At 40.6% G+C, this 144,179-nt stretch overlaps 1 protein-coding gene across 1 annotated transcript; it reads right to left on the bottom strand.

Moving 5' to 3' along the window:
• Nucleotides 1–34,496: 34,496 nt before the first annotated feature.
• LOC308661137 (uncharacterized protein) lies at nt 34,497–103,682 on the bottom strand. Its single transcript, XM_081315926.1, has 2 exons — nt 102,015–103,682; nt 34,497–35,000 (listed from the first exon to the last, which is right to left on the bottom strand). Exon 1 carries the CDS (start codon nt 103,441–103,443, stop codon nt 102,391–102,393), a length of 1,053 nt encoding a protein of 350 aa, XP_081172052.1. The 5' UTR covers nt 103,444–103,682; the 3' UTR covers nt 34,497–35,000; nt 102,015–102,390.
• Nucleotides 103,683–144,179: the final 40,497 nt, after the last annotated feature.

Here is a 144,179-nt window from a genome sequence, read left to right on the forward strand (position 1 = left end):
GCTTGTCCTGTTAAAAAGGTTGACATTTTCTATTTAATCTCTGAAAAGTTCCAAAATCTTTTGTAAAATACAATGCAATGCTATTTATTTATTTTATTTTATTTTATTTGCATTTGGAATTGCAGTAAATCACAAATCCTCTACGTCATTGGTTACCAACCTTTCTGGCTATGGAGACTGGCAGCGGGGGTGGCATTGGGGAGGGGATAATTTCACTGAATCCATTTTACCAATGGTGTCAGAACCCATTCCTTTCCTTGGGGGGGGTGCAGAATCTATTTCAATTCTTTCTTTCTGAGGGTTCTGCCATTCTCCTGAGGGGGAGGGGGGAAGGCTCTGTGGTATGCTTTCTGCTTTGCTACAGTGTATCTTTTCCGCTGTTTCTACATACTTGCTCTTTGAACTGTCTCTCCCTTGATGTCAGCCTGGGGTGAGAAAGGAATGTGCCTCCGGCCATCTGGCTTATCTCTCGCTGCGGAAGAGAAAGTGCAAAGACCCAACAACATCTTCACAAGCATGGGAACGGACCCCGTTACCAGCTCCATTCCCACAGTGGACTAAACACCTGGGCATTGGCCCATTCAAACTGACTGGATGAATTGTTTGCTTGGGACTTTTTTAACCTATTGATCTGAGTGGGAAACCCTCAGATCCTGCCTTCTATGCCTGCTATCAGCTTCTCCTAATAAAAGTTCCTTTTCAAATGAAACTGTTCCAAGAGTCCTGCTTTCTTGGGATGAGGTTTTGAAGTGGGCCCTGACAAATGGGCATTTTAACTAGTAACTATAAATAAACACTGAAAACTGGCAAAAAGTGCTGAACATCACAGGCATGTGACTGTGGGACATTGCAAATAGCTGTAAGTGTATATGGACTATAGAATTATAGAAATTAATTGTTATTTATTGTTTTTTAAACACTAACCCAGACAACACAAATATTAAGGTGTATGTTAAAATTAATAAAATGTATTTTTTAAAGCGTGAGCCATTGGATCATGACCATGGGGAAGGGGTGGGGCTATCAGAATTGAGGAAACAGATCGTAAGTACCTTTTGTGGGGTCCATCATAACTTCATACTGTGCTAAACAGCCAGTTGCTAAGTGAGGACCCTTACTCACCTGGCTCATACAGGGTGCGCCACTTGGGAGCTTGCACAGCACACACAAGCAACATGGATGCTCCAGCCAGCAAATTGTGCAGCCAATCAGTTGAACAGGAAGGTTGACCCATCCTTTTATCCCACTTCCTGCCTGCACAAAAAGACTTGGTTTGGCTCGTTGTATTTTTTAATAGGCAGTCCTTGTCTTACAACCATTTGTTTAGTGACTATTCAAAGTTACAGTGGTACAGAAAAAGCAATTTATGACAATTTTTCACACCTGCAACCCTTGCAGAATCCCCATGGTCATATGATCAGAATTCAGACGCTTGGCAACTGACATGTATTTATGACGGTTGCAGTGTCCTGTGATTATGTAATCACCCTTTGCAACCTTCTGACAAGCAGTCACTGGGGAAGCCAGATTCACTTAACTACCATGTTACTAACTTAACAACAGCAGTGATTCACTTAACTATTGTGGCAAGAAAGGTTGCAAAATGGGGCAAAACTCAGTTAACCACTGTCTTAGTGAGCAAACAGAAATTTTGTGCTCAATTGTCATTATAAGTCGAGGGCTACCTGTGCTGCAGTATGCATACCCTGGTCACAGCTACTTTTTTTAAAAAAAAATGCCTCCGAAGAGTTAAGACTTCTTCTTTCAAATTATTTTGGCTCCAGGTATGATAAATTAAGCCAGATTTTTTTTCTTGCAAGACATGCATTATAAAACACATTACTTAGTTTTCTGGGACATGATATGAGACTGATTAATATATCTGAAAAAAAGTCTTATTGGTGCTGAATAATATAACAGAGAGGGCATTTTTTTAAAAAAAGACAAACATTTGACCTCCTATATTCCGTACAGTGTTTGGATTTAGCATTGGTGTTAAAGCAGATATACTGGCTTGTTCAACAAATCAGATTAAAACAAATCTGACTAATACCTAGAATAGACCTACCAAGTCAGTTTCATCTCTTTTGTGGGGAGGTTGCCTCTGAGTCAGTACAGACTTCCAGTGACTCCTAGATAAGTCCTTGCCATTTTCCTAGCAAGGCTTTTCAGAAGTGATTTGCCATTGCTTCCTTCCTTAAGACTGAGAGAGAATGACTGGCCCAAGGTCACCCAGTGCCTTTGTGCCAAAGACGGGACTAGAACTCAGTGTCTCTTGATTTATAGCCTGATGCCTTAACCATTAGATCAAACCATCTCTCTTACAATATTATTGATAGTAATTATAACTAGCTTGCTAAATTTTCAAGGTGGAATCTTTCAAACTGTTTTGGTGGATTGACTTCTTTCCTGGGATTGAATCCAGGGCAATCTGCATATAAACAGATGCTTTGTCTCTAAACTTCAGCCCCATTTAAGTTTAAGTTTAAGTTTTATTAAATTTTTATACCGCCCTTCTCCCGAAGGACTCAGGGCGGTGAACAGGGCATATCATAAAACTACAAAAATACAAAAGTTAAAAAAAGAATTAAATTATTGCCCACAGTAAAAACAATAGAAAATATATATAAATATTAAAACCCTAAGTAACTCCCCATCAGGCCAGGCCAGCTTGTTCAAATAAATGGGTCTTTAACCCGCGCCGGAAGGAGCGGAGATCCGGTGCCATCCGGAGCTCAACTGGCAGCTGATTCCACAAAGCCGGAGCGCCCACAGAGAAGGCCCTCCCTCTGGGGGCCACCAGCCGACATTCTCTGACTGGAGGCACCCTGAGGAGGCCCTCTCTGTGGGAACGCACAGGGCGGAGGGGAGTCGACGCCGGCAGCAGGTCCCCGAGGTATTCCGGACCCATGCCATGTAAGGACTTAAAAACCATCACTAAGACCTTGAACCTTTAAAGTGTCACTCCTTTTTTTCCTCAGGTTATAAAATATACATATTAGGTAAGTCAGAAAGTAACCATAGTGCAGAAGACAATATATAACAGCTCAGGACTGAATTATTGGGTTCTTGATGATAACTGTAGATAATACTAGATAACATCTTGATGATAATACTCGATAACATCACTAATGAAATGTCTGCAGGAAGTGAAGCAGCCTCAGAGAACACCAACACATGATAAAGTAAACACCTTCCCATCAATTTAGACTTAGGGTGAATTGTATTGACGTGTCCTTGTAGTATTTTTAACAATATGTTATATGCTATTTATATATTCATCAAATTTAGGTACCACCCATCTCACTCTCAGAGTGTCTCTGAGTGTTTTTGTTTTTTTTGCCTTCTTCTGAGATGTTAATGATTTTCCAGGCTAGCCTATAATCTTGAACTTCCATTCAACCTCCCGCAGATTCAACCATGCTTAGCTTTCTAGATCCAGGCGGTCACTGAGCTAACCTGATCCTAAACCCTCCCTATTTTTTTTTTCATTTGCAGAAAATACAAGACACAAAGCCAATATTTTTGAGACTCTTTCTGGGTCAGGCAAAATAATTTCCCCCAGTCTTAAATAAGATTTTCAAATATGGTAAATTCAAGATGATAGCTTAGAAAGTTGATAAAGAATCATTTGCCTTTTAATAATTTTGGTCCAACAGCTTCAATCAAGGGACATGGATATCAAAGATGCAGTTTTGGGAGGTGATTAAAAAAACAGAGCCAATATTAAAGCAGTAATAAAACAAAAGATGCCCCGGGGAGTTAAAGGTTTTTAAACAAGCCTGTCAAAAAAGTGTAATAATGTTGTCAGATCAATTTGCTACCCAGTGCAGGTTTAATGTGATAAAGCTTCAGAGTGGAAGTTCTTAGCAGATTATGTTTTCAAAACTGCCAGTCAGGAGCTACACTTATAAGTAAGAAATTACAAGATACCAACCACAGAACTAAAGATGCGGCAATACTCCACCGTGTTTGATTTTCAGGAGACCCCATATCTTATTTTCCTTGGAGAACACAAGTACTCGGAACCACCCAAAATCAATCAGGTTTAATTTCTATTGGGGGGTGGGGAAGGACTTTGTGGAAATTGTGGCTCATAATGAAAAATTACATAAGGCTGGATTGGAGCTTAGTATACCAAAACAAAATTTATAGGGTCCTTGGTGCTCTCTGAGCTTGATTGTTTTCTTGCAGACATTTCATTACCCAAACTAGGTAATATCATCAGTGCTAGAGTAGACTCGCACTGATGATGTTACCTAGTTTGGGTAAGGAAACATCTGAAAGAAAGCAATGAAGTTCAGAGAGCACCAAGGACCCTTCATTTTAACCCTGAGCTACAAATATTCTCCTTTATTGGAACAAAATTTGTGCGCATAAAGCATATCCGTGGTTTTTCATTCATTCTATTTTTCGGACATCCATGAAAATACCTTCTAGCTTCCTTCTGTTCTGCTAGTCTAGATAGTTTGCGGTTCATAACTTTGGTCAGTTAGGGAGGGATGATTTATTAAAGGATACACTCGCAAACTTTCAGTGGACATTTATTTTTATTTATTTTTTTATTTATTTAGATTTATATACCGCCCTTTCCCGAAGGACTCAGGGCGGTTTACAGGATATTTAAAAGAAAATAAATACAAAAGTTAAAACAAATTAAAAAAGATTAAATGAAACCCTGAGAAAAAATAAAAACCCAGTTAAAATTAAAAATTAAAAAATTCTCAGCCTGGGCCAGAGAGCTCGAAGAGCCAGGTCTTCAGGTCCCGGCAGAATGAACGGAGGTCGGGGGCAGTCCTAAGCTCCGCGAGCAGCTGGTTCCAAAGGGCAGGCGCGCCCACTGAGAAGGCCCTACCCCTGGGTGTTACCCGCCGGCAATCTTTAACCGGCGGCACCCTGAGAAGACCCTCCCTGTGGGAGCGCACTGGACGAAGGGAGCTTGATGCTGGCAGCAGGTGTTCCCTCAAATATCCCGGACCCTCGCCATTTAGGATTCAAGAGTTCAGGATCTTCTGCAGTAGAAAAATGCTCAGGGGAAGATACAGCTCACAGAAAATCTCTGTTTACCAATAGAAGAGAATATATGTAGTTCAGAATTGAACTGTGGGGTCCTTAGTGCTCTCTGAGCTTAGGTCATTTTCTTGCAGACATTTTATTATCCAATTAGCACCGATGATGTTATCTAGTTGGATAATGAAATATCTGCAAGAAAACAACCAACTTCAGAGATCACCAAGGACCCCACAGTCTCTATTTAGTTATAAAAGCTTTATTAAATGCAATTCCATGAACACAGACTTGCATCACTACAATAGTGGCCAAGTGGTGCTTCAGGAATGGGGAACACAGGATCATCAACAAAGTTTGATGGCAGTTTATCCAAACAGAAGTACAGCTTTGCCTTTTATCCTTTCAAGACCATGTGATGTAATAGTACCTCTTTACATTGCACCAATGAGACCATACTTGGAATACTGCATCAAAATAATAATAATAATAATAATAATAATAATAATAATAATAATAATAATAATAATAATAATGATGATGATGATGATGATGATGATGATGATGATGATGGTGATGATGATGGTGGAAGGGACCTTGGATGACCATGGTATCTTGCTGCGGCGTCTCAGGGGACTGGGAGTGGGAGGCACAGTTTTACAGTGGTTCTCCTCCTATCTCCAGGGACGTTCGCAGTCGGTGTTGGCAGGGGGGCAGAGGTCGACCGCGAGGTCTCTCATTTGTGGAGTTCCTCAGGGGTCGGTCCTCTCGCCTCTCCTGTTCAACATCTACATGAAACCGCTGGGTGAGATCATTCGTGGTTTTGGAGTTGGGTATCATCAGTACGCTGATGATACCCAACTTTTCTTTTCGACCCCAAACCACCCCAGTGATGCCCTCAACGTGATGTCCCGTTGCCTGGAGGCGGTTCGGGTCTGGATGGGGAGGAACAGACTTCAACTCAACCCCGACAAGACTGAGTGGCTTTGCATACCTTCATCCCGGGTCTATTCGGACATTCCACCTCTGGCTATGGGGGGTGAACTATTACCCCCCGTAGATAGGGCTCGCAACTTGGGAGTCCTCCTAGATTCACGGCTCACTCTGGAAGACCATATAGGAGCTGTGACTAGGGGGGCCTTCGCCCAGGTTCGCCTGGTGCGCCAGTTGCGGCCCTATCTTAGCCGGGATGATTTGTGCACGGTCACTCATGCGCTCGTGTCCTCTCGTCTGGACTACTGCAATGCTCTCTACATGGGGCTGCCCTTGAGGACCACCCGGAGGCTCCAACTGGTACAGAATGCAGCCGCGAGAGTTGTGTTGGGAGTCTCCCGATACTCCCACGTTACACCTCTGCTCCGTGAGCTGCATTGGTTGCCAGTTGTCTTCCGGGTGAGATTCAAGGTACTGGTAACGGTGTTTAAAGCCCTCCATGGCATGGGGCCGGAGTACCTTAGGGAACATCTGCTGCCGGCATCAAGCTCCCTGCGCCCTGTGCGTTCCCACAGAGAGGGCCTCCTCAGGGTGCCACCGATCAGAGAATGTCGATTGGTGGCCCCCAGGGGGAGATCCTTCTCTGTGGGCGCTCCGGAGCTGTGGAATCAGCTACCGGTAGAGCTCCGGATGGCGCCCGATCTTCGCTCCTTTCGTCGCGATCTCAAGACGTTTTTGTTTGTACAAGCTGGCCTAGCCTGATGGGGATCGGTGGGGTTGTTTTATCTTTGGTCTCTTAATTTTATCTTGGGGTTTTTAAAATTGTACTTCTATTGTTTTAACTAGGGCAACTGTTTAATCTTTTTTTAATGTTTGTATTTGGTATTTTATTCTGCCCTGTGAACCGCCCTGAGTCCTCAGGGAGAAGGGCGGTATATAAATGTTATTAAATTAAAATTAAATTAAATATAGTCCAATCCCCTGCTCATGCAGGAAACTTTACACCATTTCAGACAAATGGCTGTCCAGTCTCTTCTTAAAAACTACACCTACAATTTATGGAGGCTAGTTGTTCCACTGATTAATTGTTCTCACTGTCAGGAAATTTCTCCTTAGTTCTATGTTGTTTCTCTCCTTGGTTAGTTTCCATCTGTTGCTTCTTGTGCTATCTTCAGATGCTTTGCAGAATAGCTTGACTCCCTCTTCCTTGTGGCAACCCCTGAGATATTGGAACACTGCTATCATGTCACCCCTCGCCCTTCTCTTCATTAAACTAGACATACCCAATTCCAGCAACTGTTCCTTATATGTTTTAGCCTCCAGTCCCCTGATCATCTTTGTTGCTCTTCTCTGTATTCTTTCTAGAGTCTCAACATCTTTTTTACATCGTGGTGACCAAAACTGGGTGTGGTATTCCAAGTGTGGCCTTACCAAGGCATTGTAAAGTGGTAGTAACACTTCCCGTGATCTTGATTCTATCCCTCTGTTAATGCAGCCTAATGTTGAGTGCCTAGAAAGAGCACAGAGGAAAGCTTTTGTGAGCTGCAACTCAGCTCATCAGACACATTGCAAAATTACTAATAGATCTCTCCTCATCGACTAACTGGAATGAAATGAACCTATTATCTTCTCGGTTGGCTTATGAGCTTCTCAAATAAACCTCAAGATGGCCACTGTGTAGTTGATACCTAAGAAAAGAAAAGAAAAAAAAAAACCACCAGATATTTTAAAGCCTGTGCTGAAACAACAATGATCTTGACACCTAGAATTCCAAAGGAAATACTGCAATTTGAGAAAATGCTGATTCTTATAATCTAAGAACCAGTCTACCTGTTTGATTTAAACTAGATTTTAGGGGGTTTTTCCCCCCAATTTGCTATTTCCTATTTTCTTAACAAGAAAAGACAGTTTTATGAAGAAGTCTTATTTTCCCTGTTTACTCAATATATCCACTCTACAGAAGCATTTTGTCTGCTCATCATCTTAAGTGATGCTGAAGAATTTCCTTTACCCTCTAAGTCAATGCATGGGAAGACCAGTAGATGAATTGGTATTGAACAGAGGTTTCCAGGTTCTACAAAAAATAGAGTCCTTAAAAAAAAGGAGAAGCAATAAATGGAAAACAGAGCAGCTTCTATTGATTGTGTGATGTTTCCTTCCCTCCTTAACTCAATTCTCCTGGACAGCTCTGTTCTTCCACCTGAAGCATTTGACAATGAAAGCTGAAAGAGTTTTGCACCATCTACCATGTACCAATAGTGTCAGAATCCATTTATATCACATTTCATAAATGTATAGGTAGAACATTGTGCTTATTCTGGGGAATTCTGCCATCTCTCCGAGGGGGGGGAGAGGATGGTTACTTAGATTGAAATAGGCAATCTTCAAACAACAGGGAAACGTTTGATCTGGGGGAGGGAGGGGGAGAGACGGATCTGGATCGCATCTTCATTTACAACTGAAAAGGAAGAAGCAATAACAATAAAAACAAGGAGAGTTCCCTTTCCCACGGAAGGGCCTGACACCTAAGTAAATGATGGGAGCCTGACCAAATGGATGAGGGGAGGGGGCTGAAATGGGAATGCTTTATATAGGATTGAAATGTAACTTTGTTAGATTCCGTCTTGTATTGCCACAATCGATTCCATCCTAGTAAACATTTTCCTTTTGGACTAAACTTGCATCCAAGAATTCTTATTTCCTAAGATGTGGATTGAGGTGGGTCCTGACAAATAGTTTGTTTGGAAATGGAACACTTTGATTCTTCAATAGACATTCCCATGTGCTATTCCACCCTCGAGATCTGGTGTGCTCATTCAGCAGAGCTTTGTAAAGACCCAGCTAATGCCATGTATATGCTGATAAAAATGGGATCGTTGAGGTTTAATATTTTGTTATCTTTTCCAGATTTAAGAATATGTAGTTTGTTTCCTTCCTTTCTTCTTTCTCTCCCTTCCTTCTTCCCCTTCCTTCTTTCCTTCCTTCCCTCCTTCTTTCCTTTCTTCCCTCCTTCTTCCTTCCTTCCTTCCTTTTTTCTTTCTTTCTTTCTTTTCTTTTCTTTCTCAGCAGCTTTTTCCAATTTTTTACTTTGCCATTAACCAAAGAAAAAACAATGAAGAAGAAGAACTGAGAATTCATTCTTAGTAAAATCCATTTTAGGGAGCTCTAAAGACACCTGAAAACAATTTTATTTCGTCCATTTCCAAGGCAGGAAATAATTCTCCTGCAGCTAACCTAACAAAATGGGTATTGGACACATTATTTTGCTCCTAACAAATTTTTACTTTGTTCGATCCTTTTTAAGGCTTTGCCATTAGCTTTGTGGCTATGTGAGCTCAAGAACAATTCCTTTGATGGGCTTATGTCCCAGTTTGATATAAAAACTACAAGTTCAGCTTTTGGGCAATGTGCCATAGCACAGAATATTTCTGCACGACAGTAACATCTTCTTAAAGAGGTAGTGCCTGGCATAGTGGTGCTTGCCAGAAAAGCACATGGTTCAAAACAAAACAAAACTAATAACTTCGAAAGTGTTCTCTTTCTTTTTCTAAAATCAGATAAAGACAGCTGTATGGCATGGTCCCAAACTTGGGTTCAACTTTGTGTACAGTATTAGATTGTCTCCCTGCATTTTGCAAACTGAATAGGAATTTAAAGAGCTTAACTTTATTGACCTCAGTCCAAATATATCCACTATATGTGCAAATGTATAATTTTAAATAAGTGTGTGTCTGTTTGTGTGTGTGTGTGTGTGTTTATACAGATAGTCCTCACTTAACATCCAATCATTTAACAGTGGACCTCTCCAGAGCTACTTTCAACCCCTTTTTGAAGTTCTGATAAACCATTTTGGGCACTTAGCAATCACACCGTATTTACAACCATTTGCAGCATGCTACAATAATGTGACCATAATTTCTTTCTCTTTTTTTTTTGGCTGATTTCCAGCAAAAAACATCCATTGGTGAAAACAGGTTTGTTTAATTACAGCAGAATTCACTTAACAACCACCACAAACACAATCAGGCAAAGTCATATGGTGATCCATTTAATTGTCACAACTTATGGCCAAAATTCTGGACTCAATTTACGGTTGTCAAGGACATGTATGTATATATACATGTGGTCATATGAGTAGGTGGATTCTGAAGGGTCTTACAAATTAACATTCTATTGAACCCTACACTCATTAGCATTCAGGATGTTACCTAGTTTGGTAATGAAATGTCTGCAAGGAAACAGCCAACCTTAGAAAGCAGCAAGCATTATCTTCCTATCTACCTATGACTAAAATAGTAAATCAAGTCATCCCAGACTTTCATTCATACCATGTGTCAATGTGGGGGTGTTTCACTGATCTTGCAGACTCTATTAGAGACTTACTCCCTACCCCATTGGTTTTACTGAATTGGGAAAAGAAGATCTGAAGCAGAGGAAATACTCTAAATTCCAGACATAATTAGAAGCCTGCATGATCACAAGAGTGGTATGCATGGAAAAAGTAGAAAATCCGTATTTATTCCCTGTAACCAAAAGATGAAAGGGAAACCAATTGTGTAATGTAACATAGCAAAATACTGCAAGAACACTACCTAGTTGTGTTAGCTAAGCCTAAATTAGAAAAGTATCGTTCTGTTCTCTCATGAGACAATTTAGTCATGGTACAGCAGTTGGCAATAGTTAGCCAAGCTATTCTGTTTAGTAATAGCAAAAAGATTTTAAAACTTGAGTAAGTCTTTACTTTTATTTAGTGCCGTACCTAACATGCCTGAAACCTGGAGCAGAGCACTGTTAACACATACAGCTCTTGTCTGTCCCTGAGGACCAGTTTAGTGGAGGGGTTAAGGCATCAGGCTAGAAGCTAAAAGTGCAGTGGCTCATGAGGTTAGAATGCTGAGTTGATGATCTGCAAGCTCATGTTCAAGATTTGATTGCTCCCGCAGGGTGGGGTGAGCTCCCGTCACATGCTCCAGCTCCTGCCAACCCAACAGTTTGAAAGCGGGCAACCACGAGTAGATAAATGGGGACCACTTCAGTGGGCAAACTCATAGAGACCCAAAAGGAACCCCAACTGGGTATTCCCTAGGCAATGGTGATGTCACTGGCATACCCTTTCATCCTGGAAGCATTTTGGTGCTTCTGACAGAAAATTAGTAGTAGTAATAGTATCTGACTAGAAACCAGTAGACATGCCTTAGACACAAAGCCGCTTGGGTGATTATGGGCCACTCACACTTTCCTCTCCCTAGAAAGAAGGAACTGGTAAACCGCTTCCAAAATAGGTTGCCAAGGAAATTGCAGAGGGCAACCATCAGAAATCAAAACTGACTTGACAACATTTTTTCCCCTTTTGTTGCTGACTGCCAAACTTCTCATTGGTGGGCTGGCAATAGTGACACAACTCCACAACCACTGCTAGCTTTTTCCTCATTTTTGGCAGCACCCCTCTTGTTGCCAACATCCAGGACAGATCAACTCCCTCCTGGTAACCCACTGTTTTTATCATTTGCATATAAATATTTATATGCAAATGATGAACCCCTTCTTGGTACCCCACTGGTACATTTATAATGCGTATATAAATATTTAATATTTATCAGATATATAATATCAGATAAATACATACTTACTTTTCTGTTTATGCTGCAGTGAGAAGGCTATTTCCATATGAAATATTACTGGGTACAGACATTGCACATTGCTTACATATGAGCTCATTTACAAAGATAATCATGATAATTCACATATGCAAAGACTATAATCTGGCCTGAAGTGTGTTATCCTGAAAGTAATTTTGAATTAATCAGTTATAGTATTAACTGAAGCTAAGTGTAATTAACTTGGAGAGTCAGTTTGGTATAGTTGTTAAGGTCTTATACTAGAAACCAGGAGACTGGAAATTCTAGTCCCACCTTGGCCACAGCCAGCTGGGTGACCTTGGTCTAGTTGCTTTCTCTCAGCCTGTAAAACCTTGCCCATAAACTGCATGGACTTGCCCAAGAGACAGCACTGGTTTAAAGGAAACCACAGACACACCAAAGTTGTCTATGAAATTTTATGCACTTCTAGTAGGGAGGTGTAGGAGAAGAGCAGGCAGAGCTAGTGGAGTTAAAGGTGTTATCAACTTAGAGTCATTGCATTCCCACAAGCTCTCCAAGTCCTACAAATGCTCTTGCGCCTAGGCTTGAATAAATCTTCTCTGCTGCAACCTAACTGGTGGTCCTGATTCTTTGCTCCTGACAGGAGGCAATATCATCCACTATTTCTAAAACCTGAAATAAAGCTACCCGACTGTTTTGCTTCTTAGGCCTTGTCCAGTATGTCCAATAGCCAGTAAAATGAAATAAAGTGAAGCAGTTTGGTGAAGGAAATGGCAAGATCATTGTATCTTGAGAAAGTGAACTGTACATCTGCAGCACAAATTACTCCAATAGCCACATTTTTAATGACTTCTAGAATATGATTAGGATGGGAGCTACACTGATTTATGAGGGGGATGATGGCTTATTGCCCCAGGATCAAGAATAGAATAGAATAGAATAGAATAGAATAGAATAGAATAGAATAGAATAGAATAGAATAGAATAGAATAGAATAGAATAGAATAGAATAGAATAGAATAGAATAGAATAGAATAGAATAGAATAGAATAGAATAGAATAGAATAGAATAGGAATAGTTGGAAGGGACCTTGGAGGTCATCTAGTCCAACCCCCTGCTTAAGCAGGAGACCCTATACCATTTCTGACAGATGGCTGTCCAGTCTCTGCTTGAAAGCTTCCAGTGATGAAGCACCCACAACATCGGAAGGCAAACTGTTCCATTGGTTGATTGCTCTCATTGTCAGAAGATTTCTCCTTATTTTAGAATCTCTCCTCGATCTGTTACCATCCATTGTTCCTTGTCTGGCCTTTGGATGCCATATCAAAGACATTATGGGTCACCAGTTGCTGGAGGACAATAACAGGAAGAAATTCTTGCCCCTCCCCATATCCCATTTCCTAGCATCCTGAATATTCTCAAGATGTTCTGTCTATCTCCATCCTTTGGCACTTTTATTATTTTTATGCTTTAATTGTGAATTGATTTCTCTTTTATTGGGGAAGCCACTAGTGATAGGCTTCCTAGTTACTTCAGTTGTCACTTTCTTCAGAGTCCGACTATTTATCACATTGTACTGAATGCCTCAGTGCAAGGACCTGTTTTCTAGAGGACCTTCTCATGACATTGCTGGATGGTGTGTGCCATCTCATAGAACTGTTGCCATTGTATTGGCATTCCTGCTATTAGTACTACTGTTTCTTAAACGAGCATATTTTCCAAGTTACCTTATCTGTTTCACCAGAGCAGGGAGGCACAGTTTGCTACAGATCCCCTCTCTTAAGGAGATCCATTTAGGGGGACCAAGAAGAGGAGCCTTTTCTATGGTGGCTCCCTTCCTGCAGAACATTCATCCCCATGGAGATAAGATTGGCCCTCACCTTCTCATTCTTCCAAAAGGTGGTGAAGTCCTAAGTTGTGCCGGTGGGCCTGGAGACCCTGGATGATGTGAAGCACTTCAAGTGATTGGTTTAATTGTTGATGAGAGAGGGTAGGGGTTTATTGAGTTTTATATGTGAGGTTTTATTTCTTTAAGCCCTATAAATTTTCTAAATAAATAAATAAATAAAATTTCTAAATAAATAAACAGTATGGTGGTGCTAATTATTCTGATCTCTGTTTTCTGTCTGAATCGCTTTGTTTCCTCCTTCAGGTTTAACTCTAAGTTCTAATTCCTCTATGAGCTGTGCAAATAAACAAATGCATCCATGACACACATACAATTGCAAGCAGACAATTATATTTTTTCCTCCCTTTATTCCAATCCTACTTCTTCTTGATTCCTGAGATACACAGTTTGAGATGTATGAACATCACTGAGTTATTCAGTTTAGTCATTTATATGTGTCTGTTTTTTATGTGTCACAGAATTTCTCTTCCACAAGTAGCTCGAAGAAAGGAAAAATGATGCTGTCATTGAACACTATTGCTGCTCACACAACCTTGAGCTATTAGACCATTTTGTTCCAAGAGAATTTCAGCTGTGGCAATTCCAAAACTAAATCTTTTTTTTTTTAAAATCTCCTGGATAAAGTTAGTGGCTATTAATGGGAGGATAGAAGTTTGCACTGGATCATTTTATACAGATAAACAAGCAACAATGGCTTAAGAGTGGTGATTCCAGAATTCTAAGGCACTGCTTGTCTCAAATGTTTACATAACTACAGAAAACCTGGAAAACAGAGAAGGAAAATTGAAAGCATAAAATGGTGGATTCTGTTCCTTTTCTATTAGTTCATCTGCCTCTCCCTTTCAGCAGAGAATTGCACTTACAGATATAAAGCTTATAGATAAGTTTTATGACTGAAGTTTGTAGCTTAGCGGCAGCATATATACTTTGAATTCTAAATGTCACTTTGACATCTCTAGATAAGGACAGGAAAGCTTAAATCTGAATCTCTGGAGAGTTTTTACCAGTCAACAGAATTAAATTTGATAAAGCAGTGGTGCAGCTTCCAATGGCATTCCGACACCAGATTTCAGACTTATGCTTTGAAACTGTTTCTATTTCTCCATCATTTTTACACACATGCTCTTTTACAAAATAAGGAAACTGTGTGAATTCAAACAATTCATTTTTTTAATGAACTGTAGAAGTTGAGTTATGTTCTCCATTATTTCTCCTCACAAAAATGGCTGCTGGTTGCTGGTAATATGTAGAGCACACCTTTGTATTATTTTTGGCCATTTATGTCAGTGCCCCAGTTTTTGTGAATATTATAATTGAAAACATTCCTAATGTCACAATGAAATAAGAATACATTCTTCTCTCATAGCAACTATAATTGTAACACAGAACTACTCTTACTTATTCAAATTAACCCATGTGGACACACTGTAGATTCTGCATTCAAATTGAACATCAAAGATAGACAAGAGGTTAATTTCATTTTGTTTGTAAGTGAGATTAAAAAGAGTTGATTGGAATCATGCAGCATCAAAGTAGACTAAGGAAACAAATCAATAAATGCAGATGTTAAATTTAAACAATCTGAACGTCAAAGAACACAAAATGAGTGCACTGTCCATTCAGACAAGTGATATTTGGGGACTGAGCTCTTGAAAAGCTGGATTTGAAAGTATACTCAGCCAGTATTTCTGGTGTTGAATTAGAGTTGCCATTCTTTTGTTAGGATAGTCTCCTCATCTTTAACATCTGGCACCGAGGTGGAGGATATGTTCCTCTCTATGTTTTGTGAATTGTGAGTTGCATAGTCATTGTATAAGATAGGCACCTATATAAATCCAATAAATAAATAATAAACAATCAATGAATTACTGGAGGTAGATACAAGATGATACTATTGATTTTGACTAGTTCTGCTTTAACCAATTGCTGTATCTATTGAATTGACACTGACCTGACGTGACCTATTTATATTATATTGAATAAATAGATGACCATTTAATTTGTTTTTAGTAAGAACCTTTCAAGATTTGTAAGAGTCTTTATAGATAGGAGGAGGAGAATTTAATAGAACCGAAGAAGAATATGAAATAAATAGATGGCCATTGCTACCAATCAACTGCTGTATCAATTAGTAGTTCCAATATTTAAGTTGTAAAGTTTATATTTCAAATAAAAAAATGAATTTCCTTTCATTTGAATGAAAGTTGGACCCTTATTAAGATTTCAATCAAAGGGAAAGAAAGGAAAAGCAAATTTGTTTAACAGTATGTAACCACAATTCAGAACGTGTTCTATTGTCAGAAATATTCCCTTGTAATCTTGTTTTTATTTATATTTAATTGTTTTAGTGGTCTTTGTAGAATGTTTTAATTGTTAATTTTATTGTACACTGCCCAGAGTCATCCTAGATGAGATGGGCAGCCACATAAATTTGATACAAAATAAATTAAAATAATAAAAAGTTAAAACAAACAATTACCCTAAAGTTAAAATTAATAAACAATTAGAAGCCTACTGAAAGAGCACCATCCTTGCATTCTTTAGACTCACAGTGACACAAAGAAATCCTTTCCCACCTACCAGATAAATGTGCTTCTTAAATGAAGCAGTTTTAAAAGACCTCATTTGCTGGCTAGGCAGATTTATAATGAAAGAGATGGTACCTTGGATAGTTAAAAGGTCAATATCAGCATTTTAAATTGTGCCAGTAAATCTATATAATACTAAAGCTCTTCTGCCTGTTTGATGATTTTGTAATCTTCAATTGGACAAAACTGTGCATCATAGGTTAACAATTGGGTTAGTTTGCAGAATGTATCCAAATGTTCTGTCCCAGCCTACGTGAGTCCTTGTTATGCTCACAAGTAGAAACCCCTCTTCCAAGAAACAGGCAGGAACTGCAAGAAAAAACCAACCCCTTTTATTCTCACAGACCTGAGTCAATGTCCAAAGCAAACAAACACAGTCCACAGAAACTCAATCCTCAAAACGAATGGTTGCCTTCAGCAACCAGCACCTCCCACACCTTCCCTTTTATAATTCAGCCAAGGCGTGGCTTCCTAATGTCTTCTCCTTTGCCTTTGGAGCTGCCCCATTGCATTCTTCTGTCCTACTCGCTTGTCTTTCCTGTGCATTTGTGCACCCAGGATTTGTCCCAACTGTTCTTCATCACTGTCCAACTCAGGCTCCCAGCACAGCTGTGTCTCAGCCTGAGCACAAGTAGAGGGGCCAGGCTCCTCATCCGACTGTAGGTCTTGAAACTTCTTAGAGCTTTCCTCTGACTCTAATGTCACTCCAGGCCCCTCCTCCTCATCTGATTCCTCAGACTCAGCTGCCAGATACACTGGCTGGCAAGGAATCACAACACCAAAATCTAGGACCCATGACTCGCATGAGATTGAAATTTGGCAAAGTTGTGACCATTTCAGTGCTGTTATGCGGTGCCACAGTCAGCCGTGATCACCTAATTGTCATTTTTGACAAGTTGTGCTAGTTTCCTACAAGGGAAGCTGTTAGGAAGTCAGATGTCACTCCCACTTCACTGGTTATTCTGTTTCTCTGTTAAGGAAAGGAAATATCTGATGCCCTGCCCCAATTGGTCTAGTATAGTGGTACCTTGGCACTCATCATTAATTGGCCCTGGGAGGTGAATACCAAACTATTTTTTCACCTAAGGAATAATGTAGTGAGTTACAAGACAGCCAACACTGACAAGTTCTACAGTAGCTTGTGCATCGAGTACCAAGCAAACAATGAGTATCAGGACAAGATTTTCATGTCAAAATGTGAGTACCAAATTCAATGAGTTTCAAAGCAGCTGAGTATCAAAGTACCAAAGTACCACTGCAATTGATAATCTGAGCAAATCTTCCAGTTCAGTGAACATACAAAGCTTGAATTTAGCACAGAACCAATTGAAACTTTCAGACACTTTTTTAATAATAGTTTATGTAGTCTGTTATACAATAGTCAAGATGGAATGTTGTAAAAAAAAGGGTTAGAGCAAAAGTCAATGGCTTCTGAGCTTTCCCCTATTGGAGTAGATTGTCCCTGATGTGATCCTGCAGAACTCTTATGTTCTAAGTATATACATCAAAGAATCAAAGATTATTATAATAGCTAAGGTGAAAACTCAGGCCAAGCCAATTACACCAAAAACTGAATTATTTTTCATCAAATAATTATCTCAGTGACCAGCTGAATGCCAGTAGAAAGGCCAGAAAAAATAATGTAGGTCAAAATCTAAATTATATTCCTAATTGTAGCTGAAAACAAACTGTTTGGACTAAAAGAAGCAAAGATACTTCCTTATGTCAGTTTTCTAATGCTAACAATCAGAAGGTATTATGTAGCAATTCAGTTCTTTCTTCTTTAATAAATTAGAAAAAATGGCACTGGGAAGACACTATTTTCCCTGCTCAACTTGCTTCTGTGGATCTAAACCCATCTGTATTTCTGTTTAAATTACCCACTCCCTTTTTAAAGGAAATGTGTGGCTGAGGATCCTTTTGCAAGCTGCTGTTTGGAAGAGTCTTTGCAGATAAAGTTGCTCACATTCACTCCAAGTTTGATTCCATTTTGAATAATACAATAGAAAATCCAGGATTCTTTGCAGACTTTAGAAATTGAAAATATGGTCAGGAACTCTGAGGCATAAGTTTTGTCCCAGTAAGGTTGATCCATGGCTCATCTGCCTCATTCATGCAGCTAGAAAAGGCATGGGTGACTGGATTCAAGAGGTGATGACATTTTTTGTTGTTGTTGAAGGACAGAGTGGTATGAACCATCTTATAGAAAGCCACAGTGCATATTTATCTGAAAAAGTCATTTTTTAATCTGGCTACTTTTATGCAGCTAATGGCTGAATCCAACCTTCTGTTTTGAGGGATTATTTTAAAGAAGATAGTGGAGATTCAGTTTCAATAGGTCCAAGAGAGGAAATAAATTTTCCTGGACTCCTTGTGGTCAGGATTCAGAATTCAGATTCAAGGTCAGGGCTAATCTTATCTCTAGGTGAGTGATAAGAGAATAACAGAGTTGAAAGAGATCTTGGAAGTCTTCTAGTCCAACTCCTGCTGAAGCAGGAGACCTTATACCATTTCAGACAAATGGTTGTCCAATCTCTTTTTAAAACTTCCAGGGATGGAGTCCCCACAACTTATGACGGGAAGTCATTCCACTGATCAATTACTCTGTCAAGAAATTTCTCTTTATTCCTTATTTGGTTTTCTCCTTGATTAGTTTCCATCCATTGCTTCTTGTTTTCCTTCAGGTGCTTTGGAGAATAGATTGACGCCCCTCTTCTTTGTGGCAGGCTCTTAGATATTGGAAGACTGCTATCATGTCACCCTTAGTTCTTCTTCTCATTAAACTAGATATACCAAATTCCTTCAACCGTTCTTCGTATACTGTATTTTAGCCTTCAGTCCCCTAATCCTATTTGTTGCTCTTCCCTAAACTCTTTCTAGAGTCTCAAAATCTTTCTTTATTGTGGCAACCAAAACTGGATGCAATATTCCAAGTATGGTCTTACCAAGGCATTATAAAGTGGTACTAACATTTCACGTGAGCTTGATTCTATCTCTCTGTTAAGTTAACTAACAATTGCATAATAATACTTAATCTTAAATCACCTAAGTGAATTTGATTCAGTGTTTCTTATTTTGGGGAAATAAGCCTTAAGTAACTGTAGCTTTCTTCCCTTCTTTGTGGATAGTTATATTACTTTTCCCATATAATAAGAATTGGAAAACCATTGTCCCAAAATTGCCTAGTGTCCAATGACTGCAGTTAGTCTTATGGATGTAAGTTATGATGGTCATTAAAGCATGTCACCATGTGACCCTGCCTGATCCTATGATCTTTTTTGTGGTGGTCATTAAGCAAATGCAGCTGTGCTAAAGCAAATGCAGTGGTAATTAAGCAAACCTATTGTTCATCATGGGATGTTTTTTGTCTGAATCCAGAACTAAATTCCAGGTACTGGCAAAAACGTTATCAGTCATGGTTACATGACAGCAAGACACTGCAAATTGTGGGTGGGTTGCCAAGTGCACAAACTGCAGTCACATGACCACAGAGAAGGTGACGGCCATCAGAACTTTGATTTTGGATCATAAGTACGTCCATCATGTTGTCACCAAGCAACCAGTTGAAATTCAAGAAATACCTGTACTTGCTGCCATATTTCAGCCAAGCAATAAGAACCTATCTCACTAGAGGAAATCATGGTGGCAGGAACACTATCCTTGAATCCTTAGAGATCTCATTTCCAGAAGGGTAGAAAACATCCAACATTCCTTTGCCAGATGACCAGAGAAGATGTTCATCTTATTTAAACACCTGTGACAGGTTGCAAAAGTCTTCTTCAGCCTAGCAAACATTAATTTGTTTCAGATAAACATTAGAAACCCTTGTTTTTCATAAGGCACTAGGCATAAGACAGTGAGTCAACATGTGTGTCTAGAGTTATTAATTTCAAAATTATTAATATTAATACATTATGTCTGTGGGATTTTATTTATTTATCTTACACAATTGACAAAGCATGATTGCATCTATATTCTTTCCTCAGTTCTTTATGGGGACCACAATTTGCTTCTTGCAACCAGCCTGAGGCATCATAATTTTTCTACCCGCATTACATTTTCTCCTGGAGTGTTGGAAGTTGAATTAACACCTATGGTCAAAGAAATCACCAGTCTTGTCTAAACTGACTGAAATAATTATCCTTGTGCCTCAGAAGAGGACAGAAATGACAGCCCGTTTAGAGGAAGTGTATTATCTGCAGCAAAGAGAGGGCAGATTAAAAATTTCAGTCAAACCCACTTAAAATTTACAGATGTGATTCCTTTCCTCTTATTGGAGATGCAGCTCAGAAGAACATTTTTACCAACTTAAGGGGGAAAAAATAGAAAGCAATTTTGGCACTGTTGCAGAGTTAAGGGCTGAATCAAAGCAAAGGGGGGACATAAAGAACATCACACAGCAACCAGAAAAAACTGCGATGAACAAATGATTTATTTAGTAAGGAGCAAGCTGAAAGGAGAACAATATGGAAAGGCTGTGATAAAGAATTGTAAGAGAAGAAGCAAAGCTATATTAAATAAGAGAAATGCAAAGTATTTGAGAAAGACATTTCATAAAACATGAAAATCATTTTCACAAGGAAACAGGCTGGGGATATAACATTTTATCATTTTGCTGAAGCTCAGGAAATGCTGCACCATCAAAAACTGTGGCTATTAAACCTAAAATGCTGGTTAAATCTCTCATGGGTGTTTTAAAGGTGGTGGTGGTAGTAGAAGCAGGGCTTTTTTTCTCATAGAACGCCCAGAACGGAGTTCCGGCACCTTTTTTGGATGGAACCTTGTAGGGTAGGCAAGGCGGGTTGTATGACATGTGTGAGTTCCGGCACCTTTTTTTTTAATAAAAAAAGCACTGAGTAGAAGTGATAATGATAATAATCAAACACTCTGGAGTGAGATGGATACCTATATCAATTTGATAAGAATGAATGAATGAATGAATGAATGAATGAATGAATGAATGAATGAATGTTTTTACAGTTGATCCTGACAGGGCAGACTGAAAACCCTCACTTCTGAAGAGAATTAATGACTTGTTCCTGGCAGAGAAAGGAGAAATAACACAATGTAGAAGCAGAGAGGCTCATGATATAACTTCCACGCACAGTGCTGTACCAATTTTCTGAGAACCTTATTTTTATATATCAAAGGAGCAATATCAAGGCTGTTTTGCTAAACTGGAAGCAAATGCCTATTTCTGTTCTGTAGATCAGTCACTGTTTAACCTGTCCATCACTGCAAGCGGCAAATTTCATAAATGTCAAATATGAGTTACAACCCTAGGCAAAATTATTAGGAAGTAAGTTTCCTGAATGTAACAGGATATACTCTTTGAGTAATCAAGCTTAGAACTGCATGAGAAGTCCCTGAACAAACCAGTTCTGAAGAAAAGAAGGTTGGTGTGAAAGCAGAATCAACATCAGCAGCTGGAGCCCTGTCAAAAACCATCACCTTCATGGGGTTGAGAGCATGAGGATCACAAAACCTCCTCACCTGACCTCTAACAATCTGGTTGTCAATCCTCCTGACCCTCAGTGTGAGGGTGGCTGAGTGCTCTGTCCCAGTTAGGTAATCCTACAAGCTCCTTGGTTTATAGAAACCCTAGAAGAGACACCAGGAGGAAGATGAAGAGTGAATTTGACTAAGCATGGGCATGAACTGTTTGATCCTATCCTATGATAATAAAAGTGCAGTGCATGCTTGTTTTATCATTCCTATTATTGTCCGGTGACTTTTTTGCCCATGGTCCCTTAGGGAAGACTGATAAGAGAGAAATACTGCCCATTGTGGCCAGTTAACACAACATTTTAATAATAATCATAATAATAATAATAATAATTTTATTTATATACCGCCCTTCTCCCGAAGGACTCAGGGCGGTGAACAGGGCAGATATATAAAAAATACAAAAAATACAAAAGTTAAAAGAAAATTAAACATATGCCCAACTAAAAACAGTAAATACATATATTAAAAATGACAATAAAAACCCAACCCATCCCCCATCAGGCCAGGCTGGCTTGTTCAAATAAGAGTGTCTTCAGATCGTGATGGAAGGAGCGAAGGTCGGGCGCCATCCAGAGCTCAACCGGCAACCGATTCCATAGCTCCGGGGCGCCCACAGAGAAGGACCTCCCCCTGGGGGCCACCAATCGACATTATCTGATCGGTGGCACCCTGAGGAGGCCCTCTCTGTGGGAGCGCACAGGGCGGAGGGAAGTTGATGCCGGCAGCAGGTGCTCCCTAAGATACTCTGGACCCATGCCATGTAGGGCCTTAAACACCATTACCAGTACCTTGAATCTCACCCGGAAGACAACTGGTAACCAATGCAGCTCACGGAGCAGAGGTGTAACATAGGAGTATCAGGAGACTCCCAACACAACTCTCGCGGCTGCATTCTGTACCAGTTGGAGCCTCCGAGTGGTCCTCAAGGGCAGCCCCATGTAGAGAGCGTTGAAGTAGTCCAGACAAGAGGTCATGAGTGCGTGAGTGACCGTACATAGGGAATCCCGGTCTAGATAGGGCCGCAACTGGCGCACCAGGCGAACCTGGGCGAAGGCCCCCCTAGTCACAGCTACTATATGGTCTTCCAGAGTGAGCCGTGAATCTAGGAGGACCCCCAAGTTGCGAGCCCTATCTACAGGGGGTAATAGTTCACCCCCCATGGAAAGAGATGGAATGTTCTGAATATCCCGGGATGCCGGTATGCACAGCCACTCAGTCTTGTCGGGGTTGAGTTGAAGTCTGTTCCTCCCCATCCAGACCCGAACCGCCTCCAGGCAACGGGACATCACATCAAGGGCATCACTGGGGTGGTTTGGGGTCGAAATAAAAAGCTGGGTATCATCGATGATGATTTTGCTGGTAAAGTCATAGATTCATATGTAATCTTTACTCTTCCTAGGTAAAATCTGATGCGTACTTGAAGTGTTAAGAGAATAACAGAGTTGGAAGGGACCTTGGAGTTCTTCTAGTCCAACCCCCTGCTCAGGCAGAAAACCCTTTACTATTTCAGTCAAACAGTGGTCCAATCTCTTCTTTAAAACCTCCAGTGTTGGAGCACTGACAGCTTCTGAAGGCAGGTTGTTCCACTGATTAATTGTTCTAAGTGTAGGAAATTTCTCCTTAGTTCTAGGTTGCTTCTCTCCCAGAGCTACAAGACCAGTTATTCTGACATCTATAGTTACAAAAACCTTTGAAATATTAGTGATGGCCCACCTGAAAACCATCATGGATCTACTGTTAGACCCCTTCTGAGTGAATAGATTTCCAGATGATGTTGTTAATATGGCTCTGCACTACATCCTACAACATCATGAATCTCTAAGGACCTACGCAAGGGTCCTTTTTGTACACTTCAGTTTGGCATTCAATGCCATCATTCCAGATATTCTTCTTACTAAACTAATTCAGCTAGCTGTGCCTGACCACACTTGTAAGTGAATCATAAGCTTTCTAACAGATAGGAAGCAACAGGTGAAGCTAGGCAAAATCACATCAGATACCAGTACAATTAGCACAGGGGGCCCCTAGGCTGTGTACTTTCTCAACTTCTCTGCTCTCTGTATTCCAATGACTGCATCTTAAAGGATCCCTCTGTTAAAGTACTGAAGTTTGCAGATGATGCAATAGTGATTGGTCTCATTTGAGACAACGACGAATCTGCATACAGATCAGAGGTTGAACAACTAGCCTTCTGGTGTGGCCAGAATAATCTTGAACTGAACACACTCAAAACTATTCTACCACCTCATACAAAACTAGACAACACAGTATCAACAGTAGAGAACTTAAAGTTTCTAGATTCTATAATATCTCAAGACTTAAAATGGACACACCTAACATCAAAAATGTCATCAAAAAAGCACAACAAAGAATGTTCTTCCTGTGCCAGCTCAAAAGGCTCAGACTACCCAAGGAGCTGATGATACAATTCTACAAAGGAATTATTGAATCTGTCATTTGCACCTCTATAATTCTCTGGTTTGGCACTGCAACCAAACAAGACAGACACAGACCTCAATGGATCATTAGAACTGCAAACACACACACACACACACACACACACACACACAATTGCTATCAACCTGCCTTCCATTGAGGACCTGTATACTGCACAAGCAAGAAAGAGGGCTGTGAAAATATCTACAGACCCCTCACATCCTGGACATAAACTATTTCAACTTCTTCCCTCAAGATGACACTGTAGGGCATTGCACACCAGAATGACTAGACACAAAGACAATTCCACCCACCATGCCATCACTCTACTAAACAACTAATTCCTACAACACTGTCAAGCTACCTAGTAAGGCTGTATTATTATTATTATTCTCATCTTTCCTATTACCAATCTTCTTATGACTATAACTTTGTTGCTTGTATCTAATGATTTATATTGTTTTATTTAGTATCCTAGTATGATTTATGTTGTTTGCATGTTTAGTATCCTATGACTATCACTAAGTGTTGTATCTTATGATTTATGATGAATGTATTTTTATGTTGATTATGATCATGATTTATCACCTGTTGCTTGTATGTACACTGAGAACTTACGCACTGGAGACAAATTCCTTGTGTGTCCAATCACACTTGGCCAATTAAGAAGTCTATTCTATTTCTATTTCTGAGGGATCTTGGAGTCCTAGTGGACAATCACTTAAATATGAGCCAGCAGTGTGCTGCAGCTGCCAAAAAAGCCAACACAGTGCTAGGCTGCATTAACTGAGGGATAGAATCAAGATCATGTGAAATCTTAATACCACTTTATAATGCCTTGGTAAGGCCACACTTGGAATACTGCATCCAGTTTTAGTCACCATGATGTAGTTGAAGTCCACAAGTCATAAAAGAGACAAGTTTGAAGACCCAATCAATCCATTTATTGATTTGAGTGTGAAGAGCTTTATCCTTTGGCAGGATTTGAAATAAGCAATCCCGCCAAAGAGGCCAATGATAAAAACACTTTTCAAGTCACGAGAGGCAAGCATGGTCATTCATCTATGATATCCTGAGGAGTGAGACTGTTACTGTTATGCATTTCTGTGGTCAGAATATAACCATATTTAATGCAGTATATTCCTTTAAGTGCCTGATTAAAATCTTTTGTAAGTGATTTTAAGTTAATTGGGGGGACCTGGCTATTGTGTTTTCTTCTTTTTCCTTGCTTCAGTTGGTGTGAATTTTAATTATCTTTAAGCAGGATTCCCTTTGGATTTGTTAATGTACTTGGCACCTCATTCTGGTTTAAAGGGCAATATAAAAATATTGCTAATAGTGTGAATCTGCTCTGAAAAAGGCTGTTAAGAAAATAACTTTTAAAGACTGAAAATTAAAATTTGGTCTCAGATTTCAAAATTAAAGAAGACGAAGGAAGAGGAGGAAAATTATTATTATCTCTTCATAACAATGTGAAGTCACAGCTGCTGGTTATTTAGCTGGTGTTGACCTCCACACCCATCAAGTTCTTCTCAAGAACCTAGGATGTCATAATATATCAGCATAGTATGTATGCAGATCCAAGCAAATGTGGCCATTTGCAACTGTCAGACAGAAATTGTTAGAACTGTTACAGATGGTATGGAGCATTTGCTGCTGGTCAGAATAGACGCTCCCAGTCCAGAAGAAGTGTGATGACTCCCCAGATGCTTCCCCAGATACTTCTCCAGATGTCAGCTCAGAGGATGATGAACCAGTACTAGGCATATCAGGAGGGGAGTTGGTCAAGCACCCATCTGAGAGGGATTTGTGTTGTAGCACAGCTACAACAGGACAGGCCCAAGGCTTCAGGTGGGGAAAGCACACAGCTGCATCCAATCAGCATTGAGGAAGAGGAACTGCCTTCTGCACCTGATCCAAGAACCCATAGGGCAGAGAAAAGGCAGGAGCAGCAACGATCAGCCAGATCGGCACCTTTGCCCTTCTTGATGGACTGCACCGGCAGCTGGCTATTTAGCATAGCAGACAGATGGAGGCGATGCTGGGAACAACGGGTTTGTTTTCTTGTCTTGAAGTTTGGATCGTGTCTCTTCAGCTGTTTCCTTTGCCTTGCTTTGGCTTACCTCTGCCTGTGCGATTGCCTTTGTCTTCGAACTTGCCTTGCCTTGGGAACATGCTTTGGCCTAGTGGACTGGACTTGCCTTTGCTTTGAGGACTATAGCTGGCTTCATTTGAGTACCCTGTGGAACTCATTGGGGTTGAGCTGGTGCCAGAACAAGAATTTCTGGGGAATACCAATACTCAGAAGCCTTAATAAAGACTCCTTACACCCATGGTGTGTGTGTGTGCATGAGTGGGACAGCACAAGAACATCCAATATGTTATATGGCAGTTTCCTATCAACTTAATAGGGTGGGTTTTTTTAACTCGGCCTCCAATCTGCATCTTCCCTTAATAAAAAGGCATCCAGCTCCCTGCTCTGTAGTAGTAGACCTACCAAAAGCCTTGGTGCAGCAGTGGGCTAATGCCTCCTTAAGTAACACCAGCTGCCTGCAATTAGTGCAGGTTCACATCCCACAAGGCTCAAGGTTGACTCAGCCTTCCATCCTTCCGAGGTAGGTAAAATGAGGACCCAGATTGTTGGGGGCAATTAAGCTGACTTTGTAATAATGCCACTTGGGGTGTGTGTGAAAGCCCTAATAAGCAGGCATATGCATAGAATGAAGGCTACTGCTAAGCTTGTAAGCCGCCCTGAGTCTTCGGAGAAGGGCGGGATATAAATGGAATTAAAAAAAATGCCCACTATAAAGCTCCAGATATCTAGGACTCCTCTGCTGAAAAACTGCTGGGGGAAAATATCAGCATCCCAAGATTTCCTTTCCAAGATGCTTGTTGAGAAATCAGATATCATTAATTTGGAACAGAAACTCAGCTGGATCAGACATTTTAACATGGTATTTATTTTCTTTAAAAATGAGCTTTTAAATTGTGCTAGCTGCTGGGCTTGTTTGTTGTTGCCTTCAGAAGCCTTCATTTTGCATAAACTCTATAAACACCTGTCAGATGAGCATCGGGAAAAGGTTTGGAAGAGCCATTAGTCCCGAGTGTTGGACAGGCTAGCAAACTTATTTTACTAGCTGAAGTCTATTAATGTCTTATTAGGGTTTCTTATATGTGTCTACTAATAAGAATAACCTTGGGGAGCAAGAGCAATTTATCCCCACCTCTAGCTTACACAACTTGTCATTGTCAGTATTGTTTGCTAACCCCCTTGGATTCCTTTTTCAGCTCAGTAGAGGTGTCCTCATCTCAAATACATTATTTCAACTTGACAGAATCTAAACAGAGCAATTACACAGCCCGATGTAGACGGAAAAGGTTGATAACTAAAGCTAAATCCTGCATTGTCATTCTAATGCACTCGGCTAAAGCCTGGACTTGGGAGAAATGGGAGGAAGACAAGGCAGCAGGGTCAGTGAATGAACAGATCTGTTAAGCTTATGAAAGCAAAGTTAGCCAAGAAAGTAAGAAAAAGAAAAAGGGAGGATGTTGCTGGAAATGATGCAGGCATTACAGAGAAGCGCTAAAAAATGCACTGCTTTCATGTGACTGCAATGATGTGGACAGCTCATGGATCATAGATCATACTGGCTTCAAACACCCTTTCTGGGTAGCCCCCACTCAAATCGTCATACCAAAGTTAGAAAGCACAAGTGCATTTTCTAGCTTATTAAAGCCAGTTTGGTCTAGTGGTTAAGGCACCAGGCTACAAACTAGGACACTGTGAGTTCAAATTTCACCTTAGCCATGAAAAGCCAGCTAGGTGACCTTGGGCCAGTCACTCTCGCTCAGTCCAAGCCACCTCACAGGATGGCTGTTGTGGGAAAAATAAGAAAAGAAAGCTATGTTCACCGCTTTGAGTTGTTTGTAAAAAAATAATAATAAAGGGACACATATAAATAAAATAAATAAATTTAGTAAACAAAACAAAAAGGGTGTAAACCATAAGGTGAAGTTTCTTTCTTGTCAAACATGGTGTCTGCTGATAAACTATCCATCTCTCTCTCTTTCTCTTTCTCTCTTTCTCTGTCTCTCTCTCTCTCTGTCTCTCTCAAAATCTCTCTCTTCTATCTATCTATCTATCTATCTATCTATCTATCTATCTATCTATCTATCTATCCATCTACCTGTACCTATCCATCATCTTTTTTATCCCATTGTTGTGATTCAGGGTCAGCCTGTGGGTTCGGCAGTTGGGTCGGACGACTCAGAGGAGGAGGGGGGTGTTGAAGACCTTGCTGAGGGGGCTGAAGATCTTGCTGATGATAGCCCTCAGCCAGGCCCCTCCCACTTGGTCACCACGGAGACCCAGCTGTGTGAGCCTGACAGTGTGGATGAAGATGACCCACAGCTGGCCCTGTTCAAGGACGCCCGACGCAGGAGGCAGTCAATTAGGAGTAAACAGAGGAAGGCAATGGGGCTTCTCGGAAGGAGGCAGAGAGAAGCCACGCCCTGAACTCTATATAAGGGGAATGTCTGGGAGGGCTGGTTTGCTGAAGGCAACCGCTCGGATGGTTCATGTTTCTTAAAGCTCCTGTTTCTTGGTTCGTGTCTTGTTTGTTTTTGTAGCTATAAATTTGGCAGGCGTAGTTCCAGCCTCTTGCCGTTTGTGGAGGGGTTGTCCCTGCCTTTTCTGCAGGGCTGGTAGCAGGCTGGTACAGAACACCCATGCACTTAAAAAAAACTCTGTATGGCTCACACAAATATATATATACTAAAACAATAAATGAAAAATAGAACATATACTATATATAATCCTATATCTTAAAATTTAACAAATATGCTAGAGTTCAAATATAAACCCATACTGGATATTGCTCAAATTTTAAAGGCATGTTGACCAAGCCAGCTCTTTATAGCTTTCCTAAAAATTAACAGCTTTGATTAAACCATGGAAAAAATGCTGGAATTCAACAGGAGAGGGTATAGGAAGGAACATTGTCCTCAAGTTACAAATGTCAATCAACTAATTGAAATGGCTTCATTATAATATATAATAAATTATTTATTTATGTTGTGTCAAATATCTGGATACCTTTTACCAAGTTCACAGCATTATCTTCCCTTTGTTCTTAAAAGCCTAACATTCTATCATCATTTTTCCTTAATTTTGAAAGCTTGATTCTTTGGAACAAACCAGCTAGGCTCTAAACTGCCCACCGGTATTTTCAAACAGTAATGCTGAAACACCAAAAACCATTAATTTATTCTTTATTGTTGTTTTCCCTCTTTTAAAAAACCTGCTTTCAACTCTAAGTAAGGAGTTGCAGACTTACAGCCAATTCCTGCAATCGAGAACCTTATAATCAAGGTGGAGTAAAAATTGATAATACATGTGGTTAAGAACTACAGTATAAGGAATATAAATGTCCATGGGGGAAAAATATGGTGTATGTAATGTATTAGCCTTATATGCTGTAAATGCTTCCTTATGTTGCACTCTTCGCTAATGGCTGAATTCACGTGTATGTTTTGTAATGGTTGCTGGGCTGGCCTAGACTGGCTGTCTCCAGATGGTTAAGTAAGTTTTGGGTGGGAAACTGCTGCTTTAAATCTATTGGTCACCGCCTATCAGCCAACCATATAAATAGCTGCACAGCAGCTCCTAGTTTGCTTCTGTTATGTTCTAACCTTCAATAAAGCCTGTTGCTGTTTGAATCTTCTGTCTTGCTCAATGCCTGCAAGAACCGAATACACAACATTGGCAATGAGGATGGGATGTGCTGCTTCTTCATAAGAGCCTGAAATAACTAGGGGATAAGGCCAGCACAGAGCCTGGCAAGAACTACATTCCCCCCCTTGGTCTGCCTAGCAAGCCACGTTGGAGACCACCTTGCCCTGAGGATACATCCCAGGGCCTACACAGAAGCCAGCAGCACAAGGCAATGAGCGACACAAGCTGCAAATAATACACCCCATGGCGAAGGTCGGAAAGCTTGAAGAGTTCGACGTGATGCACCCAGAGAGATGGTCATGCTACGTTTCCCACGTAGAGAACTACCTGTGTGCCAATCAAGTCAGTGCAGATGGGCTGAAGGCCACGACCCTCCTCTGCATGTGTGGCCCAGCCACCTTCGATATTGCTGAGAACTTGGTCACCCCGGCATTACTGGAAACGGTCACCTATGCTGATTTAAAGAAAAAACTATGCAACCACTTCGAGCTGAAGCTATCCATGATAGCATGGAGGCATGACTTCGAACAATGCAAACAACCTGGTGAGTTGGCAATAGAATTCATCACAATGCTTCGTCAAGCATCGTGACTCTGCAATTTCTCTGACTTAGAAGAGAGACTAAGAGACCGCTTAGTCTGTGGACTCAGGAACAGAGAGCTCCAACAAAAACTCTTTACTAAGGAGACTCTCTCTCTTCAAGGAGACATGGCAGACAAAGCTACCGGAGGGACCGTGAAGGCATTGCGCCCTCCAAAAGTGCACCAAACACAGAAACCATCCACCATGAGGATGCAGAATGGTTGGAAGAAACCGAATCCAACCACAAAGATGACCAGATTCAGAGACACCAAGAAAGGGGACCAAGGCCATCTGACAAGGCAGTTCTGTTCCCCAGGTGCTTGGGCTGCAGAGACCGCCATCAACGTGTGGATTTTCATTTCAGAACAGCCACGTGCTGGGCATGTGGGAAACCAGGCCACATTGATGCTGTCTATTGAGGTCACCAGAGGGACCACCAGCTGGACAAGCCATTTAGGAGAGGTACCAGGGCTCTGGGGCAACACCGAGTAGGGTTCTGCTCCAGCTGCTGGAGCGTTTTTCGCACTGATGCCCACCGACCTCTTAAACAGAAGTTGTGACTGCAGGTTGAACTTCAAGGAGTTCCATGTAAAATGGAACTGGACACAGGTTCAGCTGTGTCCATCATCTCCATTGGAACCTTTCAGCATATTTGCAGCTGTAGCAACAGATGGGTCAAGCTTTGACCATCTGACATTTTACTCTCCGACTTCCAGAACTCCAGAGTGGCGGTCAAGGGTGAAGCCACTTGCGGTGAAATTCAAGTGGTTTTCAGGCCCACTAGATGTTATTGTGGTAGATGGCCTCATAGGGCTCGATTGGTTTGATGCGTTAGGCATACAAGTAACCGGCATTCACCAGACACAAACGACAGAATTGTCTGCTGTCTGCAAGGAATTCGCAGATCTTTTATGGCCCAAGTTTGGGAGAGTACAAAGGCCCTCCGACAGCATTCAAACTTGATCCCCTTGTAGCACCAATCCAGGTTAAGCCACGCCGTGTGCCATTTGCATTTAAAGCATAAAATTGATGCAGAGCTGGACAAACTTGTCAGTCAGGGGTTTTTTCATCCCGTAGACAGTGGGGAGTGGGAGACCCCCATTGTAATGCCACTCAAGGCCAACAGAGAGGTACCAATATGTGCTGATTACAAGTGTGCCATTAACCGGGCACTACAGTAGCACGCGTACCCTGTCCCAGTCGTCAGCCATATTCTGGCGTCATTGCAAGGAGGCCATGTGTTTGCTAAATTAGATTTAGTGCAGGACTATCAACAGCTGCTGGTGGATGAGGCCACAGCAGCCGCCCAAATGATTGTTACACATAGGGGGGCCTTCAAGGTCAAGCGCCTTCAATTCAAGGTGAGTGTAGCCCAGGGATTTTTCAAGGAATCATGGAGCATGTGCTCAAGGGGATTCTGGGGGTCTGCCCATACTTCAATGATGTACTCATCACTTGGGAGTCCACAGAAGTTCTGGCAGAGCGGCTCAGGGCTGTCCTTCAGCGGTTCCGCACTGTGGGACTTAGATTAAAGAAAGACAAAAACAAAATTGGGGTTCAGTCTACAGAATTCCTTGGGTTTCAAATCAGTGCTGAGGGCATCCATCCTGCAGAGTCAAAGCTGAAAGAGATTCAGCTGGCACCAAGCCCTAGGCCCAAGGGGGAGCTTCAAGCCATCTTGGGCCTTCTAAACTTTTATCATGCATTCCTCCCAAACAAGGCCGCAGTGACAGAGCCATTGCACTGGCTCTTAGACAAAAACACTCAATGCCAGTGAACAAAGATCCACGAAAGGAGTTTCCAGGCAGTCAAAGCACTGTTATCTTCGAACTCGGTGCTCACAGACTTTAACAAACAGCTGACAGTTTGCATCGCATATGAAGCGTCCCCATACATGGTTGGGGCTGTGCTGAGCCACTTGTCGGCTGATGGGAAACAGTCTCCCATCACATACGTATTATTTGAGGACCTTGTCCTCAGTGGAGCACAATTATGCGCAAATTGACAAAGAGGCCTTGGCCATCATGGCCAGGGTTAAAAAGTTCCATGACTATTTGTATGGGAGGCAGTTCACAGTCTTTACTGACCACAGGCCCTTGCTACACTTGTTCACAATGAACAAGCAGACACCTCAAATTCTGTTGCCACGAATGTTGAGGTGGTCTAAATTTTTTTTGGCCTACAACTATAGGCTGATTCACAAACCTGGCAAAGAAATGGGCCACACAGATGGCCTTAGCAGATTGCCCTTGCCGCACTTGGAGCCAGATTCAGCTCCAGCTGCACGCATTTTAGCCATACAGGATTTGCCTGAGTTTCCTCTGCATGCAGGAGACGTTGCTGCAGAAACAGCAGCCAACAAAACCCTAAGTTGCATGTTGGCATGGATTCACACAGGATGGCTGGAAAATAGCAGGGGGACCCGAGTTCCACAATTTCTTCATACGGAAAAATGAGCTTTCAGCTCATAAGCGGTAAATATTTTGGTTATTTTGGTATTTATGGCCCTGTTCACCACCCTGAGTCCTTCGGGAGAAGGGCGGTATACAAATTAAATTAAAAAAATCCTTTCGGGCAGTAGGGTCATAGTCCCCCAGCTCACTCAGGCTCAGGGTTCTCCAGTCTCTGCACAAAGGCCATCCGGGCATCATCCGGATGAAGGCACTGGCAAGGAGCTACCTCTGGTGGCCAGGGCTAGATAAAGCTATTGAGGCCCAAGTACACGGGTGTTACACATGTCAACAATCCAGACCGGAGATACCGCAGGCCCCTGTCCACTAATGGGAGGAAACACACACATCATGGTCAAGAATCCACATAGATTTTGCTGGGCCCTTTCAGGGACAGTTGCTTTTAATAGTGGTTGATAACCACTCTAAATGGTTGGAGGTGGTTCCAATTCCCAATATGACTACTGCAAGGACCATCCAGGTGTTGCAGTCACTTTTTGCAACACATGGGCTTCCAGACATCATAGTCTCCGACAATGGAGCCCAGTTCACCGCAGCAGAATTCCAAGCCTTTCTCAGGGCCAACCTCATAAGGCACGCCACGTCAGCTCCCTTTCACCCATCATCGAATGGGCAGGCAGAATGCATGGTTTGTACAACCAAAGAATCTCTCAAATGCATTACCACAGGGGATTGGCACCACAGGCTGGCCAATTTTCTATTATGCCAGTACAACAACACCTTACACAGCCACAGGCAACAGCCCCACAGAGCTTTGCTCGGGCAAGAGGCTAATCACTAAACTGGATAGGCTGCACCCTGACAGAGTAGCCTCAGACATGGCATGTCTGAAGGCACCAAGGAACGTACAAGTGGGGGACTAGGTTTGGACCCAGAATTACAGGCAAGGGGCTTTGTGAGTGGCAGCGAAGGTTGTTAAGGTGTTAGGAGCACTCTCCTATGAGGTGGTCGTGGAAGATGGGTGAATCATTCACCGACATATTGATCAGTTGCGCCAATGGCTAGCAGAGCAGTCGCTGGCTCAGGACTTCCAAGAGGGACAGACATTGAGTCCACAAGCCAGTATTCCTGCAAAGCAGTTTGCATGCACTGAAAGATCTCTTGCATAAGAAAACAGGAATGGGGCCATAAAAGCACTTCCCCCAGAGACACAGGCTGTACCACAGGAGCCAGACAGTCATCCAACAACCAGTAGCAGTCCTGCCAATTTCGCGGCACAATTGGACATTGGTTGGGGATGACCAGGACAGGCCAGCCAAAGGGACTTGAGTCGTTTTGACTCCACCAAACCACAGAGCCCGGGTCTACCTAGCACGGCAGGCAAGCAGGCAGACGGGGAGTCCCCGGAAACCCCTTGATGCTCCAAACGAGTGCGAATACCCCCCCAAGTACCTAAAAGATTTTGTAACCAAATGAATGTGTGTGCTATCCAGGGGGAAGGGGTGTAATGTATTAGCCTTATATGCTGTAAGTGCTTGCTTATGTTGCACTCTTCACTAATGGCTGAATTCACATGTATGTTTTGTAATGGTTGATCTGTCCCCACACTCCTGGCCTTCCTGAAGAGCCTGTAGAAGAAGAAGAGACTGTGTCATCAGTTTGAAGTCATTGTGTTTTCACAAAAGGCGTAAGTCCAGCATCCTGTGAATTCCGTTGGCCCTTATGAAGGACCAATTTAGCTTTGACCGTTAGTTGACTAGATTCTTTTTTTTTTTTTTTTATTGAAAAGTTTTAAAATACAATTTTCCTTTAAAAAAACCCCCTTCCCCCTCCCTCCTCCCCCCCTACCTCCCCTCCTCCCCCCTCCCTCCTCCCCCCCCTACCTCCCCCCCTCCCCCCCCTACTTCCCAGAGCTGAATACAAGGTATATATATATAAAAAAAAGCAAACCTAAGCAACCATATACTAACAACTATAAATTCTAAAATCCATCACTCTCTAGCTTATATAGGATAAAACAAACCTTAACAATATTAAATATATATATAAAAAAAAAAAAACTAGAATATGAAAAGGACACTCTCTAGCTTATATAGAATGGAACAAACCTTAATAGTATTAAACATATATTAAAGACAAAAAAAAAAAAAAAAGGAAAAAGAAGAAAAAAAAAAAAACCCTTCTCAACCCTATACTTATCCTAAATAAACTCCATCCATTTTATCCATTCCATGATATAACATTCTTACAAATAATTTTCCAAATTAACCAAGGATCCCAAATCAAAAAAACTTTAAAGTCAACTCTTCTGTAATCGACCGTTCCTCTTCCAGTACCACATCTATAATTATTCCAAACACAACAAAAAAGAAAAAAGAAGAAAAAAAAAAAAAAGATTGCAAACAAAACTTGAACTTTAATCCAAAAAAGCTCAGCCTTTCCACAAAACCACCAAATATAAAAATATATTGCGCCTACACCCAAATCTTTTCCCCCCTCCCCTGCTTGACTACTTGACTATATCGTAAAAGTTCCAAAGACTTCTGCGATTCCTGCTACTTTCTCTTCTTAGATCGTTTTGCAGCAGCACGCGTCACCCTCTGTTTTATAGATTCATCCGACGAGGTTATATCTTGATCTCCTCCAACACCGTTGTCTTCTATCTGACCATCTTCGGCCTCTTGATACGCTCCTTCTCCAGATCCCTTTCCAGCTTCCAAAAGTGTTAATGGCGTTGCATTTAAAACATTATTGTAGAAATCACGCGCTTGCATCACAGTAATCAAACGGTACTTTTTACCTTCGTGCGTCACCATCAACCCCACTGGGATCTCCCATCTGAACCTTATATCTCGCTGCTTGAGCTCTTGCACAAGAAATGTAAAATCCTTCCTTCTCCTTAGAATCTTTGGAGGAATTTCTTTTAAGACCAAAACTTCTTGATTAGCAATCATAACTTTAGTATCATAAGCAGCTTGTATAACTTCATCTCTAGTTTCCCTTTTTGCAAAATATACCACCACATCTCTAGGCAACTTCCTCTGTCTGGCAATCCATGAATTCACACGAAACACTTTGTCCATGCCTCCTTTTATTTCAGATGCTGGCTGTTTCAACACTATTTCAAAAGCCTCAGAAACCAGCTGCTTTAGATCTTCCTTAGTATTCTCCTTTAAGCCTCTAATTCTAATGGCAAACTGCATCTGGAAATATTGAGCAAGACACAGTTCCTTTTCCATTTTATTTTCATTCTCCAATACTTTTGCTTCTAATATAGCATTCTTTTGAGTCAAGTCTTCTAGCTTTCCCTCCAATTCTTCCACACACCGAGCCACTTTACACACTGAAGTCAAGATGTCTACCCTCATTGCTTTAAGCTTCTGTTCCATCCTCTCCTCCATTCTCTCCTCCAATTTCTCCAATTTCTCCTCCATCTGTGCAAATCTAATATTAATTGATTCCAAAATTACCTGGGTATGTTTTTCAAGAGCATCTTGTAAGTCCTTTGATGTCAATACATCAGGAGGATGCAGCGCCTGCAATAATGATTGTTGCACGGGAGAAGTTCCAGCACTCCGAAGAGTTTTAGGGGGTGGTTTAGCCGCCATCTTTTACCAAATATGACGCACTTTCACTTCAGATTTGTAATCCAAAAAAGTCCATCAAGCTGGAGAGTAAAACATAGTAATCCTCTTTACCATTTCCTCTTGTATCGCTCTGCCTGCTCCTTTAAATCATAGTCATTCCTTCAGGCAGGGGTGGTCGCAGACGGCTGGCTCTGCTCCAAGAAGTCAGGAGCAGAGGCGACGGCCAGCTGGGAGCAGCCCAGGCTACGGGGGAGTTCAATCCTTCAGCCGCCCAAGCCATAAGCTCAGGCGGCCCTGGAGAACTCTACCCCTACCTGGGAGCTCGCCCCCTCCTCTTCTCCCGAGGAGGGGGCTTCGGATTCGCCCGAACAGCTGATCGGCGCTGTTTCGGGCGAAAAAAACAACAGCTGAGCCGCGGGCAGCCCGGGAAGGCTCCCTTCGTCGCCGCGGAGCCACCGGAAGTCTCCAGTTGACTAGATTCTTGTATTAGAGGTAGCAATAATAAACTTTTGTCTGCTTTGAACTCTCAACAAATGTTATTTGCACTTGACAGAACCTGAAAACCTGACTCTGCAGCTTGGCCTGTTGCCCAGACAGGGACCTGCCACCTTAAGGATGGGTAGAAAAGGTCACCACCCCCAGATTGTCCATCATCTTGGGGTTTTTTTTTAGCTTTTCTATTCAATTCTTTTAATTTTAAACCTAGTACTTTTTTATTTTTTATTATATTGAAAGTCACCTGGAGATGCTGTATCAGTAAGACAGGTGGCATCAAAAATAGATATCTAAACAGACAAACAATGATGCATTTTTTGAGAAAGCTGAAGGGGCAAGATGATAATATTCTTGGCACTTAAGGCTATGCTGTATGATGCAGGTTATATTGTTTGCGGCAAACCACTCTTTTATCACTGCGAAGAAAACTGCATCAATGCATCTTCAGGAGTTGATCTCAACTTTTTATTTCGTAAATGTCATAATTAATAGTATGTACTCCTTCATATAAACAGGGAAGCGATTATAGGCTGCAACAAAGGAAGTAAGTCACACTACTTAGGAGGGCCATCTATAACTGTTATAGAAATCTAATGCAACATAGGAAGAGACTGCAGATATCCAAATGTAATGTAAGGATTAGCAGAGTAGCATTTTTTTAGATGGATTCTACATTTCCATAATAGCTGATATTGAAACGTATGAGTAGAACACCGCTTTGTGTTCTCTTTGAATTACAAGTAACTTTGAGAGTACAAAGGATCTCGAAATGTTGTACATTTTTAATTAGAAGTGGGAAACCTCTTTGCATTCTGAAACTTACTTTAAAAAAGTAAGGAGCAGGAGGGATGGTGCCAAAAGAGATTAGAGTAGTGACTTTCAGAATACTTAACACACCTTTTGATTTTTTTTTTCCTTTTGGATTATTTTGTCTTCTTTTTCCCCATGGCAGAAATCAGCAGGAACTGATGCTAGTAGCATTTGGCCAACAGCTGCCAAATTTCTGCATGGTACCCCTGGGTGTGTGGGGGATTGAAAAATGGGAATATAAAACCTCAGATGTTCACTCCTGTTCCTTTCCCATCATCATTTTCATGTATTGTCTCAAGAAATGTGATCCCAGGCCACTCAGATATGTAGGAAGAGAAAGAACAGAAGGTTGTGGATCAAAGTACAAATTGTTATTCTCATTGTTCAGGAGAACAATTACTAAAATCCATTTGCCGGTAAATGTGCCTTGTCTTGTAAATGACTGGGTCATTAGCCTTAACAATGTGAGCAGGTTGTCACTATCCAATTCAATTAAACAACTGACCAGAGTATGTCTTAAGAAAATATTCTATCCCCCCCCAAAAAAAGGACTCTATAATAATACCATCACATTTGTGAATATTGCATTCAGCCATATTTCAATTCTACATATAGAAATAAGGGAATAAAGGTAATCTATACTATATTCAAAGTAGAGAGATGCAGACATATCCCCAAAAGAGGGAGATAAGCAGAAATTGGTGAGATGTGAGAAAAATGAAATGGAATATATCCACCACATCAGTAATACATGTGCTAATTCCCTGGCTCTTTGAGGGAAAAGAAGATGATAACACATAAATTATTATGCTGGCTGGGAGCCGTGCATTTCAGAGTAATTTGTTTGAAAGGATAAAACATGATTTAATTTTCTCTATACATTGACACTGTGGTATCTAAGATCTTAGCCAGATTACCGTATGCCAGAAACAGAGAAGGAAATATCAAGATATCCATGCCAGACATGGCTATAGAGAGCAAATGAAAATATTGTAATGGTATGAAGTAAAGCAGGTGAGAATGAACAGAAGAGTGGAAGGAGGCCCAATGAATACCCTAAATGAAATGTAAAATTCCTTCATCACAATTTCATTTTGAGTTTGAATAAACGTCCCCAATGCAGCATTGTCCATCATGTTGACTGAGAGGAATAGCCCAAAGTTTCTAGAGCGCATCAAGTTGGGCAAATCAGAATTTGACTTATTTATTCTAACCCAAACCATTGTGGCTTGGCAGCCTAGCTGGGGGAAACAGGGGAACAGGGCCACATGAGTTGCGACTTGCACAAGTTGAGCTGCACACCTGTGTGCACGCACACCAGCCCTCCACTCACACAAGTTGAGTTGTGCGTGCATGCACACCATCCCACTGCTCAAGTGGTCTGGTTCTGAATAGGCCACAGCCTGGTAATGGGCCAAGTGTTGGGGACCCCTGTTCTAGATCTGCAATTTTTACTCATTCTTGAAACAGAAGATCCCAATATCAAATGCCCATAGTTCATTCTTTCTCCCTGTCTTCCCACTCTTATTTTTTATTTCTTCAGTGATGGTGTCATTCTTCTTGATCCTTTCAGATAGATGCCAGTAACATGGCCTTATTCATACCATATTTTTTGGTCCCTCACAAGAATCGGTTGTGGATCTGTCAAGTCCAAGCCCAGAAATGACACAGCAAAATCCAATCAAGTTCAATCCTTTATGTGCTTACTCCTAAAGGGCAGAATCTTGCTAGAGTAAAGCTACCACTTTCTAAGCTACTAAATATATCCTGGGAAATATAAGGACCGGTTGCTGGAATTGGGTATGTCTACTTTAATGAAGAGAAGGATGAGGGGTGACATGATAGCAGTATTCCGATATCTCAGGGGTTGCCACAAAGAAGAAAGAGTCAAGCTATTCTCCAAAGCACCTGAAGGCAGGACAAGAAGCAACAGATGGAAACTAACCAAAGAGAGAAGCAACCTAGAACTAAGGAGAAACCTCCTGACAATGAGAACAATTAATCAATGGAACAGCCTGCCTCCAGAAGCCATGAATGTTCCAACACTGGAGATTTTTAAGAAGAGACTGGACAGCCATTTGTCTGAAGAGTTATAGGTGGCTACCCTGAACCTCTTTCTTCTTCTCCAATCTAGATCAGGATTCCAGGGTCTCTTTATCTGGATCTCTCTGTATGTTGCCCAAGCTCTCCCCCACTGCTTCAATGGGTGCACATTCCATCACAATCTATTTTCATAAATGCCTACCTGCATTGTTCTGTCTCCAGTCCAGCAGTGTTGGGTCAAAGGTTCTTTTGGATTTTGGAAGCACTGATCACATAGTATGAGTAGCCAAAATGTGATTCAAAGGCAGTATATGAAAGTTCATAATAACATAGCATGAGAAAACAATCAAAGAATATTCAAGAGTACTAAAGAATTCAATAAGACAAAGAAAGACCTTATGCCATTTCTTCCACTCAAGGACCTCCAGAGAGATGATGGACCATTTTCAAGTCATCAAACACATAACACTTTCCCAGTCAGGTCTGCCTCAGAGTTCCACCCCATGAGTTTTTAAAAAATTAATTTAGATAGCCTCTGAAACACGATTAAATGCACCTGAATTCTGTAAGGAGTAGGGAGGTCAAATCTATCTTATCTTGGAATGCTGTTGCCCTTCTGCCATGCATGAGACCTTCAAGGCTAAGGAATCTTTGTATGGTATAGGAAAGAAAGAGGCCATCTCAAAGTCAAGGAATATCTGTATCTCATGGTTACTTGAAGATGAAAAAGATCATCCTACCTACGCTATGCAAGCATCTCACCAAGGACAAGGCAGACCAAAGTATAACCCAAATACTAAAATAACTAAAATAAATGCTTGCTTCATTCTGCAGTACTGAACTGTTTCATAAAATATAAAGTTTTATGTTCCAGGCAACTAAGATAACTACTTTACCTACCACCAGTAGGTAGTTTTACATTTTTAAAGGTAAAAAAGATAAAGGTTTCCCTGTCCTGTCATGTCCAACTCTAGTATGTGGTGCTCGTCTCTGTTTCTTGGCTGAGGGAGCCAGTGTTGTCCGAAGACATTTTATATGGTCCTGTGGCCAGCATGGCTATATGGAGAAGATGCACAGAATGCTGTTAGCTTCCGACCAAAGTGGTACCTATTTATCTACTCACATTTGTCTGCTTTCAAACTGCTAGGTGAGCAAGAGCTGGGGCAAGAATGGGAGCTCACCCTGTTATGTGGCACTCAGGTCTTGAACCTGGAGACAAGCTCAGCATCTTTAACTGCTGAGTCACTGCACTCATGACCAGGTAAGTACCAGCTAACTAATCATCATTTCCCCTTGCCAGTCTTCCAGTAAAATTACCAGCTCTATGCTGTCTGAAAGAAGCAATTAGCTGTGTAAATCCATTTCAAAAAATAATAAAATTCATACTTGTGCAATGCAGGTCGACCTTGTTGTTTACAGAGGTGTCATTTTCTATTGTATACATTGTATAGCCACTATGGTGCAAGGTGTCATGGTTGCGATGAATGAGACAAATCAAACAAATTGCAAGCATTGACACAAGGATAATGAGTTCCCGAGTCTGTGGGAATGGCTGTTTTGGATCCAAAACCATGGGAAATGATTGAAAAGTCACTCCAAACCTCTTCATAAACATAAGGAAAAAACATACAGATAAGTGGGTCTTGGCCTCTTCAGATCTTCTACTGTCCTAATCTATTTTATACAGGATAAAGAATAAATAAACAAAATGTTGCAAATCACTGGAAAAATGAGGGGATTGAATAGTCTGTGCCTACACCACAGGGAAGAGAGATCAGAATTGCATGCTCAAAAAACTTGATTTACAACATTATATCTTTGGCTATCTGGTCCATATTGATCAAGTGTGAATGCATGAAATCGTAGATAATAAGGACCAATCAAGATTGACAAGACTGTGCAAACTTTCAGATTCACTGGAACTCTTCACCAGACAAAATGTTACAAAAAGAAGGTGATATAGAAGAAAACAGTCCAAAAATTAGGCCAGATATTTCAGTCTATTTGTAGTCCATCTCAAAAAGGTAACTGCAAACTTAAAACCACTCATTTCCAACATGCACATCTTTGTGATTCTCTTATGCTTTTTACTTATAAAAATCCTCATGGAAGATATTTTTTCCCCATCTTGAAGGTCCTGAATTCAATTTCCTGCATCTATAGGTAGGATTAGAAAAGATTTCCACCTGAAATCTTTCAGAGATGCCACAGAATATTACTTCGACCGTTTCTATTTAGTTTCCTCCGTAAGACCTTTCAGAATGCCAAGCATGCATTTAGGAGCATAATTTGTGTGAAGTTAAATTTCCTGACAAATATGGATGGCACAGGTGTACCATCCTTTCTGTCTCACCAAATTGAAAAACCTTTTTTTTATAGTCACTAGCATCCCATCTGAAGTGGGGTTGGCAGAGGTTCAAACGGGCAGATGGACCTTCACATTTCTAAGATCCAAGCCATTTTAGGATTGTGTGCCTCCATCCAAACAGAGACCAGTTAGTAAAAATATGCCAGAGGATTGTTTCAGTAATAGTGTCCTATGTGTTGGATTTCCTGCTCCTAAAAATTATTTTGACTTTCTCTTATTGAAAACAAGTCTTTTACAATATATGTGGATTCCACAATGAAAATAGAATAGAATAGAATAGAATAGAATAGAATAGAATAGAATAGAATAGAATAGAATAGAATAGAATAGAATAGAATAGAATAGAATAGAATAGAATAGAATAGAACAGAATGGGACGGGACGGGACGGAACAGGACGGAACAGAACAGAACAGAACAGGGTGGGGCGGAGTTGGATGGGATAGAATAGAATAGAACAGAACAGAACAGAACAGAACAGAACAGAACAGAACAGAACAGAACAGAACAGAACAGAACAGAATAGAATAGAATAGAATAGAATAGAATTAGGGTTAGGGTTAGGGTTAGGGTTAGGGTTAGGGTTAGGGTTAGGGTTAGGGTTAGGGTTAGGGTTAGGGAAAAATGTTGACCATACCATTCATCTTCCCATCATCTTTTCTTTAATTAAAATGCATTTTAATACTTTAGGTAAAGATATATTTGTAGATGGTAATAACTATATAAAATATTTGTGTACTATCTCTGTATACCCATTGCCTCTATTTTGAGAGTTGAGTTTAATAGCTTAGTTATGAAACTATCCAAACAGCTTTGGATTCTCTGTGTTGGGGTGAACTATTTGAGGGAGTCTCACTTCTCATTTTGCAGTTAATATCTCAAAATCAGATCATCTTTGAGCAGTCCCTGGATGTATGTTAGAGCTTTTTCTTCTTTTTTTCTTCTGACATATATTCATTTATTTAAATAAAAATCTACCTCCTCTGTGTTTTGTCAAATCATCCATTTGAGCTAAAGTTTTGGTTTTCTGTGGAGCTCCGGGAGATGAAGCTCAAGAGACGGGGTCTGGAGAGCTGTTGGAGATCCAGCCAGTCTGAATCTGACCGATTGCGGTTAAGAGCCTCAACGAGGACTTATCTCGCTGCGATGGAGGCGGCGAAGTCTGACTACTTCGCCGCCCTCATCGCTTCCGCAGATAATTGCCCAGCCGCCCTGTTTAGGGTCACTCGCTCCCTCCTTAATCAGGAGGTGAGGGAGGAGCCCTTGCAGGGGCGGGCCGAGGAGTTTAGCCAGCATCTGATGGGTAAAATCGCTCAGATTCAGGCTGGTCTGGACTCCGACTGGGCAGAGTCAGACGGGGGTGAGACAAGCGGTCTTGGAAATATTATCTGGGATGAATTCGATCCTGTGACTCCAGAAGAGGTGAACAGGATCATGCGGAGGCTAAGTTCCACCACATGTTTGTTGGACCCGTGCCCCTCCTGGCTGGTGTATGAAGCTTGGGAGGGGACACGAGGCTGGATCCATGCAGTAATAACTGCTTCTTTGAGGGAGGGTAGCTTCCCTACTGCCTTGAAGGAGGCAGTGGTGAGGCCCCTCCTCAAGAAGCCTGTCCTGGATCCAGCTGTTTTGAACAACTATCATCCTGTCTCCAACCTTCGCTTTGTAGCGAAGGTTGTTGAGAGCGTGATGGCACATCAGCTCCCTCTGTTCCTGGAGGAAACTGATTATCTGGACCCATACCAATTGGGCTACAGGCCCAGGTACAGCACAGAGACAGCATTGGTCGTGCTGGTAAATGATCTCTGGCGGGCTCGGGACAGGAGTTGTTCCTCTGTCCTAGTCCTATTAGACCTCTCAGCGGCTTTCGATACCATTGACCATGGTATCTTGTTGTGGCGTCTCAGGGGGTTGGGAATGGGGGGCACTGTTCTACAGTGGTTCTCCTACCTCCTGGGCCACTCACAGTCGGTTTTGGCAGGAGGGCAGAGGTCGGCCCCAAGGCCTCTCGTTTGTGGAGTTCCTCAGGGGTTGGTCCTCTCTCCCCTCCTGTTCAACATCTATATGAGGCCGCTGGGTGAGATCATTCGTGGTTTTGGGGTGGGGTATCATCAGTATGCTGATGGTACCCAGCTTTTTCTCTCTACCCTGAACCAACCCAGTGATGCCCTTGATGTGATGTCCCGTTGCCTGGAGGCGGTCCGGGTCTGGATGGGGAGAAACAGGTTTTGACTTAACCCTGCCAAGACTGAGTGGCTGTGCATACTGGCATCTCGGATTCACCATTCTATTCCATCATTAATTATGGGGGGGTGAGGTGTTACCCCCCATAGATAAGGCTCACAACTTGGGCATCCCCCGTCCCATTCTGGACTCACGGCTCAGTTTGGAAGATCATATAGGAGCTGTAGCCAGGGGGGCTTTTGCCCAAGTTCGCCTGGTGCACCAGTTGCGGCCCTACCTGGACCGAGATGCCCTACGTACAGTCACTCATGCGCTTGTGACCTCCCAGATAGACTACTGCAATGCTCTCTACATGGGGCTGCCCTTGAGGACCACTCGGAGGCTTCAGCTGGTGCAGAATGCGGCCGCGCGAATTGTGATGGGGGTTTCTCGATACGCCCATGTAACACCTCTTCTCCACGAGCTGCATTGGCTTCCAGTTGCCCTCCGGGTGAGATTCAAGGTGCTGGTGATGACCTATAAAGCCCTAAATGGCACGGGTCCGGACTATCTTCGGGAGCTCCTGCAGCCAGCATTAATTTCCCATAGTCCTGTGCGCTCCCACAGGGAGGGTCTCCTCAGGGTGCTGCCAGTCAGGAAGTGTCGGCTGGCGGCACCCAGGGGGAGAGCATTCTTGGTGGGCGCGCCTGCCCTTTGGAATAAGGTGCCGGTGGAACTCCGGATGGCCCCCAACCTTCACTCATTTCGCTGGGACCTAAAGACTTGGCTATTTGAGCTTGCCGGCCTGGACTGAGGGTTTTTAAGGTTTTTAAGGTTTTATTTTTTTTATTTTTGGGGCTATCTAATTTAATTTTTATTTTAACTTGTATATTGTATTGTTTTAACCTTCCCTGTAAACCGCCCTGAGTTCCTCGGGAAAAGGGCGGTATATAAATCGAATAAATAAATAAATAAATAAATAAATAAATAAATAAATAAATAAATAAATAAATAAATAAATAAAGTTCTCATTATTCAGGAAATTATAGAAGGAACAGGCAATGACTATAGATCATTGCAAAATGTATGTTGTCAGCCTTCTACATTTCTGATCTTCTGAGTACTCAGGACCAATTAAATAATTCTCCTTAAAAACAGTGTCTTCATCCATTATATCAGGATGAAGGGTTTCAGTAACCTAATAAAATTATCTGAGGATCAATAATTCAAAGAAAAGCAAGAGATGATGTTCAACTTTTACCAAGCATTTCACCATTGTTTTAAGAAAAATGAGAAACATTCTCATCTAGATCATTAGAACTTACTAGAATGTTTCCATCAGGACAGTTTGCACAGAGCACCAAATGGTGAGAAAAGTTGAAGCTTGAAACTCATGCTATGATCAACCATGATGACAGGCAAAAGTAACCCACAGAAAAATACAAATAAATCAACATTTACAGTATACATCAGATTCAACTGAATCCTGATCTTCATCATTCAGCTATGAATTTTGAATTTGTTAGCTATCCTTCATAACCTGTGTCTTAGGAGGAACCTGTTTTAATCTGTTTGCATTAGCACCTGGAAGAGTAACCAATATTATAATCATAAAAATATTCATGGATCATATCAGGTGAGCATAGTACATTTTTGTGAGAGAGGTTTATTGTCTACAGTATTGGGGGTGGGAAGGGAAGGTAAAAATGGTGGAAGTAGGAATGACTGGCTGATGAGGCTGAAGAAATCTAAAAGTAGATAAGTCTGTGACCATTCACAGACCAATCATAACCTATCAACAAGTTTACTAGAAGTGAAGCAAGTCATGCAAAGCCAAAAGGATGGGAAGTAGACTGGATTCTGATGAGCGGAAGGAAGGAAGGAAGGAAGGAAGGAAGGAAGGAAGGAAGGAAGGAAGGAAGGAAGGAAGGAAGGAAGGAAGGAAGGAAGGAAGGAGACACGGGTAAGAAAGAAAGAGAGGAAACAAGCAGTAGGAAACTCTAGAAAGACATGATGGCCATATGCAAAGAATAAGGCTATTGTGGTTTATAACATATGTGTCTTTAAGTTTGTACTACTTGTGACTGTTCTTGTGAAGACCTCAACAAGCTGCAGAACACCTATTGAGCTTTACTTCATTGAGGTCAATAGTTTCATGCTGTATAAAGCTCCTGCTGTTTTATACTGTTCGAATGTCTGTGCTCTGCTTCATAATGATAGTAGTAAAACTTACAGAAGTTTGCTTGTTTTTATTTTATTTAATCAACATATTTGTATGCTGCCACATTCAAAAAACAACTCTCGCTGGCTGGCATATGGTTCACTGTGGGAGATAGGATTGTTTTTAGATTGGATATCTAAGTAGGAGGGAAGTCACCCCTTAGAAGCCCATTGCTGATCAAACGTTTAGCAACAAGCTTGTTGAAAATAAATTCTCAGAGAGCTAAAAAAAAGAAAGACCCAGCTTGGGAAAGTCTAGGGGAATTGCCTCTCAAACTCAGAACCTGCTTTTGTGTTTGAACGGAGGCTACCATGAGATCATTTTGGAGGTCTTCTTTCAATGTTCTCATGGCCACAAATCAAAGGGTTGCATCTTATAGAAAGGACTTGACCAAGACATTAAATTGATAGTTACACATTATTGCTGGATTGTCCAGAAGAAGGTGAGCTAGTCAGTAGATTTTTTGTGTTTTTTTTTTTTGCCTTTAGGAACTCACAATGTGTTATTCAGCATTGAGTGGTATATATCTTCCTACGGCAGAGTCTACAGAGAGCCATTCTTGCTTTGTCTTCTTCAGCAGCAAACATCTGGGGTCAACCTTAAGCCTGGCACCTACGCTGACATCTCTTCAACCCCAGGCAAAGGGTTTTGTTCAATTTTTCCTCTCTCTTTTTCAGGTATCTTTAATGAAAGAAGGTTTTTTTTTTCTCCTCTTTTGATTGTTTTTTTATGCTGCCCTGCCATCTACTGTTTTAGACTTTATTGCTGCTGTGGTTTTATGGAAGATTCTTTATTATTGTATTTCTGTTTTTATTGTAAAGCCACCCTGGGAAAATAAGGGCATAAAAAAACTTAAATGAATAAATGAAAAGCATTAGTCCTAACAACTTCCTCATAAAAAAATTCAAGTTCAGACTTTTCAAGAACTTGGGACCTTGGGATTTGCTGTTTAGATAGGTCTGTTGTTACAAAAATGGCTGTATATTAAGTAGATATAAGTAAAATGTTAAAGTTGCATCTTACTCTATTTTCTCTACTGTGCTAAAAAAAGGGTGGAAGTTAACACTTCTTCCTTCTTTTTCCCCCTACCCCACACTTTTCTTTCCCCCTTTTCTTTTCCCCAATTAGCTACTATTTTTATTTTCATTTGTATTTTACATTATGAAAAATAATACAAATTTGAAAAGAACAACAACAAAAGATCTTGACAACCTGGAATTAAGGAGAAATTTCCTAACAGTGAGAATAATTAACCAGGAACAGCTTGCCTTCAGAAGTTGTGGGTGCTCCAACACTGGAGGCTTTTGAGAAGAGACTGGACATTTGTCTGGAATGGTATACGGTCTCCTGCTTGAGGAAGAGGTTGGACTAGAAGACCTCCAAGGTCCCTTCCAACTGTTATTCTGATATTCTGCTATCATAGTGATGTATTCTTGTTGTTTTCTTTTTCGTTGTTTATTTTTTCTTCTATTATTTTACTTCTGCTTTGTTTACACTCTTTTCATTTCTTCCTTTTTATTGTTGTAAGCTGCCTAGAGTAGCCCCATAGCAAAATAGGTGGCAAATAGGTTCAAATAATAAACAAAATGAAATAAAACTTGAGCAGCTGAAGTAACTCCTCTTTCTGATTCCAAGGACTCTCCCTACCATTGCAAGTGATTTTTCTCACAGCACCATAATCCCCATCTGTCTGGCTGGTTCATTCCTGGGTGAATTACAGTACAACTCCAGCTTCACCATGTCCTGAGAAAAGATAGCCCGCTAAAAATATGGAATATTTTCAGATGAAGAGGCAATTATTATCGTCTGTCAGTATTTAAAAGGAAATTAATCCAGATTTATAGCTGTCAATCTAAACACGCAGATATGCAATAAGAATAGCATGAAAATCTGAAGGAGTTGTACTTTTGCATTTGTAGAAAGGGATTGAAGCAATGGCAAATCTAGACAGCACACTAAAAAGCAGAGACATCACCCTGCCAACAAAAGTGCGTATAGTCAAGGCGATGGTCTTCCCAGTTGCAATGTATGGCTGTGAAAATTGGACCATAAGAAAGGCTGAGTGCCAAATAATTCAGGCCTTTGAACTATGGTGCTGGAGAAGACTCCTGCGAGTCTCTTGGACTGCAAGGCAATCAAACCGGTCAGTCCTAGAGGAGATCAACCCTGACTGCTCTTTAGAAGGCCAGATCCTGAAGTTGAAACTCAAATACTTTGGCCTCCTAATGAGAAGGAAGGACTCACTGGAGAAGAGCCTAATGCTGGGGGCAATAGAAGAAGGGAACGACAGAGAATGAGGTGGCTGGATGGAGTCACTGAAGCAGTAGGCGTGAGCTTAAATGGACTCCAGAAGATGGTAGAGGACAGGAAGGCCTGGAGGAACATTGTCCATAGGGTCGCGATGGGTCAGACACAACTTCGCAGCTAACAACAACAACAAAGAAAGGGATTTGGCACACCCTGCCTCTCCATCAGAGGAAATCCTCCTTGTTAAGATTCCTCTTAATAATCCAAACCTGGCTCTGCTCACAGGAATTATGTCTTTCTAACCTGTCACGGTTTCTATTTCCCTAAAAAAATATTATTCCAGGTAGTTGCACAGCATCAGCTTTCCAAGGAACCTTTCTCTGGATAAGAATAAGATTCATTAAAGTACCTGAGAAATCCCAGCAGTGCAGAATGAAGAGACAATTGAGCTTGTTAGACTTTCTCCCTGTGATTCTTAGTTCTTTCAAAAGCTCTGTGTTGGTTGTCACAGTTTTCTCCCTGAGGGCCTATTAACTAAAACTGTCTGAAAACAGCTGAGAGTTTGGATAACACAGCATAGTGTGGATGTTAGCATGCGTGCCACGGAGTTAATTTTTTGCTATATATTTTCATAATTCTCTACTGAGCAAATATGGTGCTTTCCAGTACACCTTTAGAAAGCTGTAAGATTTAATTGTGTCCTCTGTCTAACCCTGGCCAAAAGTATTATAACATTATCTTCTCTAGCCACATTACTTATTTAACATCTTTAGAAAACCAGCCGTACCCAGTTCAGAAAATCATCCAGAACAACATTCATTTCAACAGCTTGGTTCGTAGATCATGCTATGTTTGCTTGAAAGTGATTTATTGCACAAACTGGCACAGCTGATGGCAGCATTTAATTGACTTTGGCTGACCTCAGAAAAGCTAAGCAGGGCTAGACATGGTTAGGGTTTTGATGGGAGGCCACCTGGAGTTTGAGGCCTGTAGGCTAGATTAGGGAATAAATAATGAATAGGAAGGAGGTCATGGAAATCATTACTCAGCTGTTACAGAAACAATTGCATACACATGTCCGTTTAATCACCAAAAGGTAAACTCAACTCAGAGGCATATGTACATCATCTTGTTTGAATAAAATAAAGCTGGCTAGAATAGTGATCAGCTATACCAAGACCAAGCAAACCACTTCATGAAAGATGTATGGGTACCTCACAATATGGTTTCTAGACCAGGTGTTTTTTTTATTACAGTTCCGAAATCAGCCTTATTGAAATGAGGGAGAATTAATTTTATTAGTCACTGTATAGGAAAGTGCGTCTGAAATATCCTAAGCTTCACATACATCCATGCCCATAAAAATCTAATAAGGCAGGAAATAGCAATAGAGCCAAACATATTCGTTTGACCCAATCTTTTGATGATTTGCAATAAATTTGCTAAAAATCTCGATTCCCAATAACTTAGTTATAGTATAGAAAAAAATTACATTAAGAATGAAATTTTGTATGAGACGGAGAGAGTAAAATGGCAATTAGCAATAGCACTTAGACTTACATACCGCTTTATAGTGCTTTACAGCCCTGTCTAAGTAGTTTACAGAGTTAGCATCTGGGTCCTCATTTTACCAACCTTGGATGGATGGAAGGCTGAGTCAACCTTGAGCTTATCAGGATCAAGCTGCTGACAGTTAGCAGACTCAGCCTGCAAAACTGCATTCTAACAACTGCTATAATACAAAAAAATATTTGCCTTGTAATGTATTTATATTATGTTGCTACAAAATACAGAATTTAGAAGAATTAATCAGTGATAAAAACCCAAGCAACAGGTTAAATAAATAAATACATATTCAATTTTTATTCACATGCACACACAAACGCACTCATATTATATGAGAGAGAGAGATGTTTAAACAATTTGTCATGCAATCTTATGGGGAAACAAACACCTCTGTTCAGTATTTATGCTCATTTATTAGCTATATTAGCATTTCCCTAAACAGAATATCTTTGGTTGCTAAGAAAAACCCATGGCTACAACTGGAGGTTTAGAACAGCAGTCTAGGAATTACAGAAAGCTGGATATGAATTGTAATTTTTGTTCCATTTTATGGAAAACGAGTTGCAGTACTTTTGTTACCCGATGTCCCATTTTGTTCTGCTTGTATTCTCCATGTGTGTATTCCTGGCTAAAAGAACAGCTACTAATTCAAACCCTGTAGATACCTATTGCCATATTTTTTTATTTCCCTTTTTTCTTTTGGCTCTATCTCTCTCCTAGCTCCCTAATCTTGATATCCACAATAAAGACTTGCATTTCTTACTGAAACAGTCTTCTCATTCTGAAAAAAAAATACTGTAGCACATACAGTATATCCCACATGCGATTAAGCTACAAAAAAGATGAAAACATTGACAGCAAGTTTGTCATTTTCCTTCTTCTCTGAAAACCAATACATTTTATTTATTTGTTTATTTATTTTATTAAATTTATTGACCACCCATCATACCACAAGATCTCTCTGGCACTTTACAATAAATAATAGCATTTACTGAATAGATATGTTTGTGGTGGAGTATTTGGAGAGGGACGCGGTGGCTCAGTGGGTTAGGATGCTGAGCTTGTCGATCAGAAGGTCAGCAGTTTGGCGGGTCAAATCCTGAGTGCCACGTAACAGAGTAAGCACCTGTTACTCATCCCAGCTTCTGCCAACCTAGCAGTTCGAAAGCACGTAAAAATACAAGTAGAAAAATAGGGACCACTACGGTGGGAAGGTAACAGCATTCCGGGTGCCTTTGGCATCTAGTCATGGCGGCCACATGACCACGGAGACGTCCTCGGACAAGTGCTGGCTCTTTGGCTTTGAAACGGAGATGAGCACCGGCCCCTAGAGTTGGAAACAACTAGCACACATGTGTGGGGGAACCTTTACCTTTACATTTATTTGGAGTTTGCTTGCTTAGGATTAAACAGCAGATAAATCTAATAAACTAAAAGTAGCTAAACCCATTCATGGGAGACCAAAAGGGCCATCCACCACATCCATCGGCATAGGTATGCAAGTCTGTCCAATCCTACCATCTAATCATGCTATGTCTGTAATATTTCTGTTTTTCCATTCCTTCCACTAAACATTTTTATTCTCCTGAAGAAGAGAATGATCAACAAATGGAAGAAACCTATTCACATTTTAATGCAGAAAATACTGTTGGATTATTTAATTCTCAGGGCATTTTCCCGTCAGCCCCTCACTATAGGCAAGGTCAGGAAACAGGAGTGTCTTGAGTCTTGCAATGTACTTTAATGTGATCAGGGTGTTATAACAGAATCTTGAAAGCCCATCAAAGCCCCTGACTATTTCAACTTATACCTAACACAATCAAAGTACTGTTATTCTGAGTTTCATTCTAGTTCTTTGATGGAATGTAGACTGGATTCCCAGGAGGGAAGAGATACATTTCAGAGAAATAAGAGGCAGTTCAGTTCAGATATGTTTTATGAGGGAAAGACGGTGAAGACGGCTCCTCTTTAATAATTCCCAGAATATATGCTTTATGTGGATGATAGTTTGCTTTAATTTGACAAGATCCTGTCTACAAGGTGCCTTTATTGATATTTAGAACTGACACGTAGTCTTTGCTTCCTCAGGACTCAGATTTATTTTTTTTCTGTAACGGCTTGGCATTTTCCTCCCTCTTCTCTAAATCAAATCCACATTCCCTCATATTTCCACAAAGCCACTAACCTCACCTCTGTAATCTTCTGCAGCAACTTGATGGCATCTGGTGAATATCCTCATTGTTATGTTCCATCCTCTGAAGTTACTACCCTGTCATAATTTCTCAGGACTGCTCAGAAAGAAGGTACCATGCAAGATCTTCCTTGTAAATCATATCATTTTCATATTTTTAACATAACAAGGATAGAAAGGCATTTTATTCTCTTTGCCATAAATAAGCCAGCGGAATTCAGCTAATGCATCCCAGTAGGCCCACAATTCTCCCCTCCCTCCTTATCTGCCTTCAGAAGAGATTGGATTGTAGTAAATTATTGTATGACAATTCAATAATTCAATTCAAAGGTGATTACTTCTGATAAAATGACAAGTCTTTTCTGAAAGTGTAGTTGCTATTAAGATCCTCAAAGAGTTGATCAAGGGCATCAGTCAAACTTAGTTGGCAACATCTTGCAACCTTCAGATCTGGATCTTTTTCTGTCTTCAGAATCTCTTCTCCTTCTGGATATTTAGCACAGTGGGTTAGGATGCTGAGCTTGTCGATCAGATGGTCGGCAGTTTGGTGGGTCGAATCCTGAGTGCCGTGTAACAGAGTGAGCACCTGTTACTCGTCCCAGCTTCTATCAACCTAGCAGTTCGAAAGCACATAAAAATGCAAGTAGAAAAATAGGGACCACTACGGTGGGAAGGTAACAGCGTTCCATGCGCCTTTGGTGTCTAGTCATGCCGGCCACATGACCACGGAGACGTCCTCGGACAAGCGCTGGCTCTTCAGCTTTGAAACGGAGATGAGCACCAGCCCCTAGAGTTGGAAACGACTAGCACGCATGTGCGGGGGGAACCTTTACTTTTAGCTTATATGCATCCACCTTGCATAGCACCCATTTTAAACCTACTGGGACCCTTAATTATCTGTTGTGTAGAGGGAATACCTGAATAACAGAATTAGAAAGGACCTTGGAGTTTTCTAGTCCAATCCCTGCTTAGGGAGGAGACCCTATACCAGGAGTAGGCAGCCTTGGCTCTTTTAGGACTTGTGCACTTCAACTCCCAGAATTCCTGAGCCAGCCATGGGAGTTGAAGTCCACAAGTCATAAAAGAGCCAAGGTTGCCTACCCCTGTCCTATACCATTTCAGACAGATGGTTGTCCAATCTCTTTTCAAAAACCTCCAGTATCAGAGCACTTGGAGGGGCTGGAGGTAAGTCATTCCACTGATTAATTGTTCTAACATTCAGGAAATTTCTCCTTAGTTCTAGGTTGCTTCTCTCATTGATTAGTTTCCATCCATTGCTTCTTGTCCTGCCTTCAAGGTGCTTTGGAGAATAGGTTGACCCCTCCTCTTTTTGGCAGACTCTTAAACATTGGAACACCACAATCATGAGGAGTAGAAGGCATGATGGTACAGGACATGATGGTGGCTATGGAGAAATCCCAGGATCCACAAGGAGATAGGAGGTCCTACTAGTAAGAAACTACTTTCCTGTATCTTCAGAAAAAATATGGCAAATGATCTTTGCGGCATTTTTTTGGAACAGGAGTAAGTTAGCCATTAATCAGCTTGCCAGGCCCTACTCAAATCCCATGGTGTTGTAAGATGTAGGTGAATTATAGCCTCAGTGTCTGAAAGTGGCCTATTTGTATTTCTTTTGCATTAGGCTCTGGTTGATGGATCTTGGAGTTCCATCACTGGAGATTTTTATATATATTACAGCAAAGTAAATCCCCAAAGTCTGGAGTCTCTGTCCGCTTCTGCCTTAATCTAATGAAGGCTGTGAAGGAAAAAAAACAGGGAAATAACTGTCGAGCCAGGTGTGTGTTGGTCATTTGTCAACCAAATTTGAAAAAAGTTGCTCCAGCTTTTTTTAGTCTTGCAATTCACAAGCCTCACAAACCCCGTAATGATACATCAGGCCAATGGAACACCCTTTATAGCCACAAATTGCATCTCAGGGCAAAAAGAATAAAGTATCTATGACAGTGAAGGAGGGGAAAAGAGCATTGGAAAGTACTTATTCCTAGCCAGATGCAAAATAACTGTCAGACAGCAAAGCCAATACAGATTGGAAGCATGGGAAATAGAATCAGATACCAATTGTTCTGAAAGGCTTTATTCATAGTTATTATAAGTGTGAATAATTATAAATAACCATCCATAATTCAGTAGAATTCAGCTAAGAGCAATGTTATCAACTGTCTTGAAATAAGTTAATATTAGGAGATTCTGTTGAATCCTGATGACTAAACTATAGAATGGCAGGTCTATATTTTTTACTGTACTCCCATAACACTGTCATGATTAATTTAGGCACTGAGGGTCACTGAACACTGTGACATAGGTAGATATAGAAAGGACTCCACGAAAAAGGTAAAGGGCTTTGAACTAGAATAGAATAGAATAGAATAGAATAGAATAGAATAGAATAGAATAGAATAGAATAGAATAGAATAGAATAGAATAGAATAGAATAGAATAGAATAGAATAGAATAGAATAGAATAGAATAGAATAGAATAGAATCTTGAAGATCTTCTAGTCCAGCCCCCCACTAAAGCAGGAGAATATATACCATCTCAGACAAGTGACTGTCCTGTCTCTTCTTAAAAATCTCCAGTGATGCACCCCCAATTTCTGAAGGCAAGCTGTTCCACTGGTTAAGTGTCCTCACTGTTAGGAACTTTCTTCTTAATTCCAGGTTGCTTCTCTCTTTGATCAGTTTCCAGCCATTGTTTCTTGTCCTGCCCTCTGCTGCTTTGATAAATAGGTTGACCCCCTCTTCTTTGTGGCAGCCCCTCAAATACTGGAATACTGCTATCATGTCACCCCTGTTTCTTCTTTTCTTTAGACTAGCCAAACTACCTTGTCAGCAATGGACAATCTTGAATAGATTGGATAGATGCAATCCAATGAATAGGGTTTGCATTTCACATGGCATCTTCTGGGACTCTCTATATAAAGGGGGCATAGAATCCTCAGTGTGACTGCGGGAGACTCACATCAAACTGTAGATCACATCGTGACCGGGTGTAAGCTGAGGGCATCTAACCAATCCAATATCTGACTTTTTTAAGATATAAACAATGCTGCACTTCAATGGTTACATGGTCTAGAATTTTTGGACACCACAGACCAGTTCTGTGGAGAGAGGTTTTTCTATGGACCGAAGGAGGTATGGTTTCATGTACTGCCTGCATCCCACAGATGGGGCTTTGCTTGTTTGCACAGTCCAGTTTTGGGCAAGCCGTGGCCTGGTGCCAGTCCACGGACCGGGGGTTGGGGAACCCTCGTCTAGACATTGGTATTGGAACTTAGATCTTTTTAACGTTTATATTTTATTGTGTTTCACTAATCTAGGTGAAATGTTAATATATATTGGTAGTCCAGGTATGATTTGCCTTACGATAAATAAATAAATAAATAAATAAATAAATAAATAAATAAATAAATAAATAAATAATAAATACATACATACATACATACATACGAAGAAGTGCTGCTGAAAAGCATACACATAGAACTTATAAAACAACACTTACCTGGAGATTTAATCTCTAACAGAGTTTCTTAAGTGGATCTCATCGCTTCCACATCTACAGACATTACAACTAGTCCTCAACTTACAACCATTCATGTACTGTAGCAACTGTTCAAAATTACAACAGCACTGAAAAAGTGACTTGCAACCAGTTCTTGCGTTTATGACCATCATGGCATCCCCACAGTCCCTAGTCAAAATCTGAGCCCTTGGCAGCTGGCATGCATTTATGATGGTTGCAATGTCTTGGAGTCACGTGACCACAATTTGTGACCTTCCCGGCCAGTTTCCAACAAGCAGAGTGAATAGGTGAAGTTGGATTTTCTTAACAACAGCATGATTTATGTAACAGCCGCAATGATTCACTTAACAACCATGGCAAAGAGGCTGTATGATAGGGCGTAATTCACTTCACAATTGCCTTGCTCAGTAACAGAAGTTCCTACCCCAATTATGCTTGTAACTTCAGGACTACCTGTATGGCTCCTACTGCTAAACTCCCCAGCCCTAACGTCTAAGGAATGTTAATACCAATGAGAAGCAGCAAACTGGGCAACACAGGAATGATTGATTGTATAGCTAGTTTCTTAGGAGTAACAAATTCCTTGAGAAGAATCACCCCAAGAGTTAAGGAATACCAACTTAGTCTGAAAAAGGCTTAGCCTCCAAAACCAGAGGAGTACATGCAGAAAGTTAGCCTACCTGCTGAAAACAATGTTTGTGACAGTAAGACTCATAATTTATGCCCAGAATTTTCAACCTTGCCTTCCAAAACTCCACAACTCTCATCTACACTGCAACCATGTTTTTTACACTCAACTCGTCAGAGAACCAGTATTATATTTTTGGTTGCTGACATAAGGGAAGCATCCATAGTGTGTATAATGCATATACCTCCAAGTTAGTGGGATGCAGACACATTACACTGACTTGCAAAGATGGTTCCTAAATTAAGGCTTTTAACCTACAAGGTAGAGCATGAACATACTTGAAGTTTGATTGTGGGATGCTGGCTGAAATATGTCAAAAATTACTTGTACTGTCCTTACAGGGAGTGCTGTATGTGATGCAGGTATGATAAGGCTGGTAACCTACACCCTATCTAACTTCCCGAAGGAAAAAAAAGGATCAAAACTCTAATGGCCAATGAAGGTAACATTTAGGTCCCAGCTGATAGCAATCATGAAATATAGAAAATTGTGACTTAAAATTTAAAATGATTAAAAGTAAATTTCTCTGAATAAAATAAAATGAAAGAAAGAAAAAGTGCTATGTGGTGTGTCTAAAGAGAAAAGAAAAGGGTGTAAGATCTGAAAATATAGATTTGATCTTATGGAGTTGATGAAATGCCTGTCCCTTTGTAGTTGCATACAATGCCATGACACATGCAGAAAATCTTCGCATCATAATGGTAGGACACTGATTTTAACATTCATCTCTCCTCCCCTTGCTCCTATTGTACTGAATACAAGCACAGAGGGGTTCAGTTGTGGCTTTAATTGAAAATGCAATAGCTACACTGATGTCTAAAAATATGAATTGATGTCATTTAGGTTGTTATGAATGCATATTTAAATACAAATCCACTTGGTGATAAAAACATGTTACACTTCAGTGAACAGTAATAATGGAAGAACAGGGATGAGTTTGGGGAAAAATCACACAATATCCTGAATGAACGTAATCCAAAATGTACAAAAAAATGTTAGATAATATGAACGGATGGATGGGAATAAGACAAGAGAGTGAAAGAAAAGTGGTTGTGACATTTGCAGAGCCAGGAATGAATAAGAATAGAGATCGTGTACTGGGTATCTGCTTAGAAAAAGGTCCGGTCTTTTGTCTGAATATGCACTTTAAACAAAAGGTACACTGTCAGGACCCACCTCAATCCACATCTTAGGAAATAAGAACTCTTGGATGCAAGTTTAGTCCAAAAGGAAAATGTTTACTAGGATGGAATCGATTGTGGGAATACAAGACGGAATCTGAGAAAAGTTACATTTCAATCCTATATAAACCATTCCCATTCCAGCCCCTCCCCTCATCCATTTGGTCAGGCTGTCGTCAGTTGCTAGGTGTCAGGTCCTTCCATGGGAAAGGGAACTCTCCTTGGTTTTATGGTTATTGCTTTCCTTTTCAGTTGTAAATGAAGATACAATCCAGACCTGTCTGTCCCCCCTCCCTTCCCCAGTAAAACATCCCCTGTTGTTTGAAAATCGCTTTAGTAACCATCCTCTCCCCCCCCCCTCGGAGAGATGGCAGAATCCCCAGAAATAGCACGTTGTTCTACCTATACAATTATGAAATGTGATATAAATGGATTCTGACATTCGGCTCTCCTTTCAGAAAAAAGATGAGTCCATCTGTGGGGAAAGAAAACATATAAATGTTAGCCTGGTTTGTTTGGATATTCTGTATGAAACCTCTTAAGCAACTTAGGTGCTTTAACATGGAGTTTGTTAACCCACTCATTTTCTGAGGAGGGGAGGTGTTTCCATGCCACTAAATATTGTATCGTTCCATGGTGTTTTCTGGAATCTAAGATTTCTTTCACTTCAAAATGTTGTTCTCCTTCCACCATGATGGGGGGTGGTGGTGGGATTTTTTCTCGTAGTGGTGATTGTTGTTCTCTCTTTAATAGACTGCAGTGGAAGGTTGGGTGTATTCGTCTAAGATTTTTGGGTAGTTCTAATTCAACTGTTACTGGGTTTATGATTCTTTTAATTGGAAAAGGTCCAATATATTTTGGTCCTAGTTTTTTACAGGGTTGGAGTGATTTCAGGTATTTTGTGGATAAATATACCATCTCTCCTACCCTAAATGGTGTGGGATCGGTTCTTTTTTTGTCTGCCTGTGTCTTGTATGCTTTTCTGGCATCTTCCAACGCTTTCCTAACGATTGGCCATGTATTTTGTAATTGAGCAATCCATTCCTTCAGATCAGGGATAACCGGTTCTTTTGGGGTTAGTTCTGGTATTGGGTTGAAACTCTGGCCTGTAGCTACTTGAAAAGGAGTGTAACCTGTGCTTGAGTGGACTGCATTATTATATGCTACTTCTGCAAAAGGCAGTAGGTCCGTCCAGTCGGACTGCTGAAAATTAATATAGCATCTCAGATATTGTTCAAGTATATTATTAAGTCTTTCAGAAGCTCCGTCTGTCTGAGGATGGTGACTAGATGACAGTCCTTGGGTGGTTCCTAAGAGGGATAAAAATTCTTTCCAAAATGCCGACGTAAATTGCACCCCTCTGTCAGATATGATGCGTTGTGGTACCCCGTGCAATCTGTAAATATGCTGTACAAAAAGTTTTGCTAATGCTTTTGCAGTCGGGATTTTTTGGCAAGGTATGAAATGTACTTGCTTAGAGAACAGATCTGTGACAGCCCAGACTACGGTGTTTCCATTACTTTCTGGCAGTTCTGCGATAAAATCCATGGCTATTTCTTTCCATGGGGCTGAGGGGTTTGCCACCGGTTGTAACAGACCCGGCAGTTTCCCTTGCAGTCTTTTGGCCATCGCGCAAATTTGACAGCTACCCACATAGCTTTCTATGTCCTTTTTCATAGATGGCCACCAAAATTGCCTTTTAGTTAAGTGTAAGGTTTTTACAAAGCCAAAGTGTCCTGCTGATTTTGTATCATGGCACAGTTGCATGAAATTGATTCTCTGTGTGGCAGGTATATATAGCTTCTCCCCCACCCACGGCAGTCCATCTTTAATTGTGCACACATGTTTATTTTTCTGGAACCATTCATCACTTTCCAAAGATTTCCTGAATTCTATTCCAGTTTGGCTATCTACCTTCGGCTTCATTTTTTCTTGTGCCCTGGTGGTGACTGGTGCTGCCAGTTGTTGTTCCGGTACAAGTGGTTTAAAGTCAGTAACTCTTGTGCTGTTATATTGGGGCATGCGGGATAATGCATCTGCCAGGAAGTTCTTTCCCCCCGGTAAGTGTTTGAGAGTGAAATTGAATCGGTGAAAGTGTTGGGACCAGCGGGCTTGCTTAGGAGTGAGCTTCCTGGGCGTTTTTAGTGCTTCCAAATTTTTGTGGTCTGTCCAGACCTGGAAAGGTATTTTATTTCCTTCTAAAAATTGGCGCCATGTTAGTAATGCCCACCTCAACGAGAATGCCTCTTTTTCCCATATTGGCCAGCGTTGTTCTGTTTCTGTGAGTTTTCTGGATGTGTATGCGCATGGTTGCAATGTCCCCCCATCATTTTCTTGTAATAGTACAGCTCCTACCGCTACATCACTCGCATCTGCCTGTATTACAAAAGGTTTGTCGGGATCTGGGTGTTTTAGGACAGGTTCAGCAGAAAAAAGTCTCTTTAGCCTCTCAAATGCTGCTTGACATTCCATTGACCATTTCAGAGGCTGGCTGGGTTTCACGGGTGACCCCCCCCTTCGTTTTCAACAAATTTGTGAGGGGCATGGCTATTTGGCCAAATGCGGGGATGAATTGGTGGTAGAAGTTTGCAAACCCCAGGAAACTTTGCAATTGCTTCCGTGTGCGGGGGGGTGCCCACTCTAGTACTGCCCTGACCTTCTCAGGGTCCATTTCGATGCCCTCTGGAGATATGCGATATCCCAGGTAGTCGATTTTTTCCTGATAGAATTCACACTTCGATAATTTAGCATATAAGTGGGCAGCTCGCAACTTCTTCAGGACTGCTCTGACTAGTTTGATATGTTCCTCTTTGGTTTCTGTGAAGATAAGGATGTCATCGAGGTAAACCAGGACCCCCTTATATAGGTGCTCTCTCAGCACGTCATTAATTAATTGCATAAAGACTGCGGGGGGCCCTTGCAGTCCGAATGGCAATACTTTGAATTGATAGCACCCCATTGGGCAGTTGAATGCAGTCTTCCATTCGTCTCCTTCCTTAATCCTAATACGGTAGTATGCTTCCCTCAGGTCTAGTTTGGTAAAAATCTTTCCTTTCGATAGGTGGGATAACATATCCTTCATTAGGGGAAGGGGGTACAGATTACATTCACTAACTGTGTTCAAATTTCTATAGTGCACAACCAAACGAAAGGACCCATCCTTCTTCTCCCTGAACAGAACCGGGGCGGCCACTTTGGGTTTGGCAGGCTCAATAAATCCTCTTTCTAAGTTTTTCTTTATGAATCTCTCCATTTCTGCCATTTCCCTTGGGCTCATGGCATACATCCTGGGTTTTGGGAGTTTTGCCCCAGGTTTGAATTCTATGGTGCAGTCTGTGGGGCAGTGGGGGGGAAGCTCATCTGCTCTTTCCTCACTGAAAACCTCAGTCAGGTCCCTGTATTCCTCCGGTATCTCTGGTAATCCCTTCTCTTTCCCCACTGCTGCTGTCTCCTCCTTCTGGGTTGGGGGGGTGCTTTTGGAGTCTAAGTTCTTCTGCCCCCCCCCCTTTGGGAAATTGAGTTCTGCTGTCCTCCAGTTTATCCCGGGGTTCCATTTCTTCAGCCATTCCAGTCCTAGGATCATTGGGCATTCCATGCCTGGGGCCACTATAAACGTTATGTCCTCCTCATGGGGCCCCAGTGATAGGTGGATTGGTAAAGTGGCTAGGGTGGCTGGTCCTCCCCCTGCTATTGTCCCATCTAATTGACTAAAAGAGATTGGTTGTTTTAGCCTCCTCACTGGGATGCTCAATCTCTCCACCAGCGTTGGGCTGATAAGGCAGCGGATGCACCCAGAGTCTATCAGAGCTTTTATTTTGGCTGCTTCAGGCATAGGGGAAGCTAATATAGTCACTGTCTTAAGTATGGGTGGAAGGGGTCCACTTACCAATGGTTCTCCCTCTGAGCTGTCTTCCGAGTTGTCCACCATCCCTGCGGTGCAGGCCGGAGTCCAGTCCCAGTTCCTGGCAGGAATTGTGGACTCTACAGCCTCTGTCCCCTTCATGGAAGATTCTTTTGTGTTGCCTTGGGGCTTCCCCGGCTTCTTGGAGGATGATGCCTCTGGTTTTCGTGGGGGGGCTTTTGAACGACATTCTGCAGCACGGTGGCCCTCTCTCCCGCAGTTGAAGCAACTTGTTGATTTTTTGGCTGTGGCTGGTGGTTTTTCCCCCTCGCGTGTTTGCTCGGGTGGCAGGCGGCCCCATGGTTTTCCTCTGCGGTGTCTCTTCAGTAGGTCTATTTCCACTTCCTCCGCCAGGATGTACCAGTCGTCGAGGTGGGGTGGGTCTCCTCGAGGCAGGCAAGCATCATACAGGTCGTAGTTCAGACCGTCTTTGAAGTGGCTAAGGAGGATGTCTTCTGGCCAGTTCAGCTTGCTGGCAATGGCTCGGAATTCTTGGGTATAATCAGCCACTGCTCGCCTGCCCTGCCTCACCGTTTTGATTCTCTCCCGGGCCTTACGGTCAGCCAAAGGATCCTCGAACCATCGCCTCAAAGATGACATGAATCGGTTGAAGTCGTTGAGTTCTGGGGCGTTGGAGTCATGCAAGTTCACCACCCAGTCTGCAGCCGTCCCGTCCAGGGCAGATTGCACAATTCGGATGCGTGTTTTGTCACTGGGGATGTCCCGTCTGTACTCTTCCATGTAGCTGAGGACTTGGGTTAGGAAAAATCCCAGTCGTGATGGCTCCCCCTTGAATTTGACTTCCAGGGGTGGGAGTCTTTGGCTGGAGCGTTGTCTGCGCCGTGGCCGGTATCGCTCCTCATCCTGGTCCCCATCTGTGGTTCTGGGGGGGGGGGTTGGGTACTGCTGAGGCAGCAATTCCTGTTCCATTGGATGGCCCCGGGGTTTCAGGTGTTGGATCCCCTCCGTTACCTTTCCAGTTGCGTCCCCAGGCGCTGCCTCGGTTGCGATTTTCAGCTCTCTCCTCCCTCAGTGAACTCAGGGTTGCTTTCATCAGATCAATGGCCTTTTCCAGGATCCGCTCCTCCTCGCTGGCGTGCAGGGAACTCTCCATCTCTTGCCTCCATTCCGGTTGGTGGTTACTACGCCTCAGGGTCGTTTCTCCCGAAGCCTTTTCCCACTCACTTTTCCTTCCAACGCCCATCGACCACCGGGGTTTTCGGTCGTACTGCTCCACCGCTTCTTCCCCGGGGGAATATGCTGCTTCAGCTTCCCATTGTCTCTGGGATTCCATTTGGGGGGAAGACTCCCCCTCCATGGGGCTTCCCTCCTCTCTTGCTTCGTCGACATTTTATTTGTTGCAAAGTCCCCCGGTAAGGTTTTCCCTTCCAGGTTGACTCTTAAAGCAGATTCCGTCTACTGTCAGGACCCACCTCAATCCACATCTTAGGAAATAAGAACTCTTGGATGCAAGTTTAGTCCAAAAGGAAAATGTTTACTAGGATGGAATCGATTGTGGGAATACAAGACGGAATCTGAGAAAAGTTACATTTCAATCCTATATAAACCATTCCCATTCCAGCCCCTCCCCTCATCCATTTGGTCAGGCTGTCGTCAGTTGCTAGGTGTCAGGTCCTTCCATGGGAAAGGGAACTCTCCTTGGTTTTATGGTTATTGCTTTCCTTTTCAGTTGTAAATGAAGATACAATCCAGACCTGTCTGTCCCCCTCCCTTCCCCAGTAAAACATCCCCTGTTGTTTGAAAATCGCTTTAGTAACCATCCTCTCCCCCCCCCCCCGTTGGAGAGATGGCAGAATCCCCAGAAATAGCACATTGTTCTACCTATACAATTATTAAATGTGATATAAATGGATTCTGACATACACATAGAAATGACAAAAACCTTAATGTGAGTCTAAAAGCATGATCAAATTGGTTGCTTATGATGACAAACAGAAAATTAGTGAAGGATACATGGATAAGGAGAGGTTCTGAATGTGAGATAGACCATTTTTTGTAGAATTAAGAGCAGATATAGAGGAACAGATGGATATGGAAGAAAAAGAAAGAAGTGAAAGAAACTAAAGTTGAATGACTGCAGCAAGAGATTCTTCCATGGAAAAGTATTAGTAGACTGATATCCTATTAGAGTGAAGGTAAGGGGGAAAGATGTTGAACCTGATTGGAATGGAGTAAAAAAAAAATATGGTGCCCAGTCCCAGAGATGTGTGTGAAGTTACACTAATGGGAATTATGAAAAAGGTGATTGGTGGAGTGATAAAGTGAAAGGGGATGTGGATGAGGAAAAAAATGCATATAAGGGAATGATTACTGCAAAATAAAATAATAAGGAGCACAAAGTTCTGTACAGTGTGTATAAAGAAAGAAATTCAAAGAAAGGGTGGTCAGTTAACATGTATGTATGTATGTATGTATGTATGTATGTATGTATGTATGTGTTGAAGGAAAAGTCTTCATCATGGTTCAGTCCAAGCCGGGGATGAACAACATGGCGACTGCTTTAGGAAGAAGGTTACAGTTTGTTAAGGAGAGCCAGACAGAAAGATGGTTCTAGCAGAAAAAAAAGGGGGGAGCACATATAGGGAGTGGGTTTTTATACCCTCTGGAGCCTTTTGTTTGGAATTATTTCCTGTTTCAGGCTTTGTATTTCCTGTGTCACATATTCTGACCTGAGTCTGGGTGTGCCTTTCTGGTATTCTTGATGGTGGTGGGTTAATCCTATTATGTCCCAAGGTCATATCCTGCTTTCCTGGGGCTGGAGTATGTAGATTTTAGGGGTCTTTGTCTTCCTAAGCTTCCAGCTCCAACCTTCCTGATGTTTTACATCTGCATTTCTATAGAACTGGTTTCTGCTTGGGGGAAGGAGACCTGGGACTATTAAGAAAACTGGGCGTGCTTTCCTGGTTCTTAAATATCTTTTTAGGAAATATATTTTTCTTCCCTTTTAATATTTCCTTCTCTGGGGAGCTGACTTCCCACGTACATATGTATGTATGTATATATGTATGTATGTATAAGATTTTTATGTCCCTCCTCCTTAAAGCAAAACTTTGGATGGCTCATTGCAACAATAAAATCACAGCATGTAAAAAAACATAAAACAATAATTCAGCCCATGAAAATCATGATGTGGATAAAATAAGAGCACATTTGAAGAACAAATGGTTTTGAAGGTCAGCAAAAAGGACTACATTTTATTTATTTATTAAATGTATATGCTGCTGTCTCACCGATAAAGCTGGAAGAGACTGAAAATTTGATCATTCTCCCAGAATGGTGGTGAACTTCTATAAGAAATGGTTTTGCTTGGTATCATTTATTTATTTATTAAGTTTATATTTATTTATTTTATTTTAATTCCATTTATATCCCGCCCTTCTCCGAAGACTCAGGGCGGCTTACAAGCTTAGCAGTAGCCTTCATTCTATGTATATGCCTGCTTATTAGGGCTTTCACACACACCCCCAAGCGGCATTATTACAAAGTCAGCTTAATTGCCCCCAACAATCTGGGTCCTCATTTTACCTACCTCGGAAGGATGGAAGGCTGAGTCAACCTGGATGCCCATCTCATGCAAAGTGATTCTAGATAGCTATATAAATTTAATAAATTAATAAAATTTAACTCTCATCACTCACATTCAAAACCATGCCGCAAAACTAAAGAATAAAACATTCAATAAAGTCAGTTAAAACAATAAACGTGGATACTACTATGTTCATGTTGGAAGGAACTACAAAGGCTCTTCCAGGTAGAAAAGATTAGCTAGTGACATCAGTGTTGCCCAGGAGACACCCAAGGGGGCTCCTTTCATGTCCTTGGTATTTTCCCACCAAAGTGGTACCTATTTATCTACTTGCATTTGCATGCTTTCAAAGTGCTAGGTGGGCAGAAGCTGGGACAAATTGATGGGAGCTCATTCCATCATGCCAGCTCACACTGTCAGGTTTTGAACTGTCAGGCTGTCAACCTCTCAGTGGTCTTCAGACTCAGTGTCCTAGCCATATGAGCCATCACAGCCCCACAACATGGATAAAAACAGAAATAGTAAAGCAAGATCACAAGGGGAAAGATATTGTGTCTAACATAGCCAGCATCCAGGCTCTGTCTCACCAGGGGATGACCAAGATTGCTGAAAATAACAGGATTTAAGAACTCTCTGGAGGCTCCCAAATGTTGGGGTCAAACTTACCTCAGGAGGGAAGATGTCCTCAGATATGTCCTTCTTACTGGACCTGATGGGACAGGTAGGTGTAATCAGGCAGTCCCTTAAATAACCCACCCCATGCCTGGTAGGGCTTTAAAGGTCAAAATCAGTGTCTTGAATTGGACCCGGAAGCAAACCATCAGCCAATGCAGCTCATCAAGCAAAGGTGAGTGTGCCCTTCTAGGACATGCTTTTCTTTGTTCTTTTATTTTATTCTGGGTTTTAATGGTACAAAAGCATCCAGAGATGCTGAGAGCCAGGAATTTTTTTAAGAAAGTAAATACATAAATGAGTTTTAAAGATTTATATGAGAACAATAATAATATCTGAAAACCAGGATCGGAATGCATACTATAACTGTCCAAAGGGGAAAAATGTTTAAAAGGCTGCCACAAATACAATGAGCATATTAAAAAAATATAAAGCTGAAAGTATAAATGGTCTCACTGGAAAAAAATGTTCAAATATAGATGTGTTTTACTTCTGCACAACTAGTTTAGCAAGTGTGGGAAAGCTCTATCAGTGCTTGGCATTTGGTAGAATGCCATTATGTTCTCTTTTTGCAAAGAGATAGGAAGAGCGAATTAATTTGTTAAGTGTGCTTGAGAAGGTGTTTGGCAGAATTCTGAGTGGTTTATGAGAGGCGATAATGAGCAAAATTTGGGTGGTACCCTGTAGCCTTATACCAAGCAGGGTATTTGAAACCTAATTTTGGTTCTTCAACACATTGCTGAGAAATGTACTAAGGCAAGGAAGAAATGTATTCTTATTGTTTGTTGATTTAAAGCAAAATTGTGATAAAACCAATGGATTTGGAGCATGTAGCTGTCTTCATAAGGCTGATTTCTGGATGTGTTAAGAATGGAATATGATGGATGTAAATAAGGCTAAGAATACAGGTATTCCTTGGCTTATCACAGTTCATCTAGTGACCGTTCAAAGTTACAATGGAACTGGGAAAAGTGACATGACCGTGGTACGCATTTACCACCATTACAATATCCCCCATGGTCACATGATCAAAATTCAGATACTTGGCATATGACAGTTGCAGTGTCCCAGATTCACGTGATCCTTTTTTGTGACCTTCTGACAAGCAAACTCAATGGGGAAGCCAGATTCACTTAACAACTGGTTTGCTAATTTAACAACTGCAGTGATTCACTTAACAACTGTGGCAATAAACGTTGTTTAAATGGACCCAAACTCACTTAACAACTGTCTCACTTAGCAACAGAGATGTTGGGCTCAATTGTAGTCATAACTTGAGGACTACCTGTACAGGGAATGCTCAGCAAATAGTGCAATACTGAGCAGGACATAATGCAAAAATGTGTGATGTCTCTTTGGTTGTTTAATGTAAAAAGAAAGGTAGTGGTAATGTTAGAGATATCCTAGATGGGTCATGAACATATACATATAGGTACATGAGTGATACTATATTGTTGGCTGAGTAGCCGAAAGATTTGCAGCAACTGTTAGACAGATTGTATGATGCAACCAGGAATGTGGAACCGAATCCTGACGTATCAAAGGTGAAGGTGATAGTTTTGCAGGGAAATGGAACAAGAATTGTCAGCAGAACTTTTTCAGAGGAAAGAGAAATTTTGAGCCATTTGAAAGGCAGAATTCCCCCTTAGTGGTAATGGAACCACAGTGCATTGTCTTTGAACACTTTGTCACTAAGGAAATGGCACCACCCTCTGTTCATGTGGATTTTCTCCAAAATTCACATCTGTTCTGGACAAATTTTGAAAACCTATTCTCTTTCATCAAACTAAATGAAGACTGGTATGTGCAAGAGGAATTGTCCCCTTGAGCTAGAATAAGTACACAACTTAACAATTCCTCAAATATATCATTTCCCAAGATAGGAACCTAGACAAACATCAGCTATGTTATCCGGAAGAACCACAACAGGAAAATCACTAGAACTAAAGTTAATTTGACAGGAATCAGAATAGATGCAAATAAATAAGTCAGCTTTACAAAGCAAGCATTTTCTTTTCTTTTGTCAGAAGGCATGTGCAAATAAACATCTATTTAGTACTTTAAAATTGTACTTATTAACAATTTGGAAAATTGTCTCTGTCAATCTTCCCATCCCCACCCCACCCCCCCATCGCTGTCCAGCATCATTGCCCCCAGGTAATTTTTGTAAAAGAAAAGGAAATTGTAAGAATATTACTCTTTTTTAAAAAAAACTATTCCTTGCACATTGCTAAATTATAGTAATCATTTTTAAATTTGCACAGTAGGTTCATGAATTAACTTCCTAGCTGGCCTCTTTCATGGTGATGTGTGTCTCTTTGTGGGTATGTTTTCTTTTTCTTTTTCTTTTGTTTTTTGACAACCCTATAATGATGGGAACGCTGGATAGGAAAGTACTTTTTATTTATTTATTTATCTATCACATTTATATGGCCGCCCGTCTCACAGACATGACTCTGTGCAGCATACAACAAATGAATAATAATCATATAAAATATAAAATCTTTGTTAAAAATGAAAGGACCCTATAAAAAATTAAAATTCACAAACATGGAGAGCACAGCCTTGATTCAGAAGTAGGTCTGTTCTTAGTCATCTTTTTAAAAACTGCCTGTTCAAACGGCAGCACGTGTCACTTGCAGAAGGCAAGCAAACTGGCCTCTCTCTCAGTCGTAAGGCTACAACTGCACACAGAATATTTACCTGCATACAATAAGAGCTTAGGTCTAAATAAGCATGCATAGGAGGATTGTGTCGCAAATCTCCCTGAATCTATAGCTTCCAGCTTACCAGCTACTACTGATAGACAAAGGAAGTTTACACCAGGGCCTTGGGGAAAAGAGGCAGAAGCACAGCCTTTAGCAGAGTGCCTCCCTGTTGAACAGAGTACCATAATGTTTACCATCCAAGTGAATCTCTGTCAATGCATCTGTTCTCTGTTTAGTAAGACAAGGTAAGTGCTGTATGCCAGCATAATTCTAGGAAATGTAGTGTACAGTACAGTGCATATGGAAGCAGGAAACTGCCCTGAAAAAGAAAAAGGTTATGGATAGCAATAGCAGTAGCATTTAGTCTTATATATACCGATCCATAATGCTTATAGCACTCTATCAGTGGTTTACAGAGACAGTATATTGTCCCCAATAATCAGAGTCTTCTTTTCACTCAGAAAGATGGAAGGCTGAGTCAACCTTGAGCTGATCAAGATCAAACCTCTGGCTGTGGGCAGAGTTAGTCCGCAGTACTGCTTTCTAACCACTGTACCACCACAGCTCAACTATGAACAACTATCAAGGTCAACCTTTTTTTCTCTCTCTTTTCCTGTGGCAGTTGTTAAGGGAAAGCCACAGTTGTTAAGTGAACATAGTGGTTATTAAGTGAACCCTGCGGTCATTAAACAAATCCATATATTCCTATGGCTGGGTTTTTTTTGCCAGAAACCAGCTTAAAAAATAGAAATCAGCAAAAAAAAATGTAATTGTAGTCACAGTACATTGTGGAAGATAAATGTGAGCTGTTTGCCAAGCACCCAAAATGAGGTTATGTGGATGCAAAAAGTTGTGCAGCTGTCAGAACTCAGAAACTTGGTCGTAAGTAGCTTTTAACGATCTGTCATAATTTCAAACAGTCATTAAGCGACCATTAAGCAAGGTACATAAGGCTAGCATCAGTGGAAGGGGAAGAAGCTGGAGACCCATTAGCAGAATGGAATTTAGTAGTCTTTGGGCAGCTATAGTGTTATCAAACAGTACATTCATGTTCTGTAAGTCATAATGTAATCTCCATTACTTTCCGTATTGTTCCTAGGCAACACTTCTGGGGTTATATAACCCATATCCTTGCTGAAACTTGTTTGCATTTTTTTTGGCCAGAGGCTCTGTGATCACTGTGGCTGTGCATACCAATAAAAGATACTTCACTGCATTTATGTTCAAACGTTTTGGTTTTACATGGGCATTTTCTCCACATATTTAAAAACAGTCAATGAATACATGCAAGAAAACCCCTCCTCTAATATACAAAGCATCCCTCCAGATTTCTCTTTCTTGCACTGCTTGCAAAAACCTCCATACAAGCTGTTAAGTCGTGGGCTCTTGGGAGTAGGAATGATGACACGAGGCTGAGTACAGAATAACTCATATTTTTTATTCTTGCTGGAACTGTACTGGAACTTGGGCCGCAACCAGCCACAATATATAGTCTAGCCCCTAAGCAGCAGCCAATAGGTTTGAACCCACTCTTGCCGCCTGGGGCTAACCAATTGCAGGACCGGAGACGGCTTGTCTGGGTTGCTGGAGAGCCGTTAGCTGCTCCAGCAACACACGTAGTGTAACACCACAAGCCCAATACATAACACAAGCAGTTCTTAAAATCAATAACGATTTGGTCTCCCAGTACATAGTTGGTAGCAGGTGGGAAGCATGTTGATCCTTTCACCCAGAATAAAGAGTAAAACTAATCAGAATGTATTATGGAATTTCAAATCATGGGTGTCTGAAAGAGATAGATTAGAATGAGCCTCTGATCCAAAAATGATGTTCCTCTGCCTTGTAACCAAGGAGTAAAACACTATCATGTCTCCTGGAGCCTGAGGCTTAGAAATCAAGCTCGCTTGTTGCAAAATGAGATGGGACCACTGAAAATGCATCACTTGGTCCCACCCAGAAAATAAGGAGAGTGCAAAAGAAATGTAGCTGCATATACTGTACATCCCACCCAAAACACCAACAAAGCCAAAAATGGGGTGGATCGTTGGCTATATCATACAAAACATAGCACTTAAATGACCATTAACTAATATAAAACCTTTGGATTTCACTGCATCTCTTCTACATCTCTCCATTGTCTAATATATCATTCAATAGAATGTCACTTTATGAAATTGTGTCTTATGGGGAACAGGCTGCTGGATTTCAGTGAGTTGTACATTAAATGTCGCTGTCGAAGAGAATAGGACAAACCCTGCTGATAAGTTAGTTGAGCCAGCAACTCTTTCTTTTCTTTTCTTTTTTTAAAATTGCTTTCCTTTTATGAAAAGGGGCTTCTGACACTCTTCCAAGTAGCGTATTTGCCACATTAACAGCTTCAGGATGTATAATTTAATGGTAATGTTAATGAGAAGTTATTCAAATCAAATAGAGGTGTCACTACAAAGACAGTTTAAGCAGGCATGGGAGATTAAGAAGCGTTGTTTCCTTTCGTAAATATATTGTAATTAAACAAATGTCAGAAGTTCATTTACATATGCCAGGGATTTGACAACTGCAGAGAGCAGTGCCATTTAGATAATTTCTTGGTGGGGGCAGTCTTAAATGTCTTCATTTTATTCGTCTGCAATTAGCTTTTTGTAAAAAAAAAAAAAAAAGCTCGTTCTGCTTTGCTTCCCTGTTCCTTCCCCCATTTCTTATTCTAAAATCTTTAGAGCAAATGGTTAGCATTCAGCATCCCCAGGCAGTTCTACCAATGTCACTGCAAAGCAATGTGCTGCGGGATGAATTCACAATGCAAAGTGATGGCGTTAGAACATTTCAGACCCAGGATCATACCGATAGGCACCCAGACTCCAGGAACAAGCAAAAACAAAAACACAAATGTGTCACATCCTCCCTTTTCTTTCCTACAGAAATTCAAATTACAGGCTAACATCTTCTATATCCATCGTTTCTCAGGACAAGCTTTTTTTCCCCAGAGATATATCCATCATGGCTAAACTTGTTAAAATTCCTCCAATTCCCCTCGAAGCTGGAACTTCACGAGAATTCTGATCAAAAGCCACACTTGCGTGCCATCCGAAGTCAAGTGAGAAATGATCGTGAAGAGCTTTCGAAGATAGCTCCAGTTTTCTAACAAACTACTTAGAAAAGAAATTAAAGCCCTGCTGCTGAGGTTGCAAATATGAAAACTCAGCAGGATTAACAAAGAATCAAATCCAGGGTTCCCAAATAGCTTTCTGCTGGTGGTTTGCCCACTGAAGAACACCTCTCTTCTCTTCCTCTCTCAAAGCTTCAAGGAATGTGAATCTGATTTGTGCAACCTTCAAGCTGAAAGGAGAGTTATGACTGCATGGCTGCAAATTATTAGCTTCAAAATCAAATCCTTTCTGTCACTAAATAAGATGGTCTCTCTTTGTTTTTGTCTCTGGAAGTCATAAACTGGATGGGCTTTAAAGGGATTTCCAGAAAGCCAACTCATCTGTTCTTTCAGCTGACCAATTTGGATTTAATTGGAACCAAAAGGAAACTTGGATTATCTATAGCCACGTGCAACTTCAGCTTTTGCTGACCTTGCCAAACAACCAATGACTGGTGTTGCTCCCCTCTAAATGGGTCAATCAATCATTGCTTTTAATGCTCATTTGCAACTTCCTCCCCTGTGACATGTTGATACATGCAGGAAGTAACCTCCTCCCCACAAAAAAAACTTCACACACACACACCTACACACACACTCCATAGAAAGACAATCACTGGCTAAGAGTTTTCATGCCTTGACAATCCATCTATTTCTCTACTCTAATACAAGGCCTTAAAAGCTAGGTAGTTGGGTGATCAAATAGTCAAGCAGCACAGGAATCTCACATACTGTAGATGCCATCTTTCATGTCTTCAGGGGTTGTCAGAATGAAGTGGAATTCTGAGAAGCAAAACTAGGATTACTTTTGCAGAGGAAGAATAGGGAATAGAGGTTAACATTGGATTAAAACTCAGATTTAACTTCATTCCAACAAACCTTCTGGGTGACTCTGGGCCAGTCTCTCACTGTCAAGCCAACCTGGTATGAGGATAAAATGGAGATCCCTGTATAAACTGCCCTCAACTATGGGAGAAAAAATGAGATATGAATCCAGTAAATAAATACTGTACATATACAGAAATTAGTCCTACTGATTATTTGAGTTCTGAATTTAAAATAAAGAAAAATACCAATCCTTATTCCTTTAGTTATTCAAAATTCTAAATCCTTGGCAGAGGATGGAACTGCTATCCATTCACCTCAATTGCTCATCTATAACTGTCAATTATTGACCCCAAGGAGCGTGCACTGATGCAGCTGAGTAGCCGCTCAAAAAATGCCTTTTAAAATGAAAGCACCACTGTTGCTCAGCATCCCAGAATGTCAGCTATCAATTCCCTTTTCCCAATCCTGCAGTCTGGAATCTCAGCCTTCAAAGCAACTCTTGCCATCTAATGATACCTTTCTCCATCTGTCTTGTACCTTCTCGAGAAGATCTGAAGACAACTGACTTGTTTTTGGGTCAGCCAAGGAGAACAGACATTTCCATACTGGACAGATATGGAACACAACAACGGCTAATGACCCTCTTTTACTGGTCTACTATAGAGAGCGGTCCTCTCGTATGGTATTGTGGTTTTGTATGCTGGTCTGACAGCCGTGGACAGGAAAGTATTACAGAGGGTAGTGAGCACAGCACAAGACATTGTGGGCTGTCCCCTGACACCACTGGATGACATCGCCAGGGCTCGTTGCCTTGGAAGAGTGAGGAAGATTCTCAGGGATGACTCACACCCTGGACGGTATCTCTTTACTCTCCTACCATCCGGTAGGAGATATAGGAATATAGACAGGCGTACCAACAGGCTGAAAAATAGCTTGTTTGCATCAAGGTGTTCGCTAATTTGTTGTTTGATTATCTTTTCCAGAATCCTCCCAGGTATTGAGGTCAGACTGATAGGTCTGTAGTTTCCTGGATCTATTTTTTTCCCTTTTTTGAAGATGGGAACTACATCAGCTCTCTTCCAGTCCTCTGGTAGTTCCCCAGTGCTCCAGGATCTATGAAAAATATAGTTCAGTGGTTCAGTGTATCCCAGTATTGCTTTTCCTACTCTTTTATTGACTATGAAGGCTACTCCATTTCTTCTGAGGGATTCTTGCCCGCAGTAGTATACCTGATGGTCATCTGAATTAAATTCACCCATTCCTGTCCATTTTAGTTCGCTGATTCCTAAGATGTCGATGTTCAGTCTTGTCATCTCTTGTTTGACCACGTCCAGCTTTCCTTGATTCATGGATCTTACATTCCAGGTTCCTATGGAGAATAACCCCTTCATGGATTACTGCCTTGTCGTGGTGAAGGGGCTTGCGTAATTCAATGAAGCTATGAGCTATGCCGTGCAGGGCCACCCAAGACGGACAGGTCATAGCTGAGAGTTCTGACAAAACGTGATCCACTGGAGAAGGAAATGGCAACCCACTCCAGTATCTTTGCCATGAAAACCCTATGGACAGTACCAAAAGGCAAAACGATATGACGCTGGAAGATGAGCCCCTCAGGTCGGAAGGCGTCCAATATGCTACTGGGGAAGAGCAGAGGGCTAGTACTAGTAGCGCCAGAAAGAATGAAGCGACTGGGCCAAAGCCGAAAGGACGCTCAGCTGTGGATATGTCTGTTGGTGAAAGGAAAGTCCGATGCTGTAAAGATTTTTTCTCCATAGGAACCTGGAATGTAAGATCCATGAATCAAGGAAAGCTGGACGTGGTCAAACAAGAGATGACAAGACTGAACATCGACATCTTAGGTATCAGCGAACTAAAATGGACAGGAATGGGTGAATTTAATTCAGATGACCATCAGGTATACTACTGCGGGCAAGAATCCCTCAGAAGAAATGGAGTAGCCTTCATAGTCAATAAAAGAGTAGGAAAATCAATACTGGGATACAATCCTCAAAATGACAGAATGATCTCAGTTTAAGGAGCCTTGCCGGACTCCTTTCCCAATTTTGAACCAATCAGTGGTTCAAAATTGGGAAAGGAGTCCGGCAAGGCTGTATACTGTCGCCCTGCCTATTTAACTTATATGCAGAGCACATCATGAGAAAGGCAGGGCTAGATGAATCAAAAGTTGGAATTAAGATTGCCGGAAGAAATATCAACAACCTAAGATATGCAGATGATACCACTCTAATGGCAGAAAGTGAAGAAGAACTAAAGAGCCTCTTGTTGCGGGTGAAGAAGGAGAGTGCAAAACTTGGGTTGAAACTTAACATTAAGAAAACCAAGATCATGGCATCTGGCCCTCTCAATTCTTGGCAAATAGATGGGGAAGAAATGGAGGTAGTGACAGATTTTGTTTTCCTGGGCTCCAAGATCACTGCAGATGGGGACTGTAGCCAAGAAATTAAAAGACGCTTGCTCCTGGGGAGGAAAGCCATGGCAAATCTAGACAGCACACTAAAAAGCAGAGACATCACCCTGTCAACAAAAGTGCGTATAGTCAAGGCTATGGTCTTCCCAGTTGCAATGTATGGCAGTGAAAGTTGGACCATAAGAAAGGCTGAGCGCCAAAGAATTGAGGCCTTTGAACTATGGTGCTGGAGAAGACTCCTGCGAGTTCCTTGGACTGCAAGGCGATCAAACCGGTCAGTCCTAGAGGAGATCAATCCTGACTGCTCTTTAGAAGGCCAGATCCTGAAGCTAAAACTCAAATACTTTGGCCACCTAATGAGAAGGAAGGACTCACTGGAGAAGAGCCTAATGCTGGGAAAGATCGAGGGCAATAGAAGAAGGGGATGACAGAGAATGAGGTGGCTGGATGGAGTCACTGAAGCAGTAGGCGTGAGCTTAAATGGACTCCAGAAGATGGTAGAAGACAGGAAGGCCTGGAGGAATGTTGTCCATAGGGTCACGATGGGTCGGACACGACTTCGCAGCTAACAACAACAACATGGAGAATAAATCTTTACTGCATCAGACTTTCCTTTCACCACCAGATACATCCACAGCTGAGCGTCCTTTTGGCTTTGGCCCAGTCGCTTCATTCTTTCTGGCGCTACTAGTACTAGCCCTCTGCTTTTCCCCAGTAGCATATTGGACACCTTCCAACCTGAAGGGCTCATCTTCCAGCGTCATATCATTTTGCCTTTTGGTACTATCCATAGCATTTTCATGGCAAAGATACTGGAGTGGGTTGCCATTTCCTTCTCCAGTGGATCACGTTTTTTCAGAACTCTGCTATGACCTGTCCATCTTGGGTGGCCCTGCATGGCATAGCTCATAGCTTCATTGAATGATGCAAGCCCCTTCACCATGACAAGGCAGTAATCCATGAAGGGGGTGGTAGTACTAATCAACCCAAAAAACGGTTTAGGAATCTTCTGCCCAGAATAGATTGTGTAGGATACAGCTAGATAAAATGATGAAAATGATAGTAATTTAAACAGTGTGTCTTTGAATAGTTTCGATAGCCATCTGAAACTCTATTCTTTCCCAAAGTTGATCACCATATGATGAAACCCTAGAGTGGAATCTGAGCAGCTGAGGTAGATGTTCAACCCACTCTGTTATTCTGTTACCTCTGAGGACCATTTCAACCTTATGATCAGTGGTGGGATTCAAATATGTGAAACGGATTTTCTGTGTGGATACCACTTCCGGAAGTCCATTCTGGGCCTCGGCAACAAAAAATTAGCTACTGGTTCTGCCGAACTGGTGCAAACTAGCTGAACACCACCACTGCTTATGATCCTATCATTCTGTGATGTTTGGGAGACCTGGTTTTGTGTAGCTATGGCTAGGCAAATTCTGTTTATACTATTCTTCATCAGAAGTAAATGCTTCTTTTATTATTCAAAGCCACTGTTCAACGGTAGAGTTACATAAAAAGCTTTGGACCCTAAACATTACCAGTTTTAATCATATTTCAATAAAGTTACTTACAGTAAGCAGGGCTTCTTTTCTCATAGAACGCTCAGAACGGAGTTCCGGCAACTTTTTTGGATGGAACCTTGTAGGGTAGGCAAGGCGGGTTGTATGACATGTATGAGTTCCGGCACCTTTTTCTTTTACAAAAAAAGCACTGACAGTAAGTAATAAACTGAAGTTTTATTTTTGGTTCTGGATACCTTCCCATAATTTCTAAAATTATAGCATTACTTGCCATACTCTTCATGTATATCTAACAGGTTACAAGAAATTCAAAGATTTTTTTTTAAGAAAAAAGATATTTCATTCATCAGAGAGTCAAAGGAGATGAAATTAAATCAATGTTGCCGACTGCTGTGTGAAATGCATAGCAGGGAAAGGAAGATCAGCATCCTAGAACTTTTAAAATAAATCTTGCCTTGGTCGGATTATCAGCAAATAGTTAATTATTAGCAAATAGAGTGGAAAAGCAAGCTAAGGATTTTTTTACTTCCCTCACTGAGATTTCTCTTACTGTTTCATCTGTTTAAGAAAACTGAATAATCTTTATGGAAGAAAAGGGGGGGGGGGGAAGGAAAGGAAATCCCAGAACATAGAAATGACTCCACCATCATAAAAACACTGGATAATTCTTTCTAATAGAAAGCCTGGTGTCAAATATCAGTTTAGAAGTGAAATGTGGTCCTCTTTACATACAGGTAGTCTTTGACTTTCAACTGTTCATTTAGTGACCTTTCAAAGTTACAATGGCCATTTTTCACACTTATGACCATTGAAACATCCCCTTGGTCATATGATCCAAATTTGGACGCAACCAGTTCATATTTATGATGGTTGCAGTGTCCTGGGGTCATGTGATCATCTTTTGTGATCATCTGACAAGTGAAGTCAATGAAGTATCCAGATTCACTTAACAACTATATTACTAACTCACTCAACAACAATCTTGCTTAGCAACAGAAATTTGGGGCTCAATTGTAGTCATACGTTAAGGACTACCTGTACTCAAGTGACTGCCTAGATAGGTAGAAATATAAAGTGTAAATGAAGAGAAAATAAAAATGTTCATCCCATAGAATAGGTTGATGGAACCTCTGAATGTTCAAATATACAGAAATGTGGTTAAGTGGGAGAAACTGGAATAAATATTCTGAAGTGGACAATCAAGGGACTCTGGGCATATTTTATTTGATTTTACTTGCTGTTACTTTTATTTGTATTATCGATTATATGCAGCTATGATTGCTCTTTTTATAGCCTCTTAATATATTGATTTGCTTTTTGTTTTTGTACATTTCTACAAATTATGTTATTAATTACCTTTGTAAACCACTTTAGGAAAGTAATCTGTCTTGTCAGGAGTTTGAAAAATCTATTAATTAAGAATAAATTTCATTAGATGATAGAATGAATAATGAATTACACCAGAGATCAGCAACGTTTCAAGCAATGGTGAATATCATACAACCTGGTGCAACCAAGCATGGGAGAGGTTTTTTTGTTTATTTTTTTTAAAGGCCTGTTTAAACTAGTTAAAATCTTGTGAGATTTAATAACCAAAGAGCCTATGAACCTCAATCTAAGAAGATTACATCTTTCAGTATTGACATTCTCATGTGCTTCTGGCCAATTTTTTTTTTAAAAAATGTTTTAATTCTTATTTAATTTTGAATACTCAGGATAAGGATTAAGGAATCCCAGAGGCATTGAGGCATCCTGGGCCTGCCCAGGCCTGCCCAGCCTGATTAAGATTTCATTGCTTTTGTTGTAAACTCACTGTACTGTTTCCCCATAAAGTTTCTCCACAACAACCTGTGACCCCATGGCTGCAAAAGGACTTTGAGCCACTTCCTTTTGATCAAACAGTAGCGCCCAAATTGAGTGACCCAGCTAATAAATATCAGTGGTGCGGTCTCTCCATCATTTTGAGGTAAAAAGTAAATAGAAAATTCAGTGTACTCCTAAAATTGGCTATATATGTTTTGTTTTAAGACAGTGTTTCTCAACTTTGGCCGCTTGAAGATGTGTGGCCTTCAACTTTCAACTCCTGTGGAATTCTGAGTGATTCACTTACAAATGTGGCGAGAAAAGTCATAAAATGGGGCAAAACTCACTTAACAAATTTTTCAATTAACAACATAATATTTTAGAGTCAATTGTGGTTGTCAGTTGAAGACTACCTGTATTCTCTTCTTTTGAAAACAATGAGTATTATTTTGACCTTGAAACAAAATTCACCAAATATATTTTGCTTCACATCCGGAATGCTCAAAGATGTCCAAGTCGAAATATTTTGCAAATCCTTATCTACAAACCCCACATCATGATCTGCAATTTATCAACAATCTGCAATGCATTGCTAATACTTTGGGTTATAAGAGGTTTAATAAGTATCAGGGAAGGTTTTAGATTTATGTTTTCATTTCATCTGAAAAGAATCAAAGCAACTCTCATAGCGTGACGGTTGATTTCACCTTTAATTGTATTTTCTGTTCCCTGGATAATCTTATTTTCCTTGTTTTACCACCTCCAATAACAGGAATCAGTAAGAGGAATACATTTCACAAATAAAATCTGCTATTGAGGGTCTCCTGTGCTGATTTCACATATATTTTTTTTTATTAAATCTGCTGGGAATTTTTCAAAAAGGCATTTAGCACTCTGCCAAATCATCAGTAGTTTAAAAAGAAACAGGCAATTTTAATTAAAGTGACAGAATAAATTATTTTTAAACTTTAATCCGAGCGGATGAATTCTATGTTTTTGTTTTACCATGCTTATCGATTTTTAAATGTTTAAACTCCTTACAGGTTTTCTTTATTTGAAACAGTACAGTTTTAGCAGAAGGAAATATCTCCAGATAAATGAAGGCAAAAACATTGTATTTATTGTTAACTTTTATCATTTAATGTTCTAATTTTTTTAACATTTTAACTGTTTTATATAAAGTTATTTTTATAAAGTTGTAAACCATCCAGAATCATTCAACAGTGAGATGGGAAACATAAAAAATAATAAATAAAATAATCTGCATATTGTAATTACACCTATGTCATATTCTTCTGATATATTTTAACGAAGAAGGGACATTTGTCATCTTATAATTATTCAGAAATACTTAAGAATTGGATAGGAAATATTTTCAACAAAATTCCTTAAGGAGAAGATTTGAGGCAAAATCTATGTAATTATAGAGCAGAATATCTCAACGTCAGTAACTTCAAGATGTATAAACTTCAACTCCTAGAATTCCTCAACCAGCTGCCTAGGAATTATGGGACTTGAAATCCACACATCTTAAAGCTGATGAGGTTGAAATACACTGCTCTAGAGTAAATAGGTCTCTAATGCAAAAATGCCTACAATCAATTCAGTACCTAAGAGAAATTGATGTAATGGCTCGGTAGTTACACAGCTTGCTTTTAGCATGTGGTGTAAGCTTTAAAAATGTACTGGCATGGGCTTTTAAACAATATAAAACCCAATCTTTTTAACCGCCAAAATACATTAATGCACAAACCTGTCCACTTCAAGACACAAACTGAGCAATGTGATGTATGCAGTACAATGCAGTGAGACATGTACAGATCTGTACATTGGAGAAAAGAAACAACCACTTCACAAATGCATGGCACAACATAGGAGAAGAAACCCATCAGGACAAGATTAAGCTGTCCACCTATATTTGAAAGAAAAAGGCCACTCTTTTGAAGACAGCGAAGTCCGCATTTTCACAGAGAGGACCTCTGGTTTTAAAGAGAGGTCAAAGAGGCCATCTTCATTAAGATTGAACAGCCCTCTCTCAGCAGAAGGGAGGAATACAACACCACCAATCTCCTGTTTACAACACAGGCCTTTCAGCAGCTCCAAGGTTCCACATCCATTTGCAGTATTCAGGTGACCCTGAGGGCACAGATAAACCTCCAATGATTCTCAGAAAGAGTGCTAACAGCCAGATGACTGCAAAGAATATAAATTTTTCCATCCTGCACCATTCAGACAGCTTCTTAGATAGAACAGAAACGTCTTCAAGCAAAAAATAAAGGAAGTCCAGTTACCTTTTGAAAAAGCACCTTTAGGACAACCCTGACCTGGGTGACTGAAAATCTCCATGAACATAAAACCCAATAAACAGTATCATTTACAGTTATTGTGATATGCAGCTATGCTTTTCTCTCTTTCTTCAAAAAACCTGCATCTGCTGCAGCTTGCCATGTCTCCCATTATGATATTCACATAAAAAAAAGCTTTCCATACTCTGCTTTGGCTTGGAGGATTAACCCTACTTACAGATCATTTTAACCGATCTTCACATTGCTCTCATGACACTAGGAATCTTGGATATGCAAAATCCAGCCAAATTTTTGGTATAAATTTGTGCATGATCTGCTGCCAAAATTTCTAGAGAAAGGGTTGAGAGCGTTCTCAAGTAAAACAAGTTGAACTCACCAATGATACTTTGACCATAGCAATAAATCCCAGATAATGCCTTTCCTGGGTTTCTGTGTATCAGGATTGACTAAGACAATCCACAAAGTAATTGTCCAAAAGTCATTGACAATATGGCTCCCACCTCCAGGCCTCTAACCTCGATGCTGCACATTTCAAGTAGTCAAAACACTCAAAACACACTGAAATTGTCAAGCTAGCCATCTGGATGATTTTGGTGGCACTAGAGCTGTGGTGGTGAACCTATGGCACATGTGCCACAGGTGGCATGCAAAGCCCTCTCTGTGGGCACACATGCCATAGCCCCAGTCCTAGGCCTTCAGCTGGGTTTTATAAAACCTTTTTGCTTAGGCCTCTGCTGCCATGTGCAAAAAAAAGGTTCAATCAATCAATCAATTTCAATTTCTCACGGTAAAAAAAGATCTCGCAAAGTTGGAATTGATTGAACTTTTTAGTCCCACCCAGTCTACCATTACCACCGCAGCCATGCCCACCCAATGGGCCATGCCCACCCAGCACCCAACGATACATAAGTGGGTTTTGTTTTGCAGTTTGGGCACTCAGTCTCTAATAGGTTCACCATCACTGCACTAGAGGATAAGTTCAATAATGCCAGGATTTAATTCTTTTTTTTTACAGTACAGAATGGTACATTCATTTTATAGGTACTCCTTGACTTATGACTAATGACCATTTGAAGTTATGATGGATCTCCTCAGGGTTTCTTATGATCTAGATTCAAAGTTCTGACAGCTGTCTTCCCCTGTACAGTCACACGGTAGCGTGTGGCTATTTGCACATTTCATCATCATGTGACCACAATTTACAACATCTTTTTGCCAGAAACCAGCATTTATTTCCCATTTCCTGTTTTTTTAAAAAAACGCCCATTGCAGACAATGGATTTGCTCAATTATCACCACATTTGCTTATCAACTTTGGCGGTTCACTTAACAACTGCTGCAATCAAACTGTTCAAAGTCACAGTTAACAACTGGCCCAACGTATCCCTATAATTACAGGCTCAATTACAAGTCAACGACTATCTGTAATGTGAAATTGAATATTTTTAGCAGTCAGTTGATCTCAGTTAAATTCTAGCTGCATTTTAAAAAAAAAGCTTAGGTGATGGGAAAAACACCAATTGAATCAAATCTGGTAAGATCTGAATGGATTGATACTGCAAAGGGATGCAAAGTGCTTCCCTTTCACAATCTGTGTGCGTGTGTGAAGAAATGTCTCACTATGCCAAGTGAAAGCAATATTTTCTGAGATGATTTTATTTAACCCCAGCAAAGGCAAAAAGAAACTCCTTTGCTTCCAGCCAGACCCTAAACCTAATGTACAAGGGATTGAGCAGTGTCTGGGTACATATGCACATGATGCTTAAGTAATAGAGGAGAAATAAGGGAGACATGATAGCGGTGTTCCAGTATCTGAGGGGCTGCCACAAGGCAGAGGGGGTCAGGTTGTTCACCAGAGCACCAGAGGGAAGAACAAGAAACAATGGTTGGAAGCTGATCAAAGAGAGAAGCAACCTGGAATTAAGGAGAAACTTCCTGATGGTGAGGACAATCAACCAGTGGAATAACTTACCTCCAGAAATCATGGGCACTCCATCACTGGAGATTTTTAAGAAGAGACCGGACAATCACCTGTCTGTGATGGTATAGGTTCTCCTGCTTGAGCAGGGGGCTGGACTAGAAGACCACCAAGGTCCCTTTCAGCTCTATTTTATTCTAACTGTAATTAATAAACTTTTTGTAGGTTTATAGACCCTCTTTGTGTGCTCAGTGTTGCTTTGAGCATTTTGTTACTCCAGAAGATCTGAACGTTCAGCTCTGTAATACACAATGGAGAAAATAGGTTCATTCACCTACTGCTGTTATAACTTAAGGCATCAGCCTCTACCAGCAGGAGATAACTTCAGCGTCAAAGAGAAAAGAAGGTGGTCATTCTTGGGGCAGAGGCAAAAGTGCTGGGCATTCTGTGGTGCTAGAAAGTTTATCAGGCAAGCCGGGTATGATTCAAAAGAAAAGATGGGCTTTGAACATTTTTTTAAAAAACATAATTGCAGTCCATGTTCCTGGCCAGCATTCATTCCTTTTTTCTTCACTTGTTCTCACCTCTAAGACTTCAAATGAATAAAAACTTTAGTCTTCAAGCATCTCACATTCAGCATCTCACATTCAGCAAATAAGGTCTTTCTTCTAATGAAACATTTAAAAAAAATACAGTCTTCTTGCTCAGCACTATGAAAACGCAGGGAGAATATTTCCTGTTTTTAATGGAAAGAATAGAATAGAATAGAATAGAATAGAATAGAATAGAATAGAATAGAATAGAATAGAATAGAATAGAATAGAATAGAATAGAATAGAATAGAATAGAATAGAATAGAATAAGAGAGTTTGAAGCAACCTTGGAGGTCTTCTAGACCAATCCTGCCTAAGCAGGAAACCCTATACCACTTCAGACAAATGGTTGTCCAATCTCTTCTTAAAAAACTCCAATGTTGCAGCATCCACAATTTATGGAGGCATGTTTTTTCATTGATTAATTGTTCTAACTGTCAGGGAATTTCTCCTTAGTTCTAGGTTGCTTCTCTGCTTTATCAGTTTCCATCCATTGCTTCTTGACCTGCCTTCAGGTGCTATTTTTTTATTTCACTTTAAGAATCAGTAACAAACAGGTGCTTGTGATATTGAAGCCAACATCCAAACCACGGTGACATTTATCTCTAATATTACTTCCTTCTTGCCTGTTTTAATCTTGCAAACATCACATTTGGGCAAGATAGACAATAAACAAAGATAATCCTGAGGAAGGAATGCAAGACTAGCTAAATAAACATCAATTTAGCCCTAAAAAACAGAAGGGAGTAAGAAAATAAGAGAAGGATGGGGGCAAGGGGGAGGGGAGCAGACGGGGAGGGGGAGGGAGGGGGAAGGGAAAGAAAGAAAGAAAGAAAGAAAGAAAGAAAGAAAGAAAGAAAGAAAGAAAGAAAGAAAGAAAGAAAGAAAGAGAAGGAAGGAAGGAAGGAAGGAAGGAAGGAAGGAAGGAAGGAAGGAAGGAAGGAAGGAAGGAAGGAAGGAAGGAAGGAAGGAAGGAGAAGGAAAGAAGGAAATGAAAGCTTGTCTGATTTGGCAAAAAGTGGGCAGACTACAAGTGGGCAGGCTACTTTGGAGAAAGCCCTGCCACAGTCCTAGAAGTCTCCTTTTCTCCTTAAGAACCCCAGCCTCCATTTTCCATTTATCATCAGGTGAAAGTCTTTCTTTTTGCTCTAATCCACAATCATCAAGAGAGATGGGCCTGCAGTTGCTAAGTAACCAGTAGCTGCTTCTAAATTTGTTCAGCCATTTAGGGCACACAATTAATGGGTTTGAATCTTCGCTCTTTTGAGCTTGCTTGAGGGAAATATTGGTGACAGACAGACATTTTAAAAAACCTATATACAAACTATCTGGGTCCTCATTTTACCTACCTCGGAAGGATGGAAGGCTGAGTCAACCTTGAGCCTGGTGGGATGCGAACCTGCACTAATTGCAGGCAGCTGGTGTTACTTAAGGAGGCATTAGCCCACTGCTCCACCAAGGCTCTTGTACTAGATCAGGGCTTGTGGCAACATCTGCATACCACCAGTCGCCTAGCAAGGTGTCAAAAACTTGATGACCAAAAAAAAAAGGAAAAAAAGTGATGAAGTACAGGTAGCCCTCGACTTACAACAATTCGCTTAGTGACTGTTCAAAGTTACAATGGCACTGAAAAAAGTGCCCCCCAAGCCACAACCGAGCAAGACACCTGCCCACCCGCCCGGTGGCGCTCTTCCTCCTGTCTGAGGTTTTCATTGTTGTGAGCATTTCTGTTGAGGATTGGCAGTGGGGGTGGGGTGGGGGGTGTTTGGTTTTTATTCCCCCCCCCATCTGCTGGGTGGTTGCAGAAGGTTTTGGTCACTTCACATGACCCTGTGACACTGTGACCATCATAAATATGAATCAGTTGCCAAGCATCTGAATGTAAATCACAAGACCCTGGAGATGCTGCAACATTCCAGCTGATTGGCACTTCTTCTGGGCACAGCAGTAGCGCCAGGATCAGCACTGAGCTCCAGCTGGAGCCTTGCGCTTATCCTGGCGCTTCCACTGAGCCCTGACAGTCCCTAAGAAGCGCTGATCCTGGCGCTTCTGCTGAGCCCTGAGAGCCCTGCAGCTCCAGCCCTCTCTCGCTCAGGCTTGTGCCGGGCTGCCACTGGTTCAGCTCATTCCCCTCCCCCGCTATCACTTTTCTAGGATGATCGCGTACCACCTGCCAGGTGCCAATGTACCACAGGTGGTACCCGTACCACTGGTTGAAAAGCCCTGTACTAGATGACCTCCAAGGTACCTTCCAAAGTATTATTGTTGTTGTTATTATTATTATTTTATTATTATTTATTACTGTTATTATTATCTGGAGATGATGAATGGTTAAGGGAATTAGGTAGTCTAGCCTAAAGAAGAAAAGGATTGGGGATGACATGATAGCTGTCTTCCAGTACTTGAGGAGTTGTTGCAGAGAAGAAGGGGCTGACTTATTTTTCAAAGCACCTGAGGACAGAACAAGAAGCAATGGATGGAAGCTCATTAAAGAAAGATCCAGTGTGGAACTAAGAAGAAATTACTGACAGCAAGAACAATTAATGGAACAACTTGCCTCCCAGAGTTGTGGATGCTTCATAGCTGGAGGTTTTCAGGAAAAGATTGGACAACTATTTATCTGGAATGGTATAAGGCAGACATGTCAAACTCATGACATCACATGACATCGCACAACATATGGGGAAAGTTTTGCCATTGCCAGCAATGGGGTGGGCGTGGCTTCCATGTGATGCATCCAGCCCGCGGGTCATCAGTTTGACACCCCTGGTATAAGGTCTCCTGCCTTGAGCAGGGAGTTGCCTTAGAAGACCTCCAAGGTCTCTTCCAGCCCCACGATTCTATGATTTATCTGATTGTTTGTACCTAAGTCATTTTGATGATATGGATAGCCATATAAATCACATGAAGTTGTTATGCCGATACAGCCATATAGCTTGAAAGCCATAGTTTATGGTTCAGCATATTGCACGAAGCAAACATCAGTCATTTATTCAAGAAACCACAGTTAACTTAAACTTATGGACCTGACTGCACAATCCAACTGGTCTTCTCTGAATTTATCATATCTAACATGTAGAGATAAATATATAATATAGCAGCAGAACTATTAGAAGGCAATATCTTTTGTAGTTCAATATTGTGGTAGCATTGATTCTGACAAAAAACAAGTTGCATATGTTTACAGAGCAGCAGTTCAAGTGATCATCTACCTGGAGGTGTGAGTGTGTGTATAAGGGGGAATGTATCCTGCTGTCTAAGGGAGGTAGGAAAACCAACCCAATTATCTTTACATTGACACTTTGTCCTAAAGATATATGCTGTGCTCCAGGTATGTTATTTGTAACCCTTCTAATGACGATGAAAACATATACAATATAGTGCCCTCAAACTGACATGGAGAGGCTGCACCATTCTTCACAGTCAACCAGCAAATAAATTGGTTGTCAACATATGCACAGCAGCAAGTTTCCCCATTCTCCCTCCTCCAGCTTAATGACCCAAAAGCCACCCCTTTGTAATGATTCTGAAGATTATCTTGACCCGGCCAAGGTGAATGGAAGGTTTTCAGTCTGAAAATAGGGTCACCATTGCAGCTGTAATGAGCAATATCCATGAATTGTGTTGTTGCATTCTTATGTTTGAGATGTAATGGAGTTTTATTTTTCTGTAAGCAATTCATGTCTGAAATCTGGAGAGGCTGCTCTAAACAGATGTTGATACTTGGCGATCCTAAATGAAGACTGTATCCAACTAAAATCTTGAAGGACTGTTTTTATTTGTTTTATTTAAGGAAAGAAAATGTCTAACCAACTCACACATTAGGCTAGTAACTCTGGGTGGCTAACAAAGGACTGAAAACACAGAATAAAATAGCCAATAAGCATGGAAGGTAATATTAAAACAGAACACAAAACTACACACACATTAATCTAAATCACAAATATTCAGATGTCAAAACCTCTTTACCATATGGGATCATCCATATTTTAGGCCAATGTCCAGGATAAAATGGGCTTTTAAGACCTTCCAGCAGACCTACAAGTTAGAGCCATCCAAATCTCAGGGGGACGCTGTCCCATAGCAGAGAAGGTAGGATAGGTGAATGGTGACAGCCTCTGAATCCTGTGTCTTGGGACTGCTATTTTGAGAACATTCAGGGAACACACAGATTCTGCACAAAGGATCTTGAAGGGACACATAATTACATGAAAACAAAAACTTTTCAGAAGATCAGTGACAATGCTTGGAGATACTGTTTTACACTCTTCAAATTGCTGCTTAACAAGGGTGATTGAAGTAGGAATCAATTTGTTCTTTATTTCCTTTCTGTGGGGAGAGAGAGAGAGAGAGAAACAAGGAGGGAGGGAGGGAAATTTGGGGTCAACCTATCCTCCAAAGCACCTAAAGGCAAGACAAGAAGCAATGAATGGAAAGTAATCGAAGAGAGAGCCAACTTAGAACTAAGGAGGAATTTCCTGACAGAACAATCAGTGGAACAACTTCTTTACAGAAGTTGTAGGTGCTCCAACACTCGAGGTTTTTAAGAAGAGATTGGAAAACCATTGGCCTGAAATGGTATAGGGTTTCCTGCCTGAACAGGAGGTTGGACTAGAAGACCTCCAAGGTCCCTTCCAACTCTGTTATTCTGTTATTCTGATATATTGACATTACAGGTACAAGTTGCCTATTTTTGGTTTACTGAATCAAAATTAACTGACAAAGAACATCTTCTCCTTATCAGATTTCACTCAGGAATTCCTAAAGTGATCAGTCATATGTTCCAAACTTCATTATAAGCAGGATCTAAAACACATTACCAAAGTTTCCTTTTCCCAAAAATGTTATTTTTTAACATGGGTAAACTACCAGTTCCCCAGAAATTTAAAGCATTTGTTGTTCAGGAAACATTCTAGATCAAAAAGCTGGGAAAAGACAGGCTTTAATCAAGCAAGCAGAGACGGAACAAACTTAGCAGCTTCACAATCCTGCATATACTGTTAATATGATTGACTAAAATGATCCAAGCAAATGTGACTTGTTTAGGAAACTGGGGATGTACCATCTACAGTGAAAAAATGTGTATAGTTATCAGCACAGAATCTAACAAAGGCAGCACAGTGAATAACTGTTGAATTCCCTTTCAGGCCTCCAGCATAAGATTTAATAAATCCCTTAGTACCCGTGATGGCTCAGCTGGAAACAATTTGACTGATTCAGTGATGACAGAGAAATAAGACCACTGCTATAACTGAAAATAACTTCTGCAATTTTTTTTCTGACCATTCTCACTCAATTTGATGGAAAAGAAATTGCTTTTCTCTTCTGTTTTTTTTTATCTTTTTCTCAAAGGAGAAGGTAATTTTATGAAATTCTCAGAGATGGGTGCAAGCTCTTGCTTTTCTCTCTGAGCAAGTGGCCAAGAGGTATGCACATGAGTATTCTGTCTTTCATTTTACGTTGATCTTGGCTTCTCATATTTCTTTTAAAATCCAAGGGAAAACACCAGAAGCAGCCTCTTTTTCATATTAGGAAAAGCCGTAGCAGATGGGAGGGGCAGCCTGTTGGAGCAGCGTGCTACTGAAAAATGCCAGTTTCTGGCATCTCACAATGATAATGCAAGCTCAAAATTGCCACCGGTAGAAATGATGAACAAATTCTCAGAAAAAGGCAGAAAAATAGGAGGGTAAATTGGAGGAAAATGGAAGGCAAACTTTGGCAAGGAATCTGCGCTATTATCAACTTCACTGCTTTAGAGGCATGCACATAACTTTTCTTGGTCAGATTCAGTCTAGGTTTTATGTATACTTTTACAAGGAACCCAAAGGCAAGATGGTGGCTGCAATAATGAATTCTTCACTTGTCTTTTTACCCTTTCCCCTAAAAGCCACCCACTCTTTTGTTGCAAAGGTCCAGATTTCAGAGAAAGAAAAGTGATGAGGTGTGTTGTCTATAGTGCCATTAAATGTGGATTCCATTCATTGTTTGAACATTGCCACAATCCTCTAAAATCCTTAGAGCCTTGTCTTAAGGTAAAGGTAAAGTTTCCCCCGCACATGCGTGCTAGTCGTTTCCGACTCTAGGGGCCTGTGCTCATCTCCATTTCAAAGCCGAAGAGCCAGCGTTTATCTGAGGATGTCTCCATGGTCATGTGGCCAGCATGACTAGATGCCAAAGGTGCACGGAACGCTGTTACCTTCCCACTGTAGTGGTCCCTATTTTTATACTTGCATTTTTACGTGCTTTCGAACTGCTATGTTGGCAGAAGCTGGGACGAGTAACAGGCACTCACTCTGTTACGCGGCACTCGGGATTCGACCCGCCAAACTGCCGATCTTCTGATCGACAACCTCAGCGTCCTAACCCACTGAGCCACCGCATCCCATTAGAACCTTGTCTTAGAGGTAGCCTAAAAAGCCAGCTTGCACTTCCAGAAGTTTTTGCTCTCTAATAATGAATTCTTTCCTCTGTTCTGAAAAGGTGCATGATCTCTTTCAAGTCCAAGTTACAAGGGCATCTTTTCACTCCTTCTATTTCTCTTCTCTCAAACTCCTGGCCAACACTTTTACTTTTTTATTTAAAAAATGAATAATAAAGTTCTATCTACACAAATACTTTTCCTAATAAAATCTTGCTGACCTTTCTTTATTCACCAGACATTGAAAAATGAACTCTGTTTAGGAATAGAGGAAAGGAAGAAGTTAGAAAAAGTGACTAGCATTAGAGAGTAATGTATAATTAAGCAATAGCACTTAGACCTATATAATGCTTCATAGTATTTTACAGCACTGTCTGAGCAGTTTACAGTCAGCATATTGCCTCCAACAATCTGGGTCATTTTACCAACCTCAGAAGGATGGAAGGCTGAGTTAATCTTCAGCTGGTCAGAATCAAACTGCTGTCAGTGGGGAGAATTAGCCTGCAATACTGCATTCTGACCACTGTGCCACCACAGCTCTTAATTAAGGCAACATAAGATTATTTAGGGGCTAATAATCAAAATGGCCAATAAAAATCAGGAAATTAAGAAGATTAATTAAGTATGCCTTCTGCCAGCTAGTGTGTGTTCATGGATGTGCTCTGTGCTCTGCTGTTCTTCTCCCTGTCTGTCCTATATATTGGCTGCTACACTTTTTGCATTGTATGTCAAAGATCACTCCAGTTTTTTTCTCCTTCTTCCTCTTTGGCTACTTGGAACTGGATTTCCTTAAGATGCTTTGGAGCTGGTTTGTGTGCTGCAGTGATGACATTTGTTTGAACAGTCTATTGACTGTTTCTGAGATGTTTTTGATGTATGGGTGTATTATTCTTTTCACCGCTTATAGTGATTGTGCTATAGCTTGTTGTGGTCATGCACTTGTTGATAAATTAATCCTTAACCTCACAACATGTAGACTCAATCAGAGTTTGGAAACTATTACCATCTCAGATCAAGCATGAACCAAAAATGGCATTGGCATTGGCATTTAGACACATTGGTAATTATAGGTACATACAGATAAACCACATTTACACATCATTCAAAATAGACAGTAAAGAAACCCTAGGAAGTAAACAAAAAGACAAAAACACATCCATTCCAGCAGCCACATTCAGATAGAAGGAATCAGCAGCAGACAAACTGTGAGTCATAAAACAATACTCTAATTAAGGAGCATCCCACCCCACCAAAACTAGCAGGACAAGCTACTGTTTATGAACAAGCAGCAAGCCCCACACTCCTTTGCACTGATGATTTTACTACATTGGGTAATGAAATGTCTTCAAGCAAACTACCAAGCTCAGAGAGCATTAAGAACCCTATCCCAGGCATGCATTCATACTTAGGAGTGGAACAGTAAAAAACCCAAAATAGTTAAAAAGACATTACTATGTACCTACTTAGTTATAACCTGATTATTAAAACATATGAATCTGTTTTGCATACATATTTTAGACAGCGGATATCCAGTAAACATCAATGTTATAAAAATATGTGCACCTACAATGGACGCAATGGAGGAAAATACCAATGGAATTCTATGTCAAACATATATTATAGATACAAGCACCATTAAAGGTAAAGAGTGATTGGCATCCAAAAATTGGAGAAAGCGATGAACCTGGAATCATATGAGAATAGAATAGAATAGAATAGAATAGAATAGAATAGAATAGAATAGAATAGAATAGAATAGAATAGAATAGAATAGAATAGAATAGAATAGAATAGAATAGAATAGAATAGAATTCTTTATTGGCCAAGTGTGGGTAGACATACAAGGAATTTGTTTCTGGTGCATAAGCTCTGAGTATACATACAAGTAATAGTGATAAATCATGATCATAAACAACATAAAAATACATTCATCATAAATCATAAAATACAACACTTTCTCATAAATCATAAGATGCAACACTTAGTGATAGTCATAGAATACTAGCTAAGCAAACAACATAAATCATACTAGGATACTAAATAAAACAATATAAATTGTAAGATAAAAGCAAGAAAGATATAGTCATAAGAAGATAAGGATAGGTAGTAGGAAGGATGTGGAGAATAATAGTAATACAGCTTTACTAAGTAGTTTGAAGGAATTAGTTGTTAAGCAGAGTGACAGCGTGGGGGGGGGAACTGTCCTTATATCTAGTTTTGGTGTGCAATGCCCTATAGTGTCATCTTGAGGAAAGAAGTTGAAACAGTTTATGTCCAGGATGTGAGGAGTCTGTAAATATTTTCACAGTCCTCTTTCTTGATTGGATAAATAATGCAAGAGATTCATTGTTTCACAAACATTGGATTTAAATAAACTCTATAACCAGAAAGAGAAAAAGGAGAGTATGTATTCCATTTAGCTCAGATTTTTCCAGGTGCAAATTGTGAAACACACTTTGAATTATTCATATCAAATGTACGACTTCACATTTTTGGTGTCAAACATTTCATTTTTCAGAAGCTGAGAGAAGAAATAAGGAGGCCAACTTTCCTGGGTCTAATCTTGACCAAGGGAGAAGCTGGCGGAATAACAGTGTCTGATCCTTGGAGAAAACCAGCCATGTCATGTTGGAGTTCAAGTTAATTAAGGGAAGAAAATCTGAGAAATGTCAGTCAAGTACCTTGCAGTTCAGGAAGACAGATTTTAATGAACTCAGAAGAAAGAAGGACAGAATACTATGCCTTGAAACCCCAAATAGTAAATACACTAAAGACCCTAAAAAATGAGATACTAAACCCCAGACACAAATTATCCTTGTGAGAAGAAAAAAGGAAAAAGGTTTTAAGAACTAGTTATGGGTGAACAATGAACTCACTGACATACTGAGGAGCAAAAAGCAGAAGCAGAGGAAATGGAAGCAAGGGGGTTATGAATTAGTAGTGTGAATTTGTAGGGAAGGAATTAGGAAGGCTAAAGTCTGGTGAAGAATACCAAATATTAGAAGAGGTTTTTCTAAAGTAGGTTTGAAAATAATAAAGAACCAAGGAAGCTGTGGTCCGTTTGCATGGAATAGGAGGAAAAGTTAAAAAAAAAAACAGGGACCAAGGAAAAGGTCCGTTTTTGTCTTCTTTCAGAAAAGGGAGAAAACCCTTCTTAAAATGGCTAAGGAAAGTGGGAAAACAAGAACTGTGAATAGAAAGAACCCATTTTGGTACTTAAATTCAAATCTAAATCCTCAGTTCAAAATTCCAGGGCTTGATAAATTATATACGGTATCTGAAAAAGTGGTATCAGAAGTCTAACTTTGAAATCACATTGTGTAGAAGGATACACAATGACAATCAGCTGTGGCAAATATAAGACTTCGACTGGTGAGGTCCAATTTCAACTAGCAAGATCTAGGAAGAGAGCCTCCTCTGCGGTTACCCCCACCTTATGGAACACCTTGCCCCCAGAAATGAGGCAAGCCCCCACTCAACAGACTTTGTGGAACAAAACACAGCCCTCCATGTTGACCCCAAGAAAACTACATGGAAGTTTCCATGTAATTAGCAGAGCTCAAACTCATCTTAAGTGGGTCTGAGGGACCCCTGGTGCTCTCTGAGCTCGGTTGTTTTCTTACAGATGTTTCATTACCCAAACACTGATGATGTGACCTAGTTTGGGCAATAAAATGTCTGCAAGAAAACAACCAAGCTGAGAGAATATCAAGGACCCCTCATTTTAACCCTGAGCTACAAATATTTTGAGTCTTTACCTTCTTTTTTGATATTCCGCTTAATTTCAGGAACGACATAGGAAGTTTTGGCTTAAGAAACTAATATCCAAATCCTCCTTGGACACAAGATTCCCTGATGCAGCTGTGCTAAAACATCATCCAATGTTTGCCTTGAGGAGCAAAGAACATATTATATAGCAGTCCCAAAATATAAACAAATATATTTTTAAAAAAGCAAAACGAAACCAAATGAATGCATTTTTATTCATTTTGTGTCACACTGTTTCAGTCTTTCCTTTTACTTTATGCATGTGCAAAATGGCAAACAGCCTTTCATGAATAGATTAAAGTGAGTTTCTCAGGCTTAGGTCATCCAACTGCCCGGTGCTGTGGTGAGAGGCTCTTATTCCTTCTTTTCCTGTGACCAACAAGCCTGCAGCTGCAAGTATAACAAGTTACAGGAATGAACATTGGTCCACAGAGTTTTCTCTATGGTTAACATCTGTAATTCCTTTGTGCCCAGAAGATGGTGCCTTCACATCAATTCGCTTCTTGCTTGCATAATAATAATAATAATAATAATAATAATAATAATAATAATAATAATAATAATAATAATAATAATAATAATAATAGAAGAAGAAGAAGAAAAATGAAGTTTGAATGACTATGTAAATCAAAGTACAGAAAAATTGCTACACGTTGTGAAAACAAAAAGCATTATAAAAATAACAGAAACAAAGGCAGGATATAAGGAAAAACAGCTGGATGACAGATTAAATAGATGGAAAACCAAAGCTTTGCATGGACAGCATTTGAAAAACATTGAAGGAAAATGTGATAACAACTTGACATGGCCATGGCTTAAGATGGGAACCATCAAGAAAGAAACGGAAGGTTTAATACTGGCTGCTCAAGAACAAGCACTACAAACTAATGCCATGAAAGCGAAGATACAAAAATCTACTGACAATCCAAATTGCTGACTTTGCAACAACAAAGCTGAAACTGTTTTACATTTAATATGTGAGTGCAGCAAAATCGCGCAAACTGATTACAAAGCTAGACATGACCGAGTTGCTAAACTAATCCACTGGGCATTGTGTAAAAAATACGACTTGCCTGTGTCTGAAAAGTCATGGGAACATAGGGTGGAAAAAGTTGCCAAGAATGAGAGGGTGAGGATCTTGTGCGAATTCCGAATACAGACAGATCGCCATTTGGAACACAACACACCAGATATCGCAGTCATAGAGAACCGAAGCATACAGTTGATTGATATCTCTGTACCAGGAGATGCCAGAGTCGAAGAAAAAGAACTGGAAAAAATTATGAAATACCATGACCTGGCCATCGAAACTGCGCGATTATGGATAAAATGTGTAACAGTGATACCCATTGTCATCGGGGCACTGGGAACTATGTCCCAAAACTTTGCAAAATACATCAAGAAATTGCAGCTTCCTGCAATAACTCCAGCAAAGCTACAAAAAACTGCGCTACTCGGAACATCTTAAATTTTAAGGAGATACCTGGTTGATACCTAGGATGTTGGCAGCAACCCATGTCAACCATTAGTGCCAGTAAATTTGAGTGTTCAGTTGACTGAGTTTCATGTTTTATGAATGAAAGCTTTATAATAGTAATAATAATAATAATGTTGGAAGGGACCTTGAAGGTCATCTAGTCCAACCCCCTGCTCAGGCAGGAAACCCTATACCATTTCAGACAAATGGCTGTCCAGTCTCTTCTTAAAAACTTCCAGTGTTGGAGCACCTACAACTTCTGGAGCCTGCTTGTTCCATTGATTAATTGTTCTCACTGTCAGGAAACTTAGGTTGCTTCTCCCTTTGGTTAGTTTCCAAGTTGGCCGTGGTGAGTTGTTCTTTACCCTTCCCTTGCTAGCACGGTTGAGATTTCATGCCATTGGGAGCTCTGGTTGTGAAGTTCATTTGGCAAACTCTTCATCGTTCTTTGAGAAGGCACAATCTCAGAGACAAATAATTTTTTCAAGTAGCCTCCAAGGAAAAAGACAGTCTATGGCTCAGTCAATACAGCAGGCTAAAAAGTTATGAGCTATCAGGCTAAGCTGAATTGACTTACTGATATTACCTGCAATGAATGAATTTTAGATAGCCTCTCATAAATAGAAAGCTATGGAGCCTGCAAATTTATGGACAGCTTATACTTATCAATATATATGAGGAATGATACTGTCGAGTTTCCAAGGGATACTGTGTGAACCACACCACTGTCAATTTACCTTTTTATGATTAAATATTTGTGGCCGCTAAAGGTTATTTAACATTTAATATAGCTGCTCTTCTTCATAGCTGATAACTGGCAACTTTTACATAATTCAAAAGGCGAAAATGGGGAACAAAAGCTTTTTAAAAACAAATCAATTTCTAAAAAAGAAATACTTAAGTGTGTTTGAATAATTGAAGACTGGAAGCTGATTTCAAAAGGCTTTCACCATTCAGAGTGTGAGAAGTTACCTGTAATCCCAGCAACAGCTAGGGCTATATTGTAACCCAGAGTGGAAACCTTGAAAATTGTTCTTATAAAAAGTAAAATCCTGCCTGAGAGGTATTTCCACTAAATAATAATAATAATAATAATAATAATAATAATAATAATAATAATAATAATAATAATAATAATAATAATAATAATAATAATAATAATTTGGAAGGTACCTTGGAGGTCATCTAGTCCAACCCCCTGCTAAGGCAGGAAATCCTATACCATTTCAGACAAATGGCTGTCCAGTCTCTTCTTAAAACCTTCCAGTGTTGGAGCATTCACCACTTCTGGAGGCAGGTTGTTCCACTGATTAATTGTTCTAACTGTCAAGAAATTTCTCCTTAGTTCTAGGTTGCTTCTCTCCTTGACTAGTTTCCATCCGTTGCTTCTTGTCCTGCTCTCAGGTGCTCTGGAGAACAGCCTGGCTCCCTCTTCTTTGTGGCAGCCCCTGAGATATTGGAACACTGCTATCATGTCACCCCTCACCCTTCTCTTAATTAAACTACACATACCCAAATAATTTGGGGGGAAAGGTAGAAAGATAGATGGATGGAAACTAACCAAAGAGAGAAGCAACCTAGAACTAAGGAGAAACTTCCTGACAGTCAGAATAATTAATCAGTGGAACAAGTTGCCTCCAGAAGTTGTGAATGCTCCAACACTGGAAGTTTTTGTCTGTAATGGTGTAGAGTTTCCTGCCGGAGCAGAGGCTGGAACTACATGACCTCCAAGGTCCCTTCCAATTATTATTATTATTATTATTATTATTATTATTATTATTATTATTATTATTATTATTATTATTATTATTATAAAACTTTTAAGGGATGCGGTGGCTCAGTGGGTTAGGACGCTGAGCTTGTCGATCAGAAGATCAGCAGTTTGGCGGGTCGAATCCCAAGTGCCGCATAACAGAGTGAGCGCCTGTTACTTGTCCCAGCTTCTGCCAACCTAGCAGTTCGAAAGCACATAAAAATGCAAGTAGAAAAATAGGGACCACCATGGTGGGAAGGTAACTGCATTCGGTACCCCTTTGGTGTCTAGTCATGCTGGCCACATGGCCACGGAGATGTCCTCGGAGAAGCGCTGGCTCTTCGGCTTTGAAACGGAGATGAGCACCAGCCCCTAGAGTTGGAAACGACTAGCATGCATGTGCAGGGGAACCTTTACCTTTACCTTTATAAAACTTTTATTCATTAAACATGAACCTCAGTTAACTGAACATTCAAATTGTCTGGCACTAATGGTTGACATGGGTTGCTGCCAGCATCCTAGGTTTCAACCAGGTATCTCTTTAAAATTTAAGATGTTCTGAGTAGTACAGTTTTTTGTAGCCTCGCTGGAGTTATTGCAGGAAGCTGCAATTTCTTGATGTATTTTGCAAAGTTTTTTGGACATAGTTCCCAGTGCCCGATGACAATGGGTATCACTGTTACACATTTCATCCATAATCGCACAGTTTCGATGGCCAGGTCATGGTATTTTGTAATTTTTTCCAGTTCTTTTTCTTTGACTCTGGCATCTCCTGGTACAGCGATATCAATCAACTGTACACTTCGGTTCTCTACGACTGCGATATCTGGTGTGTTGTGTTCCAAATGGCAATCTGCCTATATTCAGAAGTCCCACAAGATCTTCACCCCCTCATTCTCAGCAACTTTTTCCACCTTATGTTCCCATGACTTTTCAGACACAGGCAAGTCATACTTTTTTAAACAATGCCCAGTGGATTAGGTTAGCAACTCGGTCATGTCTAACTTTGTAATCAGTTTGCGCGATTTTGCTGCACTCACATATTAAATGTGAAACAGTTTCAACTTTGTTGTTGCAAAGTCGGCAATTTGGATTGTCAGTAGATTTTTGTATCTTTGCTTTCATGGCATTATTTTGTAGTGCTTGTTCGTGAGCAGCCAGTATTAAGCCTTCCGTTTCTTTCTTGATGGTTCCCATCTTAAGCCATGGCCATGTCAAGTTGTTATCACATTTTCCTTCAATGTTTTTCAAATGCTGTCCATGCAAAGCTTTGGTTTTCCATCTATTTAATCTGTCATCCAGCCGTTTCTCCGTATATTCTGCCTTTGTTTCTGTTATTTTTATAATGCTCTCTGTACTTTGATTCACGTAGTCATTCAAACTTCATTTTTCTTCTTTTACAGTTTGGTCGATTTGCAGTAGCCCTCTGCCCCTTATTCTTCTTGGCAGGTACAATCTGTCGATGTCACTTCGTAGATGTAGAGCGTGGTGCATATTCAAAAGTTTACACGTTTTCTGGTCTACGTGTTCCAATTCAGCCAAAGTTGTTATTGTTGTTGCTCCTCCTCCTCCTCCTCCTCCTCTTCTTCTTCTTCTTCTTCTTCTTCTTCTTCTTCTTCTTCTTCTTCTTCTTCTTCTTCTTCTTCTTCTTCTTCTTCTTCTTCTTCTTCCTCTTGTTATAGAAATAGCACTTGGATGATTTATATACTACAGCACTGGTTTACAATGGTTTACAATGTCAGCATATTGCCTCCAACAATCCGGGTCCTCATTTTACTGATGTCAGAAGGATGGAAGGCTGAGTCCACTGCTTCATTGGGAGACAAGCTGGTGCTCTGTGCAAACAGTCAGATTCCTAATGGCTCTGAACCTTCCTTTCTGCGGCACCCTTTTGGTGGGGCAGCTCCAGGAAGGGAGGGGCCCTTGGGAGATGCTGCAAGAAGACCCACTTGTCTTTCTCTCTGGTGCTTGCTTTCCTGTGGCACACCTTGGGAAGTGTGCAAGCGTGTCCTATAACAGGGCTCTGTATTGGACTGTTGTCTCCTGGCTTCTGTAGCCACACCATATGCTAATAATAATCTCTTTGGTCATGGTCATGCATTTGATTTTTTTTTAATCTGTGCCATTCTCTTTCCTACAAAACATATATAGATCCATGACTGCTTATGGATGTTTTAGGAGAGCGCTTAAAGCTTTTTGTAATTAATTCACTTCTGATGAACTGCTGCTTCTTGCCTTTTGTTGCTGTTCACTTTAGAGTGGAATGTAATTTCAACTGGGGACTTTCTGTATTTGGCTTGTCTTATAATTGAATTTTTCTCTACCCAGTGCTACAAACATAGCCCTGTCCCAACATTTTCATATCATCTTTTTCCGCACCTTCTTTAGCAAAGGCTAGTTCTCCATTCTCTGCCTTTTCTATTCCCCTATATTTAAATCAAGATAATTAGAACAAGTACGCCTGCCAATGTGCTATGGGGTGACTACATTAATTAGGGATTTTCCCTCTGTCTTCCGTAATGTGAATTATTATTTATTCTTGTCTTTGAGAGTAAAACAAGCACATGTACCTTCTGTAGTTGGATGCTTTTTCAGGATAATTAGTCCCCATTGCTAATGAAGTCTGTTATTTCCCATTTAGCAATCCAAAACAGTTATTCCCTAGATTGAATGGAACAATCATTCATAAATCTGTTTTTAAAAAGTCCTTCATTTTGTCATCTAATTATATATTAGCAAATGCTTAAAGGTAAAGTTTCCCCCTGTCCAATCATCTAGGGGGCAGTGTTCATCTCAGTTTCTTAGCATTGTCCAAAGGCATTTCTGTGGTCAAGTGGCCAGTATGACTGTATAGAAAAAGGCACATGGAATACTGTTACCTTCCCACCGAAGTGGTACCTATTTGTCTACTCGCATTTGCATGCTTTCAAACTGCTAGGTAGACAAGCAAATGTTTATATGTCTACTATATATAGTTAAGATGGTATAATGCAACAGTTACTTCTTATGACTTGGATTCATTATTTTTTTTTTATTGAAAAGTTTTACATACAATTTTTCCCTTAAAAAATCCCCCCTCCCCCCCTTCTCCCTCCCCCCCTTCCTCTCCCCCCTCCCCCCCTCCCCCCCCCGACTTCCCAGAGCTAAATACAAGGTATATATAAAAAAAAACAATCATAAACAACCATATACTAACAACCATAAACTCTAAAATCTATCACTCTCTAGCTTATATAGGATAAAACAAACCTTAGTAATATTAAATATATATAAATATATATAAAAAAACTAATATAGAAAAAAAAACAAAGAAAGAAGACTTATTCAAATATAAAACTTCTTAACCCTATACTTGTTCTGAATAAACCCAAGCCATTTTCTCCCTTCCATAATATAACGTTCCTGCGAGTAATCTTTCAAATAGGCCGAAATCTTCACCATTTCGACCAGGTCAGAAACTTTTAAAATCCACTCCTCTATAGTCGGCAGTTCCTCTTTCCAGTACTATCCCCGTAATTAAATTCAACATCAACTTAGTATATTCCATCAGGCTTTTATCCAAAAAGCCTTGACCTTTTTACAAGTCTACCATATATGAAAATATGAAAATATATTACATCTTTATCACCACACCTCCAACATTTAGGCTAATAATTCAGATACATGCTTAGCTTTTTAAAATCTAAATACCATCTATAAAACTTTTTATAAAAATTCTCTCTTAGATTTCAAACTTGTATAAATTTTACATTCCTCACCCAAATCTTTTCCCACCTCCCACTACTTGACTGTAAGTACGTTGTGAAAGTTCCATAGACTTCTGCTGATCTTGTTCTTTTATCTTTTTTGATCGTTTTAAAGCAGCACGCGTCACCCTCTGTTCTCTGGGATCATCCAAAAGTGTTATAACTTGATCTCCTCCAGCACCATTCTCCTCTGTCTGTCCATCTTCAACCTCTTGATATTCTCCTTCTCCAGATCCCTTTGCAGCTTCCAGAAGTGTTAATGGGGTTGCTTTTAAAACATTATTGTAAAAATCACGCGCTTGCATCACAGTGACCAGACGGTATCTTTTACCTTCATGCATCACCATCAACCCCGCTGGAATCTCCCATCTGAACCTTATATCTCGTTGCTTGAGCTCTTGCACAAGAAATGTAAAATCCTTCCTTCTCCTTAAAATCTTTGGAGGAATTTATTTTAGAACCAGAACTTCTTGATCAGCAATCACGACCTTAGTATCATAGGCAGCTTGTATAACTTCATCTCTAATTTCCCTTTTTGTAAAATAAACCACCACATCTCTAGGCAACTTTCTCTGTCTAGCAATCCATGAGTTCACACGATACACTTTATCCATGCCTCCTTTTATTTCAGATGCTGGCTGATTCAATACCACTTCGAGAGCCTCAGAAACCAGCTGCTTTAGATCTTCCTTAATATTCTCCTTTAAACCTCTGATTCTAATGGCAAACTGCATCTGGAAATATTGAGCAAGACTCAATTCTTTATCCATTTTGTGTCTTAAATCTTCATTCTCCAATACTTTTGCTTCTAATATGGCATTCTTTTGAGTCCAATCTTTAACTTTTTCATCCAAATCTTCCACACATTCAGCCACTTTATACACTGAAGACAAAATGTCTACCTTCATCACCCTGTACTTCTGTTCCATCCTCTCCTCCATTCTCTCCTCCAACTTCTTCAATTTCTCCTCCATCTGTGCAAATTTATCACCCATTGATTCCAAAATTGATTCCAAGATTACCTGGGTATGTTTTTCAAGAGCAACTTGTAAGTCCTTCGATGTCACTACATCAGGAGGATGCAATGCCTGCAATGATGATTGTTGCACCGGGGAAGTTCCAGCACTCCGAAGAGTTTTAGGGGGAGGTTTAGCCGCCATCTTTTACTTTCAATTGTGACGCACTTTCACTTAGAGTTTAAAAAGTCCATCAAGCTCGAGAGTAGAATAAAATAATCCTCTTCACCTTTTCCTCTTGTACCGCTCTGCCTGCTCTTTTTTTTTTTTTTTTTTTATTGAAAAGTTTTAAAATACAATTTTCCTTTAAAAAACCCCCCTTCCCCCTCCCTCCTCCCCCCCTACCTCCCCTCCTCCCCCCTCCCTCCTCCCCCCCCTACCTCCCCCCCTCCCCCCCCTACTTCCCAGAGCTGAATACAAGGTATATATATATATATAAAAAAGCAAACCTAAGCAACCATATACTAACAACTATAAATTCTAAAATCCATCACTCTCTAGCTTATATAGGATAAAACAAACCTTAACAATATTAAATATATATATAAAAAAAAACTAGAATAAGAAAAGGACACTCTCTAGCTTATATAGAATGGAACAAACCTTAATAGTATTAAACATATATTAAAGACAAAAAAAAAAGGAAAAAGGAAAAAAAAACCCTTCTCAACCCTATACTTATCCTAAATAAACTCCATCCATTTTATCCATTCCATGATATAACATTCTTACAAATAATTTTCCAAATTAACCAAGGATCCCAAATCAAAAAAACTTTAAAGTCAACTCTTCTGTAATCGACCGTTCCTCTTCCAGTACCACATCTATAATTATTCCAAACACAACAAAAAAGAAAAAAGAAGAAAAAAAAAAAAAGATTGCAAACAAAACTTGAACTTTAATCCAAAAAAGCTCAGCCTTTCCACAAAACCACCAAATATAAAAATATATTGCGTCTACACCCAAATCTTTTCCCCCCTCCCCTACTTGACTACTTGACTATATCGTAAAAGTTCCAAAGACTTCTGCGATTCCTGCTACTTTCTCTTCTTAGATCGTTTTGCAGCAGCACGCGTCACCCTCTGTTTTATAGATTCATCCGACGAGGTTATATCTTGATCTCCTCCAACACCGTTGTCTTCTATCTGACCATCTTCGGCCTCTTGATGCGCTCCTTCTCCAGATCCCTTTCCAGCTTCCAAAAGTGTTAATGGCGTTGCATTTAAAACATTATTGTAGAAATCACGCGCTTGCATCACAGTAACCAAACGGTACTTTTTACCTTCGTGCGTCACCATCAACCCCACTGGGATCTCCCATCTGAACCTTATATCTCGCTGCTTGAGCTCTTGCACAAGAAATGTAAAATCCTTCCTTCTCCTTAGAATCTTTGGAGGAATTTCTTTTAAGACCAAAACTTCTTGATTAGCAATCATAACTTTAGTATCATAAGCAGCTTGTATAACTTCATCTCTAGTTTCCCTTTTTGCAAAATATACCACCACATCTCTAGGCAACTTCCTCTGTCTGGCAATCCATGAATTCACACGAAATACTTTGTCCATGCCTCCTTTTATTTCAGATGCTGGCTGTTTCAACACTATTTCAAAAGCCTCAGAAACCAGCTGCTTTAGATCTTCCTTAGTATTCTCCTTTAAGCCTCTAATTCTAATGGCAAACTGCATCTGGAAATATTGAGCAAGACACAGTTCCTTTTCCATTTTATTTTCATTCTCCAATACTTTTGCTTCTAATATAGCATTCTTTTGAGTCAAGTCTTCTAGCTTTTCCTCCAATTCTTCCACACACCGAGCCACTTTACACACTGAAGTCAAGATGTCTACCCTCATTGCTTTGAGCTTCTGTTCCATCCTCTCCTCCATTCTCTCCTCCAATTTCTCCAATTTCTCCTCCATCTGTGCAAATCTAATATTAATTGATTCCAAAATTACCTGGGTATGTTTTTCAAGAGCATCTTGTAAGTCCTTTGATGTCAATACATCAGGAGGATGCAGCGCCTGCAATAATGATTGTTGCACGGGAGAAGTTCCAGCACTCCGAAGAGTTTTAGGGGGTGGTTTAGCCGCCATCTTTTACCAAATATGACGCACTTTCACTTCAGATTTGTAATCCAAAAAAGTCCATCAAGCTGGAGAGTAAAACATAGTAATCCTCTTTACCATTTCCTCTTGTATCGCTCTGCCTGCTCCTTTAAATCATAGTCATTCCTTCAGGCAGGGGTGGTCGCAGACGGCTGGCTCTGCTCCAAGAGGTCAGGAGCAGAGGCGACGGCCAGCTGGGAGCAGCCCAGGCTACGGGGGAGTTCAATCCTTCAGCCGCCCAAGCCATAAGCTCAGGCGGCCCTGGAGAACTCTACCCCTACCTGGGAGCTCGCCCCCTCCTCTTCTCCCGAGGAGGGGGCTTCGGATTCGCCCGAACAGCTGATCGGCGCTGTTTCGGGCGAAAAAACAACAGCTGAGCCGCGGGCAGCCCGGGAAGGCTCCCTTCGTCGCCGCGGAGCCACCGGAAGTCCCCTCTGCCTGCTCTTTTTATTCCATAGTCCTTCCTTCAGGCAGGGGTGGTCGCAGACGCCTGGCTCTGCTCCATAAAGTCAGGAGCAGAGGCGCTGGCCAGCTGGGAGCGACCCAGGCTACGGGGGAGTTCAATCCTTCGGCCGCCCAAGCTGCAAGCTCAGGCGGCCCCGGAGAACTCAACCCCTACCTGGGGCCTCACCCCCTCCTCGTCTCCCGAGGAGGGGGCTTCAAATTCGCCCGAACAGCTGATCAGCGCTGTTTCGGGCGAAAATCACTCAGCTGAGCCGCGGGCAGCCCGGGAAGGCTGCCTCCGTCGCCGCGGAGCCACCGGAAGTCCCGATTCATTATTTTTTTTTAAAGCCTGTGATACTGAACATTTGTGCACCACATTAATCTGTAATGGACAGTCTTTTGTATGACAATAAAGATGGTCATAGGCAACAACCAAACTTCCTGGAGAGGTAAGACTACCTCATTTTTAATTGGTTTTGTAAGGAATTAACATTCTTTAAAATGTTTGAAGGGTGCCCCAATTTTTGCTTTTCTGCAGCCTTTTGTGGTACAAAACTGACTCTGCATCCAGAGAAAGGGATGTATCTCCCTACAATTCAAATTGTAGAGTTTTTTTATCATTCCCTGAAACAAACATGTCTCTCTCCAAATCATTTTTTCAGTCATTTTTTTTCAACGTCTAGCCTAAACAACAAATCAGGAGAATTTTAAAGTATGCATTCTTCTTTCTTAATCATAAATATTTATACTGGTATTACTTGTGATCCCCTTCTAATGGTCTTCTATGACATTTTTATTAAGAGATAAATGGGAATGAGAATGATAGCAATCTTGAAATAACCACTGGTATATATCTTAGATGTATATCTTATCATTTTCAATTTTGGCCAATCCTAGGTGATTAAATTAGCATGGAGTCTGAAGACTAGTGGCATTTCTCCCCCATTCTATTTTTTTCTGATCCTCAAACTAATTACTCTATCAGGCACAGTTATGGAGTACCCTAACATAAATGTGGAGAACTAGTAGCTTTCCTCAACTCCCAATACTCTTATGTCACCACTTCTTTTGAGCATGGAGACATCACCATACAAGGAGTTTATTATGTATTTATCGTATGGCACATTCACATTTGAATAAAAACATAGGAGATAAAAATACAAAATATGGAATATAAAATCTAAAATATTATAAACATATGTCTAGATTACAGATATAATTTGTCTGTAATCACATTTGTCACAGTCATGAAATCAGCACAGACTCCATTATAGGCCCTGTTTTGGCACTTTGACACTCTATGTTGGATAATTTGCATTTCTGAACTGAAGAAGCTTCTTGGATGAGAAGTGAAATGTATTCAGGCAAAAACAAAGAAAGCACAGCTGCCTCTTGAAAAAGCACCTTTGGGACAACCATGACTGAGAATCTCCATAGATATTCAGTATTCCTTGGCTATCCTCACATTCTGCCTTTGTAAAGGAACCTACAGTATAGAGCTGCTGCCGTTCAATACGTTTTATCCACTCCAGGGGCAATCATTTCCCAGCCAAAGTTCATTTTCAGCTCTGCTCTTTCTCATTTTCTTAATAATGCCAGGAATGAGTCTGCAATGGGATTGACGCTCTTCCATGTAATGGGGGCCCCTCTATATGGCTACATGCTGCTCTCCACAGAGTAGCTACATTGATGGAAAAAGCAGCTTTTCTTTGCAATGGCTTTAAGTTGTGGGATAATATCCAGCCTGTCAACCGTCTGCCTTTAGATAGAACTCTCTGCACTGATGCCTTTGCCAAGCACCACATTGAGAATAATTAAACTTTCCAGTGAGAACACAGGAAGCCATCTGACTCAGAAAACATCTAGTCCATCTAGCAGCCCATAATTATTTTCTCTCAGTAGCAATGATTCTCCAGAGTCTTAGCCAGTGATCTTCTAGATGTCTTGCCAGCTGTTTCTTTTACAAGCTAGACCAGACAAAGAGTATGGCTATAACTTTCTGCAGACAAAAGGTCTTTGCCATCACTTTGCTCCAGTTCTTTCCCAGAGAGACTTGACTTCTCCTCTCCTCTCCTCTCCTCTCCTCTCCTCTCCTCTCCTCTCCTCTCCTCTCCTCTCCTCTCCTCTCCTCTCCTCTCCTCTCCTCTCCTCTCCTCTCTTCTCTTCCATTTCCCTCTCCTCTCCTCTCCTCTCCTCTCCTCTCCTCTCCTCTCCACTTCCCATTCCATCCTCCCTCCCCTCTTCTTCTCTGCTTCCCCTCTTCCATCTTGTCCCATCCCTCCCCTCCTTTCCTCTCCCATCCTGTCCCCATCTTATCCCTTCCCCTCCTCTCCCCCTTCCCTTCCCTTCCCTTCCCTCCTCTCCTCTCCCTTCCCACCCTCCTCTCCTCTCTTCTCCTCTCCCCAAATATTCAAAATGACATTGATGCCCACACAATGAAAGAGTTTGTCAATGAAATTTTATTTCACCACTGTAAAACACTCTGTGATTGCTTCCTCTTTCCTCAGCCCCCACCCCCTTAACCTTCTCAAGCATTTTAAAGCCCTCCTCTATCTCTCTGCAACAGAGCCAAGGAGGGCAGCAAATTATGACACAGTAATTACAATGATGGATGGTGAGCCAGTCCCTAATATTAGATACGCTGCTTGCGTTAAAAACCCAGCACTATGAGATAGCATACTCCACTAGGCAAGATGCTTAAGATTGTAATGGCCAATACAGATTAACAACATTAGGTTAAGGCAGGATAATTATTCTTCTCTTTCCATTTGCTATTCCTCCTCCTTCATGGCCTCTACAGGAGCCTTTGCATTTCAGCATTCATGATTGACAAGGTATGCAGATCCATCAGGCACCAAAGTGGAGTCACTGCAGTAAATCAAAAGCAACGTTTTTCCAATCATACAAGATTAACTGGTGTAAAGTAAGGTGTGTGTGGGGGGGGGGGGAAGGATCTCCTGCTAATTAAAAGCTTAGGCTGCTTGTTGTTCCATCTCGTATAAACAGCACAGAAATAGAATTAGTAGTCCCACAACAAAGACTTTCTTGTCCTGTTCTAAATCCATATGTGAAAGGGAGGCACAGGGGGAGAAGCATGTGACTAACCTGTCTCCAATCCCACGCCACCCCAAAGAGGGCATGTAAAAATATAAGCTTGATGCTAAGAAACCAAGAATCATATGCTAATCTTTCTTAATTGGCATTTAGGAAAGGGAGAGATAAAACTACTGGGATGCAGTTTTAAATGAGTGGAGGAAAGGAAGAAAAACAGAATAACAGAATTGGAAGGGACCTTGGAGGTCTCCTAGTCCAACCCCCTGCTCAGGCAGGAAACCCTATACCACTGATATACAATCAAACCAAACATGCAGTGTATATATCAAGGCTGTTTCCAGATGTTCTAAAGAGGACACATGAACCAGAGCTTATGGGCTATGCCCATTATGGCCCCCTGTACCTCTAGAAGCTCTGTGGTCTACTTTATCTACAACTAGGTTGCACAACTTTCATAATTTGTTTATTAAATGAGACCATTGGGGTTTGCACAATTCAAGAAATCATAAACTAATGATAAAATTTATGATTGCCGCATAAATAAAATCCTAATTGTCGTTGATTCTAATCAAGTTAGGTTCATTGTGTCACTTTTTCACTGACGTGGGCAAGCTTGTTGTGCAAGCCACACAAGTCAATCATATGATTCTTCTGAATGCAACCACAGTGAATTGGGGATGAGAATGCCTGTACAGCTTCTGGATATTATTTGGTTTCTCAGCATTTAAGAAACTCTTACATTCTGACATATTTCTCTCAAAGCCATTTGCCTTTCACTCTCTGCATTTTCTGAATATAATAATAGCACTTAGACTTATATACCACTTCATAGTGTTTTATAGACCTCTCTCAACAGTTTACAGAGTCAGCATATTGCTTCCAACAATCTGGGTCCTCATGTTACCAACCTTGGAAGGATGGAAGGCTGAGTCAACTTGAACTGGTCAGGATCAAACTGTTGGCAATGGGCAGAGTTAGCCTGCAATACTGCATTCTTACTACTGTGTCACCAGGGCTCTTATACTTCTGCATCTCAAGAATTTGTTTTATCACTAGGAATAGCCACGTCTCCAAAGGAGGCCAACCATCAGGAAACATTAAGATTGGCCATTGTAACAAAATTAGATATGAAAAGGTCTTCTCATCCATCCTTATTGCATGTCCTTATCTGTTTGATATTCACATCATCTGGTTTATGAGATTTTTTTTAATCCACTATGCAGTCTAATCACACACAAGCATCTTAGGAACAACGTTTTGACCCTAACTTTTCCAGATTTTCTCAGCAGTTCCAAGGACTAACATGCGTTTCTTTTTTTTAAAAAAAGTTGTAAAACAGCATACAAGAGCCAGATTGAACTGAGAAAAACCAGGAGACTGTGAGTTCTAGTCCCACCTTAGCATGAAACCCAACCGGGTGACTTTGGGCCAGTCACTCTCTCTCAGCCCAAATTGGGTTGTTATTGTGGGGAAAATAGGAGGAGGAAGGAGTATTAGATATGTTCACCAAGTTGTGTTATTTATAAAAAATAATAAAGGCAGGTAAAAAAAAACCTGAGATAAAATAAATACTAAAAATAAAACATCCCATGAAAGGTAAACAAATCCACCAGAGAGAACAGAACTTTTTCCTCTCTTTTCATTTCCTGGTGAAGTATTCCTGATTCCTAAAGTAAAATGAAAGTAATCTGGATGGTGTAGAAATGGAGCTGAATCAGTGCCATAAAGAAGGTGAAGCTGGCTGTGAGTTAGGTGACAGAGACTGAAAGAACAAGAGATTATTTCTGTATTATGTTATCAGAAGACTGAAGGTAATAGAGATGATAATATAACAAGCTTCTGTGAATTCATGAATTGCCGAGTTATTTTCTTCTAACAGCCCACAGTAAATCGCCAGGAACCCATCCTTCTCTTCCTGCTGTTCCTGTTCTCTTGTTTCATCCTGATTCATTCTCTGTCTCTCTGTGTGTGTGTGTCTGTCTCTTTCCACCCTGCTACACCCTACTCTCTCCACTACATCATACAGTTTTCCATGGAGTATGCATCTCAACAGAAGATCTCCTTAAGTACTGAAGTCTACACTTCCAGCAATATTGTTCAGTCCTAGAATTACCAAGGTTGGTTTTGATATTCTGCCTTTAGTCTTTGCAATCATAAGACTGCTTCCTGAGAAATAAATCATAAGAGATCAAGTTTATTCCCTGTGTAAACATTGTCTGGGCTTCTTAGACTAATTGGATGAGCTTTGCAAAGTGAAACTTTAATAATGAGAAATGAGAAAAGTTTTTTTCCAAGGAAACAATGGGCAGGACTTTCCTTGAACCAGCGTTGCTTCAGCAGATCAAAACACTAGTTCCCTAAAACCAAAGCACAAACCTTCAGTTTTCCATTTTCTGTAGAGTATTTGTGGAGAAAAGTTGCTGTTTAATTCACTCATGACACTGTTCCCATGCCGTTGCCCATTATTGTGGATTTCTTTGATGTTAACTTTGTTTGTTTGAAAACACTGTGTTTCTGTTTCTCCAATGAAGGGAATCCTTGCTTCACACCTGTCCCAAGCTCTTGAGCTATAGGTTCCAGGAGGAAATGTTAGCTCCAAGATTTTAAAGTTCCCCTTGGTATATGTCCACCACAAGAAACCAGAATAACTCCATGACTAGGCCAAATCGATTTCTTAATTGTTAATAACTTATTGATGGAAGATAATATTTGCAGCTCAGGATTGAATTGTAGGGTCCTTGGTGTTCTCTAAGTTTGATTGTTTTCTTGCAGATGTTTTATTACCAAACTAAGTAACATCATCATTACTAGAAAGAAATGGTGATTGCTTTCATTATAAACACTAGAGCAGTGGTGGTGAACCTATGGCACACATGCCAGAGGCAGCACTCAGAGCCCTCTCTATGGGCACGCGTACCGTTGCCCCTGCAGAGTTCGCCAGAGTAGCAAGCACGTGGTGTTTGGAAGTGACAGGACAGGAAGTGAGCAAGCAAACGGCGTTGGCCCCCTGGGGATGCCCCGGAGATGGTGAGGGACTGTCCCCAGCCATTCTCACCCAGTCTGCCATGACCACTGCAGCCACACCGAGCCAGTGGGACACACAGCTCCACCCACCCACCCCCTGAGGGCACCACAATGCTGATGCAGCCCTGACACTTTGCGATAAATAAGTGGGTTTGGGGTTGCAGTTTGGGCACTCGGTGTCAGAACCCATAGTAATAGGTTTCCCTTTCTATCCTCCCCCCCGCCTCTTCCTTCTCTTTCCCTTTTTCCTCCTTTTTCCTCCTGAACCAAATATCACTCTCTTCTCACTCTGGGTTCTGCCATAATCCTGGGGGGGAGCGGGGAGGGGAGAGCGCTTGAGGGTTATTGCCTCGGTTTCCTCAATCGCTAAAAAGTAACACTTTGCTTTCCTGCATTATTTCTATGTGAACTTTCCCATCCTTTAATGTCAGCTAGCAGAGGGAGGGAAAGAAAGGAATGTAACCTCCGGCAACTACTTTACCTCTGCGCTCCCAGGAGAAGGTGCAAGGAACCGCCTAAACATCACAGCTACAACTGGAGACAGCCTGATGTTATCTCTCTTTTCCCACGAGGAACCTAACACCTGGGGATTGGGCCATTTGAACTGACCGGATGAACTATGGGTGGGGTTTTGCTTGGGACACTTTTTACCTATTGATTTGAGCAGGAAGCCCTCAGATCCTGTCTAGTATGCCTGCTGTCAGCTTCTCCTAATAAAGGTTCCTTTTGGAAGAATCCGTCTCCATGAGTTCTGCTTTCTTGGGATGAAGTATTGAAGTGGGCCCTGACATTTGGTCTCTAAAAAGTTCGCCATCAGTGCACTAGAGGCTTGCCCTGTCAATGTTGGCGAAAATGATCTTGATTAGGCTGTTGTTTACTGTTAGCTTGTTTGTCTGAGTTAATAGTTCCTTGATAGGAGTATTGTTTGCTTCTTAATTGTTGGTCTAGTATTAATCATCTGCATACTGTACCATTCAAAAGAGACAATCAAAAAGCCAAAAGGGAAACAAAAAAAATCAAAATACCCCCTCGCCAGCAATCAACACCCAAATGAACACCAAGATAAACAAAATCTAACAATCAAGAAGTAAACAACATCCCAATTCTCCACTCCTCCCCTCCCCCTCTCTCTGTATTAACCATTAAAAAAATAAGCATGTGCTTAGGACACCAAAGAAAGGGCAATATCACAGAGGGCCCTTCCCCATTTCTGATGCCCTTAACTCCTTCACAGTCACACCTTAGTTTTCAGCACTTATTGAGTCTTAATATCTTACCAAGTAAGCAATTGAAGGGTTGAAGGACACCACTGCTAGACTATTTTAGGGCATCAGTTGGCCCTAATCTGGCTGATAGAATTGGTAAACAGGGTGTTTCATTCTGCAGTTGTAATAATTGCCACTGTTACTCCTCCTCCTCCTCCTCCTCCTCCTCCTCCTCCTCCTCCTCTTCCTCCTCCTCCTTCTCTCCCAGTTGTGAGTAGACCTGACAAAAGCTCACAATTTTTAAAAACAATTCAAAAGAAAAAGAAAACTATGGATCATCTAATGGCCTCATTCAGTGTCTTTGTGGAGATGTTAAATAGGAGCAGGGAGAGAATACACATGGTACCTTGCAGAGCAGTGAGTTAGGGCATAAATCTCAAGGAAGACCAGAATGGATGCACCCCACAACCTCGATTCCCCTCCCAAGTACTCAGCCAGCATAACCAATGTCATGTCGATATCAATATCATATCAAGTATTTTATATTCTCGAGTTTTGTACTCACCTAGTAAATCACAGTTTTAGACAACGATCAAAAGAAATGAATGCATGCATGTGTAGAAAAAAGTTTATATAAACAATAAGTATCTATAAATAAAGCAGCTATAGAGTATAAGAAAGTCCTATACATCTTATGAATATCGGTGTTGAAATACCTTTACCTCCAAAAGTCCATATGATCCTAGCGTCAGTTGACCTCTCTGAGCATATTTCAATGGCAATTTTTAATCCGATGCATTAATAGACAAAACTGCTACTTTTTTTAAAAAAAATGGTGTTCATTTGCCCACCCCCGCTCTATTTACAATGTGATTTACAAGAGGCAGGCCCAGGATTAAAGTGTTTTTGCAGAAATGGAATAAATAAGTGATGAAAGCTCAGATTTGTATCTTAATCTTTCCATTTTCACCACTAAGCACTAAAGCACACTTTATTGGCATCAGTAAGACAGGCTGATTTGTAAATGTGTTTCCTTCCTAATAGAGACAAGCCAATATTATCCTCAGCGCAATTATTTGAACTGTGTTTAAAATCTCTTGCTCGCTCAATGTTACTTCGCTTGCTAAATTGTGTGTGAGTGCTATTGGAAGGATGCATAATATGTTCAGCACATTTTTCATTTCACTTCAAAACAGCTAAAGTCCACTTTATAAAAAAATGAACTAATGCTTTATAGTTTTCCTGAACAAGGTCTGCCCTTTAGTCACTAAGTAGCAAAGTGTTTAAAGCAGTAAAAATGTTTCTTTCTCAGGGATTATTAATCATCATTTATTGGGAAATAATCAGTTATGTAGTTTACCTTCCCACCCTTTTAGAAAATTAAAGTGCTGTGATATTTCTTTTTCGGTTTTTATTTTTCTATGTGATAGAACTCAAAGTAGTAATTATCATATTTACTTTTCATTTATGGGGGAATAATCTGTTTTAATTAAGCCTAACTGAAAAACTTTTATCAGATGTAATTATCCCCCTCGATAAATATGTCTCCACTAATTACATTTAACCATGGGATTTATAGCTCTTAAGTCATTTGGTAGAAAACATAATAAATCTTTAGTAATACACAGTAAATTGCTATAAATTAATTCTAATCATTAACATAATAAACAAATTAGGATAATTTTCCTTAATTAGTTTGGATAGTTTGCACAAAATCCCAGGCAGAAACCTCAGTGGTGGCAATCAAGATTTTCACCCATCATTTGGAAATATACTTTTCTCATAGATCATTTGAAATATTCCAACAGAGATGAAGTTTTGCAACTAGCATGCAGCTGTTTATCTTCAATCATAGAGGAACATGGCTAATTTTCTTTCAGGAAACTCCGATACAGAGCCAAGGAACCTATGTCTCTATCAGGCATCAAAAGTATGTCTTATATTTAATAACACTCTTTTTTCAGCAAGATATATAATTTATATATTTCCTCTATATTATTTACTTTACACAACATGTCAGTTATTATCTTGGTTTCCTCCTTATTGCAATCAAACCTTCTTTAGTCTAGGAAAAGAGCTATTAACCTCATACCAATCAGATATTTTGGGCTACAGTTCTCACAATCTCTTCCTTTTAGGGATATTGCTTTGGTTGTTAGGAGTCAAAGTCCCAAATTTTAAACAACATTGGGTTAGAATGTTTCTCTCTTTCTCCTGGAGAAAAAGCTCTATGAACTATATCAGTAGAAACTGCCCAGGCTCAGTATGCAATAGGGGAATGGAGGAGATTCCAGTAAATATTAAATCCAGGAATGTATTGAATTCCTGCAGAAAAAATTGGGAGATTCCTGGAGCAGGAATCTTCAGTAGATTGATTGCATGCGAGTGGAGTCTTTCTCTCAAAGGAATTCTTTAACTGAAGTTCTTAGGTATCATCATCATCGTCGTCGTCGTCATCGTCATCACCACCATCATATCTGCACTTACTTACAAGGGACGTGGTGGAGCAGTAGTTAGAATGCAGTATTGCAGGCTAACTCTGCCCACAGCCTGGAGTTCCATCCTGACAAGGCTCAAGGTTGACTCAGCCCTCCATCCTTCCAAGGTCGGTAAACTGAGGACCCAGATGGTTGGGGGGCAATATGCTGACTCTGTAAACCACTTAGAGCAGGCTGTAAAGCCCTGTGAAGTGGTATATAAATCTAAGTGCTATTGCTAGTGCTACTCCTAATTTGCTCTTGTTTTCTATAGTATTTACTGTATCAGCATACAGTGGTTTTCAGTGTGCTTAAAACCATCCCATATTCAAGACATTCTGTACAATATGGACTATAGGCAACTATGCTTTCCCATTGGATAATTCCCATGTTTCTGTCCCTTCCTGCCTTTCTATTTCAGGAAAGTAATGGCCAAACGTTTTCTTATGCCAAGTTAAATGAAACATACAAACAAGCCCACGAATCTATTGTTTTACATTTTTCCAATAACTCAAGGTAGAAATGTAATAATTCTTTTAAAAATTATGCTGTGTTTCAAACTTGCAACCTTCTATATATCTGAGAAAGGTTGTAGCCACTGTGTTATTTCTGCTGGTAAAGAAATATTTTCGGGTTGTACCAGAAGTCCTCAACTTACAACCATTCATTTAGTGACCATTCAAAGTTACAGTGGCACTGAAAAAAAGGGAATTATGACTGGTTGTTACACTTAATGACTGTTGCAGTGTCCCCATGGTCATGTGATCAAAATTCAGGCACCTGGAAACTAGCCTGCATTTATGTCACTTGCACTGTTCTGAGATCATGCGATCATCATTTGTAACTTTCCCAGCTGGCTTCTGACAAGCCAAGCCTTTGGGAAGTCAGATTAATTTAACAACTGCATGACTCACTTAACAACTTTCAATTAGAACAGAGCTGGAAGGGACCTTGGAAGTCTCTTGATCCAATCCCCTGCTCAAGTAGGAGACCCTATACCACAGGTCTGCAACCCGTGGCTCCGGAGCTGCATGCAGCTCTTTCAGCCGTCTCCTGCGGCTCCCAGTCCTCTGCCATGTGCAGTCCAAAAAAAAAAGTGGGACTAAAAATGTTCAACCAATCAATTCAAATATGCAGGGTAGGTGCATATCTCGCCTTGGCTCCACTCTTCAGACAAACCCTGTTCTGCGCATGAGCGCATGTACGGACATGCGCACACATTTTTTGCGGCTCCCAGTTTTTCCTTTTAATAATAATAATAAGTTGGAAGGGACCTTGGAGGTCATCTAGTCCAACCCCCTGCTCAGGCAGGAAACCCTATACCATTTCAGACAAATGGCTGGCCAGTGTCTTCTTAAAAACTTCCAGTGTTGGAGCATTCACCACCTCTGGAGGCAGGTTGTTCCACTGGTTAGTTGTTCTAACTGTCAGGAAGTTTCTCCTTAGTTCTAGGTTGCTTCTCTCCCTGACTAGTTTCCATCCGTTGCTTCTTGTCCTGCTTTCAGGTGCTTTGGAGAATAGCTTGACTCCCTCTTCTTTGTGGCAGCCCCTTAGCTATTGGAACACTGCTATCATGTCACCCCTCACCCTTCTCTTCATTAAACTACACATACCCAATCCAGCAACCGTTCCCTACATGTTTTAGCCTCCAGTCCCCCAATCATCTTTGTTGCTCTTCTCTGTACTCTTTCTAGAGTCTCGACATCTTTTTTACATCGTGGTGACCAAAACTGGATGCAGTATTCCAGGTGTGGCCTTACAAAGGCATTGTAAAGTGGTATTAGTACTTCATGTGATCTTGATTCTATTCCTCTGTTAATGCAGCCTAGCACTGTGTTGGCTTTTTTGGCAGTTGCAGCACACTGCTGGCTCATATTGAAGTGATTGTCTACTAGGACTCCGAGATCCCTCTCACAGTTACTACTATCGAGCAAGGTACCACCTATACTATACCTGTGCATTTGATTTTTCCTGCCTAAATGCAGAACCTTACTTTTTTCACAATTGAATTTCATTTTGTTAGATAGTGCCCAGTGTTCGAGTCTGTCCAGATCCTCCTGTATCTTAAGCCTATCTTCTGGAGTATTGGCTATTCCTGCCAGCTTGGTGTCATCTGCAAATTTGATGAGTTCCCCATCTATCCCCTCATCCAAATCATTGATGAAGATGTTGAAGAGCACTGGGCCCAGAACAGAGCCCTGGGGCACCCCACTACACACTTCCTTCCATGTAGAGGGAACCGTTTCCGAGTGGCTCTTTCACTGTTTCAGGTTGCTGACCCCTGCCCTATACCATTTCAGACAGTCGTCCAGTTTTTTCTTTAAACTCTCCAGTGATGAAGCACCCACAACTTCTGAAGGCAGGCCATTCTCACTGGTTAATTGTCCTCACTGTTAGAAGGTTTCTCCTTAATTCCAGGTTGCTTCTCTCCTTGAGCAGTTTCCAGCAATTATTTCTTGTCTTGTGATTATAATGCTGATGATGCAGAGCAGAACAACAAAAATTATCAGGGGACTGGACGCTAAAACATATGAAAAACGGTTGCAGGAATTGGGTATGTCTAGTCTAATGAAAAGGACTAGGGGGGAGATGATAGCAGTGTTCCAATATTTGAGGAGCTTCTACAAAGACGAGGGGGTCAAACTATTTTCCACAGCACCAAAAGGCAAGAAACAATGAATGGAAACTAACCAAGGAGAGAAGCAATCTAGAACTAAGGAGAAATTTCCTAATGGTGAGGGCAATCAACCAATGGAACAGCTTGTCTTCAGACGTTGTGAGTGCTCCATCACTAGATGTTTTCAAAAAGAGACTGAACAACGATTCACGGATGGCAAGGCAACGCCGGAGACAGCCATTTCTTGGCTGTCAGTCTCGCGGCTCCGTAGAGCTGCTGAAAACAGCGTTGATCAGCTGTTCGGCGGCTTGGAAGCCCCCACCTTGGGAGAAGAGGAGGGGGTGAGCGTCCAGGTAGGGGTAGAGCTCTCCGGGGCCACCAGAACTTAGAGTTTTGGCGGCGGAAGGATTGAGCCCCCCCAAAGCCTGGGCATGCTCTGGACTGCGAGGCGCCTCTGCTCCGGGTTTTTTGGAGCAGAACAGGGCGTTCGCAACCATCCCTGCTAGCAAGGAAGAGCTTTTGAGAACGAGGACGCAGGCAGAGCAATGCAGGAGATTTTGGTGAAGATGATGTTTTGATCTTTAACTCAATGGACTTTGCTGAATCTGTAAGTGAAAGTGCGTAGTTAACAATAGAGGGTGAAAATGGCGGCTATATCTTCTAAAGTTCCTGCCCTGAGGCAGCAGTCTTCGGTGAAAACTTCATTGTCCTCTGCATCTGAATCTGTATCAGCTTTTACAGCAAAAGATTTGCAGAATCTGTTGCAAGAGACTATGGAAAAGCAAATGGAGCAATTTGTTGAGATAATGGAGAAAAAGTTGGAGGAGACGTTTACAGAGAAATTAAAAGAAATGAGAGCAGACATCACATCTGCAATACAAAGCATGGTTAAAAGTATTGAGATTTTGGATGAAAGAGTGGAAGATCTTGCTCAAAATGATATTAGATTGGAAGCCAAAATGACAGAAACTGAAAATGTAATAGAGAAAATGGATTTTGATTTGATTTCGACACAGTATTCTCAGATGGAGTTTGCTTTAAGAATCAGAGGCCTAATAGAAAATCCTAAGGAAAAATTGGAGAAAATGGTTTCTGAGGCTTTGGAAGGGGTGTTGAAGCGACCAGCAGATGAAATAATGTAAGATATAGATAAAATCTTACGTGTTAATTTGTGGATCACAAGACAAAGGAAACTACCCAGAGATGTGGTGGTTTATTTTACAAAGAGAATGATTAGAAATGAAGTTATCCAGGCCTCCTACAATATTGATTTTGTAATTGCTGAGCAAAAAGTTCTGATTTTAAAAGAGATCCCTGCAAAGATTTTAAGAAAAAGGAAGGAATTTGCTTTTTTGACACAAGAATTGAGACGACGTGATATTAAGTTTAGATGGCAAATACCAGTGGGTATGGTGGTGACCTATGAAGGTACGAGGTACTGTTTTACTACGGAGATTCAGGCACGTGATTTCTACAGTAATGTTTTAAAAGCAGTCCCCATACCATCTTTGGAATCTACAAAGAAAAAAGGTGAGAGAGAGTCTCAACGTTCCAGAGAGAACCCGCAAGTTGCTGAAGGGTTAATGCAGACAGATGTGAAAGATACAGGAGTGGGTCAAATTTCATTATCACTGGAGAAGGCCAGAAATTGGAAGAGGCGTGCTACTTTTGGACGAATGAATCAAGCCTGAAGATTTAGTCACATAATTGTAAGAGACAATAATGTAATAAGGATTATGGGAATTGGAATTGCTAGAAGGACTAAATATTTGGGGATATATTTTCTACCCTTATAAAATAATTATGTAATATTTCATGTTGCTTTAGTTCTAAGATGATTATGAAAAGTTAATTGGGAAGATTTGTAGTAGTGTTTATTGATATTCTGTAGGTTATGATTTGTTATTTGGATGAAAAATTTTAAGCTTTTAGTTGGATAGAATAGTTTTATAAAATTGATATAAATTGTTTTCTTTGTGATCGAAGTTAATTTGTAATATTTTTATGGGTAATATTGGAATAGGTAATAGAATATAAGAATGATGTGATTATATAAAAATTTCTTAAGTTTGGAAAGTAATCTATGGTATTTAAAGTTGTATAACACATTAGGATAATGTGAATTTAAAGCTTAGCTGGAATGAGGAATAGTTTTAGACAATTGATATAAATTGGTTTATTTGAGATTGTTTTTATTGGGTATCAGATTGGAAGGTATTATTTTGTATTTGAATAATCATTGATATGATATATATACCGTATGTATGTTTGGAATTTACCTATATGAGTTAAAGGTTGATAGTTTGAATAGCTTAGGATTGTTTGCGTAAGTTAGATCATGATTGTTTGTATTTTTATATTCTGTGTTTTGGTATTAGATTGGAAAGTATTATTTTGTATTTGTATAATTATTGATATGATATATATATATATGTTTGGAGTTTTTCTTATATGAGTTAAAGTTCGGTAGTTTAAATAGTTTAGGATTGTTTGCGTAAGTTAGATTATGATTGTTTGTATTTTTATACCCTGTATTTTGCTCTGGGAAGCCGGGGGGGGGGAGGGGAAAGGGAGGGAGGGGTTGGGGAGGGTTGGGGAGGGGGAAGAGGGTGGGGGGGAGGGGGGAGGGGGTTGGGAGGTTTTTTTTTTCTTTTTTTGGTTTGTTAAAGATAAAATGTATTGTAAAACTTTTTAATTAAAAAAAAAGAGACTGAACAACTATTTGTCTGAAATGGTATTGGGTCTCCTGCATGAGACCCAAGGGGTTAGAAGCTCCAAGCTTCCTTCCAACTCTATTATTATTTAATGTTCTATGATGCACATATTCTGGGCTACTGAAGATGAGTAGCAGACATGCCCAGAAGCATTCATGGGAGCAAAGAAAGAGTAGAAAAGAGAAAGTGTTCAGAGAGGTGCCTGATACCCAATTGGCACAGTGTAGACCAGAAATTGCCATCTATGGAAGCATATTTTCAAAGTTGGCTAAGTTTCTACCACTCAGAAATGTGGTATACATACCCAGCCTCCTGCACTGTTACTGTTCTACAATACTATTCAGCCTCTTTCTCGGTGCTAATAAAAGGCAGCGAAATGCTGTGTGCCTATCACTCAATTATCATGGTTCCATTTCTTTCTTCACTCCCCAGGAGTACAAAACCCACCATGTTCTCAGCTTTATCAGAAATCTCCAGCCAGAATCAGCCTCCTCCAGCTGAATGTTGCCTGTCTTGGCCATGGAAAAAAGTGTGCATCATTTGTGGTCTAATGAAGCCAGATGCTGGCTGTGTGTTGGGGGCTCAGCAGGTGCTTCAGAATCTGTGTGCAGTCCCAGGCTGGCAGCCAAGACAAAAGATTTATTGTTCTTCTGGGACAGGCTGCATTTGGAGAAATTCACTTAAACTTGGAGATCTCTCAGACTTCAACAGTGTTCACTGGCAGGATTTCCTAATTTGGGTACTAATGCTGCAGTAAGTACTGTACAAGGAAGCTTGGAGAGCCATTTTAATTTACCAGAATGCTCTCGGGTACTACGATACAAGCATTGTGGGACCTGTTAGGGACTTGAGGGCAGGAGTCAGGCATAAAGTCAAGGTGTGGGCAAGACCTGACGCATGATAAAACTAGACTTGGAAGGGCATTTTATGCAAACTTGTGTTATATTCATTCATTCATTCATTCATATCCCAAAGGATTCTAATTCATAGCTCCATAGCTCTTTCTGGCATTTGCCAGGAATACAAGTGTAGAAATTCATTGCCATGGCACCGAGTCTCTCAACAGTAAGATGGTTGACAAGAGAGAGAGAGAGAGAGAGAGAGAGAGAGAGAGAGAGAGAGAGAGAGAGAGAGAGAGAGAGAGAGAGAGAGAGAGAGAGAGAGAGAGAGAGAGAGAGAGAGAGAGAGAGAGAGAGAGAGAGAGAGAGAGAGAGATAATATATATGATTTTTCTCAACATCTAAGTCTGTGGGATAGACTGGGGATTGCAGAGTGTTACAGAATCCATATTGATTTCTATTTAATCAATCCAATTTCAGCTTTACATGAAAAAACAAAGCTGAAATTGGATTGGTTAGATGGATGTATGGTAGATTAGCTCAAAACTGTTTTTATATATGAGAACTTTTCATTGTCAGGTTTGAATTCCCGTCCATCTGCTTGCAATAAAACTTGATCTTTAGCAGAATTGTAGGATTCCTCAAGAAGTCTAGAAGAACTGAATTCTTGACCTGAGAGACCTGAAATTCGTGATGCAATAGTGGTGAATGGTTTTCTGGAAAGACTGATCAATAGGGCAATTAATCACAGGAAATAGGAGTGGCCATTCCTCTGCTAAATGACTGAATTGTGAGTGCTGGGCCTCCAGGCATGTGCCCTGTTATATACTGGGTTCATTGCTTGATTGACAAGTGAGTTCAGCAAGAATCATTCTTTATTTGCTTACTGGAACTGAACTGAGAAACAGGGCTGCGAATGCAGCTATTTATACCCTGGCCTCTAGGTGGCAGCCAATAGGTTTAAAGCAGCCAATGGCGGTGCTGGAGATGGGTTGTCTGAGGAGCTGGGAGCCGTTAGCCAGCTTCCCTGCTTAAACAACCTTCCAGCAATTAACCACACGTGATACTCTTTAGTAAGACAAAACCCAATACATTACACCCCTCCCCCCTAGAATGTACACACATTATTTATTTATTTTATTTTTTTATTTTAATTCCATTTATATCCTGCCCTTCTCCGAAGACTCAGGGCGGCTTACAAGCTGAGCAGTAACATTATAACAACAAAAGGAATGATTACAGCAATTACAAGTTTTACAGAGATACAAAGAGAAGTATGCAAAAGTACACCTTTTTCCGTTTGCTAATACAGAGGCACTCCTGGCTAGCAGCAATTCGATGACACATACAACATTATAGCTCAGTTATTTTGGAACAAAATCTAGTAAATATGCAGGTTTTTTGAACCCTCATGGAATACCTGGGAGAGCCAGGCATTCCCCAGTCTACCAGCTTGCCTGCCAGGCTGGGTAGACCAGGGTCCATAAGTTCAAGCAAGTCTGGCTGACTCAGAATTCTCTGGCTTTGTTGCTTGCTTGACGAGATGAGGCGAGTGAGTTCAGCAAGAATCAGTCTTTATTTGCTTACTAGAACTGAACTGAGAAAAAGGGCTGCGAATGCAGCTATTTATACCCTGGCCTAGATGGTGGCCAATAGGTTTAAAGCAACCTATTGCCGCCCTAGAAGCAGCCAATGGTGGTGCTGGAGACAGGTTGTCTGAGGATCTGGGAGCTGTTAGCCAGCTTCCCTGCTTAAACAACCTTCCAGCAATTAACCCCACGTGATACTCTTTAGTAAGACAAAACCCAACACATTACATGCCCCTTAAACTAACATCTTGCTTTCTGGTGGTTTTTGTCCTGTTGTTTGTGTTGACATGAGATTCAATTGCCAAAAGCCAGTGTGATGTTGTAGCTGTTAAGAGGTTAAGAGAAGGATCTCTTAATGGAAACTGACTGGATGACTTTGGGCCAGCTTTTTAATTTGTCTCTCCAACCTTCCTTTTTTTCCCCCTTGCTTTTGTCAGGGAAAAAATGGAATAAAGTGATCCTGAACTCCTGGAGCAAAATTAAATTATCAGCTCCCTTATTTGGTGGCTTCACTCCTGGCACAAAAAATATCAACCAGAGGGCCTAAACCAGTCAGCCAGCCACACAATATCTTGGGCCAGTTCCAACCATGAGCTTGTTTTAGCAGCAAATTATGGTCATCTTGAGTCAGGTTCATTTACTAGACTGGTTTAGTGACAGACAAAAAGTGTGTGTGCACATGTGGGGGTGCAAAATCTTTAGAATGAGAGCTTGGGGAAAATTAAAACTTAGGAAACCCAGCAATGTGAGTTAATTGTTCTGGCTTTTGTGTCCTAATTTATAAAGCAGAATTACACTTTCTCTTATTTAATGCCAAGAAATACAGCCCCATATTTATAATTAGGAATTCTATCCACTTTTTCACTTAATCCTTTTACTCCTATTGTCACATTAATGACTATATAATATCAGGCAATGTTCTCTAGTCATTAGTTGCTAGAATAATAGTCTTGCAAATCAGCATTTACAAGCATGCTACAAATTTTGAGATGACCCCATGGAAAAAGAAGGAGCCAGAATTAAATGTACAATTTCAAGAGACAATTTATATATAGGCTGCAGATGAAAATGTGTTTCCAGGAAAAATGTTGCTTTCATTGTTTTTCCATTTCTGGGCAAACGTCATTCTCGCTGCTGTGATGATATGTATTATTAAATATAACTCTTCTTTGCTATGTTTCTCTTTTGTTATGCCAAGCAGGAAAAATTCTGGTCTACATTTGACTCTCCGTCCTAATATTTCCTTTAGCCATGTCCAAATCCTTTGCCAATACTTTTGCGTCTTATTACAGGACCACCAAACATGAAAATAAGTACCTAATTCTTTGGCACACTTCCAACAGCTAGGGGATATTGTCTTGTACACTTTGGCTAATTGTGCTGGGAGCAGATGCCACCCTTAAAACATTTTATATAAATTTTCTTTATAAGCTGAGGCCAGCGTTATCTTTTTATTTCTATCCCAATGAGTTTGCCAAATATCAAAGTCTATGGCATGTCCCAAATTCTTAGCCCATATCAGCATTGCTTCTTTAACTTGTTCCTCAAACATTTTGTACCCCAATAGCAAACTGTACAATTTCCTTATTTGTTTCTCATCTGGCCCCAATAAATTTTTATCCAATGCAGTTTCTTGAATATTTATCCCCCACTCTTTCTTATCTTTCCTATATCATGTTTGTATCTGTAGGTAAGCCCACCATTCCAATTTTATCCCTTGTTGTTCTAGTTCTTGTCTAGATTTCAGTTCTCCCATTTCATTTGTAATATCCTTATATGTAGTATTGTTTTCCAAATTAAACAAATTTGGGTAGACTATCGCTTCAAGTGGATTTTTAATAGGGCTAGCAGCTTTTTCTGGCCCAGATGCCAATCTGATTAGCTTGTTTGTTCTCTCATCAATCAGAATAGAACTGGAAGGGACCTTGGAGGTCATCTAGTCCAACCCTCTGCTCAAGCAGGAGACCCTATACCATTTCAGACAAGTGGCTGTCCAGTCTCTTCTTAAAAACCTCCAGTGATGAAGCACCCACAATTTCTGATGGCAAGCTGTTCCACTGATTAAGATTCTCCTTAATGCCAGATTGCTTCTCTCCTTGATTGGTTTTCATCCGTTGTTTCTTGTCCTGCCCTCTGTACTTTGGTAAATAGGTTGAACCCCCCCCCCCTCGTCTTTGTGGCAACCTCTCAAATACTGGAATACTGCTATTATGTCACCACTAGTCCTTCTTTTCTCTAGATTAGTCAAACCCAAATCCTACAATCTGCCTTTAATCATTGCTATTTAGGATCATTTTCATTGCTATTTAGGATCATTTTCATTGCTATTTAGGATCATTTTCATTGCTATTTAGGATCATTTGCGTTGTTCAGAAAGTCTTATTAGCAGCTTTGTGTATATTATGTTGTGTTGAGATGAACATTTACTTGCCCTAGATTTTTAAGTTTTTTAAAATATTTAGTTTCTAATTGGATTGCAAAAATTAATGAAAAATAGACTGTGCAGCATAACAAAATTATTTCCAAATATGTTGGGAGAACAGTATGCTGAAACCTTTTCATATGCTCTGCTGATTTTTCTCCCTTGTATTATTGATCTTTTTTGTTTTTACTGATTGATGTTTCTCTAGGTTCAACTTACCCAGGAAGTTTGAAACAGGAAAATAGAGTATAAATATCAAATTATGAAAGGAACTTTATGCTGTGAAGGATGTAGGTCTAAGACTACATCACCACTTGGAATAAATTCATACAATTCCATACATTTTTTAAACTTTTACTGGATTCTTTCAGGATTACAAAAACACAAGATTTAGGCAGATACATTCTCCCATGCTATCCATGGTATAGGGCAGGAGTAGGCAACCTTGGCTCTTTTATGATTCATGGACTTCAACTCCCAGAATTCCTGAGTCAGCTGACTCAGGAATTCTGGGAGTTGAAGTCCATGAGTCATAAAAGAGCTGAGGTTGCCTACCCCTGGTATAGGGTCTTCTGCTTGAGCAGGGGGCTGGACTAGAAGACCTCCAATGTCCCTTCCAGCTCTACTCTGATTGATTGAATTGTGGGAATGGTTTGGATACAAACATAAATCTCCAAAGCACCTGAAGGCAGGACAAGAAGCAACAGATAGAAACTAAGCAAAGAGAACTAAGGAGAAATTTCCTAACAGTTAGAACAATTGATCTGTGGAACAACCTGCCTCCAGAAGTTGTGAATGCTCCAACACTGGAAGTTTTTAAGAAGAGACTGGACAGCCATTTGTCTGAAATGGTCCCTTCCAACTTTATATTATTATTATTATTATTATTATTATTATTATTATTATTATTATTATTATTATTATTATTATTATTATTATTATTGTTGTTGTTGTTGTTGTTGTTGTTGTTGTTGTTGTTGTTGTTGTTGTTGCTGTTGTTGTTGTTGTTGTTGTTGTTGTTGTTGTTATTTGATTTTTGAAGTTCTCTGAACAGGTTCTGTAGTTATTTTTGTTAACCCTGCTTGTGTTTGCTATCTTAGCTTTTTCTTCAGTGTGGATTTTATTTAAATCATGAATAAGTTCCTTTATCTGACATTTACAGATCTTATATAAATGTCAAGATATAAAAATTAATAACTGCTATTTATATATGATTTGATACTTAATTACTATTTTTTTAAAGAAAATCTAACAAGCTGGAAACCAAAACAAAGGCAGCCCATTTCAAACATAACTGAGAAATGTACCAAGGGACTTTTATTTTCCCCCATTTCCCTTTCCTCCTGCCCTTTGCCCACTTGACATGGGAGTAGATCAGGGCCATTAAATGCACTATAGACATTTTTACAGTAAAGCCATTTTCCTCCTATATCATTAGAAGCACCAAAGGTCACTTGCATTAATAGGAGCTCTTATTATAGTTCTGAACAATGAATCTTCTCCTCTATTGGGTTCAAGAGAGTCACGCTTGCCAAGGCTAATCAAAAAATCTGTGCTTTCTCACATGATAGATAAACAGAGCTCAGGAAGGGAAGTTCAGCAGAGAAAAGATTTCAAAGCGAGTCTATTTCTTTGCCTGGCCTTGCACAAGGGATTTTCAGAAAGAGCCAGAGTTGTTTTGTTCTGTTCCCTTCTAATGTAGTCTTTCAAATGATCAACACCACTAGAAAAGCCACACTCAAGAGCTTTGGTAGTTTGAAAGCATTAGTGCTTCTATGACTCTGTTCATATTGGCAATTTTAAAGGTACAGTCTGACTTCTTGTAGAAAAGATCTTGGATCCAGTACTTTTTGCCCACACATTTTATTGTTGTTCTGGAATACACAAACCGATGTACTAACTGGCTTGAAAGAGAGCTACAGAAATGTGAAAGTAAATCAAACAAGAACAGAAATGGGTCTTATTTGGTTGGATGACAGAGTAAGCTCCATGACAGAGCAATGACTTCAAGTCAAACCTCAGTCTACAGATCAGCATTCCCATTAAAGAAAAAGAAAGAAAGAAAATGAAAACTACTAACATTTTCTAAAAAGATCACTCACTTACATGAGATCTTGTAAAACAGTGGTGGCGAACCTATGGCACGGGTGCCAGAGGCAGCACTCAGAGCCCTCCCTGTGGGCACCTGCGCCATGCCTCAGAGGTGGCAACTGTCCCTCTTCAACCAGCTGCCCCCCAAAGGTGTCCCTCCCCATGAGTGACATTGAGGTGACCACACCCACCTTGGCCACACCCACCCAATCTTCCATGACCACCACAGCCACACCCACCCAGTAGGCCACGTCCACCTGGCACCCAGTGATAAATAAGTGGGTTTTGGGTTGCAGTTTGGGCACTTGGTCTCTAAAAGGTTCGTCATCACTGTTGTAAAATATTTGGTGAGTTTTGTGATCTTCTGAGTTTATAATAAGCAAATTTTTTTAAAAAAATTCTTTCTGTTCCATGGGTCTTTGAAAGCATGAATAAACATGTATCATATATTGTACACATATACCTCATACATACAGAAAGAGACAGACAGAGACAGAGACATGATTACATTACATCTAGGAAAGATAGAACTAAGTCAAGATTGATTCTAGAATTTCTCAATTCTATATAACCATATTTACTTCCCCTGGAGATTAAAAGAAGTAGTAGTAAACAGAACAACATCAATAAGATTTTAGAAAAGTAAAGGGAAAATCTCCTGTTATAAATTAAATTTATTTCCTCCACTACCACCTCCTTTCATACACATATATAAATATGTGCATTATATAATGATACAGGAGGCAGCCATGACTGCAAGTCCCTATCTGTTAGTGTGGTTACCTAACAGGACCTAAAAATCAACCCTTTTCTGTAGTAGCCCTTGCTTGTTTATAATGGTATTTGAGAATGACTTTGAGAGATGCTACCTAGAGCAGGCTGTGGACCGGTACTGGGCCGTGGCTTGCCAGCAACCAGTCCGTACAAACAAGCAAAGCCCCATCTGCGGGATGCAGGCAGTACACAAAACCACACCCCCTCCGGTCCGCAAAAAAAACCCTCTCACCACGTAACCAGTCCCTGGTGCCCAAAAGGTTGGCTACCTCTGGCCTAGAGAATGATCAGCATGGTTAGCAAAGAATATAGCCCTCAGCTGCATAGTGGATGGAACAAAAGGTTTAGGCAGGACTCTCCCTAAGTTATCAGCCTGTAAAGGTGACGATGGGAGAATTGTCCTTTTAGACTTGCAAAATTACCAGGTAGACCAGATGGCAAACACAACCAGATAAATTAGTTCTACTTTATTGTAAGGTTACATAAAAAAGAATCTTGGAAGCCTAAAAATACAATTCTCCCACCATCACCTTTATAGCCCTATCACCTAGGGATGGTCCCTCCTAAGTCTCTTGTTCCACACACTATCCAGCTGCAGGCTATTCTTTCATCTGACCATTCCCTAAAGGCAGTGCTTTTTTTGTAAAAGAAAAAGGTGCTGGAACTCACACATGTCATACAACCTGCCTACAAGGTTCCATCCAAAAAAGGTGCTGGAACTCCATTCTGAGCGTTCTATGACAAAAAAAAGCCCTGCCTAAAGGTAAAGGTAAAGGTTCCCCTGCACATGTGTGCTAGTCGTTTCCAACTCTAGGGGCCGGTGCTCATCTCCGTTTCAAAGCCGAAGAGCCAGCGCTTGTCTGAGGACGTCTCCGTGGTCATGTGGCCGGCATGACTAGATGCCAAAGGCACACGAAACTCTGTTACCTTCCCACTGTAGTGGTCCCTATTTTTCTACTTGCATTTTTACGTGCTTTCGAACTGCTAGGTTGGCAGAAGCTGGGACAAGTAACAGGCGCTCACTCTGCTATGCGGCACTCGAGATTCAACCCGCCAAACTGCCAATCTTCTGATCAACAAGCTCAGCGTCCTAACCCACTGAGCCACCGCGTCCCTATTGACCATTCCCTAGGCAGCATCTTTTCACCTGATCCCTCCTAAGGTCATTCCCACATCCCCCCACTGAGATCTGACAAGCCCCACTCTCCATGCCTTCTGCTAGACCTTCAAATTTGGTTTTTTCCTCAAACCTTAGGACAAGGTGAGACTAGATCCTAGTGATTGTGTTGTAACTGAAGAGGTTAGGGAGCAAGGATTAGTTAGTGGATGTTTGGAGTGTTGCTTTTATGGTTTCCTTTCCTTTTGTTATAGTTTGTGAGTACCTAGAGTACAAACAACTCTAGGCATCATACAAGCCTTTTAAATAAAGAAAAGAAAGGTGTTTGGGCAGGATCACATTTCACTTTAAGGAATATCTTTAACAAGAGGGTGAGACAGAAATTGTAGCTTTCATTTCATCTGGCATTTAATTTTCTTTCCTCCCAGTTTTGGAAAATTTGTTTTTCATCTCATCTCCTTTCCCTGCCCTCTTCTTGGTTTGAATGGAACAAAATTGAGTATTACAACTACAGACACAATTTATGAAATTTAGATAGTATGTAGTATTTGTATTATGCATCTTCTAAAATAGGCAGGGAAAATCTCTAGTCCTCTGAAAACTATTGGAGTATAATCTCTATAATCCATGGATGCCAGTTGTTGTTGTTTTTTCTGAAAAGTTATCCCTCTGAAAATCATACAGGTATCCTGAATAAAACTAATATAGTACAGACCTGAAAAGTAGAGAAATAGTTTTGTGTAAATAGGTACTGTATATGTAAGCGTACATAAAACCCACAAGCTGTATTATATATTTGTCCCCTGAAATTGCAGGTCATTACGGTGTTAAATAAACATGTCAGTAATTACCAAGATGAATTTAAGAATCTGTGTGCATTTTAAATAATAAGTGAGGCTGGTTATTGAGATTTCAATACATTTACTGTGGGGGAGTATTAAATTCCTAATGTGAAATATACCTTTAAACTTCCACACATCTCTCGGAAAACAAAGAAATATTTTATTTAGTGATCAGCAGACCAATCCCAAAATGAGCAACAGGAAGTTAGCAATCTTCTCCTGAAGTAAGAGCTTTTTCTATATAATGCTCTAAAATGACAAAGCGAGATCTGTTAATTTCATAAACCAATGCATACAAGATAATCCCTTAAGAAGGTTGTCCCTCTGCCAGGCATATTATTAGAAAAAGCTGATTTGTTTCAGCCTTTGAGGTTTAATGTAAAAAAATGTTTCTGTACACCTAGGCTTAATTAGGTTAAGTATTATGTTTATTATAAATATATCTTTATGTCACTGTGATGCTCCAGGTAAATTTCCTTTCCTATCAATCTTTTACTTCCCTTAAGAAGCAAAATTGGATTTAGATTGTATTATCACACATTTGCAATTGTCTTTTATAACAAGTTACTTTTATTTTATGGTAATTTTTCCTACATAAAAAGAAAGAATGGGGTATGTACATCATATTAATCACATTTCTTTGCTTGGTTTAAATTGGCTATCTTCAGCCATTCAATTCTGTGATGATTTCAGCGGTGCTAAGATTTTTTTTTCCCCCCTCATTTTCAGCTCCAAGAAGCTTAGCAGTTTACACTGAAAAATATGACATTTGAGTCAAAGCAAATGCTCCTTAACATCTGCTTAACAAAGATACTCTACCTTTGTTTGGGAAGGATTGTATCCTCATGCTTATGGAAGCTGCAAACACAATAAATCCATTCATTCTCTTTCTTGTTGTTTCTGAAAAAGTCACCCAAATAGATTTTCCTTGCAATAAGACCAGCTTTGTCATAGTTGTTTTTGCCTTCTATTTTTAATTGTTTTTCATATGATGTTAAGGCATTTTACTGTGACATTCTATTTTTTTAACCCGGTAACTATTTTTCAATCATTTCATCTTAAGAATTATGTATGAACTGCAATAAGACAAAAGAAACTGTTTTTTTAAAGAGAAAATAATCCTGTCTGCATACATCCTCAGAACACTTTTGAACTGCTTATGTTCTTTGTTCATGAAAGTTGAAGTAAGCTGAGATGCTTTGACAACATTTTGAAAAAGATTCAGTTTGGAGTGGAGACTAGGACATCCTCCTACTGGAGAATTCTTCTGATGCTGTGGCATCCTATGATGGTATGTGGAAATGACCTTGGGAGACAGATGGAAAAGCTGCAGGCAGGGCAATGAACAGATAAGATGCAGCTTAGCCCACAGCAGAAATGTAGGTGTGGCAAATGTTTCAGAAGGGATCCTCCCAAGTTTCTTGTGCTGTATAGGTGATGGGAGAAATTTTGGTTGATGTAACTTTACAACAAAGTTGAATTAATTCTGCTTTCTATCTGGACTACTTTTAAGGTTGAAACCTCCCAACTGACCAACCACCTTTTCAGGGTGGGGCAGTCCTAAAAGCATATTCATACAAATATGTATAAAGCATATATGCATAAGCACACACATTTTCTATAAACATACAGCCTTAATTTATACATGTAAAGCTAAAGTATTCAAATACACACACACACACACACACACAGAGGCACAACACTCCGTTTTAAAATAAAAATTCCTTTCCTGCATTTTCAAAGTGTTTATTCAAGAGCTTGGCACAGTGGTTCAAACATTTGCTTCCAATGCAGCATGTCTCCAGTTGGAAACTGAGTAGATTTTTTTAGTTACTATTTTCCTTTCCCTGAGCTCCCTAGTGTCCTCTGTGCTTTTTTATTTATTTATTTTTCTGGGGTGCACCATTTCATTATTGATGCAGTTGCTTGAAGGAAAGGTCAGGGAAAGAGAAATTATGATTTAAACATCCCCAAATAGATCCCTGCTGAATTTCAAATCAAGGACCTTCCACGTGTGAAAAACATTCTAGCTGCTCTTCCTTTAAGATAGCCTTGTAATCAAGGGAGCCAAAGGCAATCTTGAAAACACGTTTTTTAAGTGAGCAGAATGGCCACTCCTTACACTGAAGTCAGCCCTCAGCTTTTCAGGCTAATCTGTAAGGAAGTAAATTCACCAGCTGAAATGGACAAGAGGCACCAGGAAACAGAAGGGCAAAACACTACAGGTGGTCCTTAACTTAGTGACCATTCTAAGTTACTGTATAATAGGCTCCCAAAAGACTACTTGAGCCATGGTGGCACAGTGGTTAGAATGCAGTACGGCAGGCTAATTCTGTTGACTGCCGACAGCCAACAGTGTGGCAGTTTGATTCTCACCGGCTCAAGGTTGATTCAGCCTTCCATCCTTCCGAGGTCAGTAAAATGAGGGCCCAGATTGTTGGGGGGCAATATGCTGACTCTGTAAACTGCTTAGAGAGGCCCATAAAGCACTGTGAAGCTTAAATCTATAAGTCTAAGAGTTACTGCTATTGCTACTTACTACCAGGATTCAAAATTCTGATAGTCAACAACCCACAGTCACTTGAGTGCATCTTGGATGCTTGGCAAATGGCCTATGTTTCCTGCAGTTTGTAGCATCCTGCAGTCACATGACCACATTTATAGTGTTTTCTGCCAGAAACCAGGATTTACTTCTGGTTTCTGGCAAAAAAATTGCATATTGCAGATAATGGGATTGCTTAATGACTGCTGTGTTTGCTTTAAAACCAACTTGCTTGCTTTTTGACTATCACATTCACTTACCGACTGTTCCACATTGGGGGTGGTCACATAATGGCCTGCTTAATGACTGATATGACTTACAACCATAATTCCAGACTCAATAATGGTCCTAAATCAAGGATTACCTGTACTTTAAAATCACACCAGGAAAAATTAGTTGGAGGTCCTATTTGTGTTGGGAGGGAGCTGAATTAAGATGCTATACTCTTCCTACTCTCAAAAAAAAAAGATTCTGGACCTGTTTCTATAACAAGGCAACCAGGCCATCAATGAACCTAATCAAGAGGAATTTGACACATTATGTATTGCCAAAACTCTTAATAGAACCATACCCATAAATATAGGATAGAACACGGGTCCCCAACCCCTGGGCCATGGCCCATTCAGAACCAGGCCACACAAGCAGCGGGTGAGAGCATGTGCACATAGCTCCACTTGCATGTGTTCTGTCCCAAGGACAAAACCCCTTTAGACAAGTAGGCTGGAGACTCAAAAGAAAAAAACCCATTTTGACAAGTAAGCTGGAGACTCAGAAGAAAACAAAATCCCTTTTAATATTGGTAACAAACCTGCCAAATAGTCCAAAAACAAAGGCAACAAAACACAATCCAAATGGACAAAATTGTCCACACGAAACACAATGCAAAACAGAGAATTATTCACTGGCAATACTAACAGAACATGATCCCATGAAGTACTTTGCAACGGTTGCCTTCAGCAACCAGCACCGCCCAAACATTCCCTTTTTGTAATTCAGTCCTCAAGGCGTGGCTTCTCAATGCCTTCTCCCCCTCCCCCAGAGTTGCCCCATTGCCTCCCTTTGGCCTACTCTCCTGGCCTGTCTTCCTTTGCAAGCGTCTCAAAGTGTCCTCCAGCTGTGCATCCTCTGAGTCCGACCTAACCTCCCCACCCAGCTGTGTCTCATCCTGAGCACGAATGGAAGGGCCAGGCTCCTCACTGGAATGTAAGTCTTGAAGCTCATCAGAGCCTTCCTCTGACTCCGATGGCTCCCCAGACTTGATTCTGTGACTCCGGAGGAAGTGGACAGGATTATGGGGAGGCTGAGCTCCACCACATGTTTATTGGACCCGTGCCCTTCCTGGCTGGTTTATGCAGCCCGGGAGAGGACGCGCAGCTGGTTCCAGGCAGTTATATCGGCTTCTTTGAGTGAGGGTAGCTTCCCTGCCGTCTTGAAAGAGGCGGTGGTGAGGCCTCTCCTCAAGAAGCCTGCCTTGGACCCAGCTGTATTGAACAACTATCGTCCGGTCTCCAACCTTCGCTTCCTTGCGAAGGTTGTTGAGAGTGTGGTGGCGCATCAGCTCCCTCTGGTCCTGGATGAAGCGGATTATCTAGACCCGTACCAATCGGGTTTCAGGCCCGGGTACAGCACGGAGACGGCATTGGTCGCGCTGGTGAATGATCTCTGGAGGGCTCGGGACAGGGGACATTCCTCTGTTCTAGTCCTATTAGACCTCTCAGCGGCTTTCGATACCATCGACCATGGTATCTTGCTGCGGCGTCTCAGGGGACTGGGAGTGGGAGGCACGGTTTTACAGTGGTTCTCCTCCTATCTCCAGGGACGTTCGCAGTCGGTGTTGACAGGAGGGCAGAGGTCGACCGCGAGGTCTCTCGTTTGTGGAGTTCCTCAGGGGTCGGTCCTCTCGCCTCTCCTGTTCAACATCTATATGAAACCGCTGGGTGAGATCATTCGTGGTTTTGGAGTTGGGTATCATCAGTATGCTGATGATACCCAGCTTTTTCTTTCGACCCCAAACCACCCCAGTGATGCCCTCAACGTGATGTCCTGTTGCCTGGAGGCGGTTCGGGTCTGGATGGGGAGGAACAGACTTCAACTCAACCCCGACAAGACTGAGTGGCTTTGCATACCTTCATCCCGGGTCTATTCGGATATTCCATCTCTTTCTATGGGGGGTGAATTATTACCCCCTGTAGATAGGGCTCGCAACTTGGGAGTCCTCCTAGATTCACGGCTCACCTTGGAAGACCACATAGTGGCTGTGACTAGGGGGACTTTCGCCCAGGTTCGCCTGGTGCGCCAGTTGCGGCCCTATCTAAGCCGGGATGATTTATGCACGGTCACTCATGCGCTCGTGACCTCTCGTCTAGACTACTGCAATGCTCTCTACATGGGGCTGCCCTTGAGGACCACCCGGAGGCTCCAACTGGTACAGAATGCAGCCGCGAGAGTTGTGATGGGAGTCTCCCGATACTCCCATGTTACACCTCTGCTCCGTGAGCTGCATTGGTTACCAGTTGTCTTCCGGGTGAGATTCAAGGTACTAGTAATGGTGTTTAAAGCCCTACATGGCAGGGGTCCGGAGTACCTCAGGGAACACCTGCTGCCGGCATCAACCTCCCTGTGCCCTGTGCGTTCCCACAGAGAGGGTCTCCTCAGGGTGCCACCGATCAGAGAATGTCGATTGGTGGCCCCCAGGGGGAGATCCTTCTCTGTGGGTGCTCCGGAACTATGGAATCAGTTACCGGTAGAGCTCCGTATGGCGCCCGATCTTCGCTCCTTTCGCCGCGATCTGAAGACGTTTTTGTTTGAACAAGCCGGCCTGGCCTGATGGGGGATTGGTGGGGTTTTTATTTTTGTATTTATATTGTTGTATTGGGGTTTTTTATAAATGTAGTGTATTAATTGTTTTAATGGGCATTTATTTAATCTTCTTTTAATATTTGTAATTTTGTATTTTATTCTTGCCCTGTGCACCGCCCTGAGTCCTTCGGGAGAAGGGCGGTATAGAAATATTAATAAACTAAACTAAATTAATAAACTAAACTCCTCCTCAGATTCCCCGGACTCAGCTGCCAGGAGCACAGGCTGGCACGGAATCACAACAGTATGAGCAGCAGATGTGCATCAGAATGTGCAAAGCTCCATTTCTGTGAGCAGAGGGCACGTGCATCTGCTGCTTGCACAAATGGAGCCGCACATGTGACCATGCCTGGTGCTCACACAGAACCATTCGCTCTTCACCATCCCCCACTGGTCTGTCAAGCCCAAAAGATTGGGGACCACTGGGCTAGAATAGCATGTCCTACTTCATTTATGACTGCATCTTCCCTGACTTTGTGTGGTTTCTAGGCTTATCTAGATCTAAGAAGCTGTTGACATAAGAAAGGCATTGATAACCTCCCAGATCAAATCTATACAGCCATTTTCCCCCATGTGGTTTCTTCTGGAGTAGAGATGGAGTTTTTCCCCAAATTGTATGCTGTTCAGTTCACATTGGATAATTCTACTCCCATTCTGCTTCCCAGAGTTACTTCTATGGATGTTGGCAAAGTGATATGGGAAGACAAGACAGTAATTATTGTTTCAGCTTTCTGTGTGTATAAATCTTTGAGTCAGACTTTGACTCTTGGTGACTTTCTGGACATGTTCCTGTGATTTTCTTGGTCACAGCCTCAGAAGTGATTGCAGGACTAGCAGAAAGGGACTGGCCCAAGGTCACCCAGCCAGCTTTGTGCCTAAGGCAGGACTATAACTCATGAACTCCCATTTGGTCTCTTAACCACTCCACAAAATTGGCCCTCCATTAATGAAGAAATACAGTAATTATGAAAAATATGAAAGATGATACTTATGTTAAAGAAATTATATATATAATTCTAGACAAAAGTCCAGCAACTAAACAAGCCCTATTGTCTATCTATATCAGCAAAGGTCACTTTTAACAGGCAATATCACTGGGCTAAAAATAGATCATTCCAACAATGTTTATAAATAGTCATTGTTGTAAAAGAACTGCAAATTTGTCTTAGGTCATATGCTGACCAAAAAGATCTCTCAAGGGGAAATAATGTGGAAAAAAGTTTCCTTCAGTCACTTAACTATTAAAGTCAGTTCTTAAGGAGTCAGGATATCCAAGGCACATATTTCATTTTGACTACAGTTCACATGGGAGCCGGCTTAGTCTGTTTCTACCAGTATTTGTTTAGCAAAAACATGTATCATTCTTATGGATTAACTGTCCAACCTAAATGTTGACTTGATTGTTGCTAATCATCTGTCACCAATGCTTCAAAGACAGGAGGTTGTGAAATTACTTTACTAAACTCTTCTTTATTATTACTAATTTACTAAACTTTTCCTTCTCTGTCTCTAACTGCAAAGCTTGTATTGCAAGCTAGAAAGTGTACACCGAATGTGATTTCTGCTAACACAAATGCCTGTGATGAGCTGAACTAATGTTAATTGGGATTTTGTTTATTTCCTTTTGCCAAAATCCTTAGGGAATATGTATCATAATTGTGTGGTGAGTCATCCCTGGCTGGTTTGCACCTTGTACATTACTATTATATAATATGATTTAACTCATTTGGATTTAACTTGATTTATGAATTTAAGTCTTGCACTTTGTAAATCATGTTTTATGGTTCAGCATGATATGAGAAGCAGGTAAATATAGCTTTTCAACAGAGCGCAAGTATTAACTAATCATGGCACAGCACAATATGCAAACACAACCATAGTGAGTTTCTCTATGCCATTTCAATAACAGCTAATGGGTTTGATAGGGATGGCAACTACTGGTATGAAAATGCCAGATGTTAGTGTGATAAATGCTTCCTAACATGAACAATACAGAGGTATCATTTTCAGAAATATCAACATGCTCAGAGAAAGTTTGAGTTGTATTCCTGTGTGTTTCTTTAATGGGAATATATTTGGGGGTTAAGAATTCTGTACAAGGGGAGACAAAGAATAGAATAGAATAGAATAGAATAGAATAGAATAGAATAGAATAGAATAGAATAGAATAGAATAGAATAGAATAGAATAGAATAGAATAGAATAGAATAGAATAGAATAGAATAGAATAGAATAGGAGCTGGAAGGGACCTTGGAGGTCTTCTAGTCCAGCCCCCTGCTTAAGCAGGAGAACATACACCATCTCAGAAGGTAATTGTCCAGTCTCTTCTTAAAGATCTCCAGTGATGGGGTGCCCACGATTTCTGGGGGTAAGCTATTCCACTGGTTGATTGTCCTCACTGTCAGGAAGTTTCTCCTTAGATCCCAGGTTGCTTCTCTCCTTGACTAGTTTCCAACCATTGTTTCTTGTCCTTCCCTCTGGTGCTCTATCAAAGTATTAACATATGAACAGCCATTATTTCTTCCTCAGTACCTCAGAAAGCAGGGGAAAGCTCTATTCATCCAATAAGAGTAATGTGAGCCACTCCAAGTCAATTTAGAGTTGGTCAATATCTAAATCAAATAAATATATTTTTTTAAAAAGTGCATATGCGATAAGCACAACAGCCAAGAAAGGGCCAATGGGTTCTATATGTAGGTAGTCCTCCAGTTATGACCATCATGGAGTCTACCTTTCACCACCAACTTGTGGCAGTCATAAAGCAGGTTGGCCACATGACCAACATGTTTTTACAATTTTTTTTGTAAAAAAAATTTTTAAGCAAATGTGGTGATCATGTGACTGCAAGATACTACTAACAAGAGCTCTGTGGGAAAGAAATTGCAAAATAACAATGGCAGCTGTGTACAAAGAAAATCTATATAAAAGCTTTTATAGATGGCATTTACCACCTGCGAGATTAGCAAAAGTGTTTAAAAACATATCTAGCAATTGTAGGAAATGTAGGCAAAAGCCAGGCACGTACTACCACCTTTGGTGGATACGCCCTAAAGCAAAAAAAATTCTGGTCAAAAATACATATGTGGTTAGAGAAAATGTTCAGTAAACATGTAGATTTTAAGCCGGAATTATTTCTTCTAGGTATAACCTCAGAAAATTATGGTAAAGCATGTGTATATTTAATGTTACATGTATTAATAGCAGTGAGAATTACATTTGCACAACATTGGAAAAATGAAGAAATACCAGCTGAAGAAGAGATAATTAAGAAAAATTTGGACTGTGCAGAAATGGATAGGTTTACATAGAAAATGAAAAGGAAAGAAGATTCAGAATATTTCAAACATGGAATGTATTTTACCACTGGCTAGAAATGCAGGGTAGAGAATAGGAATTTAAGATGCATTATCAAATTAAATATGTGGACCCATACAACACGTTGCTTACTAAGCACTAAAAATTTGTAATTATAAAAAAATAATAAAAGACAAACTTTCAAAAAAGAGCTCTGGTCGTGCAGTGGTTAGAATGCAGGCTAATTCTGCTGACCGCTGAGTGCCAGCAGTTCAGTAGTTCGATTCTCACTGGCTCAAGGTTGACTCAGCCTTCCATCCTTCCGAGGTGGGTAAAATGAGGACCCAGATTGTTGGGGGCAGTATGCTGACTCTGTAAACTGTTTAGAGAGGGCTGTAAAGCACTTTGAAGCAGTATCTAAGTCTAAAAATATAAGTCTAAACAGCCATAAATGTGGCCTGGGTGCCAAGCACCTAAAGTACAGTCACATGATCATGGGGTGGAATGACCATTGGAACTTTGAATCTGGTTCATAAGTACCCTCCAGGTAGGTCCATCAGAACATTAAACAGTCATTAAGCAACCAGTCATTACTCAAGGACTACCTTTATGTAACCAGATGCTCAAAATGATGCTGGTATTATCCCCCTTTTTTTTCCTCATTATGTCTCATATGCTTTCTACAATGACTGGGGTTGGTTTAGTATTTGTAGGGCCCTCCCTCTTTCCCTCCCTGCGTAAGGCTTGGATTAATCTTGACAATTAGACAAGTAAATAGGAATTCCTGTGTACAATAACCTAAGAAGCTATTAGGGAAATGAAAAACTCAATGAATGGCTGAGTATGCATGCAGGTGACATTATCGCTACATTTCATAGCCCCCTAACCACCCACCCATCAAATTGAGATTTTTATCTAAAGTGGTCCCAACTTATTATAAGACTTCTGGAAATTGTACATAACATCTATTGTGTACATTGTGTACTATGAATATAAAGTCTCTTGGCTATTGCATCTTATAAATATTGTACACATTGCATATTATGAAGACGCAAGAAGTAGAAAGCCAATAGTCTAGTCTCCTGGCCATAGTAAGGGTATAATATTACAGAAAAGAATATTATTGAAACATTACATGTTTTATATATGCATATACATATACATATACATATACATATACATATACATATACATATACATATACATATACATATACATATACATATACATATACTGCTCAAAAAAATAAAGGGAACACTTAAACAACACAATGTACTGTATTTAATAGTAGGATGTCTTATCTTGTGTTCCCTTTATTTTTTTGAGCAGTATACACACGCTCAAGAAGTAGAAAGCCAATAGTCTAGTCTCCTGGCCATAGTCTAGTCTCCTGGCCATAGTAAGGGTATAATAGTACAGAAAAGAATATTATTGAAACATTACATCTTTTATATATGCATATACATATACATATACATATACATATACATATACATATACATATACATATATATATACTGCTCAAAAAAATAAAGGGAACACTTAAACAACACAATGTACTGTATTTAATAGTAGGATGTCTTATCTTGTGTTCCCTTTATTTTTTTGAGCAGTATACACACACACACACACACACACACACACACACACACAAACATATCCTACGTTCTTTCTCTTGTAATTATCAGACAAAATGGAATTAAAATTCACATTACCTTGATATGTTTATGACTAATTGTTTTTCCCCTCTTTTTGTCATCTCAAGGTGTAGGTATGATGATTCCCTCCTTGGCTATAGCTTTAGGAGACTATAGAGATTATCTTCATATTGATATAACCATTTTCTTGAACATCAGATTGCCTTTTTAATTCAGCAGGCTGGCTGGGGAATTCTGGGAGTTAAAGTCCATACAACTTAAAGCTGCCAAGTTTAATTGTTCTACAATAGCCCTGATGCTTTTGATGCTCTGTTAATTTAAGCTTTTGCAAGCAACACTCCTATCCATCTGCCACAAGTCATTTAACTAGACTAATCCCATTGCCACTTTTCCCATTTGGTTTTTGCTTAAGTTTCTGATCAACATTTAAAAAAAATCAACACAGGTTAATAAAACTGAGTCAGTTAATCATTTGGCTGGTGAAAAGCAGGTCTATAGTAAAGTCTCTTCCCATAGATTGGATGAGGAGGGTTTAAAGTGTTGGATTCTAATAGTCACTGGAATTATTTTCAAATGACAGTATTAAATTTCTGCATAGATTGTAATGTAAAAGCAAATTCTGCATGGTGTGTCAGAAGCCAACATGAAGTCTCAGCATCCTTCCAATAAATATTACTTCAAAGTAGATCATGAAAGTGTAGTGGTACATGAATATGAAAAGGGGAACTGACATAGGGAGAAATCAATAATGGACACAAGAACAGAATGCAGGATTGCTAACTTACACCTCAAGTCTTCTTCTCCATCTAGGCACTCTCCAAATACTTTATCTAAAATCTTCAGCCATACTACTGTATGTGGCTGTTCCAAAATATGGAACCATAGATTATAGAGCTAGAAGGGACTACAAGTCCAGTGCTTCTCAAATTTAGCGACTTTAAGATGTGTGGACTTCAACTCCCAGAATTTCCAAAATGGCTGAAAAGTTCTGGGACTTGAAGACCATACATCTTAAAGATGCCAAGTTTGAGAAGCACTGATCTAGTCCAACCCTCTGGAATCTGCAGAAGAAACAATAACTGTCAAGTTTCCAACGTATGGGCTTTTCAAGTGACTCTGAGGCATTGTTTACCTTAAAAGTCCTTTATTAGCCTAATACACCGGCAAATGCTTGCTCAAAGGAAGCTGGAATCTGAAATCTCCGCCCCTTGCACAATATATTAAAACACAATTCTCCACCTTTCTAATTTTGTCATTAATCATATTCTCCAATTAATTTGAAGAATCAGTTTCCCTTCCATTAGAAGACCCGCCAAAGCCTTATCTTCTCTAGTAAGAGAAATGGCCTTGAAAAGTGCAATCCTACTCATCCCCCCTCCTAGCCTTAAACTAAAACAATACACAAGTCTTAAAGCAATAAACAAGTTTAACATATGAAATGGCTACTTCTTCATCTCTTGTCAAGCAATAACATTGGAATGTGCAGAAGAAACAATTAAACTTTCTAGGAGAAATGGGTGATCAGCCACTTCTGGAAAAGTTCCAGAGATGGAGAGCCATGTTTAGAGCAGAGGTCCCCAACCCCTGGTCCATGGACCAGTAGCGGCCTGTGTCATGCCAGCAACTAGTCTGCACAAACAAGCAAAGCACCATCTGTGGGATGTAGGCAACATGCAAAACCACACACCCTCTGGTCCACAGAAAAACCTCTCTCCACGGAACCGGTCCCTGGTGCCCAAAAGATTGGGGACCTCTGATCTAGAGGACACTGGCATCCTAAGTTAGGATTAGAAACTAGTTCCAATGCCCATTCAACTCCAAAAATGACCTGTTGATCATAGAATAATCCCCTTTCAGTCACAAATGTCTTGCCCATTTTTCAGGATTATTGAGAGGATGAAATGAAAAGAGGAACTTGAATGCCACTCTGAACTTGTTTGGAAAATGTCAGAAAAATCAGGTAACACAACTAGAGTAACACAAATCAAACTGAATCAAGACTGTCTTGAAAAAAGAAAATGCAGGGCTGGTATATGAAACACAGTGGCTGTGAATCTTATCAGAATGCTAATTATTTTTTTAGATTCTGTGTTCCATAAAATGTCTCCATAATTAGAGATGCTTTACAAGTTCATCTTTAACATAAGGAAGACAATATGAACGGAGACAAAAGGGAACAGAGTTTAGGGATTCGAAACAACAACCCCTCACGCATGTCTGTGGGAGTTATTTGTAAATTTCTCCAAAGAGGCCACACCATTTAACAGATGCTGCATGAACAAAACCTTTTTCCAGTCAAAAATCTGCTCAGAAAAGACTTTTTTCCTCTTGTGAAATGTGTGTCTGAAAGAAAACATATGCCTTTGGAAGCTGTATACAAAAAGGGGTAATTAGGTTTGTGGTGGCAATGGAGTAGAAACAGTTCATATCAGGAAGATGTACAGAGATTTTTAAAAGGATATACAGTAGATGAAAAATATGTGAAATAAATAAATTCAGCAATTTTTGACAAAATGGGGTTTCTCAGGAAATCACAAAAGAAAGACATTTTGGGAGCATTGTGTACAAGTGCAGCAATTCCCTTCTGATGTGTTTTTCCTGAGATAAAATGTGGAAGTATGGGAAACTGAGGGAGGCTGCAAACTCCTAGAAAGATTTTCATAGAATTTTTTGGCCATCTCATTACTAAGTGCAAAAACATCACATACATCACACACCCAAGAACTTCAATAACATTGTCTTCTTTGAGTAAAAACTAAAAAACAACTTGGATGACAAGAGGAGAAGGAGGAGGAGGAGAAGGGTGATGTTCCGTATCTTTTCATCATAGACTATCAAACCCCCAAAATGGATTTAAAGGTAAGTAATACCAGAAAGTGAAGAAGAGCTAAAGAGCCTCTTGTTGCAGGCGAAGAAGGGGAGAGCAAAACTAGGGTTGAAACTTAACATTAAGAAAACCAAGATCATGGCATCCAGCCCTCTCAATTCCTGGCAAACAGATGGGGAAGAAATGGAGTTAGTGACAGATTTTATTTTCCTGGGCTCCAAGATCACTGCAGACGGGGACTGCAGCCAAGAAATTAAAAAACGCCTGCTCCTTGGGAGGAAAACCATGGCAAATCTAGACAGCACACTAAAAAGCAGAGACATCACCCTGTCAACAAAAGTGCATATAGTCAAGGCCATGGTTTTCCCAGTGGCAATGTATGGCTGTGAAAGTTGGACCATAAGAAAGGCTGAGCGCCAAAGAATTGAGGCCTTTGAACTATGGTGCTGGAGAAGACTCCTGCGAGTTCCTTGGACTGCAAGGCGATCAAACTGGTCAGTCCTAGAGGAGATCAACCCTTTAGAAGGCCAGATCCTGAAGCTAAAACTCAAATACTTTGGCCACCTAATGAGAAGGAAGGACTCACTGGAGAAGAGCCTAATGCTGGGAAAGATTGAGGGCAAGAGAAGAAGGGGACGACAGAGAATGAGGTGGCTGGATGGAGTCACTGAAACAGTAGGCGTGAGCTTAAATAGACTACAGAAGATGGTAGAGGACAGGAAGGCCTGGAGGAACGTTGTCCATAGGGTCGCGATGTGTTGGACATGACTTCGCAGCTAACAACAACAAATAGTAACTTGCTGGAATATTATGAATTCTTATCATGGGAAATCAGTCACAACAATTCTGTGACTGGGAACACACAGTGACTTCAATGGTAACTTAGTTTAATTGTAGTTTATTGAATAAATGATAAAGCTTTGATTCATACATCATGCTGAGCTCTCAGCCAAAATTTACAAATGCCAATTACTCCCTTCAACAAGAGGAGCAGTGGTTCATTGGCTTAATGACGCTGGAGATGGTTTCGGCTCCAGCAGTTTGAACCCAAGCACTGTGTGGCAGGGTGAGCTCCTGTCACTTGTCTTAGCTTCTGTCCACCTAACAATTTGAAAGCATGTTCTATGAAAGTAGATAGATAGATAGCACTACGGTGGGGAGACAAGTTGGTGCTCTGTGCAGGCAGTCAGATTCCTGATGGCTCTGAACCTTCCTGGTTGGGGTGTCCGTTTGTAAGGCAGCTCCAGGGAGGGAGGGAGGACTTGGGTGATGCTGCAGAAAGACCCATTCATCTTTCTCTCTGGTGAGAAGCCAGATCTCTCTCTCCTGTGGCGCACCTTGGAAAGTGCACAAGCGTGTCCTATAATAGGGCTGTGTATTGGATTGTGGTCTCCTGGCTTCTGTAACCACACGATATGCTAATAATAATTTCTTTGGTTCTGGTCATGCATTTGCATTGCATACCTTGAGAAGAAGCGTGCAAGTATGTCCTATAACAGGACTGGTACCTTAGCAAGCCAAACTACATTGTGGTCTCCTGGCTATTGTAACCACAATACACACTGACAATGATACTAATAATTCCATTCAACATGTTACAGCAAAACCAAACCCTTTTCTTTATGCTTTCGTATGATGTATAAATCCCAGTTTTGGTAAATCTCTAGGCTGAAAGACTTTAACTAACTGCTGATTTTTGCTTGTCCAGATGGTAGGCAGGATACTAGCAGTATAGCTGGCATTTTCAAAATTAAAAATGGCTCAAAAGAATAACTACTGGATTTCTTCATCTGTAAACTACAGAACCAGGATTAAGTTTCAAATGCAGCCTAAATTATTTTCTGTCAAAAGTCTATCATTCACTACTCTTAATCCTACAATTTACAAAAAAGAGGGGAAAAACAGTATACTTTCCTTGGATTCCTTGAGGTGAAGTAGCCCTCCCCCCACCCCCACCCCCACCCCTGTGGATTCATCACTATACATTGTGATACTGCTTCATTAAAATGATGGCACTAATACATACTGTTTTCTCTCTTTTAATTGCTTGTGGCTCCTGGAACGTGTTTTGCTGTTATTCTGTGCAAGGTGGCACCCTCATTCTCACTCTTAACTGACAGCTCTGTTCAGCTGTCATCTGCGGTAATGGCCTGTTTGGTTACAGAGCTTTGCCTGCTGAATAATTTACCAAGTTGAGCTGCTTTTCAAAGCTTGGTCCATGTCTTCAATAAAAGGCAAGTATTACACCATGCAGAGATCTCTAACTGGTTCCCAGTTTTTCCTGTTTGATTTTGCTTGCCTTGAATTCTGGCTCAGACTCATGTTTGTTTGGGA

This window comes from Vipera berus (assembly GCF_964194415.1).
Source record: "Vipera berus genome assembly, chromosome: 2".
NCBI classification, from domain to species: Eukaryota; Metazoa; Chordata; class Lepidosauria; order Squamata; family Viperidae; genus Vipera; species Vipera berus.

Bases quoted from the DNA above. Each gene is read 5' to 3' on its own strand.
- LOC308661137 (XM_081315926.1), bottom strand. From the start codon at position 103,443: ATGGCGGCTAAACCACCCCCTAAAACTCTTCGGAGTGCTGGAACTTCT.